Below are 120,186 nucleotides of genomic sequence, written 5' to 3'. Positions count from 1 at the left end.
GAAAATGAAGCTGATATTGAGGATGAATATTCGGACTTTGATGATACGGATGCGGATCCTGATTACCAACCTAAAGACTTGTTGCCTAACGGAGATGAAAATGTCGAGAACAACATTGGAATAGCTGATCATCCTACAGATAATAACGAAACTGAGTCAAGAAATGATAAAGGTATAAATGATGTTTAAATTTTATATTATATTATTATTTATTTATCCAACCTCCTCAATCAACGTATTAATTTGCATATTATTTAAATTGTAATATTTTAGAACCCAAAAGGCCCAAAAAAGTTATTCCCAAACCCCTTCAGTGGAAGGCAAATGTCAGAAAAGAAAAAAGGAATTCTGGGCAGGAGTATACGACAAGAAAAAATAAAGTCGTTCCAAGAAGGAAAATGAAGCCACCATGTGAAGAGAAATGTAGACTACACTGCAATTCTAAATTTACTGAAATAGAGAGACAAAAAATTTTTGAAGAATTTTGGGCCATGGGAGACATCGAAAAACAGCGCCAGTACATTCTCAAAGCGATGAAGACTGTGACACCCAAGTACAAGTACGTTAGGGCTGATGCAACTTGTTATAGATCAAACAATCAAGCATTTTATTTAATGTGTGGGGTTGATTCGGAAAACATAAGAGTGTGTAAATATTTTTTTATGGCGACTCTTGATATCACTATTAGGATGATACGGACAACGCTCGATAAGCAATCTGAAACGGGTGCTATTGATAGTGATCATAGGGGAAGGAAAGTTGGCAAAGGTGTACTCGAAGACAGCCTAACTCAAAGTGTTAAGGACCATATTAACTCCATTCCGCGAATTGAAAGTCATTACCTTCGGGCACAATCAACCTGGGAGTTTATAGAAGGTGGAAAAACACTAACACAGCTATATAGAGACTACAAAGCACTGTCTGAAGCCAATAATAAATCCTTTGTTAAAGAACCCATGTATAGATATATTTTCAACACGCAGTTCAATATTTCCTTCTTTACACCCAAAAAGGACCAGTGTGAGGAATGCGAGTCAAATAAAAACAATGATAATGAGCAGCATGATAATACGTCATTTTTAAAGCATTTAGAAGAAAAACAACTTGCACGTGAAGAAAAAGAAGTTGACAAAAAACGTTCATCAATTGAACTGGTCTGTGCTGTCTACGATCTTCAAGCAGTTCTCACTGTTCCTCGAGGTTACGTTTCCGTCTTTTATTATATTAGTAAAGTAGCAAATTATAATTTCACAGTTTGTGAAATACAAAGTATGGAAGCCATTTGCTATTTATGGCACGAAGGTGAAGCACATAGAGGACCAAACGAAATAGCTTCTTGTCTTTTCAAATTCATACAGAAGAAGTCCGAGGAGAGAACGAACGACTTCGAAATAATATTCTATTCCGACAACTGTGGAGGGCAAAACAAAAATAAATTCATTATCGGCTTATATCAGTACGCTCTAAAAGTTTTTACAAATTTGAAAACAATCACACACAAATTTTTGATTCGGGGACATACGCAAAACGAGGGTGACTCCGTTCATTCGGTCATTGAAAAACAAATAAAGTTGTCCCTAAAGTCATCACCTATTTATACTGCGTATCAATACGCACAAATCATAAGGGATTCTAAAAAGAAAGCTCCATTCTTCAAAGTTGAAGAACTTGATCATTCAAACTTTTTTAATTTCAAGGACTATACTTCTCGGATAGGAAATAATTTCAATATAAACACCAACTCGGAATCAATTCATTTCAACGATATCAAGGTCCTAAAATTGTCTCGTGGTCAAACAGACACATTTGAATACAAAACATCCTACAAAGAAGATACGTTTAAGACAATTAACTTCGCAAGGAAGAGGAAAACTCGAGTCAGCCAAGACTTAATGGTCGTGGATAAGGCATATTTGAATCCTTGTGGCATCGCGCCAAAGAAAAAAGAAGATCTCATGAAACTATGCTCAAAAAACCTCATTCCTCCGTCATTCCAATCATTTTATAGTAATTTGTAAGTCAAAGTAGATTGTGATACCTAAGTTAATTTTTTGAAATTTAGTCAAAGTAGACTGATTAAAAGTAAGTATAATATTATTATGTTTTTATATTTATAATTATATAAAAGATTAAAAATTATAAATAATAATCTTTTTAATTTTTTACTAAGTCAAAGAAGACTGCGACGATCTTTATATTTTGTTTTTTATATTATTTATTATTATAAATAAATTATAAATAATAATATTTTTAATTAATAACTAAGTCAAAGTAGACTGTGATGAATCTTTATATTTTGGTTTTATATTATTTATTATTATAAATAATAATCTTTTTTTAATTATTAACTAAGTCAAAGAAGACTGTGATGAATCTTTATAATATTTCGTTTTTTATATTATTTATTATTATAAATAAATTATAAATAATAATATTTTTAATTAATAACTAAGTCAAAGTAGACTGTGATGAATCTTTATATTTTGGTTTTATATTATTTATTATTAAAAATAAATTCTATATTGAGTTAAAATAGCGCCTTTTTAATTTTTTATACCTACCTCATTGTCCACTCTCAAATATTATTTTAAAATGCTGCTACAAAATTAATATTATAATATTATTACACAATTAAAAAACCTAAAATAATTGTTAGTCGTAAATGAGGAATATTAAACGGCACAACTATGAATATTTAGGGGAAATTAGTGATATAACGGCACAATTCAAGGTTTTCCTGGTACAAAAAGGCACAACTCAAAATGGAATGTAATACAATGTAGAATAAAACCGGCATAACTTAGTTTGCACGTGTTTAGGAAATTCAGGAATTAATAAAACCTCTATAAGAATAATCTACAATAAAAAATGATAACTATTAAAAAAAAAAAATTGAATCTTCACAAAGAATCGTTTTGTCAGAAATAATCGAAAATTCTCAAAATCATTAATTGCATATTCCCAATAATGACATGTTTTGAGTTATGCCGTTATTATTCCAGGGATGCGATATATACGTGATAGCGAAGGCGCGAGGTGAGTCGTGAGGCGAAGTGAGTCGTGACCGTTGATCGTTGACGAATCACAAGTTTAATATCGTATTATTATATCGTCGCACTCTCACATCGTCGCCGTAGTATTAAAATATTGATAAACTTATGGAATTCCCAATGATTACTATATTTCCATTATTAAATTATTTATTTTAGTCTTAGAATTAGAACGACTTTATTTACATCTGATAAAATACGCTGTAATCGTAATGAACTATGAAATGTTGGTACTTCGGGGATATAACTAAATAATAATAAATATATTAAACAAGCCAGCTTTATCAAGTAAAATCAAAATAATGCTGACAATATGGTTTTTCGACATACCTAGTGTTGATCACCAGACTTAACATTTTGAATATAGTTCACTTGATTTAAAAGGTTGGCAACCCCTTCCGATGAGAATAATACATAGAGTAATTTTACTCTATGGAATAATATAATCATAGAACAATCGACCATATAATAAGTGCTAATAGACCATTTAAACACACGCTAATATAGTACATAGGTAGTCGTAAAAAAATAGTTTCGAGTAGTTTTGACATGGTTACATTTATTTAATAAATCCCTACGTGGCTTCCATAATATAAACTCAAATGAGTCAAATTTGTATACGACTAGTCAAAGACATGCGTATAATATTACTCTGCAGAATAAAATAATATTACACATAATATATATACCTATATAATATATATTATCATTGCTGTTACCCACAAATGTTGTTAACATTATAATTTATATACATAAATACTTTTTTTTAAATTTGCAAGTTGTATAGAAATATTTTTTTTTTACTCGTGACTGGTATTCGGTAAGTTTTATATTATAAAGTACAGTAGTTTTAATTACGTTTTAAAATCCTATTATTGTTATTTGTAATTATGATTTATAGGTAGCTTACAATTTTTATTTCTCAAGGTATAATTCATTATGAGTCATTACAATAGTCATTACAGTAAGTCAACAAAAAGGAGACGGATCATTCAAGAAATTGAGTGTAATATGTCATTACATTTTGACACAGACGATGAAGAAGGATTGGAATATGAAGAAGAAACTGTAGAAGTGTCCCACGAAAAGTCAGATTTTCATGAGCAGAATCAAATGGATGGTACCTACCTTTTTATTTATTTTGATGTTAAGTCGAAACTATAATTGAAATCTTTTTAGTTACATACTTACATACGTAATTCTTCGCTACTAGCTATAGTACTATAATATAGTATATACTATATTACTATATAATATACTACTAGTATATACTGTCTATTCAAAACTCATTTATATAAAATGTAAATAATAATTAAATAAATATACCGTCAACGAAAAATTTGAACTAACTAATTACTAATTATATTATATTATATAGTTTATTAAATAATAACAAATTATTTTTTTTCAACTATAATGAATATTCGCTACGAAGGTAGGTATAATTATAATATTTGTTAAGTCACTATAAAAAAAAAAATGTACGTAGGTAATCGTTTACTATAATAATATTATACACAATAAAACCAAACAGGAATTGAGACTCCATCCAGTCTTGCAGTGCCCGCTGCCCAGGTTGCTATATTAAAATATAGATAATAGACACATAATATTATGTAGGGCGTAGGCATATAGCTGCAGAAATGCGTACCTAGTTCTTCGGAGCATTTTGCTATTTTGATAATATAATAATTTTACAATTGTTGTTGACATAATGAAATCATTTTCGATTAATGGTTTTCTATAGAATGTTAGTATAATATGTATACTATATTGCAAGCAATGGTGGTAATAATTTTTACTCTTATCATATTTTTTTGTCTATACCTATAATATAATAATAGATAAAATTTCACTTCACTCCTATAATTTCTTATGAATGGTCAAATTGATGGAATTTATAATATCATTTATTCATAATAATGCATCAAATATATTACGTAATAACAAGATTGAGAAAGTTCATAAAATTAAACACAACATATTCATTTTAGTCTTTAAAATATAAATATAAAATAGTATTAAATTAGTATTTCTGACTACCCTAGTATTTCTTACTTAGAAATTATTGTACTATATAAACTTTTTTAAATACTTTTTTATTTACGTACGCCTATTTATTTTCTATTTGTATTTTGTAATGTATGGATGTATATGAACATTATCCTGTATGATTATAGGTTCATTTGTTACGTGTAATAACATTGATACTTCGAGTTGTTTGACCGCGATGAACACTAATAAATCAGTTCATGATGACGTTTTAGACGTTAACGTTGATAGCATGGCTGAACTAGATAGTTCTGATGAAGATAATATTGATAATGAATTATCTACAAGTTCTCCTAAAACTCAACTAGCACAGTGGGCTATTAAGCATAACATTTCTAATGTTGCAGTATCTGACTTACTAAAAATTGTTAATTCGTGTTATGATACTTCAGTACCGATTGACGCCAGGACTTTACTTAAAACTGATATTTCCGGTACTAATATTCCTTTAAGAGATGTTTTACCTGGTAAATATTACCATTTTGGAATCGCAAACGGAATTAGAAATCATTTAATTATTGAAAACCGAAATGATCAATTGATCAAATTAGTAATAGGTATTGATGGATTACCTCTAACTAAGAGTTCAAGAAGCACGTTTTGGCCAATTTTGTGTTATATTAGACCGCATTCAAATATTGTGTTTCCTATTGGAATTTATTGGGGTTATGACAAACCAAGCGATTCAAACGATTTTTTACACGATTTTTATGAAGAGGTAGTACATTTAATACATAACGGTATAGACATTAAAAATATGTCGGGAGTACTCAAAAATAACCAAATTTGTATTGATACATTCTGTTGCGACGTACCGGCAAAGGCCTATGTTTTAAAGACTAAGGGTCATAGTGGTTTTTCTTCGTGTTTTCGGTGTTGCACAGAAGGAGAGTATTTAAATAGAAGAGTTTGTTTCCCAGATATTAATTGTAATAAACGGACTCACGAAACTTTTATAAACCAACAACAAGAAGACCACCATGTTGGCTCTAGTTTGTCAATTTTAATCAACATTCCAAAAATAAATATTATTAATGTATTCTCACTAGATTATATGCATTTAATATGTTTAGGCGTAACAAAGAAATTGATTAATTTATGGTTGAAGGGTCCCTTGAAAACCCGTTTGAATGGTACTAAAAGTAAATGTCTAAATAATAGTTTAATAGAGCTCAAACATTTTGCCTCCATTGACTTTCAGCGGAAACCTCGTGGTATTGATGAAATATCTAGGTGGAAAGCTGTAGAATTTCGAAGTTTTTTATTATACCTTGGACCTGTGGTACTTAAAAATGTTATTCATAAAAAATGCTATTTAAACTTGTTATGTTTACACGTAAGTATTTTTATACTACTTAAATCAAACATTGACAATAATTTCTTAGATTTTTGTAAACGATTATTAGATTATTTTATACATAATTTTATTTCCATTTATGGTCGTGAATGGGTATCTCATAATGTGCACGCACTACAACACTTAACTGATGATTATAAAAACTTTGGTTCATTAGAAAACGGTAGCGCGTTTCCATTTGAAAATCACATGAAAACCCTTAAAAAATATGTGCGAAAAAGCAATCAACCATTACAGCAGGCAGTTAAACGTTATACCGAGACTATACACTACAATCATATGTCATTAAAAGCTTTACCTCATACAACTGATTTTATTTTTAAAAATAAACATACAAAAGGCCCATTACTTACAGAATTAAACGATGAATACATTGATTTTCAATTTAAAACTCTAATTTTCAGCAACACCGAGATTAGAATTCACCAAGAATCTGATAATTGTCTATTGATGACTGATGGCAGTATTGTTAAGGTTAAAAATATTGTTTGCCTAAATGAAACATCCAATCAAGGTTTTATCTTAGGACACAGTTTTGACATGAAAGAACCATTTTATCTAAAACCTATTGACAGTTCTAAGTTAGATATTTTCACAATTGATAATTTAAATAATAATTTAAAATGTTGGCCACTTGGTAGTATTAAGTGCAAATGTATGATTTTAAAATTGAATCTTACTAATAAAAGCGTAGCTTTTCCACTCATTCATACATATAAAATTTAAAATGACTAAAACAATATATCTATCCATTAAAAATATATTATGTATTATAATACCTAAATTTATAACACGTATAATAATAATATTATATATCATATTATAATAAATTAATGTACCTACTTATCATAACTTTTAAAATCAACAAATGACTGATGTTGAAAATGTATCTATATCATTTCTATAGTATTATATTATAATTAATTATTTAAATAAGTATCTAATCATCACTGGATTAGACTAAATGAGTTTATCTGTGATTTACAAAAGTTAAAAACTATCCAATATGTATAAATTTCTTTTTCAATTTTTATTTGTTAATTAATATAGTATATCATCACTTTTTTGAAATATTTAGTTTTAATTAATTATTCTGTGTTGTAGCTACACTTATTATTATATTTTACAATTTCAATTAAGTATTCTTTAATGTTTATATTCTAATATAATGTTTTAAATTGTTAATAATATCTAATAATAGTTTTTAATTTGATTAACAAATTTTTTGATGTTACCTACAATAAAATATGCATTGTTTTTATTTATATTAAACTATTCTTTTATACTTATACCTTACTAATTATTTCTATAAATTATAATATAGTATTGATAATACTGTATTAGATATTTTATTTTATCCATAATATACATATATGTATGATACACCTACCTACCAGTATAATTAAATCAAGAATTGGATTTACTATGGTACCTACACTTTTAATACCTACATTTATTAATTATTATGGTATATTTTTAATACAAGTGAATAATTTCTTATCTCATGACTCATAGCAATGTTTTATGAATTTATGACCAATGACAGTATAATATAGACTAACCTATAAAATAAGCTATACTTACAATATTACAATAATATCAAAGAATAGACTAAATTGACTATATTATTATGAAATATCTTGTTGTCTGTAGAATGAAGATTATTGTAAATTACCTATGTCACTTGATGGACACATAAATTACCTAGCTATAATATTATGTTATTATATGTGTATAAACTGAGGTACACATTACTTTTATTAAAACTCAATTAATATTTGCTGTTTAACAGGGCAATAATATTACTCCCAGAGTGATAACGACATAACGTGATTACTTTAGTTTTCGTCATAAAACGTATTACAATTTTTAAAAAGCTGAGATTCGAATAGATTGTACCTAATCAGAAAGTTTATTATTTACAAGTCACAAATTACTTAATGAGCATTATTATAATACAATTAAAATTATAAAATATAATAATAAATCATGATAAATATTAAATTATTATTCGTGTTCGGAGTAATTACCTACCACAATGACGTAGGTATATACCTACGGTATATACCGTATACGCGTATCCATACACTTGCATAAATATCAGGGCCTGCTATACGGATTACGGATATAATCAATGGCGTATTCAGAATTTTTTTAGGGTGGGGCACACACGCGACTGTCTGAAATTTAGAAAAATAGCCAAAAATAAAAATAATATATATAAAACACTGCAATAAAAAGCAAATACCTACGGCCAATGAGGAGGGGGGCATGTCCCCTGTGCCCCCCCTGGATACGCCACTGGATATAATATATGAAAGGGATATATTATATTCTTGCGATGAAGCATTTTTAAAAACAATTTTTTAATTGTTATTTTAATTGTTGTATTACACAAGTGCGTATATTGTTTTATAACATAGAGACCTGTGCAGTGTGCATCATTCATAATCATTTATTTTTTGGCAACGCGTCGTCGCCCGTCGGCCACGACGTTCTTATCTTATCTCCGTGGTAGCTGACCTTTATAAGATCATAATATCATAGACATATAAATTAAATTATATGTCTATGGATCATATACTAGTAATTAGTATAATGTAATCTAAACTCTAAATAAGGTCTATCCTAACCTGGAAGTTCGTACAATAAAGAGTTGTAAATTAGCGACGATTATACAGTGTTGTGTTGTTTCAACTTTCAATAAAGTTAATTTTCATAATGTATAATATTCCGACTAGTTAATGCGGAAATTAAATAGCTTATATTGCTTTATGAGAGCATGTTAAAACGTAGTACCGAAAACCATACGGAGCGCGACATGTAATGAGTTCACATCAGGGACAACCAAAAATTTTTTTTGCGCTTTTTTAATTGTTTTTATGATAACTGATACAACAGTTAGTAACTTAGTAATTAGTAATTACCTGTGACCTACTTGAGGTGGTGTTGCATAGCAAGTCGAGGGATATATCCGATTAGCGGAGCGGGGCGACGGCGCCGAGGAGTGCATATCGACGAATGCCGCTTGCACAGCATCACTGACCACTGACGCATATATATCATGCGCATAAATCAGCCGGGTATCTAATATATACACGGATGGTTCCGTGAACGCTTTATCTACACGGGCACCCGGGTATCTTGACACAGCGTATAATATATTATATTATTATAAAAAAGGGCTCTGAAGTCTGAGTGATAATTGATTTATCAATGTATCATGCACGAATAAAAATATACCTACTAGATACGCATTACTCAATGAATAAATTATATTATTTAATTATTTATAGTAAAAAGCGACGCCCCCATGGCCCCATATGATATATATATATATAATTTAACGCTATTTATTTATACCGCAATAATAATGTGGACGAAATTTTATTAAGCATTCAATAAATACTTGAACGGATACATTAACAATGTAATTCTAATTTAATGTGTGAATAGTGTTAACCTTCTAACCTATTATTGATGTTTATAGATATAGGCTTAATAAGCATTATTTATGATACTCTATTTAAATGTTAGTCATAGTAGGTTTATTCAGCATTTGATATAAATTAACTTATAAATATTTAAAATCTAACCTAAATCAAATGTTTATATAGCACTAAGAACTTACTTTAATGTAAAGGTTTAAAAATAAACACTTTTTCTAGTATCATTGAATCTTATTTTTTGAAACTTTAAAATTCAACATTTATAGAAGTTTTAACATTGGAAAATGTTATGTGGGTGGGGTAATTTGCATTTACATTAAAACCCTTGGCTATTTCAATCCATTTTTCTTCATTTAATTCTGGAAACGCTGTGTTAACCTCATGTTATCCCAAATTGCTAAGCATGTCTTATGTATAATATCTCGGACAGTGGTGTATCCAATCAGAAAATTATGATTTAAATCTCTCATAGAGCATCGTGTGGCCAGATATCTAAAACAAATTATTATTTTCAGGTAAATCACTACAACAAAAGTGGAAAAATATTAGAACAAGTTTTAGCAGAGAATTAAAACGCAGATCAGGTGCTAAAAGTGGAGCAACAGCTTCGCGTAAAAGCTCTTACGTTTATTTCCCACAGCTGCAGTTCCCTAATGAAACAGTGCAAAATAATCAAACTCAAGCTAGCATTGATGAAACGGAAGTTGTAAGTAATGATGAAGGCGGTAACGTTCAAATTCGTTCACCACTTGCCAAAAAGAAAAGTGATGATGATAGTTTGATTGAAGTACTAAAGGAAAATCGTGAAAGGAAACAAAAATGTGATTCAGATAGACTTTTTATGCTTTTACTTCTGGATGATTTTAGAAAAATTCCGGAAGATCGTAGGCTTTCTACAAAAATGGAGTTATTGGACGTAATAAAAAGAACACAAACCCTTAGACTGGAAATTAATAATCAAAGTTATTCTCATAGTGTGCCATACATTTATAGATATGGACCAGAACCAGAGGCATTGAGCAATATTGGCCAATATCACCATGAACACTCAGTACTACTAAACTACGGACCAGATGCTTTCAGAAGTAAACAATACCACAGTGGATATTCAACACAACAAAATTATGGACCAGGAGCACCTAGAAGTGGACAAAATCGTAGCGTATTTTCCACGCCTATTTCAGACAACTAGAATACTTCCATAGTATATGATGAGGGATTATCACCTACTGACTCAAATGTAACAACTATGACTGACAATCCCGAAATACTTAACCTATTTAATTAATAATACAATTTATAATAAATTAAGAAAAAATTATTGTTTTGTATACTCACCTCAATGTAATTACTAATTTTTCTTCCGAACATATACACTTTCGCATACGAGTGTCATTACCCGACAGTGAATTTTTACATTTTCTAAAAGTTCATCAAACGATTGCACTGACATTCTAGTATAATTAAAAAAACGTTTCGGATAATTTCGAAGATCTTTAAAATAATTTTGAAACAACCCCTTTGAGTACCGTTCCACAAATAAAGGATAAATCTTTCTTTTTTTTGTTCTGCGCTTCTTACGAGACAAAAGGTAAATAATGATAGCCTCTTCTATGTCTATTTCGATCTAAAATACGATGTGAAATGTAAAAGAATGTACGATTTGTATTGATTGACAGCGGTCGACCGAATGACGGACTTGACATCGGTCGGGCGTTGAGTGGCTGCTCAATAACTGGCTGCCGCAACCCCTCTGCCGCAGCCATGCTGCCTAGTGCGTCACAGCCCTTACTGTTACAAGAATGATTTAAATATTTAATTGAAAATATTCCAAGTCCAAATGTTTAATTTGGAATGGTGTCTGGCGTGAAGGTGGTCGCACTGACTCTGATGGCTCACGTCTGATTTTGGTCTATTCGGGGCTCTCCTATATAGTACTACTCTCCGCGTTTCCTCTCCTATCGATAAGATAAGTAAATTTCCATGGTCGAATCACGCAAATGCGTACGCGAGTATTATTAGAATATCTCAGCATCCCACGCTCGTGCGGCCGTTCGGTTCACATCCTGTTATTCGCGAGTTCGTGACACCCGTAATCTCCACGTGTACCTGTCAATACTACAATTTCGTACTCAACCGATGCCCCTATTAGGTGATATAATTTTTTTTTTGTATGGCACTATTGTTCGGGTGTACTAACCCAACCTACACCGGAGGACTGTTTGGCAGAATTTCTAATGGGCAACCGTAGGTTTCTTCCATGCCCCAGAGTGGCGGCACTAGTTCTCCAGACACCGTGACTTGCCCGGAGAAAAATGCCGCCCGATGATCGAGGATCGAACTCGGTCCGGCTGAGCCACAGCCGACGCGTTAGACGCGCTCGGCGACCTCGTCCCCCCAGGTGATATAATTAATCTTAACGGTGACGATAATTTGGAAAAGTCTCATAGTTTGGCCTTCTACTCAGCTATTTAGGTCCTACACAACGTAATCGGTTGTCGAAATCATATGCCCCAGGGACACTTACGTACATCTACGTGTATATGCGTATTTAGGTGTCTTAACGGGACGTCAGTACATAGCACAAAAGTACAAAGTAGTTGGTACTTAGATAATTTTTAGCTTTAATAATTTAAAATTTAAAAAATTATAGTTCGACGTCAATGTTATCTACCTCATTTAAAAAAGTTTATTTTTATATGTTTTTAATGTACATAGTATATTTTGTAAGTAAGTAACTGATTACAAACAATAATTTAATATAGATAAGATGAATAAAATGTAAATTCAGAAAGTATAGGTATATGTTGGTTTGTGCTTAATTTCAACATTTCGATACTTTACCTATTGGCTATTACTTCTAAATTTTGGCGAAACATTTTATTTTCAATCTCATATGAATGAATCTTTTTAAATTTTTATTAGAAAATATTAATTTGATTGTACCAAAGAATTAGTTAAAAATTGATTCAATGTATTATAATTACTGAGCCACAGCAACGCGTGGTTGGGTCAGCTAGTATTTTATAATTTAATAATTGTGATAAAAAACAACTGAATTATTAAAACTAACATTATTTTATTATTATAGGTACACTTAAGATGATTTATAAAAATGTGCAACAAGAGTGTAAAAAATGTGTGACAAGTTTTAATATGTATTGAATGACGTAAAAAATGTATATGAATATAATTCTTCTTTAAGGTACGTTTTCCTGGGAGCGCGTTTTTTGCGCCGCAGAAACCGATCACGTCGACGTGATAGCTGTATCACGTCGGCGTGAGCGTAAAACGTATTACGTGGCGTAAAAGTGTTTTCCTATAAAATATAGTGGTGGCGCGTTGAACAATTCAGTTGACTACTGAAAGTGTGATCAGTGTGTAGTGTATTTGTAATAATTTATTAAGTAAATACAATATTACCCTTTAAGTATTATTATTATATTATTATAATTATTAGTTAATAATTTTGCAATTGCAATAAATCGTCTTGAAAGAAAGAAAAAACTAATTTCACTGCTTATTCTTCGACATTTAACAATCGATGACGAATATGAAGAACATATGCTCTATGAACATTGGAATTTAAGAAAGAAAGTCAGTGAGATTTATAATAAACGAATAAACGAGGGTATTTTCAAAATGTTGATAAATAACCATCTTGTCGATGAAGAGCAACGATTTAAAAGTTATTTCCGAGTAACTCGTGAGATGTTTGCCTACATTTTGAACCTCGTAGAAGGGGATTTGACAACTACTACCTCATACAACAGAGTAAAAACACCTATAACTGCTGCGGAAAAATTGGCTCTTACTCTTAGGTAAGTGATCTATGAAAAGTGATAATTCATTTTATTTAAATAATCTTTAAAATTATTTATTAAGTCATTTTACACTCTATATAAAAAAATCATTAAGGTATATATTATATGCATATAAATGTAGCTTATCATTAAATTATTATAAATAATGTTAAAAACGAAAATTATAATAAAAATAAAAATATTAATAATTTTATAAAATATCTTCTTCATCTAAAATGCCCTTCAGAGCATCACTAATTATGTGACTGGAAAAATTGGAAGTTTCTGAGTCAGTGCCCTCAGGGGTAAAAGTATATGGAGTAGATGATGCTGCAGATGAGTGGTAGGAATTTTCACCATCACCGTGAATAATGTTAGTGAATCCGATATTTAGTGACTGCTGGTTCAAAAGTACCATTTCTGTAGTGATTTGAAAAATTTTTGCTTTTGTCTTAGTGGCGGGGTCCGGGCGAAATTTTTTCACAGTAGCAGCTATAGTTTTTAAAAACATGTCTGTTGCGTCTTCTTCTGGTTCTGGTGTTATAAGTTCTTCTAAGCACTTTTTAAAATGATCCCTATCTTCCTTTTTTTCTTTTAAGTATTTATTAATATAAGCATTTTCTTTCCTTTTATTTGATTTTTGTATTTGAAAATCATCAGAGCAAGTCTTTAGACCACTTGACATCTGCGTATGTTCAGTAGGAGTGTGTACAGATGTTATATGAAGAGTTGATTGGTCTGACTTTTGCTCGGTTGAAACACATTCTTGCACTACTTTATCTCCATCCTCTTTATCTCCTTCATCGACAATGCCAGTCACTTCATGCTCGGATATGTTTGAAAAATTGTCTCTTTCATCTTCCACTACATCTAAAAATCTCAAACAATCCCAGTAAACAGCTCTCTTTTTTTAAGCAGCTTTTCCTGTTCCTTTCCCTTCCTTTTTTTCTCTCCTATAATGATCCCGCACACTTTTCCATCGCTTCTTGCACTCTGTTCCTATAACAATCAAACACAAAGATACATATAGATACACCTAGTTTTCTGCTTTTTTTAAATATAATTTTGTTTTTCATATTGGCCATTATAAGGACCGCTCTAATGTATAATGTACATATACTCATTATCAGGGCGCATAACTTCTAGCATTTGCATATTTTTTTTTAGAGGTACCTATGTGAGCACATGATACAATTAAGTACAATAATTCCAATGTAATATTATTCAATTTTTTTTTTATAATCGAAGCTAAAATAACAAAATAATATAATAAATAATAATATTTTTGTATACAAACTTTTTTTTTTTGCATATTTTAGTATTTTTAGTATATATTTAAGCGCTTATATGAATACTTTTTAGAGCATATTTAACAGCTTATAACAACTTTTTTTTATAGCTATAAGTTATGAGCTCTGCTTATTATATTTGTTATATACATTATTTTGTGGAAAAAACTAGTAATCCGAAAAAACCGAAAATTAATCCGCAAAATAACGTACATAACAAAATTCAAAAAATAGCAAATGTACATTCAGTAAAATGGTGCAGACTAATAATTCATATACATATAACTATTCGATTCAGATTTCTAGCCACAGGAGAATCCTTTAGATCGCTGGCATTTGGTTACCGCATCTTTCCTTCTGCTATAAGCACATTTGTACCCAAGGTTTTGGCTGCGATACAAAAACAACTTGTACCTATTTTTCTACCTTTACCAGACCAGATAAACTGGAACCAAAAGGCTGAAGAATTTAAAAAACGTTGGGATTTTCCTAATTGTGTTTCAGCCATTGACGGCAAACATGTGAGAATAGTGGCACCTTCTAAATCGGGAAGTTTGTATTTCAACTTCAAAGGATTTTTTTCTATTGTACTTCTTGCAATGATCGATGCTAATTGCAAGTTTGTAGTTATTGATGTTGGTTCGTATGGAAAGGAGGGCGATGCAGGCATTTTTAATAAGTCAAAAATGGGGTTGTTGGTAAAAAATGAGACTATATTTCCGCCCTCGACACTCCTCCCGCATTCTAACATCTTGGTGCCTCACGTAATAGATGGTGATGAAGCGTTCAGGTTAAGTGAGCATATAATGAAGCCATACTCCAAAACACAAATGTTAGAAGATCCGAATAAAATGAAGTTCAATTACCGACTGAGCAAAGCCAGAAGAGTATCTGAAAATGCTTTTGGAATTATGTGTGCAATTTTCAGAATTTTTTTCACTCCCATAAATCTGAAACCTGAAACTGTAGACTCGGTAATTGTAGTGTGCTGTTGCTTGCATAACATGCTCAGAGATGATTATATACATAGAAATCCCTCCCAACTGGTTATATACCAAGACGTAGAAGATTTCCCTACACAAAATATGATTCCTTTAGCAGGTACAGGTGGTTTTACCAAGTCTGACGGATTTGAAGTGAGAAGTCGATTTACTGATTACTTCAGTACCCAGGATTTTACTATTTAACTATTTTTTTTTTTTTAACTACAATCAAATTCATACTTTTAAATATAAATATAAATATAAGTGTAATAGTAGTAATATAAGTGGTATTTATGTGGTTAGGTATATATATACTAGTATAGTACCTTAATTTTTGAATGTTACAAATAGCGTATAAATTAATATTAATAATAATATTAGTTAATTATTTTCATATTATATAAATACTTTAATAATAAATACAAAACAAGACGTAATAATATACTTATTTATTTTATCATATAAATATTGTTGTTATTGCATAATCGCAGACGACATTCGTTTCTATCATTGCACACATGTAAAATATGACGACGGGCAGCAAAATATTATTTAATTATAGAATATAATATTATTGATAAAAGCACGGCGTATGGACCACAGATATTATCTTACCGCCATAATACAAAATATCTTTATTTATATGGATTATCTGGAATAGGTTTCATTGCGACAACAGACTAAATATATGAATTCATAAAATTAAATTGTGTAAATTGAAAAGTAAATACGAAATGAGGAAAAAATGAAGTTGTTTTTATGAAATAATATGCAATAATAACTCTAAAAAATCTACATATAAACATATCTTTTTACCTGTCCTGTTCAGAATTTTTCCAGCTTCCTCCCATAGATCTTTTTTTAATGTGTTTTTGAAATCCGGATTCTTCAGATCATATAATATTGTATGATTGCTAACAAATGCAATCAACTGATCGTCGTCATCACCCGAAAAACGAACGCTCGGCCCAACACAACTACTTTTTTGCATTTTGAAAACACTTTAATATAATTTCTACAAAACGCTGCGCGCAACGCAATAGACTGCCTCTCTTGTCAGTCGGCGAATCGCGCCGAGCTTATTGCGCTGACACGCAACTTGTTGCGCTCTGTAGGAAAACAGTGTAATTAATTTCAAAAGAATAAGTGGATGACGTACTGCGCTAAGCGTAATACGTCATATACGACGCAAAAACGTGCTCCTAGGAAAACGTACCTTTAGCTATAATAATATACAAAATCAAAAAAAAAAAATATATATTATTACTATTTAATCAAAAACACTAACATTATTTTATTATTATATTGATGTACGTCGTTATACACTAATTATATTTAAAAGTACTTATTTTATAATATTTATATGACGAATAACGTTATGTGCCAAACTCGTGTATAAAACGGAACAGAAATTACAACTCCGGATTATACGTTGATTTGGCACCGAGTGCTAGATTCATGAATAGAACGTAAATACGCTACCCGGCAGTAATACTCGGTGTGATATATTCTGATTGACAAATAAAAAAAAAAAAAAAAAATAAAACATTACTTATTCGATTTATTGTAGGTTTATTATGAAATATTCATATAAATACATTTTATTAGAAAAAAATCGTGAATCGGAAATATTTATAAACATAGAATTTACTGGCGTTATCTGGAATGTCAGTTTATATAGTTGAAGATTCTCTAAGAAATTCCAATTCATTCTCCAATTCTGAAATTTCTTTGTGTAATTTTAGAACTTTTGTATTGATTTTGGCCAATTTCATTATATTCGAAATTCTAAAATAAAAAATAAAATACCGATATATTTTCTAATTTACAATAATATTAATCTCTCTTGAATAAGCTTGATCATACTGGCATAACCATAAATAATGAATACATAAAAAAAAAAAATAAGGACCTAAATTGGAAGTTTAATACCTATCTATAACCTATGTATTATTGCCTATGAATGTAGGTACACAAATACTAATTTGAGATATGTGGTGACTCAACGATTGTGCGTGAAAATTATAGTTGGGCGAAACTAAAGTCTGATAATATTGTAGATGTTATATTATGATATATTTAGATAATAACAATATAACGATAAAACAATTTGAAAATTTGGAGCTTAAATAAATACGAGAATGCATTTCTACATGAATTAATATTGAAACCTCTGAAAAGACAATTCTCAAGACATTTTAAAAGATTGATCGTAAAAGTCAATTATCCTCCTGTCTAATACAAATATGGAACTCTTATGGTGTAATAAAAAATCCCATATCAAGGAATAACAATGCAGTCAAAGGAAGACATAACTTAATTAAGCTATGCTGATAATCTATCAATTTAAAAATATGTTGAAATTCTAACTAAAGAAGAAAAGCATAAATAACATGAGAATTTATCAGTTTATCGTAAGTAATGAACCAAATCCAAAAAGTACAAAGATTTTGGATAAAGAATGAAAAATTGAAGGTTAACACTTAACTGCTCAATTCTAGCAAACTTTTAAAAGACATTGTTCAAAATATCTAGTTATGACTTGGCTTTTCTTTTTATATTATTATTATTATTATACCAACAACAACCTACTGATGTTTTTATACGAATTAGTTTTTATTTTTTTAATCACGTAATTTTTGGTGAGCTTATAAGTTATAATTGTAATTGTCCCTACGCTTATATACCTCCTATCACGCACAATTGTCGAGAATCCTAGTTATATAAAGTGTTTAATCTTGTTAAGTTTATAACATTATTTATCAGTATAATAAAATTAAAATAAATTGTATAAAACAATCAGAATATTTACTTTTCACCACTATGATATATAAGTTTATCGTTCAAACTAAAATTAATATGGCACTTTAATTCGTTTAATTCCCACTTCATTTGGTCAATGTCTTCGTCAGCCTTTTTGTTTCTTTTTTTGGTTTTAATCGATATTTTATACAGTTCGTTTAATTTTAGGTTTAGATTTTCTTTTATCTTTGAATAGGTCTTAAAACAATATATTATATTATACCTGTATTCCAAAAATAAAAATAAATTATGTTGAATCATATACTTAATAGCTTACGAATTTAATGGCAGATAGTTCTTTTTCTAAATTTTGTTTAGCTTGTTCAGTAATATTTATTCCTTTTATCTTAAACTTGAAATAGTATAACATATTTTCGGTTATTTTCATTGATGTTATAAAATCAAAACGAAATTTATACAATTGAGTTTTGTGATTTTTTAGCATCTCATATTCCCATTCTAATAATCGATGTTTACATTTGAATCTAAGTAAATTAGATACAGCATCAATTTTAGTATTACCCATTTCCTAAAAATTATACACATTTTTTGTAATAAATATAGTTAGTTTATTATTATGATATAAATCGTATTATATAGACAATAATTAGTGAAATGATAAGCTAAGTTTAATTAAGCACAAAACCTATAAGAGCCGAGTTCCAAGCCCTATAATATTGAAGCTCCTAAGCGAATTTTTATCTCAGACCAAGTTCAAAATTTTTTAAGTTAAAATATTATTTTATTAATGTCTTTTTTTAAATATTGATTATTATTTGTATTACGTTGTCGTGTACCATCCGTGTACCACTAGCATGTAAGTTGATTTTTTTTTTTGTTTGTATGTAATATGTATACAACTTAGATTTCTATATCAACCAATTTACATTGTCTTACTATAAGATGACAACTTACGCTACTTACTCTGTAAACAAACACGATTTTTGTTTTTTTTGTTTTTGTATATTGGGCTTTAGCCCGTTTAAATTTTCATAAATAAATAAATAACAATCGCTATCGTTCGCATCGTCACACACATATCATTAAATATATATATATAATATATATATATATTATATCAATTTTTTCGTGAAAATTACGACATGCATTTTTGACTTATAACTTTCGTGGACCCCTATTTACACATGATGTACCCCCAATTTTAATTTTTTTTGACATAGACCCCTAACAGGTCAGAAGCGACCCTAGGGGGTCAATATAGACCACTTTGGGAACCTGTGATATATTGTAGCTATATTTTCCAGTGATAAACAGTTGAGCAGAGAGATCATTTAAAAAATTGAAAAGAGTGATGAACATATTAATTTCTACCAAAAACAATCCATACTTAGATACATACATCCTTACTAACGCTTTAGAATTAATGCATATTACTGCAATCTAGAGTATAATGATCTCTACTGACAGAAATAAATACAGAATTCTGATGTCATCATTGTTTTAAAAAAGAATAGAAAATAAGATAATAAAGTTAGTTTTAAAATATTAAGTTTTTCATTTTGATATATTTTGAATAATAGTATAGTATATGTAACAAAAATTGACTGTCATAACAGAATCTAAATACCATTACAATCATTTAATTAGTATCAGTGTATTTTAAAGATATACAATTTAGTTATTGATTATAAATATTATTAAAATTAAGGGTCTCTTGAACTACTAAGCTCTAGGCCTGTTAACACTTAATCCAGCCCCGATAATGAGAATGATAAAATCACTGAGTAGAGATAATGCTGGTGTTGATCAACTATTATATAAATACAAATTATATAAAAATAAAATATAAATATCACAATAGCTTATTTTTTATCAGTTATCATCTACATAAACATATAAATGTATGTAATAGTATACTTTAATTTCAGCGTTCACTTCATCGATAGCATTTTTGGAAATGAGTGATGCATTTTCAAAATCACTTAAGTTTCCTGTCAGAACTATTTCAACATTTCTTTGTTTTACAACTAATTGAATCTACAGTTTAAATTAAAGGAAAATGCATGGTAACTTTTAATTTCAATAGTAATATCTATCCGTTACCTACCTCAGGATTTTCTTCATAATATAAATCTTGATGTTCCAGTCTAATTATAGATATCTTTAATTTCTCAATCATAGCTTCTCTATTTTCTTTATTATACTTTAAGCTTTCTATCAAATAATCGATGTCTGTTGCGTCTTTTTGGCAAGTCAGAATATTAAATTCCAATTCGATTTTCATACGTCTAAAATAGCAAAGTTTATGCCAAGTTTCTCTGCTCATATTCAGGTTATAATTTTCGACATATTTATATTCGTCATACATATTGAGTGTATCTAAGTATTTAACGAATTCTGTGGTCAAAATAAGTAGCTTATCATATGTTGGATCCATAATTGTGTTTACAAACTGGTAACCGATTAATGGCGAATAATTTTTATTGCCATGTATTTTTGGTCTCCGACTAAGAATAAAAATTAATTTGATAAGGTGTAAAAATATATTTATAAAGGTTATCTGTTACTTGTAAGCAATTAATGCTTGTTTATATTTGAGTTTGGATGGAAACTCAGACTTAAAACGTTTATTAAGATTGTAATTTTTCTGATTCAATGTTTCTATAGTATTAAACAAAGAATCTGGCTCAGTTTTTGCTATTTTTTTATTCGTTTCAGCAATAATTTTATCAATCTTCGTGATAGTTTCTCTTAACTTCAACTTGATTTCACTTCAAGTATAATTTTAAAAATGTAATAAAATACCATTGAAATTAAAAAGGTTCATACTTGTATCGTTCAATTTGCAGTTTTCGATGATTACTATCACTTAGCATTTTTGAAAGTCTAAGCATTTTTAAATGCTCCTGGTCTATAGCTGAATTATACTTCAACTTCATTTGAAATAGCGTAAATACATTGTTATCAAATTCAATAATAATCTGTTCAATATGATGGTAGATTTTAATCTTTTCTTCATCAAGAATATTTTTATATTTTATTCTTTCGTCTTTCAGAGTCAAAGTTAGTTTTTCATACTCACTAATAGCTTTAAAATCTTCAAGTGTAAATTCCTCAGGATTTTTATTCAACTATTAATGAAAATGATTATTGCACTATGAAATTGATTAAAAATAAAATAAATGCTAACTACTATGCATTGAGGTTTAGGCACATCTTTTTTCAACTCATCTTCCCATTTTTTTTCCAGCACACCATCCATCATAATTATTAATGCCCTTTGTTTAAAGTTGTCTAACATTAAATGTTTACTGTTTTTTTCTTTGTTAGTGGACATTTTGTTACTGTTAAACAGTTTAACGGGAACTTCATCGTCATTAACATATAAAAGTGTTTCGGTTTGTTCATATTTATTCCATTTATAATTCACAGGCAAGAGTTCACTAGATTCAACTAAAAAATAAAAATTAATACTTTATAACTTTCTTCTGGATTTTTTCAGTAACATCAGTTCAAATACCTTTGCATGCCATCCTCAATTCAGTTTCAATTACACTTAATCTATTATGATATTCCTTCAAATTATCCAATTGCCGTTGTTTTTCAATAAACAAATCATCAAATAGTTGATTAAACTTATGTTTTAATTTGTTAACCATAAGCTAATCAAGTAAAAATATTTGGTATCGTTATTAACTATAATTATTTATAAACACGTTTATATATTACTATTAATTAGTAACATACTTGAAGTAAAATCATTTCATCTTCAGCCATTTCTAATTTATAATAATAGTATTGAGAATTTAAAGTATCAATAGTTTCAACAAACTTATAACTCATTGAACCCATCATTGATATATCATTATTTTGTTTATAATTTAATTCCGAATTCGATTCAACATCTGATATCTCAAAATCATCTCTATAAAGAATATTTTTTTTTTTTACATTTGAAATTTTACAAAATATATATAAAATATTTACTTAAAAAATAAAACGTCCATGGATATTTGTTCTGACATATCTCTGATTAATATTCTTTCTTTTATGATTTTATTAGCCTTTTTGGTAACTTCTTGGTCTAATATGCTTATTGGATAGTTGTCTACTTTATGTATATTTCTTAAACACTACATTTAAATTTAAATTTAAGATCACAAATACCACTTTTTTATGATTGTTTTAAATATATAGATATTTTACATGTATAGATTTGGGCTTGATAAATAAAGTATCCCATTGTTCTTTTATAATATTTTCAAATTCTTTTTTAAATTTGACTATGTCGCTATTATTTTTTTCTTCATATTCTTTTCGTTCAAGCTTACATTTTGTGCTGAAATTTTGTGTATAATCTAAATTTAAATCGAATTCTTGTATATTTATTTTAATGTAATCCGGTCCATTGATATTAGTTTCAAATAAATGTAGAAGCTAAAATTCAGATATTTTACGAATTTATTGATTGTAAAATATCATTATGGAAACATTTTAATAGGTACAATTTTTTTTTTGTCATTTCATTATATTTAAGGTAATACATTTTTTTTGTACATCTTTAATTTAAATTTGGCATACAATTTTGATAAATGAGAACCTAGAGAACCTACCTGATGTAATACACATGAATCACAATACAATTTTATATGGCTAATTTTCATTTATTTCCATAAAAATAACCTAAAACCAGTAAGTAGGTAGTTTATTACTTTTAATATTACATTAGATGTGACCATACTATGGTCGACTACAACGGACAACGCACAGGCTCAAGACATACCAAATATCTTTTGCGTTGGAATTAAAATTCCACCATTCTAACCGAAATACCCTGCAGTCTTGTTTGCACAACTTGAAGCTCAATTCATCGAAGAATTAAAATTGTGAAACCCAAGCTCGAACACTAGGAAGATAACCCAAATATATAAATTCAATGACAGAATCCTATACAAGAAAACAACAAAGTAGAAATCCCCAATGGTAATATCCAGGTCAGCAGCGAATCATGTATTATAGAAATACCTCAACCACCCATTAACACATCATCCAGGATTGAAGTAAACTTACTTGACAATACAAAATAGATATTATTGGTAAATCAGCAGAATTGAAATCTCCAAATACGTAAGAAACTGCCAAATCTGTGCTTGTACCAAATCGGTAACCTCAAAACCAGAGAACATAATGTCATATGGAATACCGTGATAACCATGGGAAGTACTGAGCATCGACCCAGTGGGCCCTTACCCAAAAACAGCGTGAAAAAAAAACCAAGATCACGGATTGTTTTTGTAGATCCAATTGGGACAGCAACCACATGAATAATAGTCGATTCAATTGAAAAAGAATTCTGTTCACATTTCGAATACGCACACATCATACTATCGGATAATGGACGACAGTCAGAGTTGGGCAAGATACTCAAAAAAAAAGTATCATGATACATGCCTTTAATGTATTAAGATACAAGATACAAGATACGTGATACATGATACTTTTATATTTCTAATCGAATTTTATTTACTATTAAACTTAAGACGTATATACATAATTCACTATAATGTCAATACATAAATACTTATAAAGTCATAATTGTATTAAATAATATAATAAGTCAATAGGTACACATTATAAATTTATAAGTTTATAACTAATACAGTAATACATCAGTATATAATATAAATACAACAAAATTAATAGATTTCATAAAAATTACTTCTTAATTTGTATACATTTCAGTTACTTTAGTGCTCTGTATAACTGTAGATACGTATACCGTATAATGGGCTACAGACATACGGACACCTTAATTTAATTTTATGTTTTTCAAATTATATTACAGCTTTACAAGTTATAAAATTGTGTGGTACATTTTTTCGTTATCGTTAATTTCAAATCGATTGCATCTGGACCATTTTTCATAAAAATACAATCCGTGACGAAATTATGTAATAACGAAAATCGAAATGTCTTGGCACTATTCAGTACACATTTTTACAACAAAAGTATCTTGTATCTTTTGGCAAAAAAGATACAAGATACTGGTATAAAATGTATCATGATACATGATACTTGATACTTTAAAATTATGTATCATGATACAAGATACAATTGTATCATTGAAACTTGTATCTTTGATATTGCCCAACCCTGACAGAGTGGAGAACCGAAGCGTGGACGACGCTGATCTACCATCCATTAGAACGATGAAACCGAGAAATAAAGAAAGGACTACGAACACAGCTACTGGAAAAACCCCTCATAGCATTGGATGGGGTTTTACCAGCGATAACGTTCGCCATCTGTGAGAATTCGTCTCAAATAGTCTACGATGCAAAATAATTTTTTTTAATATTATAAATAAATAAATAAATATGTAGTATAGTAGGAGAGGGTTAAAGCCATTCTAATCCTGCCCTAAGTCAAAATGTATTAAATTACATTAAAATCGTAACTAAATAAATAGGTGTCATTAACTAAGTAGTTGATTGGGTCTAAAGAGAAATTTGTGTATCAGTAAAAATGTAATCATACTTAACTATTTAATTATGATTAAAATTATATTTTTTTTAAATTTACAACTTGAAAATGAAGGATAAACTGCAATTAAATACTATTTTAGTATATTTACATTCCATTTTTTATTTACTTTAGTTTTTATTTTTTCAAAATCTTGAATTATTTTATTTTTTTGATAACTGCATGCACTTTTAATCGCATTAAATTCATCTTGTTTATTAATCATTGACCAAGTCATACGTTTTTGAGCTGAAAAATTGTAATTGTGAAATTCCATGAATAATTTATTCGTATATTTTGTATATCCTTCACAAAATAAATAATAAAATCTAACATTCTAGTCCGTCATCAAAACCAATTCCTTCCATTTTAAAATTTTTAACAATATCTGGAATATTTATCTTATAAATCCGTTTTATACGATTGAAAATTCCTCTGAAATCCGATGTTGGAATCAAGATTATATAATCCAAAAATAAAGATATCATACTTAAATTTTATTATTTCCATAAAAAAAATTACTTTAAAGTTGTACACATGAAGTTTCCATGATCACATAGCGTTAATATGTTACGGATATTTAAGTCAATTTCAGCAGTTATCAATCCAAAGAGCCAATGACTACCGTTTACCATTATCATTTCTTTCCATTGTCCATCATTATCTAATTCATAAAGGCTATACGTACCATTCGGACTAAATATAATACAATGGTTTCCCAGTATATGTGTTTTAATATTTCTTAATTGGCGATGTAATGGAATAGTTTGTATTTCTAACACTTTTTCCTTAACGAAAAACATATTTTGAGATTAATAATAGATTCATTAATAATAAATTATTTATCATACATTTACGATGTTTATTGTCATCAAATGAATAACATTTGACAACAAGACAGAAAAAGCTATGTTTATTGCACTAGGCACGTTAGTCGGACACCATTTAAATACCGATATGTAATAATATTGTGTATCTATTAACTTAAAAATCACTTTGAAATTTGAATCAAATATTATAATATTATTTCCAGCATTTTCTGAATTTTTCTGATTTGCATATAATACTGTTAAGAACGACGTTGTATTGAAGTCGAATATGTCAATGTCAATAACGTGCTTTCCCAAATGATGTTCTTTAATCACAGAACACGTCTCCCCTAAATTAATCTAAAAGATATTTTTAAGTTAATTATATTTTAATTTTAATATAACTATTAACTATTTTCAGGCCCAGCACAAGGCTAACTGACGCTCCAGGCCAAAATGCCAACTGGCGCCTTTTTCATACAACCCATAATATCATAATATTCGGAAAAAATGTTATTCATGGACAGAAATACGGAAAAATGATATATAATGCTTAACTTGTACATTATTTGTTAACATCTTAATTTAAAAATAATAACATATGACGAAATATAATATAATAGGTATAATATTCACATATAAATACAAAATACTTACATACTACTACTAAAAAAAAAAAAAATAAGACAGAAATTAATAATAAATGGAAATAGAGTGTACAATAAAACATAACATAAATAAAATATTATACTTTTCTTGATTTTTCTCGGCAAAACTCCTTATAATTGTAGAAAAATCAATTTCCACAGCTATTTCGTTTTCTATAGATAAAACCAATAGTGAGACTAAACGTTCATTAGCTATAATAGATTGCAAATATGTTTCTATGAGTTTTAATTTTGAAAAACTCCACTCACCACAAGCTACTGTCACTGGTAACGTCAATAATAATCTTAAATCAATCTAAAGATTTGGAAATATGTTTAGGAGTTCATAGTAAAAAATGTATTGAAGAATATTAAGACGTGAACTTACGTCCAAACAAGAAATTAACACTTGCTTGATATTCACGATCTCTATGCATAATTCGACACCATCGATATCAGAGTCCTATCTATCTTTAAGGTGATTGCGTAGATCCATACAATGTTTCAATAATTAATTTTAATTTTCAGGAGCATTTAGTAAATCGTACAAAAAATTCCATAAATTAACATGGATCTTTAAAAGTTCAAAACGATCTGTTTGAATTTTTCGACTGCAGTTCTATGATCAGTGTCATCTGAACCCTCAAGTTTTTTTTTATACGCTTCCGAACTACTTTTATTTCAGAATCCACCCCTAATTCATCTGCTATTCTTTTGCTTTGACCAAAATCTGATCAATATAGTTCTTGATAAACCCTAAAGCCCTTCTTAACATATAAGAACCATTTATGAAGTCCATTGATTTTTCTGGCATACTTTTACTGACTATATTTACTTGAAAAAAAATATCGTACCAAACAACTAATGATATTAGAAACTTAAAACCTGTAATTTGATCAGCAAGCGAAACAGCTTCATGGTGCGTTCCAGCATCTATGTTTTCAACTTTGGATAGTTTAGCACATTGTAAATTTATTCAGTTTGAAAGCGAACAGCTTTTACGCGCTGTTGATTCTACTTTCCAATCTTGTGTCACTCAGAAGTTTCGTGGTCAGCACTATTATATTGTTGGTTAAAATTTTCCATCGATTTACCGAAGATGAAAACAAAACATTAATTCTTTGGAGTACGCTGAAAACTGTAATTGAATTTATAGAACAAGATGCAGCATCTGAAACAACTAAATTTAAAGAATGGCAATTGCATGGAACAAAGGTGGCACAAGGATTCATTGATAAGACTCTCACTTGAAGTCGTTTTTTTGCCCTTTCATGTTAGCATCATTATCATAATATACCTGCCCACGACAATCTTGAAAAGAAATATTCTTTTCAGCTCAACTAACCTTAAAAAATTTCCATTACTTTGAGAATGAAATTTATCTGAACTTTCTCGAAACGCTATATTATTCTTAGATAAAAATAAAGTTACTGATAACAAACGGTCCAAAACTTTTATCCAATAATCAGTTTCCATGTTCGTAATTCGTTGGTGCTCTGCATTTATTGTTTTATTTAATTTTAACAGTTTTACTATTTCTATCCATGTACCATAAGCCTTAAAATTATTAGTCGCTTTTTCGTGTACAGTAAGAGCAGCAGATACGTTATGCCAATCAGAAAACCCAAAAATAGTCAAATTTGACTTCGGAGTTTTATCAAATAATTTACAACAGAAACAAAATATTTTCCCCGTTGATTTTGAGTAAATTAACCAACGCCTAACTAATTTTTCTCCATTAGAAAGATGTCGATAAAAATTAATCTCAAAAAAATTTCTTTTTTTTTGATCTAGTTAAATACTCGAAAATTCTGTAAATATTTCGGGACCTGTTACTACTGTATAGCCAATTTGTTTTGATATTAAAAATGAGCGCCAAGTAGCAGGATCAGAGAACTTGGTTCAGACGATTCAGTGTTACTAACTAATTCAGTACTTTGAAATTCAATAGAAATATCCATATTTTCTAAAAGCTTAATTGTATGTTGTCCAGATCTTGTAGTAGCTAATAAAGATGACGTAATTTTTTTTCTAAACTCGTAGAAAGTAACAATTCTTTTGAAGAATAGCTATTATCGTTACCTAATTGATTCTTTATTTTTTTGTAAGGACTTAGATAAAGCATTAGCGCTTTTTTCAAATTCTAATTCTCTCTTAACCTTTTTTTTTTAGGTTTTCTGCTCCCGATAATTTTTTTTTCAGTGCCATTTTAATTAACGCGTTTTCTAAAGTAATTTTAATAATTTGTATAAAATTATTAATTAGGTAATTGTTATCAAATATCTTATAGGTATATTAAACATAAAATAAATATAGTATTCTGACAGATGCAGCAGCAAACGTGTTAATAAATAATAAATAAAAATATATATTATTATTTACTTTCTATTGTCTGTTAAAGTTCCTTACAAGCTACAACTTACCTAATAAATAGTGAAATTTAATCGTCAACTAGACTGTTGTGGCAATGACGTACTCGTTTTATAGAGCAAAAACAAAATGACAATAAAAGTATGGTCACGGACCCGTATAGTACGATCGTTAATCAGTAATATAATAATATTATATAATACTATTATAAAAGTAGCGTGTATTTTTAAATACACAGAATAAGCTGATAAGTGACGGACGAAGAAGACGAGATGCAGTCACGAGTCACAACGGCTCGACGCGATCCCGATTAAACGATAACAATTATTCAGGTATTTTTTTAAATTTATAGAATAATATATAAGATGAACATTTTACGTTAGTACGCTAAACAGAATAACCATAATAATAATTATCTATATTTCAGTAAAAAGTTTTAGGTATTTTATATTTAATAAAAAAAAATTACTGACAAATGTGTGCAAAATTGTAAAAATTAATTTCGGCACCCCCCCCCCCCCCCCCTGAAAATGGCGCCCTAGGCGACCACCTGAGTCGACTTACCCTCGCACCACTCCTGAATATCTTTATCATTTAACTATTTTGTGTGGGGGTAACTTGAATAGAGCAGCCGTGCAACTCGACGACGTAGTTATTGTTAGTAATGCCGACGATCGGTGGTGTATGGTTATTGCCCCGGCGCCAATAGCCATGCGATGATAATGGATTGAATACGTCATTTTATAATGGAACAAAAGGTGTAAGAATTTAAAGAAAATGTTAACTTCAATAGAAACCATGTTAAAAGTACGCTAATAATTCAATGAAAAAAAAAATACAAAAAAATGCTTTTCATATTTTTTAATGGTAATAATGATATCGCCTATCACAGTGTTGTATTTAGGATTTTGTCATGGGGGGGGGGGGGGTTATGATTTTATCCAGTACTTATCAACCCGAGGGGGGCTCCGCCCCCATCACTCCCTAATTTTAAACAATTAAATATAAAACTACAATTTTTTTTTTTTTTATTTTACAAAACAAAATCTAGTTTTCTAGATGTTTTGGACAATTCGTCTATGACTTCATCCGCGGATAAATCAATATTTCTATGAACTGATAGTAATGACAATCCATTCAGCCGTGTCTGGAAATTTTTAATTACTTATAAGTCCAAACAAAATTCTAAAAACTAAACCATTAGATGTTTTAAGCCTTTTTAGACTAGAAAAACTCCTCTCAGGTGTTGCAGTTGACACAGGCAATGTCACAAATATTTTTAAGAGAAGTTTAATATTTGGGTAAATGTCTTTATCGCAGTTAAGGAACGCTTCTATCCCAGTTTTAGTTATTTCGTTACTACTGGAGGCTAGTTTTAATTTCCACATCTTCAATTCTGCAAAAACATTGTGCCTATCAATTGCAGGAGAATATAGTTCAATTAGGTGCTGAAATTCATTTCTGTCTTCATCAGAAAATTCTGAATGAAATAGGCACTCGAATCCTAAAACAATTAAATAATAAATTTATCACATACATTTAACTACTTAAATGTCAGAGAACGATTCAAATTTGAAAACAAAGAAATATAATTAATTTCATAAGTTTCAGAGACATCTTTTTTTACATTATCACAACCATTAACAACATCAATAACGTTTTCTGTTTGTTAAATAAGAAATAAATTATGAAATAATTAAAACTCATCATTTAATATAAATTAACCATAATGTCCATAATAAAACGACAATAATGTAATATGTATTATATCATATATGTATGGTGTCAAATAATGCATGTATACAGTATACATTTTGTAGGCTATTTAGTTACTGGGGCACTGAGCATTTAGCATTGACAAAATAAGTCATTGTGAGTTGTGACTAAAAAGTAGGTATAAGAACAAAACAAAAAGAACTTACCTGAACATCATGTTTCATATTATTATGATCATTTTCTTTTGGTTGATGAACTGAATCAGACACTGATGATTGTAAAAAAATACTTTGTTATTTTGTTTCGATCCATTATAAAGATCAAGTAACAACAATCAATAACTAACGAAATACAAGAAGCTAGAATACTTAAATATACATTTACGGCAGTTCGATACACAATAAATTAATAGTTCAAAATTAGAGAATATCGCGACAATAAGATCGGAACCGGAAGTCAAAACGCTTGTAATTGCAAGAAGTATACACTATACAGTATACGTTATTAAATAAATATATAAATAAATTCACGTCCCGTCCTTGGTATTGTGGTAAACCGACACCACAATATTCCCTTTCAAGGACGCGCGAGGTTGGAGGCACTAATCGTGCCAGCTACCAGCATCTCGCACGCTCTCCAGCACAGTCCTCACTTTTTTGACGGCGCTTTATATTAGCTAATCAGTTCGTTGAAAATCTAATCGTTTTTTTTTCGTGAGATAAGTGTGATATTCCATGAGATAATTCTGTCTGATATCTCGGGGGAAGAACTGCCCGATGCCCTACTATCGTCTAATTTAGATTTAAATAAAAAAAAAACTCAACTCGAGCCTGGGGGGGGGATCAAACCCAATGATCCCCCCGTAAATACGCCACTGGCCTATCATGTGAACATACAACCGATGATACAGAAAACACACGGTAAATATTATGATTTGATGATATGTGAATATACAACAATCACCTAACCTTTATGTTATAATTCTGGTTGGTATGAAGTTGGGAAGTACGATGACGAACGGGTGATGTGGATTGCCGTTGGCTGGTGGATGCTCATTCCTCACCTAAGGGTGGCGCAAAACGAAGAACATATACGCAACCGGTATCCACGAATGATGCACTAGTGCTTATCTGACATAAACACAGAGTACGTATAGTGTGCGAACGATTTAGTTTTTAAACGCAACACGCAATATAGTGGAGAAAGTCGGTGTTAGAGCACATTCGATCGTAGTAAATATCTCGTTGTCACGAAAAAAGTACGACAGTGAGAAAAGTTTGCAACACCATCTGGACTGGAGAGCCATGATGAACAATATAACGGCAAATAGGCCGTATGATATTATGATAACTGGTGAGTCGCAAGGCAAGGCGCGTGGGACGCAATAGGCGTGGAGTGCGACTTTGTCTCGTATCTCAGCAATAATAGATTTCGGTATTATTGGTTTTGTCCAACCACGGCGGCTTAAATACAATCATCATTATCATTTTTTATTTTTTAGTTTTATACAGTGTGATCGAAAAGTCACGCACACCATAATAGAAGTGTTTCTAAATCGTAGTTGTGATAAATTATTTTTATCGGTTATTTAAAAATACACTAGGGGTATTCCCGAAATTTAATCTATACGTCTTTGTTAAATGTATTGATGATACGACGCTATTAGTAGTTCTTTGATTATTGCTCTGTGAACATGTCGTTTTCACAAGAGAAACGTGTGTTTATTGTTTAACAGTATTTTGCTAGCCGTTCTTATGCTTGTATTATTGATGAATTTCGAGTGAAATATCCGAATGTACCAGTACCTAACAATTCAACAACAACGAGATTAATTGCCCGTTGTATCAATGCAAGCGTATTGCACAAAGTGGCCACAAACGTGGTAAAACGGGTTCGTGCATGCATTTATGAACAGGGCAGCCATTTCGAGAATATGTATAAATTAATTTTGAATATTTTTGTATTTGTGTTTATAAATAAAAGTAAAAGTAATTCAATAAAAATACTATTAACAAACACATTAATTTTGATGTGCGTGACTTCTCGATCACACTGTATAATGGACATTTAGTAACTAGGTAATGTTTAATTTATTCATTAAAATAAAAATTTTATATTTATTACTAAATATTTACTTACACTTATATAAAAAAATCGGCCAGTGGGAAAACTAGAGACAGTACAAGTGTTTCCATCAGAGAAAAATTTTACAGAAGATAAGTCTTCATCACATAGCACTATTTTTGCAATGCGCTCAATTTCATTCAATTTGGGATCAATTTTCATTAATTCTATTTTACCGTATTTAAATGTAATGCAAACATAATAGTAAAACGGATTACTACACAAATCCATTGCAATCCCGTTAAGTGCCATCTTGCTTTTCTAAAAAAAATAAGAAACAATAGAAGACTAGTGTACTTTAATATACATTGAAAATGTTTACCATATCTCCGGTTAACACATCCCACACTTGCAAAATGTTCTTATTGTTAATGGTAGCCACTGTTTCGTTGGTAGGTTTTATAAATGTAAAATATTTGATTTTTGATCCATAAACTTTCATAATTTTTAGTTTTTTCTGAGTTAGTTGTAATAATATTCCCTTCATAATTGATTGTTATTGTTAACATTTCATGGGCAGATACACATGATACTAATATATGATGGTATAATGTTACCTACCTCGTTTGACCAGGCGTAAACGTCGTTTTTTACAGCTACAATACACTGCAATGTGTAGTTGACAGCCATAGTCCATATTTTAGTAAAAATACCTCGAGTGTCTTTGAAATACTATGAATTAAACACATCACGGTATAAATTACTTAGGTATATTATAAGATATCAGAAAGAAACCACATTATTATGTTTTTTTGAAATGTCTTATGACCTCTATTATCACTATTAATGAAAGCATGAATCTCGGTGTTCGCGAGTGTGTTACATTTTATGATGAGGCGTGAATCTCAATCCTAACCTAATTGTATAAAAAAACTTGTTAACTTACATCAATTTTGGATAGACTTACAAAAAAAAAGGCAAAGAAAACATAAGACGTTTCAAACAGCGCCAACAAAAATTTATAGACAATTAAGATAATTTTTATGATAATTCACACTCTAATGCCTTACAATTAATTAAAATAGAGAAAAATTCAGTATTTTAAAAGTATTAGAGAGAACCCGGTCAAGTTGGTTATTTGAGTGAAGTGGATAAAAAGCTATCAGACAAAGAAAAAAGGGTGCAACTAAGAACAACTGAAGAAGAAGATTGGAAAATGAAATACCATGATAGTTCAACTTCTATGGTATTTCTATTTATTATGAAAAAATAGATTCACTAGATAATCAGAAAACTAGTATCGAAAACACATTACCTGAGACTTGGAGAAATTTTAAAAGCACCAAAAAATGTTTATTAATTCAAAATTAGTAGCTGCATTAAACAGGTATCAGTAGAGTATGAGAGACTTTGTGTTTATTCTTCATCCTACTATTGAGGCGCTTATAGTATAGATTCAATACGTAAATTTTCCATCCAAAGAATCCGTAGGAAAAATTATAAATAACGATCAGAAGCTACAATTTTTTTCTGCACTAAATGCTTGAAATCGAAAAGGAGAACGTCTTTCTATAGATAGAGTGAAAACTGTCTAAAATGGACCCTGAATAAAACGGAAAACTATATAATACGGAATTTTTCTATGGTCCCGGCACGTTCCTATATTTTTTTATGGACACTCGACCTCAATAAAACGCAACCTTCATAACGCGGAAACGGAACGATTTTGTAAGCCCCATTCAAGCATAAAACCTTGCATAAGCCGGAAAAATTACACGCGCGTGTCAAATCTAAACCAAAAATAAGGTATAAATTATAGATATGCTGATATGCGTATGTGCAATGTACCTACATTGTTAAATAGTGATAGATAAAGAAGATAAAATTGTTCTATAGGTACATATTCGTACAATATAATATGTACATTGTACATACAATGCATTATCGCAATATTATTATGTAGCATCTTAAACTATATGAAATTTCTCCTTTGTAACTGTGAAACAGTCTTACACCAACAGATAATCTCCTTCAAATGGTTTCATAGATCAAACAACACACAGAAGAAAAAATAGCAGCAACCGTGACAAAACAAAAAACTCTTCATCATTTTTGGAAATTCTAAATGTTTATATGTACATCATATTTAATTGCCTTAGTAATTTAGTATGTTATATGTAATAAAAAAACATATATTTTAGTTTAAATTTAATGAATTATAAAACATATATTTTAGTTTAGTTGAATTATATTATTTAAAACAAAAATTTGAAAAATATTCTTTGGTTTTTCTTTGAATTGAATAATCCGGAATTTTTCCGTTTTATTGAATAAAGCGGAAAACTGCTTAAAGCGGAAGTTTTTGTTGGTCCCATGCGATTCCGCTTTTGACAGTTTTCACTGTATTTCATTTGGAAATAAAGAACAACTTATTGCTGTCCCAAAATTGGACTGCTATACTCGAAGAAAATAGGCACAGGCTGTTTGGAATGTAATCACAGACTAGAATCTCGAAGAAAAAGTACAGCTTCTCTGTTGTGATACGACAACTTAAAATACAGGTCGTCTCAATTGCGCTCGTATTCTCCTAGAACAAAAACTAAATAGAGAATTGCTCATTTTTTCTTGTTGCCATCACGTCAATGAACTAGTCCTAAGATCCGTATTTGAAGTTTAAACTAGTCAAATGACCACAAATCTTGATATTTCCGTCCTCAGGAAATTTATAAAAATTGGAAAAATGTCGATCCAAATAGGTTACAAGGATATAGTGAAAAAGTGGAAATATATTTTACAACTCCTGAGATATGCTTAAGTTTTACTAAACTGAATTGACAAAAAAATTGTCAAAGATTACTACCGAGTTTTGATAGAACTTTCAGTTATTTTTATGGAGATCTAAACTGGAAATTAAAAATTAGGGCTCTGGGTACCATGCACCAAAAGATGGATGAAAGGCGACAGCAATCTTTTCCCAAAAAATATTTTTACTAAGTTTTCGGTCCAAATTAATCAGTAACGACAAGCCATCTCTTCTAAATGCTTTCATATTTATTGTAACTTGGTATATCAAACAATAGGTTCAACATATGATATATAGTGATCACAATAAAATCACCTAATCATGATGTGTGTTTTCTAAAATCTTTAAAAACATAATAACATGTTGTATAAAATATCTTAAAAGCACCTTTGTATAAATTTAGGCAACATTTATGGTATTTTACTAATCAACCAGCTATCCTGTCACTATTTGACGAATAGGTGGATGAAGCAAGAAAAATAAAGACTATAGAACATTTAACAAAAGAAAAATTATCGACTACTGGGAAACTATATGAATATAACAATATGATCGAAGGACAAACTTAACAGTTCATTGTGCAGTTAGCATGACCTATAAATGTTAAATATATATTTAATTTTTTTTATATAGATCTTTAGTTATTTCACACTTTTCTTTTCAGGAAAAAATATTTATGACTATATCAGCCAAGATTAAGTATTTGTTCACTCGTTTCAAAATTGTTGGCAGTTTGTTCTTCGAGTTTCTTTCACCATGGCGAACTAATGCTTCATTTATCAAAGCCGAAAGTGCTGTGTCGACCCTTACAGTAGTTAACGGTAATGCCTAAACGGGTGTTAAGTTGATGCAAGACTTTCATTATTTAATTACGGTTGAAGAAGAACAAAAACAATTTTTATAACGTATTGTTCAAGAGAATGGAAGACTGTTTCTGGAGTGTACAAAAAAAATTTTAAAGAAAATTATAATTGTTCAATAATTAATATCAAAAAGCGGGAAAGTGTATGTCGCTCTGCTGTACAGTAGGTTACAAGTGGGTAACTGTAATGGATGGAATTAAATTTGAATCAAATGATACGAAAAATGGTTCTGAGCGGGAACGGTTTATCTATCTAGGATATATTATAGATTATTAAAAACTTTCAAATCTTAGATTTCAAAATAAAAATTTTTATGTTGTCAAAATTCAAACTTTGAATTTTTATAAAAAAAAAATTGAGACTATTTATTTCTTTTATTTTTCAACTGCTATTGTAAAAATATGTTAGGAGCCTTTTATTTAAATTTCAAATCTTAGATTTAAAAAGAAAAACTTTTATAAATTTCTAGCAAAAAATAATTTGCCAATTTTCGTGATTTTTACGTATGTTCTCAAAATTAAAATTTGAGTGCTAGTAAAAAAAAATTGTACTGTGACTATGTATTTCTTTTTTTTTCAGCTGCTATTGTAAAAATGTTTTAGGAGCCTTGCATTAAATTTTAAAATCTTAGATATAAAAGGAAATTTTTTTATGAATTTCTAGCATAAAATATTTTACGAATTTTTGTGATTTTTACATAATATGTTGTCAAAATTCAAACTTTGAATGTTTATTAAAAAAAAAATAGTCTATATATTTCTTTTCTTTTTTCAACTGCTATTGTAAAAATATGTTAGGAGCCTTGTATTTAATTTTCAAATCTTATATTTAATAAGAAAAACTTTTATGAATTTCTAACTAAGATAATTTGAACATTGTCGTAATTTTTACGTATTTAGTCAAAATTTGTACTTTAAACGCTTACAAAAAAAAATCGTGTCCATGTATTTTTAATATTTTTCAACTGCTATTGCTACAATGTGCTAGAAGCTTTGTATTAAATTTTCAAGCTTTTTTACCCAACAAATAAATTTTTATTGATATTAATTTAAAAAAAAAACTAATAATGATCGAAAACAGCCTAAATTGTATTTGAAAGTTTGACATTAAATCAGCACGGGTTTTAGTAATTAGAAGTCAGTAATATTTCATACTTGTGTTATTAGAATTAAAAGATAATGGGTAGCGTACCTAATTTCCTTAAAAAAATGTCCCCCTTTTGTCATTTTATTTTTTTGGCTTCGATATCAATTATGTATTTTTATTCCCTAAACAATTAAATTAAGATATTCCTAATCATAAAAAGCGGGTAAGTGGATGTCGCTCTGCTGTACATTAGGTAATGGAGTGGACCTCTGACTAGGGTAGATTAGATTTGAATGCAATGATAGGTATCATTGTATACGAAAAACGATTCTGAACGGAGATGATTTGTCAGTCTAGGATAGGTATATTATATTTAAATATTGTCATATTATATTCTATTTTGAAACAAATATTTTATTTTTCAATTAGGACGCATTTTATAATTAATAATACTTTATATTATCATAGATATACATATACCTAATTTCATAAAAATTTAAAACTCAAATACTTAAAAAATTTTCCTATAATGACGCTTCGAGTTTTTTCTATAGCTACTTGAAGAAAAACTTATGGAAAACTTAGTGTTGTATTTTTAATCCTTAGTTATGAACACAAACATTTTTATGATTTTTCAACTTTAAAATTACTTGCAAATTTTCGCATTTTTGACAGATTTCGTAAAAATTTGAACTATAAATGCTTATAAAAAAAAATTGTGACTAACGATTTTTTATTTTTTTTTTAACAACAATAAGAACAACTCATAAGGAACCTTGTATTAAATTTTTCAAGTTTTTTTGGTCATCTACAATTTTTTTACCGACACTTCAAAAAAAAATTCTTATAAAAATCGAAAATTTCAGTGGTCTATAAATATCTCAAAAAAAGTCAAAACATTTTGAAAATCAAACTGTATATAGATAACACTAACATAAACATTTGGTGAAAATTTCAAATATTTACAGTGATTAGGTTTTGAATTACAACCATATAAAAAAATCGATTTGGTCGAAAACTGGTTTTGCGTAAAAATTCCCGTTTTCGTCATTTTTTTTTTGTTTTACTAAAATTTTTTGAAAATTGTTGGAAAATGTTTACTTATGACCTCTATAATGCACCAAGGATATTCACTTTTACATCGGAAACCACCCCCAAAGTTTGAAATTGAAGCATTATTTCGACTAGTTATGCTGAACACAGACACAAAAAAAAACACACACACACATCATTGTAAAATCAATACATTCATCACTTCGTTCAGAATCTAAAATTATAAAAATATTAATGACTCTAATAATCACCGTCAATTGACAACTTTGGTTTACCACGTACAGCACAAAACCCTGCTTGCTGGGGCAGACTAATGCGGTCAGTACATCATCGTCGTTGTCACTTTTCGACGAGACCGAATTTGCTGCCATAGTTACGACCATTTCTGGTTCTGGTGCACCTGGTTGCACACGGTAAACGTTTCCCAACGAGTCACAGAACACATACCATCCGTATGGTGTCCAGCAGCCCGATCCGGTGGCATCTGGAGGAGCCTTGACCAGAGTCTTCTCAGCGTACACTGTTTTGCTGGCTACGAACAAAGTCCACAACTGTAGCATACAGCTAACGTCGAGTTCAGTCTGGCACAAATACACGTCATTTCTGCCCATCGTGGTTATCACTGAAAGACTGCAATGTAACGCAACATATTTAACTATATTTTGTACAACCCAGTGCTGAATTAAACCATAAGGTATTTGTGAGGAATACAATATCAGGAACTTAATAAACCACATTTTGTCTCATATTGGTTCATATTCTGAATGGAAAAATGAGAAAACAAACCCAGTACTAAAATTTTGTAAAATTAACCAAATACTCGGTCTGTACTTATATGTTTTACTGTACCTACTGTAGAAACAGTTTTTTTTCAAGGCCGCTTATGACTTTATGGATTTTAATTACTGTAACTCAACTATATAATGGTAAATTTGTTTCTGTCTATATGGCTATAATAGCTATAACTCATAACTAGGGCCCGGAAGTTTATGTACTAAAAACTATCGAAATATGTATGCACTTATGCGCTTAAAAATCCTGATATATGCATTTAAATACCTATGCTGTTATTTCATTTAACTTATAAATATGAGGAAAAAAAATTATTAGTTATGAATTTATGAGATACTACTCACGATTTTTAATTCAATTTCTTTGACTGGTAATTAAAAACATTATTTTATTAATTAATATACATTTTTACACATTACAATATTCACAATCAACGATTTTGATAAATTCTCAAATTTGAACGACCGCCTGTTATCTGCCCACATATTTTTGTACACCGAAAAGCTCCTCTCCACATCAACCGAAGAAATTGGTGCGTATTTAAAATGGATACAGGGTAGTTGTTCGAAAAATGATAAGACATTTTTATCATAGACATAATAATATATGGACTGCGCTTTCCTCACCCCCAGTCTATCATGTCAGGTCGTCGAAATTGTTTGAGAGAGATGGCGATAGTTGGGGGCAGTCATGGAAGAAATACGTCTATATTTTATACACCATGAATATGTTTATTATTAATAAATGTGTAATAATAGTAAATATTATAATTATTATATAGGTATTATAATAGTTATAAATTATAATAGTCATTCCATGTTTTTACATCGACTGACGATTATATAATCCATATATATACGCGAACAAGCGACTTATTGTGTTATTATAGTGTTATTTACTGTTATTTAACTTAAAAAATAATAATTATTATTTTTTAAACAATATTTTAAAAATAATAATGAAAACTTGTTCTTGCCGTTCTTACTTTTTAGTTTATACTTGTTGACACTTGACTGTTGTTTTGGACATTGGTGATACTAGAAACTAGATAATGATTATTTCATGGCTTAAATAAAAATATTCAATAGTTTCTTCCATGCTTGCCCCCAACAATCGCTATCTCTCTCAGTTTATATCGGTCCCGGTTTTCTCTCTCTGAGCGCAGTCCATATATTATTATGTCTATGATTTTTATCGCTTACCTCTTACATGTATGCCAACGTAACCGAATGAAATATCTCAATTATTCAAAATACGATTTATCAAGTACCGTACTACCGCCACTAATTTAAAAAGTTAATTTTTTTAAACTTAACTAGTTAGTTTATTTTCTAATCAGCTTATGAACTTAACTAATTTAATATACAGTTGATATAACTAAATAACTTAGCTTTTCACAGTTGATTAAAAAAAAAAACCATCAAGTTAAAAACATTTTGAAATTTTTCGTTTATACGTAAATATTACTATATTAGTATAAAATAAAAATAAAGTATAATATACAGTGTACATTTTAATAAAATTGTTTTTTATAATTTATAAATTAGAAACTAAAAAAACAAATTCACTCTTTATGTGATTTACATACTAATTAAAAAAAAATATTAACTTTTTTTAAACTGAGTTAATTTAATGTTTTTTTCCATAGGTATTAACCTTTAACTTATCGAGTTAATATAAATCTAATGAATCACTCAGTGCAGCACATGTTTAAAATGTTAAATTAATTACTATTTAAAAAAAAATAAAATTATGTTGGTAATAGCAAAATTTAAGAATTATCGTACTCGAGGTTCTTATCATTTTTCGAACAACTACCAGGTTCCGATTTAAAATATAGTAAACTATTACCAAAAAATTTCCAGGTAAATTATCCATTGTCATTTCTTCTCCCAGCATAATTTTTGAAATTTTGAATAGTGTTTTAAAGCCCATATTCTTTTCAATAACTTGTTCAAATTTTTTATATATTGTAATGCCTTTGTTACATTTTACTGAAGTTAATTTATTTTTTACATTCTCCATAGTTTTGATTGCGTCAGTTAAAAGAGTTCCCTGAGTTTCTAACCTCGTAATAGCCGTAGCTAGCCATAATTTATATAAATGAAAACTAAATTTGATTCTAAATCTGTTTCTGACATAATTTTTTTAAACTTTTCCAATAGCAAGCGCATCATCAGCATTTAATAACCGCGGTCCTGCGGTTATTTTATAATAGAATATTATATTGAGTAAGTTAAACACATTAAATTCAGCACAGGTGCGCTCGTCGATCGACGTAATAAGATAAAGCCGATAAAGCTAGCTGTAGTTAAAATTTATAAATATTAATATTAATATATTATAAAACCAATCGGGGAAAAATATTGTTTTTAATGTCAAATGGAAATTTGAAAAATACGATATAAGGATATCTAGTAAGTTCTCTCAATATAAATGTATTTATTTATTTATGAAGTTTTATACTGTATCTTTATAAATTATAAAATATGCTCTAAAAGATTGTAAACTTAAGAAATATGCTCTAAAATTCAAAAATCACTAAATATGCAAAAATATGCACTATGAACTTTTGATATGTTTTTCGTAGTGTCTTGGAATGCATTTCTAACTCACTTAGCAATAAATCTAATGGTTAAAAAAAAACATGCAAATGCATGAATTCCCGGGCCCTACTCATAACTAAATTCTTTTTGGATGGATATATTATGTCTCTTTGTCAATAATCGTAAAGAGATCCATGTATTCATTGTTTTCATCAATTGTGTGCTGTTAATTTTAATATTAAAAGTGAATTGACCTTTTACCAAACAGTGAGGTAAGAACTTTATCTGTGTGGCTATATGTCTGATTTTATTCAATATTTTAATTTTCAAGCTAGATATTCTACACGAATTCGGTGCAGATGCGCACGTCTCATTAGCGTAGGTACAGCCTATTTTTAGTTACAAATTCTCTCACACGCCTACAACGTAATTACCTAGAGTAACATCAATTGTACTTTGCGTACACACTCATTTCCCTTAACACTTAGTCAGGCTTAGATGAGGGCGCACGAATAAATACGTTCAGTGTGTAGCTGAAAATGTAAATGTAAAATATCATTGTAATAAAATATAGTTAAATATATTATAGGCAATTAATATTCAATATACAATAAATAAATACAATCTAATTTAATCTAATTTGACGATTATGGCTGATTTTTGAGGCGATTGTCTAATTCGTTATTTTCTAAGAAGTTTTGAGTTATACGTTTCATTCTCTCATCCAATTTTATATTTTTTTTTTTCGTTTAGTTCTTTCTAAATCTAATTCAGTGCGTAAAAGTCGATGGTCACTTTCTGTTGCTGCTATCTTCAGTTTTTCAAGTAAAACCCAAATACCCGGGTGCGATCTTCCCACCAGTGTTTTAAATTTATGGTTCCATTCTTGACGATGTTGTTTGTTCGATGTCTTTCATTGTGACAATTCCACATTTCCTTAAAAATAGTGGCGAAGTCTAACCAGTTTTCAACAAAAAGTCGTTAAATTCAGTTAGCTCCACGTCATCAGGTGCAGTACTTCTACGATTTGTGGATCGTGAACTGACCATCTAAATTGTTTTCGGGCACGATAAAACCCAGCTTTTACTTCATCAAATGTAGGAACTTCTGTCCAATCTCGCATCTAGCGTCTATTAAAGGTCGTATAGCGTCGTTGTAAATAGAACAAACTGGCGCATCTTCTTCACGCTATCTGTAAAAATGTGGGACACGCATAAAATATAGCTCAAAATATACCAAAGTATTTTAAACATATCATTGTGTATATTTAATATAATTTACATTTAGTTACATATTATTATGTAACTTTTGAATGATAATAATAATATTTTATTAATTATTATTATTGTAAGTATATATATATATATATATATTTTTTTAATCAACCTTTTTATATGATCATCCTATATATTATTATTATTTATTTAATATTAATATGTTTTACCTTTTGCGAGCTGTAGATAAAGATTTTACGATTTCAGTTTTAGCCAAATTGGGAGTGCACTCTCGTGATCGGTTATGGAAAGCACATTCTCGCCTCGTGACTTAAACGTTCTTTGTAGCTTTTTTTCGTTCACACACAACCAGCTTAAAGTTCAATCTTTATTTTTGTGATGTTGTCGGTATTTCAAACCCGCTACTGCCAATTAAAGATGGCTTCTTTTTTGTTGTTTTGATTAATTCAATTATAATAAATTATAATAAAAAAAAAAAATATGAAAAAAATGGATCAACACCGTTGTCCGTATGGTATACTATTCACACACTGATGTAACGTATCGTACATATCGTACGTATCGAAAGTAGTGTACATCTTTAATCATAAGACGATAAATAGCTTATAATATATATTTAGGTGGCAAAAGTATTCATAGGGAATGCCCACATTTTAAGCTGTGTACGCAACTGAGAAGAAAATCGCAGTGTACGCAAGTGAGACGTACACATCTGCACCGACACCATTCTACACTTATGTACGAATAATGTTTATCGCAGCAATTATGTACGGCAATCTAAATTTTGTTTATTATTATTATTATTACTAGCCGACCCGTCACAGCTTCGCCCGTGATTGGTTGTTTATTTTGCCTTCGGACCATGATATGTAGAATTTTTTATTCAAATATTATTGTTTATTGTGATCGGCTAGTAAATATAAAAAACGGTTTCTAGCGTTATAAATGATAAAAATAAATACTGATAAAAAAGAAATAATTTATGGTTGATAAAGATTTATTAAAGAAAATTTATTAAAGATTTATTAAAATTTATTAAAGAAAAAAAAAGAATTAAAATATGAATTTTATAAGACTTCTGAGTATATGATGTTTTTTGTTATATTTCCTGTTGAAATTAAAATCATAAGATGATTCGGGTCTCCAGTTCGAGAAAATGCCACGTATAATTGCCCATGTGAAAAGCACTCTGTACGAAGATCTACGCCAACGTACTTGAATGTTTGACCTTGTGCTTTGTTTATGGTAATAGCAAAAGAAACTTTAACCGGGAATTGAAGCCGTTTGAAAGAAAACGGCAAGTCAGAGGGAATCATGGGAATTCTTGGAATAAATGCAATTTCTCCTTTCGCTGGCCCTGTAAGAATTACGGCTTCTATAATATTATTTCGCAACGATTTTATTTGTAATATTGTACCGTTACATAAGTTCGGTGGTTGAAGATTACGTAATAATGTAATTGGAGCACCAATTTTTAATTTTAGTTTATGAGGAGGAAATCCCGAAGGAGAAAGAGAATTGAGAAATTCTTGTGGATAATGAATAGCATCATCTGTTGATGTAACTGTATCAATAGATAGATATTCACGTGAGTGTCCATCGAATTTTAGAAGGATGATATCATTAATTTCTTCTGCTGTTACATTTCTTGGAGAGATTATAGCTCTTTCACATAACCACTGATCTGATTTATTGGACAGATTAAAAATGTCTGGATAAACTGTAGAAATCAACTCTAACACGTTATTGACCACCCGTCCAATCGTGTGATTGACAGAAATGTAACCATTTTCATTTTCTAAAGTTCCATTTCCAATTTTCAACAACTGTGCTGGAAAAATATCGTCCCCTCCGCATAAATAAACTCTCATGTTTGTTCGCAAATAAAGTTTTTCAACATAGTTCCATATATGGGAAGATTTTAAGCAAGCATTAACGACATCAGCTCGAGTACCTTTAGGGATTACTGGTAAGGTTTGACGGTAAGTGTAGTCTTTCAGAAATCAATTTTGCCATCATATCTACGGCGAATTGGCTGAATAATGTTTTGTAATAATGTAGATGATTTAGACTTGTTTCTCTAACCATAAACCTATAAGAATAAAATTGCATGCAGGATACAGTTTTGGTTCGATTTTGGTTATTTCCCTGTAATATATTAATGTGATAACCGTCTTCGCCTCTAGTATACATCAATGGATATTGCAGTGCATCATAAGATCTATTCAATTCGGAAACTCGACTCAATTGTCCACTCCGACCGTGCAGAACTATATCTCTGGGACCTTTATCTTCATTAACTAATAATACAGCTACTTCATCGATGGTAGGTGCATTATATTGACCTCTGTGTTCATCTTGAGGAACTCTGTCAGCATGAATAATTAACTTAAAGTTTTGCAACTCATCAAAAGACCTCGACTCCAGATTAGATCTAAAGCTCTGTATGAGGTGATTATTTTCACGCAAAACTGTTTGCAATGATTCAATGAGACCTCTTTTCATATTTGGAATCATATTTGTTCGAATAGATATTTGATCCGACTCTGACATAAAATATATTTGTAAAAATTTAGCATTATTTCCAATTTCGGGTAATAAACTACCTATTAAATGATGCACTTGACCCTGAATTTTAAAAGAGGGCATGAAGTTCCCTTCACTTATTTCGTTTGCTCCAAACGATGTCATTTGAAACAGAGTGTTATACCGTCTAGAATTATCAAAGAAATGTTTTGATAGAGGGTGAGAATTATCAATTAAACTTTTAATTAGGTCTGGAAGATCCTCAAATTGGTGTAAAACAACTTTACCGTCAGCGCAGCAAAGTCCATGGGTTTCATCTTTCCATTTTTTTGCATGGCACTTAGGACATAATATAGTCATTCGTCCAATTTGAAGCGCTTTAATATTTAAATAATCAATCTCGGATTGATAATTAAACGCTGATTTCATACTCAAAGCGTTACGTTGCTCCTGAGCACGTGTTTGAGAACGTTCTGGTGTGTTATTTTGTTGCCTTCTGTTATACATTCGAGATGCATTGGCAGTTCTTCTGCTAATGCGTGCTCTTTGCGCTCTCGGCATGATAATGAATTGGCCACTTACTCAAAATTTGGGTAAGAAAAAAAGGTAAAAAAACTAAGTACAAATTATGCCAGTGTGCTGATGCCAGTGACTGATGTTCTCTTAGATTGTTTACTATAATGTAATATTACAAAAACTTTAGCCACAGCAACGCGTGGCCGGGTCGGCTAGTAATATTATAATATACAAACATGCCCGATAAACCAATAGCAACCACTATATAATACACTACTTATTATTATTTTAATCTGCAACAATAAACTAAATTTTTTATAATTTAGTTTGTTTTTTTCTAGACAGATGGCGCCACTGTTGTATTTTTGACATACAGATTTCCTACATTTCGGGTGGATTTTCATAAAATATTCTTTCATAATAACCTTGTCCTATCAGTAACCAATAGTAACTATATGTCATACAATAAGTTTACCATATGTTCCCATTTTATATAAGAACAACTCATCCTCTTTGGATCTGCAACCTATAGAACCGTAACAACTAAAAATATTTAGTATATTTTTTGGCCGAAAGAGGGCGCCACTACTTTGATTCTGTTTTTGATTTTGTATGAACTTTATACTTTTTTTTTTTTTGACAAAAGTGTTACTATAACCTTCAGCGGAGTGTCGGGTTTCAGCCAAAAAAAATTTCAACCAAATCGGTTCAGTAGTTTTCTCGGTTAGCGCGGTCTAAGAAAAACCCTTACAATTTTATATAATAGTATAGATTATTATTAATTATTATGTGTAATTCAGTACGTACATGATTTGGCAAATCAGCTGATTGCTTAATAATAATAATTATTATTATTTAATCATACTATTACAGTTAGTTTTTGGTGTGATTAGGTATTATCGATATCGTGTGAATTGGGTGATATTATTTTTTTTGTCTCCGTCAATTTTTTTGATTTTTATACGTAGTCTTTTTGTAGCGATAATTTTTTGTTGATTTTTTATATATGTACTTGTTCGTCGCACGGGATAACCAGATCGCTTGTATTAATTTATTTCTATTTATAATTTAGAGGGTTCCAAGTGTAAATTTAAATCTTTTTGTAGTTTATTAATTATTATATATACATATTTTTATACAGTCCGCTAATTATTATTTTATTACTACAAAAGGTGTCGGTTGCTAATATTGCATCGACCTGAGTAGTTCAAGGTTCTTACCTAAAAGTTGTATTATAGGTCAATTCAATCTAATATCAAAACTGACAGCACACTTTTGAAACTAATGAACTAAAATTGTTCGTGTCGTATGTGTGTAAAGTGGAGCCAAAAATGTGGGACATAAAATTTATATATATTTGTATAGGTTTTTAACATAATATCATGAACTATATTAGTGTCAGTTGACAGTTCGTATATTCTATGGAGAAAATATAGGTTAAATCCACGGGAAGTTAAAGAACATTACTATAGTCGGTATTAAACGACGAATTAAACACAAATTTTGAATCTTATAGAGTCGGTATTTCTAACGTGCAACGAAGTGCATAAGGATCAGCTACCTAGTATAATATAGTTAAAACAATAATATGTACGCAGGCTAATGATCTTGTTCTTGAAGCCTTATTATCAATAAAATAATAATAATACGTAATAATATAAATATTTTTAAGAAAAAAAATTTTTTGGAGACTCCTCATGTTATTTTTTAGGAAACTCTGTTGGGCTTTATAAAAGTAAAATAGTAAAACATATGCACTTAAACGTACGTGATACTATTTTAAAAATATTATGTACAGAGTACACAATAATATATTCACTTTTGGTGTATAAAGAAATGTGTATCCAATCGTTCTCAAAAATCCCAAGTAAATATGAAGGACTCCATGCAACAATACAAGTCCATTCTTTTTTTCAAAAGTAAATTTTTGATGTACAGATTTTTTTACAATCGTCCGCATTAAAGATACATGTCCAATGATTACTTACGGAGTTATTGAATAAATTGACTTGTACCGGATGATCAAAAAATAAATTTACTTGTAACATTTAATAATATAAGTAATAAGAACAAACAAGATAAATATTTGGCTGGATTAATTAGGGTCAACCCTGTTATTCGTCAAAAGAAAAGAGATGGTAGTCGATCAAGTAAAACGTGTTACGTAAATATGAGATAAAAAAACCTCTTTTATATTATATTATATTATTCCAGTTCGCAAGATGGCGTTTTGTGCTCTTTTCGGAGGTGGAAAATCTAGAATAGAAAAAATTATAAAAAAATTGAAGAATCAAGTTTATAACCCAGAGGATAAACGTGGTAAGCATCACGGTCGATCTAATAAAATATCTAACAATATATCTTTCCAATTAGATACGTTAATTAATTCCTTTTCTAAGAAGCAAACTCATTACAGTAGATCTGATAACAATAATGTAAAGTATACATATATATATGTGTGTGTATGTCTCCTGAACTTTCAATGTCCAAATTATATAGAATGTATTTGGAACAATATGACCCTGGAACGTTTTAAAAAGTGAAAATAGTGAACAAGTTAAAACTTAATTGAAATACAACTATTTTGCTAATTAATGTAATAGAAATTTCAACATATCATTCGCCTATTTCAGATCTGACACTTGTCAAACTTGTGATAACATGAAAAAAAAATTATTGACAATGAATACAATGAAGAAGAAAAACCAATTTATTTGAGAAAAGTAGAAGTATTTTACAATTAATTAAAACGCCATCAGCTGAATCCAAACAAAATGATTCAATAATTGAAGTTAAAAGCATTGATTTTCAACAGAATATGCCACTCTCACACTTTCCACCAGAAGATGTCTTTTATAAAAGTTATATAACTTTTGTATATATTTGGCGAGTACAAGCATGTAAAGACAGTATGAAATGATAAGTTTTTTACATCACTCAAGCTTTTTCTATAAAATCAATTATTCATAGATATTTTGAGCCCAGGTATAGTTTTATGCTCTTTGACGGGTGCTTTGGACATATTGAAAAAGTAAAAAGTTTTGGTCAAAAAAATACATGTCTCCTGAAAAATTTTAAAAAGTGGACTTGTCTCGTTGTTGAAAGGAGCACTTCATATATCGTTTTGTACTGATACGTATTATCTACGAAAACTAATATAGTTAGTACAACTATGTATCAGACAATTATGAAATTTAGTACATCTATCATGATTTTACTTGAGAGCCTGATTCGGCTGAATGAATCCAGTATCAACGACCAAAAGTTTTTCTCCAATTCTCCATGCCCAAATTATCAAATCGAATGACGGGTAATCACGCAATCCAATTAAATATTCCAACCTTAAAAACAGTATAGACTTATAAGCTGCAAAACTGCTGTCATCTGAAATACATTAAAAAGTAAAGAGCGAAGCGATGAATATATTGAATTTACATTGTTGTTTGTATATTTTTTTATTGTGTCTGTGTACACGATAAGTTGACAAACTAATGATTTGATTTTAAACTTCAGTAGCTTTTCTAACTAGTAGTGAATCTGGTTCGTACATTGAAGAGGGCAAATTTTGAATTTCCCAGTAGTTTTCAAAAGCGCCAGGAAAAACAGAAAAAAAATGAAGGAAAAACGAGAATTTTTATGCAAAATCAATTTTTGTGAAAATCATATTTCGATATTGGTATAACTCTAAAACAAATTAAAATAGACACATTAAATTTTTAATGTTTTGTTTTAAATTTTTTTAAATAAAAAATTTATACTGGTATTTTTTATACTTGATAAAATTTTCAAAATATTTAAAATCTTTTGAAGTTATTTATAGACATTTGAAGCCAGATCTTATTAGTTTTTTTTTTCTATAGGTATATTATGACAGTAAAAATATATTGTTTTGGTAAAAAAAGTTTCATAATTTAATAGAACACTCCTAATATATAGTTACAAGGACAGTTAAAAAATTTTAAAAATGCAGTCACATTTTTTTTTCATCAGCATTAGAAGTTCGAATTTGACAAAAAAATGTACAAAACACGAATATTTACAATTTATTTATGTTGAGTAAGGAATATATAAAAATTTAACTTTTTAAATTTATCTGAAAATGCAATACAAGATTCTTCATGAGTATGTCTACTTTTATAATACAAAAAATGTCTACCAGAAAGTCAAATTAATTTAAATATGAGTATTTAAATTACAACAATAGATATTTACTCCGATAACCTTATTTTGTTGTTATTCAAAGCGAATAACATTACCCTACCTATATTATTTTTTTTTCTCTTGAAATAATAGCAATATAATAAATTAATATAGTATATAATTATAAATAGGGCAGAGGACTTGTAGCTCTAAACAAGCTCTAAATATGCAAGCACTTATGCACAAAAAAACCCCATAATATGCAATTAAAATATGCACTTAACATTTTTTTTAGCCTTTTTATTTAAATAATAAATACATAATACATTAAGATTATTATTTATTATTTATTAATTTATTACATTAATACTAATTAATAAATTTTACTTCATTTTCTTAATTTTCATAATTTTCTACATCTTCTGACTCTAAAAAAAAATAATGCCCATGGTTTAGTAAAAATAATTTTAGCCATTACATATTTAATTATTATAATACTTTTACCTTGAAAATTACATTGAACGATCAAGATCAAATGTTTTTTTAAATTTTCAAACTGAAAAGATTGTCTGTTGTTTGCCAAAAGAACTTTGAACATTGAAAATGACCTTTCAACATCGACAGAGTTAACTGAAGCTTATTTGTAGTAGACCAAATCGATTTTCGGGTAGTTCGTCCATTGAAGTTTCTTCGCCATTTAAAATGTTTGAAATTCGAATTAAACTTTGATATCCGATATTTTTTCAGAACATCATTCATTTTTTCTTTAACAATTTTTGCAATTGGACCAGGGACTTGACACAATTTCAAATTAACATTTTGCACTGCATCAATTGCATGACTAAGTAAAATATTTTTTGCTTCAAGACTGGTAATTGTATCAGGTAAAAATCCATAATGTGACTTGATAAATACTAAATTTGCCGCAAGGCTTGCTTCAGAAAAATACTTTTGTGAATTTGCAATAGAAATAGCGTCTTCTTTATCCAAAGAGTCGACAATAGATTTAATAACTTCAAGGTGTTCACAGTAATAATTAGCGGCTCTTATCTACGTCCCTCATCTTGTTAAAATAGGTGCTGGCAGTGGCGTGGCAAAGAGTAATTTCAGAGGCCTCTGGGATTTTTCAAATATTGGGGGGTGGGTATCAAGGATTGTACTTATTTACATGCAAATACATGTAGGGTGGGTCATCTATATGGGGGGTTGCCTCTGGAATATTTTTAGTTCACCACGCCACTGAGTGCTGGCGGTAGTGGAATATTGGGCGCTTTATCTTTAAATATTGCAACACGATATGGCGCCTTCAAAAATACTTTTTTGACATTTGCGATGATTTTATCAACTTTACAATAATTTGCTCGAATTTTTTCAGCAATAAGATGAAGTCCGTGCACAATACAAGTAACGTGAATAACTTTAGGATAAAATATTTGAATTGATTTCCCGGATTTCACCATATAAGGCGCCGCGTCACTTTAAAAACAGTAGGACGTCGTCGTGACGCACTTTTTCTGGCCACAATAAATGAATTGAATTATCAAATAATTGCGCAATAGTCGAATGATTAGCTTTGGTCAGTACTTCGGAATTCAATAAAAATGTTTGGCCTGGACCATCGGTTTCAAGAGTACCGATTACTACGTTTGCAATATGTCGGCCCAATGAGTCGGTGGTCTCATCTATTGATACCCATATCTTTTTACCAGTGACAGCATTTCTAATTTTATTAATAGTTTCAGAATAAATTTCATCGACATAGCCTTTGCGCAAAGTAGTAATGGCCGGAATTTGTTTCCCCGTATATTTTTCCAAAAACTGTTTTAATTGAACGTTACCTAGCTTATTAAGAGGTATGTTGGCTGATAGCATTGCAAAACATAAGTCTTTATTGAAAGATGATTTTTTAGAATTACTCACCAATTGTTGTACTTTTTCCCAATTCAAGTGCATTTTGGTTTTTTTCTTTACGTTTGACGGAATTTTTGTGTTTATCTGTATTAATGTGTTGCGTAGGTAACATTAAACCGTTTTTCACTCCCTACTTTAACGTCACAATAGTTACAGTACAGGACTTTATCGTCGGTCGAAAATATACGGGCACCAAACTCAGACACAAAACAATTTAACCGGCTACTTAAATGCTGTTTAACTTTCGTCATTTTATTACAAATTTGAAATTATTAAATTTAAATATTCAAATAAATTTATAATATTATAAGGCTAATAAGTCGGCACGATAACACGATTCCGCTGAGCTGACTGAGACTAAATACTAAAATATTGATCCTTGTCGTGTCTAGAAACGTTTTATAAATAAAAGCCCGCATGGTGTACACACGTATCTGTGGTGGTGATGTCGTAGGTATAGTTTACGTTCAAATCGTTATCGCTTCTAAGAAAAATGTGTGCCCGAGGACAGTCAAAAACCATATAAACGACAAAAATTAAAAATAAATAAATTTTTATCCAAACATTTTGACTGTATTGTTTGAAATAAAAATGTCACTGTGGAAAAAATTTGATTCAAGTAAAATATGTCTCAAAAAATGTAAAATAGCGTATAAAAGTGTAAAATATGCCCTACAAACCAAAAAAACGTAAAATATGCATTTATATGCAAAATAAAATTTCAAACCTAGCTTTGTGGAAGCATGAAACGTATTTGTTTCGCACTCTGCTATTTTTGTGGCTGTGCAAAAAAATTATGCAAATGCTACAAGTCCTTTGCCCTAATTATAAAATATTCTGGAGTAACAAACCGTTTCCATTCAGTGTTATGAATGTTAAGAAAAATATGCAGGAATTACAGGAAATCGCTAGAAAAGGCACTTGTTAGAAGAAAAACATAAGGCCAAGGAGAGGAACGACAAGACTTTGAGAAGTCAGAGCATAGTAGTTGGGATTAAAGTTTTAATACAAGATAAAACTTCTCCAAAGGTAAATTAGCTCCTAAATGGCTAGGACCATTTGAAGTTTGACACGATGCGTTGATACTCGAGTTACCGTGTACAGAAATAATCATACACTGATTATTAGTTTTGTAGAATCAAGATGTTTTATTGAAATTTAAAAACATTTAATAATAATTTTTTACATCCGAACCGCGTGGCTGGCTTAAAGAAGCGGCCGCGGCGGGCGGTATCAGGCCTTTAGAGGCGCGACAGATAGTTTTACAATATTTAGTTTTTCATTTACAAACAATAAATATAATATCGAAGGGGAATGAGCTTATATTAACTTTCTCACGGTCTCTATGTCTCTGTGTCCAGTACCGACTCGTAAACCACAGGTGTGTCGCCGTGCGTAACTGTGGACACACGTCGGTACGGTTTGCCTCGCTATTCATACAATTTTGGGTTTTTGATTATGGTAATAGTATTTTTTATTTCGTAACGGTCTCCTCTATCCATATCCTTGTTTGTTGGTAATGTAAAATGATCAGAAGGTTTTTTAAATTCGCCACTTAACCCTTACGGTGGTGTCGTTTGTGCGTGCTGTGTTTTGATTGGTGGTCATGAAAAGGACCGTTTTATGTGGTAATAGGAACTCTGTTACAAGTTCTAGGGGTTGACCCAGTACGGAGGAACGTTGTAGTAAACAAGAGATGACGGAGGCAAACATTCCATCAGAATCTTTTGAAAGTGTTTCATGAATAATAATTAAATCCTTTTCGTACTTTTCAGAAACTTACAATGAACATAGCGCTAGCGCATGTGATAATAATGATGACTTTTCTGCAAACGTTGGTTGGAGAACCACAGAAATTTCCCGTGGAAGAGGCAGCTAATATTACAAATTTTATTAACCATGAAGGTCTATATTATCAATACTTGGGGACTATGAAAACATCTAATTCAGGGTGGAAATTGATCAAATACCTTGACCTAGATCAATATTCGACCAAATACTTGACACTATCAAAGCTTTACAACAGTACTTCACAACTGTGTGCAGAAATACGACAGAAACTTGAAAGCAATGATAGTATACATATTTGTCAACTGTTTTCACAAGCTACTCTACCGTATTTATATGAGATCGAGATAAATCATCAGAATATTTTATCTTCAATAGGACAGAGTGTAAATAATAACGATAGATTCCGTCGTGGACTCAGGAATGCTATAAATCGTCTGGACAGTGTACTTTATGGGAATATTGAGAACATCGACAAAGAATTTATATTTAGTAAGATCGCACAATTAACATACACCAATAAGAACAATTTAAACTTGGTACCAGAAAAAATACGGATAATTCAAACAAGGATCACTGAAAACGACAGTACATTGACAAAAGTATTAACTAACCAGCATAAGTTAGAACACAACATTCAGGTTTTAAGTGAACAAGTTAAAAGAAACACGCAGAATATTGACAAAATCATGGTGATAACTACGTTATTAAAGCAAACAGTTTTATTCGAAGTTATGTTAAACCAATACGCGTATGAAACACAGAACCTCATAGAAATCGTGAACGCAGCTTTAAATGGGAAGTTAAATACTACCATCTTATCAACTAGGAAATGGTTAACAGAACTCCGGGAAATAAAAATAAATCTTCCAGTAGGAACCACCTTTCCATTAGAAATAACACAAGAAGCTATTCCAGATTTTATTAAATTATCTGAGGTCGCAATTTTCCACAAGGACAATTATTTGGTATTCATCACAAAAATTCCTTTAGTATGTAGTAACGAATTTACCGTTTATAATATAATACCTTTACCAATGGAATACGATACTAAAAGTCTGGTTTTAATCAAACCTGAAATTTAAATACTAGCAATTAGTCAGGATAAATAGAATTTTTTTGGTTTGACAAACAGACAGTGGGAAACGTGTAAAGAATTAAAAACTTATACATTATGTAAAAATAGCCAACCTATCCATCATAGAATAAGAACTAACTTATGTGAAATAGCATTGCTATTAAACCCACAGAACATTCAAAATAATTGTGAAATTAAGTTTGTTACCTCAAATGTAGTGATTTGGAATCAATTATCATATTCAAATTCGTGGTTATTTTATACTCTACCTGAAATAATAACGATTTACTGTGTAAATCCAAACAAGGTATTTTCTTTTAAAATCTTTGGGATAGGTAGGTTGACTATTTCATTGACATGTAAACTTCATACGGAAACATCTTTATTATTACCCTCAAATCATTCGAAATCGAACACATATTTAGATATAATTCCAGAAAATCCAAAATTTAATATAAAACAGTCCTTTGAGGATTTGTTAAATCTGACAGTACCTCAAAACCTAAGTAATGTGCAAAAAGTAGAAGATTTAATCAAGTTTTCTCAGAACCTCCAAGATTTAGGAAGTATTAGGAAAAACCCCTTCAGATCCTCCATTTATTAAAGCTTTAGATGAACACATATTAGTAATTTATGTATTAATAATATTTGGCATTATGTTAAGTAATTTTGTTTAGTTTAAAATCAAAAGGAAGAATTTAAAATTGTATGAGCTAGACCTCCCTGAGACTGAGCTACAACAAAATGAGTAACAAAAGATAACTATTATGAAATTTTTTTTTTATTTTTATTTTAGAATATTATTGTTTATTTTTGTGTGTGAAACATGGGGACTAAATAACCCCTATTTTCCATTTAGGGGTAGAGGTGTTATGAATACTAAGAACCCCTGGTTACTCATTATATGTAAAATGTATGTATTAGTTGTAATAATATTGTACAGCACCGCCGAGCTAAACGGAATTTGCTGAGGAAACCCTTTCGGCCGGACGGTGCCATGACTCGCTGTTATAACACAGGCGAGTCAGTCTTGGTTGAGAATCAAAGCCTTATAATTGTCAGAACTTCACGTAAGAGTCGGAACATTTAATGTTAATTGTATAAACTTCTAATGCATCGGTCGTATTTCAGAATTGTAATAAAGTTAAACTACTTTCTTTTCAATTTGTGTTGTGACTAAATTTATTTGTGACTGAACACCTAAGTGCGTTCAGAACACAGAATTGTTTTTAGTATTCAATGGTATTACCTATATCATTGAATTCAAATTTTATACAATCCATTATAGCAACTCACTACTATAGTGAACTACTGTACAGCAGAGCGACATTTATTTAACTTATTTCAAATTAAGTTTTTTAAGTTTTTTTTGTCGCTTTTGAAAAAAACTGGTGATTATAAGTTTTAAATGCACCAACTATATTCATTTCCTCACGTGAAAAGCTACTGAAGTTGAAAACCTAAGTATTATTTCAACAACTTATCGTGTAAACAAAAAAATTGACAAATAAAAAAAAAAAAAAAACACACATCATTGTATAATCAATATATTCATCGTTACGTTCAGGATCTAAAATTAGTTAAGTATTAATTAATTTGTTTTGTATACTTACGACATGATACCATGATAAGATTTTCCTAACACACGCGTAATCAATGTTACATTAAATTATTATCAATATTAAAGCTATTTAAATTATAATATATAAATCATAAATAATCTATTTTACCTATATGAATTATAATAGAAGAATATTTCCCTTTCTATCCAGTTAGTACCTATTCAACGTCATAACCCAAACAATAATATTAATGGGATTGGATACCAGCCAATTTTTCAGTTAAAAACACCTATTTAACTTCAATTGTTTTAATCGTTGTATTGAAGAGATAAGACTTCTGAAAATGTATTTGAATTTGGAATGAAGTCTATTTGAGATCGGTCAGACTACATTTTATAATTTTTCCCCCAAAATTCCGCAAATTTGATAGTAGTATTTAAAAAATAAAATAAAAATAAAAAAAATTCATTAACACTGTTACAGAACCAACGAACACCTAAAATCGATATGGTTAGTCGATTTCGGTTTTTGATATTCAAAATAGGTGTCCAATATCGCTTTCAAGCCCTGATTAAAGAATTATGAATGTTGACTACTTTTTGAACAGTTCAAGATCAATTAAACACGTACTTTTCAATTGTAGTATTCAAAATCTTGTTTTTAAATCACAAATAAAAAATTACTTTTATTTAAATTTAATTTTGAATGTAACTTATGCAGAAAAAAATGTGTTATTTTCCGAACCCCCAGACGTAAATCTTTGTCTATTAATGCTGCAATTGTTACTACAACAGTAAATACTGGTCAAGGATGTACAGACTTAAAACAATTTTCGTAATATTAGATATGACATGTATGAGTAATAAAACTTATCTAAATTACCATCAAGCTTTATCCAAACAAACCGAAAATACAGCTTCGGAATCTATTGAGTAGGCTGGCAAGGAAGAAGCAAGACTTGCTTTTGAAAATGGTGACGAAAATAGTGATGGTATTCCTATGATCATTGATGTGCCAGATGGTGCCTGATCGAAAAGATCTTATAAACGTAATTACAACAGAGAATTAGGTATTGTAAGTATTATAATTAGAGGTCGGATTTTTATGATTTTACATATTTGTTTCTAGTCTATGCAGTTAAGTGGGAGAGAGAAATCTTTACGATTCATGAAACACAGAATTCATAGGAAAAAATGCATTCTGCATAAAAAAGCATATTTTATGGGTTAGAGAATATTTAACACGTTATAGAATATTTGAGAATATTTTTGTAATATCGGCATATAATGAATATATTTCACGTATATCAGAACTTTGATAGGTATAATGTTCACTAAATAATTGTGTTTATAAATAATTAATTTCTGGATTTTAATAAAAATTAATCTCCAGGTATTCCTTATCGATTGCGATAGCACGTAGGTTATTTCGTTAGCTAAAATAAATTTGAACTGCATTTTTTTTAATATTAAAAGAATATTTTGCATATTTAAGGACATAAAACATCATATTTAAAGGATTTTAAGAGGATATAAATCCGACCTCTAATTATAATACATTATAAAATGTAAATTAAAAATAATTTTAAAAAGAGTTTCTGTCAATGGTTAATATGTAAGTACATCAACCTTGTAAAATCTACTAAAATGTACAATCAAAATCATAATATCTAAACTTTTCAGACTTAAAAGAAATTTTTTTATAACTTTAATATTGTTAATTTTTTTAGACATGATTGTAGGTTACCGAACAAAAATGTATTGTTTATTGGAGTTTGAAATAAATACTCCAGTATTTGTCTAAATGCCTGTGAAAATAATAAAGACCCACCAGTAAATTTGTGGTACAAAAACTGGAATAATAGTTGAGAGTTTTCGACAGACTATTCCAATGTTAGCAAAACCATATGGTAATAACTTAGATGTTAAAAAGATTGAATGTGCCAACCACATACTACGAAATTATTTAAATAAATTATTAGATATAGCGACTGAACGGAAAAGTTCAAGTGGTAGTGTTATACCAGGATTACTAAGAAATAACTTAAAAGAAAAGCGATTAAAACTTACTGAGGTAATCACTTCATTCACTTTTTAGTTAATTTGTTACTCTAAAAAATGTCTATTATCTACTATTTATTCAATATTTGTTGCTAGATCTGCTGTAATAAACGCTATTAGGGGAGGGGAGCCGGATATACTTTGGCTCCCCTATTTTTTTCTGTGTCTTATGGGCCTGGATTAAAATTTCTATCTGAATTTACTTCTGCAAAATCGTTGCTTCAACAAAAAAAAATTGTTCGACCAGATTTAAATTAAATTATTGATATACTCAAAAAGCTATCAGCAGAATTTTCAGAAACATTGAAGATACTTCAAATTATAAACACTCTTCCAGTGAATACTGCATCAAATGAAAGATTTTTTTCTTCACTCAAAACAGTGAAATCTTACTAAGAACTTCAATGGATGAAGAGTGTTTGAGTGACTTATTGGTCATAGCGGTAGAAAAAGAAGATGCTAACAAAATAAATTTAGATGAAGCAGTAGATGGATTTTCGGTATTAAAATGTAGAAGGCTAGAATAGCATAATTAATTTAAAAAACTAATGAACACTATAAGTCTGTAACTGAATGTATGAAATATTGTATTATTATTAAAATATTTATTATAATAAGTAAATAAATATAATGTATTCATTTTATTTGGAATCAATTACATTAATTAAATGTAGATATATATACCTGTACCAAAAGGAAAACAAATTATTAGTGAATAATTTGAATTCATTAAAATATACCCTTCAAGAGCTTAACCCCATACAATCAACGTACACGCAATAAAAGATATTAAACAATATCTGAATTAAATAATTTTAAAAAAGTGGCCCGACAGAAAAAAATTGGCCTGCTTAAATTTTGGCACCCCTATTATAAAACTCAAATGGTGTACCTGGTTAGAACTTTTAGAACTAAATACAGAGAACCAATCAAAAAGCGATGAATGGCGACGAGAACGAAAAATAAGACTCGCGGCTTTTAATTTTGGTAGTCGCAAAACTCAGAGACACAACTTCTCGTGCAAATACTATAAAATATATTCTTTGTGAGTGTTTCGTGGAAATTCAGCAACAAGGTATGTTGAATGTTAAATTGTTACCTCTTAAAAATTAATTTTTGTAATGAATAATGATGACTTGTTAATTTTATTTCATTTCATTTACGTGTGGAATTCAAAATAAACCGTTAGTCAAAGAATGTTTGGAACTGAAACTAAGAGTAAAGTGTTGCATCATGTGGAAAGTTTGGCAGGGCGCACACCAAAGCAGTGCGGTTGCAGTGCGGCGGTCTAGAAGCGCGCGGACTGGCACTGCATCCGCGCCGCAAAAGCGCGCCAAAACACACCAAAGATGTGCGGTGGATGTGCGGCGTTATCATTAATCGATTTTAATTTAAATATATGAGAATTTTTATATTACTTTCTAATTAGGTACTTTGATTTATAAGTTTGTAACTATGTCAAGTTCCGATGAAGAGATGTTAATGCATTTAATAGTAAACAACATGAAAAAAAATATAAAAAAACGAAAATATTGGGTTCATCCATTCATTAAAAATAATGCTAATACACTTGGTACATTTTCGGTTACAAAAGAACTAGCAATGTATCCTGAAAAATTTAAAAATTTTTACCGTATGTCGCAGAATCTTTCAATGTACTTTCAGACATGGCTCGGACCAAATTACAAAAAAAAGACACAAATCTCCGTTTGTCCATATCTGTTGAAGAGCGACTGTTGATTATACTTAGGTAAGCAGTGGTTCAATTGAGGGGGGACGAAGGAGGACTGAGTACCCCTTCTTATTTACGGTTAGATTATGCGTCCCCTTTAATTTAAGTCTCCAAAGTCTGGGGGGACGCTAAAAAAATAAATTTATTGTGAATTTAATAATATGTTCCATGTTAATTTTAATAATTTATTAAATTATTTATGCAGCCACACACATTGATTAGATTTCGAATTTAAACGTATTTTATTTCGCTCGAATAATCTCCACGTTCTGAAGATGGTTAAGTTTAGTGCGATAAGCGATTTTTAAATAATAAATTATTGTGTAGTAGTGTCACAGAATAGATTAAATAGTGTAGTGTGTTATCCATAATAGTGTGCGATTCCATGTGATATAATAATTATGGTTTAAATAAAATATTAAACTGAAAGAATATGAATAGTGATATTATTTATTATAAATTGTTTTTTTAATGAAATGTTTAAAACTAAAATGTAAATGTATTTTTTTTTTTAATTTCGGGCAATGATTTTCAATTCATTTTTAACTTAGCAGGCATTATATACCTATTTAAAATCATTTTTCATAGGAGAAAATTTGATATTACATACTATATTAACATAACATTTTTATGAACCATGGTGTATAAAAAAATCAAATTATATAGGTTCATACCTAGTAGGTTTCTTAAAAAAGTTTGGTTAGATATAGATTTTGGATGAAGAACTCGGGAACGCTCCTTAGTTTTTGGTAACGTTAGTCCCCCCTCAAAATTTTTCCCACTTTAACCACTGATGTTTTATTAACTTGTACATTTTATTTTAATCTAGTCAATGAAAAAAAAAAATATTTTAATATAAATAGGTACCTTATATGTTTATATTTTAATTTTTATACTTATATAAATAAGAATAACTAATATATTGTTTGTACTTTGTGTATATGATTCTATGTATATATTTAAAAAATACCATTTAAGTAGGTACCCTAAAAATGTATTATATAAAATTAAAAATATTAATGTGAGAAATATAAACAAATTATTTAAGGAACTTAATATAGTTTAATTAATAATCTATTATTGATTATAACGACTTTTTTAGTAAATCAATATACATTATAATTTATAAATATACCTTAAAAAAAAAATTGACTTGACAACACAAATAGAACAACAAATTATATTACTTATAAATGCATACCTATTAAAATATTTGCCTTTGAAATTGAAATAATCCTAAAATACTAATAGATATAATTAACTTAACCAAAGGTACCTAATAAGCAAAAAATTAAATATTTTAACAATTTATATTAACAAAATGTACTATACCGTCTATACCTTATTATAGCTAGGTACCTATGTACTTTTATAGATAGATTATACTTCATAGGAAAATGTTACAGTATTAATGTTATTAATAGTGTTAACAAGTTTAATTACTTTAGTTAAATATTTTAATATACCTACTTGAAATGTTAAACAAGAATCAATCAAAATTAAAAAGAAATACTGTAGCTAAATAAATAGCTGAAATTTAAAACATTATAATGGTCTCCAGTATAGAGTATGTTGTTCTTGCTGGTATGGTTGACTATTGGATTGGTTGGTGTCATAAGGAGAAATATGTGTTTCTTGATGGTGATGTAGCAGATCTTGTGGTTGGTTAATTTCATAGGGGGGTTGATAAACTGTGCCTTGTTGTATTGTTGTGTTTTGTTCTTGTTGACTAATTTCCATTTTTTCGTTAGCATCATTAACTAGTTTTAATATGTCATATTTTAAAATTCTCTTTACTTTTGGATTTAATGCTTTGATATCTGGTAGTAAGCTTTTTAGAAAGTTCATATCTGGATCATCAGGTTCTTCATTTCTTTCCTTTGTTAATTTTTTATTGGTAAAATAGTTAGTGACTACCTTATTTAGCTCATCTAGTGATGATGTATTATTTTTTTTAAATATACTTTTATCATTTGTCTTGGGTTTGTGTACAGAAGTTTCTTGACATGTTATAGAAGTATCAATATCAATGTCATCATCATCTTCAGTTTCTGAACCATCGTTATCATTTTCTTGGGCTTGTAAATTTCCGGTTTGGGGTCTTGATTTGGTGAATGGTTCGATGAATTGTAAGTATTCACTTAGATAGTAATCTTTCTTTTTGCGTTTGGCTCCAGATCCACTTGGTGGTTGTTCTTTAACTTGCCTTAAGTACCTTCCTCTAATATTCCTCCATTTTTCTTTGCAATCACTTACTGAAAATATAAACTAATAGATTTTAATACAATTTAAACTTAAATATTATATACAATATATAGGTATAATAAAGATGGGCAAGTTAATGATAATAATAAACTCAATAAGTTAAAAGTTAAAATGGAAAAAAATATTAACTTAATTCACTTTAAAAAAAGGTAATATACATTTTTTGTAATTAGTATGTTCATCACATAAAGAGTGCATTATTTTTAATTTTCAAAATTATAATAAACAATTTTATTGAGCATTAATTATAATGTATAATGTATGTACCTATTTTACTTAACATGATTATTAAATATTTAAATTATACCAATTCAATATCCGACTAACTCAACATCCAAACCCTCTTATCATAACTCAACTCTCATCTGCAACTATCCCAGGCAACTCTAAACAAAGGCTAAAAAAGCAGTGGTGTGAAAAAAATTTAAAAATGTGCAATATACTCTAACTACTATCTTGACAAAGTACCTCCATTGGAAGGTCTCTTGACTCCGTCATTCCTGCTATATTTTACTATTAAATATATCGATAAAGCTATAAAGAATTAAGTTAAAAAAAAAAAAATTAAATTATACCAACACAACCTTATTGATAATTTAACAAATATAAATTTGTTTTTATCAATTAGCAATTTAATGTCATAAAATATTATGCCTACCTAATCTAATTAAATATATCTATAAAAGCTAAATGAAGGTAAGTAATAAAGTTTATGGAAATAACCATAAATAAGGTTAGGTTAGAATTAAATCAAATTTAATTTAATTAATTAAATTTGTAAGGTTGGACATTTGGAGTACAATTTTTTTTTTTAATCAGATTTCTTGCGATGGGAGGTAACATGAAGACTCATTCAATGTACTTTTTGAGAGAAGAGTCAACTACTAGAATTATTATTTCTAAAACATCCCAAGTTATTTGGGATTGTCTCCACGATATTTATATGCCAGTTCCTTCAAAAGAACATTGGAAAAAAGTTGCAGATCGTTTTTATGATTTATGGAACATTCCAAATTGTATTGGCGCTATCGATGGGAAGCACTTTAAAATCAAATGCCCATCAAATACAGGCTCAGCTTATTTTAATTATAAGCATTACTTCAGTGTTGTTTTGATGGCCTGTGTTGATGCAGATGGACTTTTTTTAACGATTGATGTTGGTGATTATGGGCGAAACAGTGATGGCAGAGTATTTAGAAGGAGTTCGCTTGGAATAACCTTTGAAAACAACGCATTGGATATTCCCGAACCTAAAGTATTACCTGGATGGGAAAATAAGGACAAATTTCCACACTATTTTGTGGCAGATGAAGCGTTTCCCCTAAAAAACAATATAATGCGACCATTTCTAAAAAGGTCATTGAATAAAGAAAGACGCATTTATAATTACAGGTAAAAAAAAATTTGCACTATCTTTGTAATACTATATATATATATATATATATATATATATATGTATATTACTCTCATAAATATTTATATATTACATTGTATTTTTATTTACAGATGTTCTAGAGCAAGGAGGAGTGTGGAGTGCAGTTTTGGAATGCTTGTGTCAAAGTTTAGACTTTTTGAACAACCTATAGGTTACAAAGTAGAAACAGCCGAAGCATTGATTAAAGCAGCATGTGTTTTACATAATTTTATTCGCATAAAAGAAGGTGTATTTTCAACACCTTCACACCCATCAACCATTAATTCAATGGGATATCAAAATATTGAGGATCAAGGGATAAGACCAACAAGAGCAGCAGAAAGCAACAGAGATTTTTTATGTGACTATTTTGTATCAAACGAGGGTAAAGTCCCATGGCAGGATAATTTCTCAAAAAATATTTTGATAAAGTTATTTGATTTTAACATTTTTAGTATAAGATAGATTAGTGTTTGAGTAAATAAATAAAGATAATGCAAATTATTTATAAATAAAATATAAAAATTATATTATTAATTTAAATTGGTATTGTTTAAATTACAAGTCTCAACATTAGGTATATAAATTATTTGTTATAAAATGTTGGTATTGAACCTATAATTAATTGATATTTTAGAAAATGTACCAATACATTGCTACACAAGTTGCTAGTTGGCAGTTGCTTAGGTACTTATAATCTCACTCAAAAGTCAAAAACTATCACCATAATATGTCTTACTCACATTGTTAACCATTATTAATTTGATGATAAGTACTTGTTGGTATTTAAAAAAAGATTTTGAAAATAAGGTAGTTTGGTCGTTAGTGTTAAGCAATAGGTAAAATTTAAAAGTGATACCTGAGATTAGTAGATATTAGTATGGGCCCTGTCAGGTAAATGCATTGAAGGTTGAGCAAAAATAGTTTTGATAATTTTTATTGATTGTACTTGAGAGTACAATTGATTAATTTGTTAAACATAATAATTAACAGTAATAAGTACTTAACTATATACCTACTGTATACAATATAGTGATAATTACCTGATTTATTAACTGTTTTTGAAACCTCATTCCATGCTGCTGTTTTTGCCCGATCGTTGCTATACGATTTTATATTATAATCGTACAAACATGCATATTTTTCAATTTCCTGTACTAGTTGAATACTCACAATAGTGTCTTGCTCAGCCATATTATTAATTTATAATGTATTATAATATATAAGCATAAATTAATCAAAATTATAGAACAAATATGAAAATGAATATTCAATAAAAATATTTTCACCGCACGCGCACTGCAAGAAAAAACTGCCAATGACTGGTTTGTGGTGTGGGCATTCCCATAAGATAACGTGTGTTCTATTTTTAATTCGGCACTGCGCGCAGAGCACCGCAAACTCGCCGCCGCCGCACTGCATTGGTGTGCGCCGGGCCTTTGTCAACAAAAAATTAAAAATTATAGCAGCTAGCCCGGACGGTTTGATTGACGATAATTCTATTGTAAACATTAAATATCCAGCGTTAATAAAAGATTTTACACCTTAAGAAGTTTTTGAAAATAAAAAGATGTACTTTATGAATTTGATTGACGGAGGATTCAAATATTAAAAACTTCTCATGATTATTATTATAAAATATAGAGACAATTACACATAGCTGATAGAAAATATTGATATCTTGTTCTATCGACGCCTCATAGTATCATATAGTTTTGTATTATTATTATTATTTATTTTAGATCATACTATAATATTACCAACTGTCCTGACCCAGCATTGCCCGGGATTTAGTTTGTCAGGGCTGAGTAAAATAATATTTATAATGTTATTATTTTACCCTAGATATGGTTGTTGATAAAATTACAAGAAATAATTTTGGATTAAAATCGAGCCTCATTTAATAAAATTTTACGTGGAGCGCTTGCTTCCTGAACTAATTGACTCCCGGTTTGACAGAGGATATCCTCACAGAGGATAACCTTGTAACAAATATGTTTGATGACACTTTATCAGTGTAAAAATGAATATTGATGTAAATTACTAATACATTTTCATATTATATAATTTTTGAGTATTTTTAAAAGTTATTTTTTTTAAATATAGTTTGTTTGATATCTACTAGTATTTAAGTTAATACATCCTTTTTAGTTAAGAACATATCTATATATTTTAAAATTTTGTGTCTTGAAAAAAATTGAAGTTTTTGATACCGTCATAATTATGCTCCAAACAAAGTGTCGGAAAAAACTCACTTACCAATAACTTGGGTTTAATTTTATTTCAGAAAAAAAAAGTCTTTTATAATCTTAAATAAATAGATCATGCAAGAAAATTTGTTTTATATTGTACCACGGACGTCTCTATATCCGTGTACTTTACCTATTGCACGGCGGTCGATGACCTATATAATATTATATGACATACGATCATGAGCATGAAGTTGGCCCCCCACTTTGTTGAACCGAATTCAAAACACCAAAAAATAATTGTAAATTAATTGCAAATAATTCCAAATTAAGTTTCGTTAATTGTAAATCATCTAGTTTTGAGTAAATTCAAATTAAAAATAGGGGGGCCAACTTCATGCAGCCCCCCCGCTACTTTCTCCAATCACCTTTGAATTACTATCAATTAATTGTAAAATTATAATTTCGAATTGAGTTTCGCTAATTGCAAATCCTTTTTCATATTTTTTACAAATTTTTCAAATTGTTTATCCAGCCCCCCCCCCCCACTTTGTCAGATCGACATTTTGTTATCTATTCTCAATACTGTAAAATCCACGCAAATGATTTTTTTTCAGTAGTATATAAAATAGTAGTAGTATAATTAGGAAAATTATTAAATTGAAAAAAATAATCAAGATATTGTATTTGTGTTAAAACATTTTAAGATTTATTTGTAAGTATGATGGTTAATGTGAAATATATTTATAAATTTTATATTATTCTTTCAGAATATAATATATAAGAAGGTGCTGCGGCTTTACTTTTATTTTATTTGCGTTGACATGTGATTTAATTAATTTGCCTGGAATTATAAGCTATGTTTTATGTTTGAAGTAAATATTACGGCTCGATCGGCGTCCCATGTCAGTAGATCGATTCATAATAAATCATATCAATAGTATTTACAGTGACAGTGACACTAAAATATTTGGTAGTGCGCAAATACAACATAAACAAAAAACAAAACCACTATCAATAAATTTGTTTTCAAATATTTCTGACGATGAAAACTTTTTATGATCATTCAACAAAAACATCACTGAAGCTGTATCGGGTTTCAATGAAAAAAATTGTAGAATAGAAAATAATGGAGTGGACAATAACTTTAAATAGATATAATATTATGAATGATAGTGATGGCGAGGAAGAATTTTCAAAAATATTAGTACATAATGAAGACAATAGTATGATAGAAAGTGATGACGAGGAAGATGCTTAAAAAGTATCTGATAATGATTATTTTGAAAATTGGAAAGGAAAAGGCCTAGAAGTAGATATACGCAAATCTGACTTTGAAATCTTCAACTAAAAAATAAATAATAAATATATAGATAATATACCAGATATCAAAAAAATTCTAAGCATTCGAAACTTAAGATCAAAAAAGACACTTTTATTAAATGATAACACTACATTACTACAACACCAATACCCATCAATAAAAATAGTTATATTGTAAATAACACTTGTTCATTTGATTCGGTTTCAACAGTTATAGCTATGGCATATTTGAATAATCCCTTTTATAAACATTTTATAGATAACAGAAAGAACCAATTTTTAGAATTTCGCAAAAATCTGGTTACTGTAAATACATCAGCTATTATTCATAAGGACTAAAAATTCTTAATACCATTTTTGAAGAAGACACAGGAATTACAGGTGTTTATATCATAGATTGTACCTGTAATGTACTATTCATAGTGACGAGTCTTTTAAAAGACGCTGTATCAGCTTATGAACACGTCATAGAATGTAATAATATAAATTGTAAAAGTGTTATTATTAGAACTGTACCTTATCCAACAATTATTGTAAGACTGAAGGAAAGATTTAAAACTCTAGAAACGAGTGTCCAGAAATATTTCAATATTAAGATAAACGTATGCTTGGAATGTGATAAAAATGCTTCATCAACAAAGGAATTATGTCAATACATCTTCATCAAGATGTATTCACTATTTGATGATAAAAGTCAATTTGTTTTTTAAATTTCCTACAAAACTAAAAGTGAATGCAAAACATAAGTTAAAAATTGTTTAAAAAAATGCATAGACTATTTATAAATTATAACATGGATGCAAAAGGGGTATAATATATAAAATATATAAGCCTAAATCATAATATATCGAAAAAAGTTATTATTAACTAGATAACTAATAAAACTTATCTGAAAAAATATTTAATATTATATACACAGCAATTTAATAAAATGGCAATTATAAGATTTATAATTCATACACTTTAAAATATTTTATGCCAAAGAAAATAAGTTGGGCCATATAGTTGGTATTCTACGTACTTTTGAATAAAATATCTATAAATAAACAGTCATAAAATTAATAAATTGGTGTTTCAGTTATATACTTCATGGTGTGGTATCTTATAGATATGGTCATTATGTGTCTCATATAAGAAGATTCAATGGTGAATGGGAAACATAACGATCTACAAAAAAAAATTAAATCACATGTCAACGCAAATAAATTAAAAGTAAAGCCGCAGCACCTTCTTGTATATATTGTTGAAGAATAATATAAAATTTTTAAATTTATAAATATATTTCACATTAACCATCATACTAACAAATAAATCTAAGAATGTTTTAACACAAATACAATATCTTGATTATTTTTTCCAATTTATTAATTTACCTAATTATACTACTACTTTTTTATATACTACTGAAAAAAAAAATTTTTTGTTAAATTAAATTGAATTAGAGTATTGAGTAAGTCACTAATTTGATGAAAAAAAAATCATTTACGTGGTTATTACAGTAACAGATAACAAAATGTCGAGCTGATAAAGTGGAATGGGGGAAGAGGAGCTGGTTAAAAAATTTGAAAAATTCGTAAAAAATATAGAAAAGGATTTGCAACTAGCGAACTCGATTTACAATTATTTGCAATTAATTTACAGTCAGGGTTCGGGAAAAAACAGTGTTTTTCATTTTAAACAAAAAAACACAGTTTTTTATTAATTTCCATTGTTTTTTTTGTGTTTTTTCAATTGTTTTGAACATGTTTTAAAACAAGAAAAAAATTGTTGTAATTTACTTTGAAAGGACGATGTGAAATTGCACATAGAAGTATAGTACTCGATTGGGTACAACGATAGAACACAAATAATGTATGTTATTATGTTGCAATGTTTATTTTCGAAGGTGGTCATAGTGTTGGGGATATCAAGGGAATTTATGTAATCAACGCTAGACAATATAATATTATGATACTCAGTTATCACTTTATCAGTAATCAGTACTAACTACTAGAGTAAATCAGTAAGAAATTCTTAGCAGAATGTTTCACAGAACTTTGTGACTTTGCACTAAACATTATTAGCTTGCCTCATTCTAATGCAGATTGTGAACGCATTTTTTCAAGTGTCAACTGCATAAAAACCAAATTAAGATCCCGACTGCTTACTGAAACCGTTATTGGTCTACTACATACTAAGCAATGCGTTAAAGGTGGTAGAGAATCTGATTTCAATTGTGTCAACTTTGAACCAACTAAATGTGTACCAAAAAATGGCACACAATACAATTGTACACATCTTCTGATACCAATATTGCTAATGACTTCACAGAAGACATTATTATTTAATACCTTATTTATACTATATTTTATTTTCATATTTTCATATGAAGGACAAAGACAAAAAGTTAACTATGGAGTTATTTTATATTAATATCGAAAATTTTTATCTTATTTGTTATTAAAACAATTTTTAATTATTATCATTTTACCATAAACCTTTATTAATAAGTTAATACATTTTATTAAATTCAACATAAAATTAAGATACTTTTAATGTTTTATGGATTTTCTAATTTCATTATTTACTACTTTTGATATTTTTTCTCTTTGGCATTTTTAAATCACAACTTTATAACTAAAACATGATTATTTGTACCTACTGTTGAAAAATGTGTAATTAATGGATTAAATTACATCCATACCTTCAATTATCCTTAATTCCTTTTCAAGAGTCATTATTATTATTATATTGAAATTCTTCGAAAATGCTGGATTCTTAATTTGATTATATTGATTTAAATTTACTTAAACGCTTATTCAATTTGCTTATTTTTTTTTTTCTTTTTTTATATATATATTATTCATTATTCATTCATTAATTTATAAAATTTTTTTTTTTTTTTTTTTTTGTTATTATAGTTTTCAGTTTCTGTTAATTTTTTTAATCACTGTTTGTTTTTAGTCTTATTAGTATGTATGTATATTGGACTTATTTTTCGTTATCCTGTACCGTTTCTTATTAATGTATCTTTAGTTTTAATTGTCAAGCTGTAATAATTTTATATTGAAAGCTTTAAAATAAAAAAAAATAAAAAATTACATCCATGTATAAACTGTTAAAAATATAGGTATCTTTTAATAATATGACTGTGATATTTAGGAAGTATCTAATGTATATTATTGTATTCATACAATTATACAAAAATATTGACCAAACAATAAATAAATAAACAATACATACAATGCTACACTCTTCTTAAATTTAAATAAATCTAAAGTATTACATAATATTAAATACCTATGTATATGTTACGGTCCAGGTGGATAAATCAGTCATTGTAATACAATGCCCGGACATTGTAAACAATGTCTAAGATATTTGGGCAAAGTAAATAATGCATATTCAATTCCCATATAGACTAGTCATTGTAATACAATGTCTAGTCATTGTATACAATGCTAAAACTGGTGTGGGCAATGTTAATATTAGTTATTTTAAAGTATTGTCGAAGTAATTTATCTTAAGCCGGGATCCCACGATTCGTGTATTTGACGAATATCCACGAATACTCAAATAATCGGCAAGTTATACGAATAGCCAAGTAGACCATTCCCACAACTCGTACATTTAACGAATATCCACGAATACTAGAATAATAAGATATAATTATAATAATATAATAAGATCTATTTTAGTAATTAAATTCTCTTTGACTCGTGTCACATTTACCGACAATCCGCGGGAAGGTGGCGAATGACGAATAACGAATAGCGAATACCGAATATTCGTACAAGTACTCCATTCCCACTACTTGGCGAGTATCCACAAATACCGAATATTCGTCAAATACACGAGTCGTGGGACCGCACTGTTTAATGATGTGTTATACTTGTGTAGTATATTTTATGTGTGTAGTTTTTAAAATGGAAAATACATTTATTAATCGTTTAAATAATATTTTAGATTTTAAAAAACCTAACAGTACGTATTTAAGTAAAATTAAATATGATGAACTTATATTACATTTGAAAGAATTAAAATCAAAAAAAACGAAAATTCCAAATGATTATAAATTGATTAAGAAGTATGATACAATGAAAGTCTGTAATGTGAAAAGACTTGTTGTCCCAATAAATGAAGGTAACCAAATTAAATATTACGTACATAACGAAGAACTTTTTAATATTCTCCATTTTTTTTACTAATCAAATTTCTTAAAAACATATTAAATAAAATTATTAAATAATGTTCATTATAATATATATTCATCAAAATAATTGTTCACTTGGCACCTGTAGTACTGGCCGTTGTATACAATGCCTGGTTTATGTGAATAATTATCTACTTGGCTTGAATAACTTGGACATTGTAAACTTTGTCCAGTCAGTGTTTACAATGACCATTTATCCACCTGGACCGTAACATATATATTGTATAGTATCTTGATAATATTGTATACTAAAATAGTGGATTTTAATATAATATAATACTGTCTAATATTGTGTTTTTATCTATCTACGATTTTATTGACTATAATGTATCTACTGCGGGACGATATTAAACATACGAGTAGGTCGTTGTGCAACCTGTATATTTTAAATCGTGTTAGACACTGATATTATTGATAATGATATCACAATATAGTATTATACATGATATTATCATGTACGAGAATTTATATGACATGTACGAGTATTTAAATTTTTTGATACGAGTATTCGATTTGAAAGTGTGGCAACCCTGGTAAGAATCAGTACCTTACAAAGACACAAGTCTCAAACAGTGACAGTCTATGTTAATGTTCTAAATTAGTAAAGCAAACATATTTTAAAAACTAAACGAACATGATTGGAGGTCGAAGTTTAAATAGTGTGTGGCAACATTTTAGTCGAAAAAGATTAGATGGTTTATCTTTATCTTCAACGTCAAATTTAAAATGCAGCAGAGCTATATGTAAGTACTGTAAAAAAGATATTGTTGCTCTTGTGGCAAGAATGAAGGATCATTTAGTCAAGTGTCAGCCAAGAACAGACGAAGATGATACGATCAATTTAAATGAGTTTGAAAACATGCATATTACGTTAGCGGTCTCAGAATTAGATCAATCAGGTAATTTAAACTTATATGTTCTATCAGTTCTATGTGTTCACTGTTTTCAGTACCTATTTTACTTAATATTAATCTCACTCTCCATTCCTATTATAGTAAATGAAGAAGTACCAGGCCGTTCCACTATTAAACGGTGCAACTCTAATATTGACTTTTTTGTTTGCAAGACAAGTAAACAGGACAAAGAAAAGTTTGATATTCAAGTTGCAAAATTCTTATTCTCTACCAATACTGCATTCAATACCGTAAACCATTCTGAATTCAAAAAACTTGTTGAATTGTTACACCCAGGATACAAATTACCAACTGATAAAGCAATATCCAATGAATTACTTGATACCGTTTATAAAAACACTTTGTGTTCAATGGAAAATGATTTGAAAAATAAAACTGTATGTATGTCAATTGATGGTTGGAGTAATGTGCATCATGAACCAGTTACATACATAGTAGTGACTGATGTGTTAGATAACTCTGTTCATTTAATAAAAACCATAGACACAACTGATAATAGACATGATGCAACATACTTATTAGAGGTAGCTATTGATGGGATAAGAGCCTGCTTAGAACTTGGTTGTAAAGTTACAAGTTTAGTGACGGACAATGCAGCAAATATGAACCGTATGTGACAAGATTTGGCTCATGCTGAAACTGATGTTTCAGTTGAAGATGTTATCACATATGGGTGTTCATCACATATTTTGCATTTGTTCCCAAAAGATATTCGGTTAAGAGATGTTAATGAACACATAAAACAAGTGATTAAATACTTCAGAAATACACACTTTGCCAATGCCAAGTATAAAGAAGCTGGAGGAAAGTCACTCGTTCTACCATTAGATGTAAGATGGAACACATATTGTGATTGTCTAGAATCATATATTGTTAATTGGCCTATCTTAGTTAATGTCTGTCGAGAAAATAGGGCAGCTATTGATACAAGCATATCGAGGAAAGTAAATGACTTACAAATCAAATCGAATGCAGAAGGACTCTTGGAAATATTGAAAAAAATATCTGTTGCTCTTGATAAAACTCAAAGCAATAAATGTACTCTTAGTGAAGTAAGTGAAGTGTGGATTGATTTGAGAAATCAATTTGAAATATTGCTCCAAGACTGTAAAATTGATCAATCTACATTTCAACATTTTACGAAACGTTATGACACCGTGCCATTATTTGGCAAATATACTTGATCCAAAGTATAAAGGTCAACATCTCAATGAGGAAGAAATGGACCAAGGAATGAATTATGTATTAGAGTACCATACTGAAATTATGTCTGAAATTTTAAAATTTAAAGCTCAGACAACCCTGTTTAAAGACTATCTTTTTTCCAATAATGCTTTAAATAATACTTCTAGTATAACATGGTGGTTAGCATTAAGAAATAATATTTCTGAAAAAATGTTATCCTTAAATATGCAACTGCATTCGGCTGTTGCATCTAGTGCAGGAGTTGAACGAGTATTCTCAACATTTGGGTTCATTCATTCAAAAGTTAGAAATCGATTGGGAATTCAAAAAGCAGGAAAACTGGTTACCATATTTAAACATTTAAACAAATAACTAATTATTAATACTTAATAGTTGTTTCATGTTTGCATATTATAAGTTTATAATTCTATATATTATATTAGTTTTTAAAAATGTTTATAGTCTGTTATCAGATTATGTACTATCTGACAAAAGTTATTATTTATTTATTTTTTTAACTTATTACATAAAAAGTTAAAGATTTTTTTTCAAATTGTTATTGTTATGCTTCTACCAGTTTATAATCTTGCCAAGACTAAAAGACTTAATAAAAAAATTAAAGAAGACTGAAATAAATCAAATATTGTATTATAGTATTTTAGAAAGTATTAAGTAATTAATATAAGTTGTATGTTTTTTTTTCAATCAATAGGTAGTAGCTACTATGTTATGGTTTTCATAATAGCAAAACAGTCAATAATGTGATTATTAATTTACTTAAAAATATATCTTATGAAATGTCATTTATAAATTTATTTCACTATTTCACTATTGGTATAGTATATGCCTATACTTCTATATAATAATATACTAATATACTATAGGTAAATGCATTTTTAAAATGAATAAATAAATTGGACTGTTAAATTATCAATAGAATAAAAATAAATTTGAATTATAATTTAACATAATTAATGTAATTTGTTAGCTATTACATACTACAAAAATTATTTAAATAATAACATGTGGTACCTATTTTTTTTAAGTTTTAAAAGAATTATAAAAAAACATTTTTAAACATACAACGTAAAAAAACATGATTTAAACAATCTGTTTTAAACACACAATGTTTAATTTCAATTGTTTAAACAAAATGTTTAAAACGGCATACCCTGTTTACAGTTAATTGGCAGTAATTCGAAGGTGATTGGAGAAAGTGTTGGGGGCTGTATGAAGTTGGCCCCCTTATTTTGAATTTGAATTTACTCAAAACTGGATGATTTGCAATTAACGAAACTTAAATTACAATTATTTGCAATTAATTTACAATTATTCTTTGGTGTTTTGAATTCGGTGTGACAAAGTTGTGGGGGGGGGGGGGGGGGTGTCCAACTTCATACTCATCCTACAATTAGAATCCATGGAAAACGGAAAACCTGTTATTAAATGACCTGCACCCACATGACGGGAGGGTGTAAGATAAAAACACACACTAATGTTCACTTACTACGTAGTACACACACAACGACAAGGCGTAACAGCGAAAAACCAGAAATTGCCTACCTACAACTCCTTGATTATGACCGGTACCCAATCGCCTAATACAATAATTAGACTAAATCATACATCGCATGTTATAATATTAATATAATGTGTGGTGTTCTATTATCATTATAATTATAAATTAAAACATTTAAGTTTAAAATAGGCTTACTTTCACTATTAATAAATTGCACTGTACTCGTAGTCAGTGGAGTTGTATATAAGATACATTTATCTAGATGAAAATTAGGTACCTTTATCTTATCTAAATGAATAAATTTATAAATTACATAATATATAATTGGTATCTAAGATTTAAGTTATGGAATTCTACATAAATATCTCTCGTTTTATAATGCACGTTTTTCATTTAGTCATTGTTCATCAAATATTATAATAATATGATACTACGCAATTATGTTTAATGACGTATTCATTATTATCGAATTAACAACAGCACCCGTACGCCGACCGCAGACGCTGTAGCGGTCGTATATCGGTATATCAATACAAACTGTTATACCCCACCACACGTCATCGGTAAATAATGTGGAAAATACTAAATATAGTTCTCGACCGGCAAGAATACACACGCACATCTATTTTGTATTGACAATATCAATTCCCAATTTAATTTATTTATTAAATAATATTATTTGTACAATAATTTTACCAGATACTAGTCACTAGACTAAAATTTGGTCAGTCATGGTCACACTCATTTAATCAATTAGATAATAGTTTGTGGTTATACATTTATAATCCGTGGGACTGAGTAGTGGATACTATTATTGCGACTCCCTATAGAGCGCAGATTGATGAGAAATATTAGTATTTATATTTTAATTTGCAGTTTGAATGTAATATAAAAATATAAACTAGTTTTTTTAAACCAGAAAATATCTGTTAATTACAATAATTAGTAATTAACCATGATGTTGGTTATTTGATATTTTGTTATACGTTGAAATTGGTACTTATTGTATGCTAAATATTACTTATAGGTATTAAAATATTTTATATGTATATTTATTCATTAAGTAATATATTTTTGACACGAAACGAGCCTTCCTGGTTTGCCTCCTTTAATCAATTACTCAACCAAGAATGGATAATATGACAAGCATTAATACAAATTAACTATTGTAAGTTATAAATCTAGATGAAAAAATTTTATCTAAATATTTATCTAGATAAAAATTGAATATTCTATCTTCATATTAATCTAGATATTGATTTACCGAGGAATCTAATATTTATCTATATGTTATTTTTGCTATCTGAACTCAAAACTGCCCGTATTAGGTAATTTCAAATAATAACATTGATTATAAAATCTATTCATAGATAGGTAAGTATCTACATCAATGTTTTTTGCTTCAAATTACATTCACATAATAGGAGTAGATTTATTTTATGAAACATAATATATTATATTTTCCATACATACCAACAAGAGTTGCCAACACTTTTAATTCTGGGTATAAACATATGACCACCTTAGGTATTGGTGGCTGTTCAGTAATTGCTAACAAATCTATATCACAGCAATCAACACACCCAATGCTTTTTAAAGGTAGATCATGTTCTTCATCACCTTGACCGTCTACAATTAAGATATTTTCTTTTTGCGTACAAACATCATAAAATATTAACGACTTTCCGGCTCGTATCAATAAAACATCTTTGGATACGAACTTCATTTCATCAACGGTTTCTGGTTTCAACCATCTGAAAAAAGTTTGTTTTCTTGAATAAAAAATAGCGAGAGCATAATAAAAAACACGATATTTATTTTAAAACCTATTCTTTGTATTGAAAATCGAGACGTATGTTGTGCTTTAAGCTTTTAGGTACAATAACATATTATTAAAATTTACGATTTAAATTGTTTAATATATTTATGTTAGGGTGAGAAACAAAGTGTTGGATTACTGGGTAGTGGTTATAGGTGACATGAAACAAAAAAGACCGAGAACCGCCGCCTTAAGACCTAAACAAAATACATCGAGTCCTTTATCAAATTACAATGGGAAGTTCCAACAGTCCCGGATAGTGTTCTCGCGACATCCTATATTATTAATTCTTCCAATATCATTAGACTATTTATAAGTTATTACAGTTTATGTCGTCTACGATTAGGGTCCAATTGGCAATTAATGATTACTGAATACTGATTACGACTGTCGCAGTAATACAGTATTAATGTATAGTTATTAATTTGTAATAGTTTACAGTAACATACTAACATGAGAAACATTGATATTATAATATAATAAATTCAATATTGTAGTATTTACTAAGTTTAAATGTTGAAATATGTTACACGTAATACATACCTGTAATGGCTGTTCTAAATTCCCAAAAAAATATCAAAGACTTTTCCAAAACAATAACACCAGGGAAAATTTAAAAACTTAAATCTAACGAAGTAAGTTTAAGACACACTTTCAAATAAATTTTATTAAGACGGGCAAACGCCAAATAAAATATATTGTTGCATCTACAGTATCTACAGCTTTATTAAAAATAAAAGTACTTTGTGATACCTTTATTAGATGGTATTAAGTATTAGATGTTATCATAATAATTATGGATATTTTATTTCTTTATTAGAAGAAATATGTATAGATGTTTCAGTTAAGATATTTGATACAACAGAAAAATAACTAGCTTGGTCTAGATATTCAGAAAGAAATATTAGAAATAATGTCATTCAATATAATATATAGCATGAACTCGAAAAATCAATAAAAAAAACTCAGATTACCTACTTCTCTATAATTGCTGATTCAATTACTGATATTTTTTCTGCAGAACGATTTGTATGTGAATATTCCTTATGTTGATTCATATTTTGAAGTTTATGAAGTATTTACTGGGTTATATAATACACCTTATAGTATGATAGTAAAGAATTAATAACTTTTGACACAAAAAAATATTTACTAACACGATTAACTTTACCTACACCAAATATACAGTATGTACATTAATATATTATACTTAATGTTTAATGTATATATCAGTACAAACTGTTGACGTTTTGCAATCTAAAGATTTACCTGACCGTACAAAGTGTCTGTGTTATGTAGTTTAAACAATAGACCGTACAATGTGACCGTTTACCATTTATTTACATTGACAAGTTAGGATTAACGGTGTTACCCGACCTCTTACCTTGCTCGTCACCCGTAATGCTAGAGGAACCGCCGGTTCCGTAGGAACCAGACAGTGCCAGAACATTAACCGTAGACATATTATATTTGTTTATATACATCATTATATGAGTATCAATATAATTAACTCGTTATAAATGAATTGTATATTATTATTATAATTATGCATATTAAATTCAGGCGTAGGGAAAGTGGCGCGCCCATCGCCCAGTGCACAACATTGTGCACTGCAGTAGCCCCACACTGACTTTAACTAGTTGGTGTGGCCCGGTCCTCCTGGTAGGGGGTTTAGCGTAGGGCTAACAACCCTACCTAGTAAAGAACAACTTGTTCAGGAACAAACAAATTTGCCTCGGGACAGAGTTTTTGGAAAATCGACTGGAAAACGGAAAAATGACTTTTTTGGAACTTGGAACGTGCGTACACTATATAAATCTGGAACAGTTCACAACATAGTGAATGATGTTGAAAAATATAAAGTTAAATTAACAGCATTGCAAGAAATTAGATGGACCAATACAGGGACGATAAATATTAACGAAATAACTATCTTCTACGGTGGCTGTACTGAGCAACGTCAATTAGGAACGGGTTTTGCGGCACACAAAGATTTAGTCCCTGCAGTTAAAGAATTCAAAGACATTAACCCTAGAAAGAGGGCACCCAGGGCACCCACACACCTACCCACCAAAAAAATCAGGGGTAGCAGCTGCTACCCTTGAACCCTCCAGTGTGCGCCACTGCAGGTATATGTATATCTATGATAATATAAGGTATTATGATTATGATAACTACATGCAATGTTTTTGGAAAAATTGATTAATCATGCCTTATGCAAAATGCGTCTTAATTGAAAAATAAAATATTCGTTTCAAAATAGAATATAAGACAATATTTAAATATAATATATCCTAGACTGACAAATCATCTCCGTTCAGAATCGTTTTTCGTATACAATGATACCTATCATTGCATTCAAATTTAACCCCATCCATTACAGTAAGCTACTGTACAGCAGAGCGACATCCACGACTTACCCGCTTTTTTAGAATAAATTTTAAATTTTTTATTTTTTAATACTGAAAATAAAAAACTTAAAAATTGATAAAAAAATTTTTCGAAATATTCAATATAGCCAATTCGTAAATCTGATTTTTAGGAAAATGTAAACGGTAAAAACACTTATTTAAGTCAAATTGCTGATTTTTTACAAGTTTTTTAAATATCAATATTTTCGTTAAGTAAATTACGATCTAGTTTATGTTAGAAACCTTGTAATTTCAAATAATAATTAAGTTTTTTTTAAATATTTTATAAGAACATTTTTAAATAAGTGCATGTTAAAATCTAATTATTATTTTTATTGTATTTATTTTAATAATATGTGATGTATAAACTATAAATTACTATAATTTACCTAAAGAAAATATTGATATTCAAAAAAATTGTAAAAAATCAGCCTTTTGACTTAAATAAGTGTTTTTACCACATAAGTTTTTCTGAAAATCAAATTTACAAATTGGCTATATTGAATATTTCGAAAAAATTTTTTATCAATTTTTAAGTTTTTTATTTTCAGTATTAAAAAATAAAAAATGTATTCTAAAAATGTAGCGCAAGTGTCTATGGATTATATTTAAAAGAAATTTTTAAAAAATATTGATTAAAACAAAAGTTATTTCATTTGTCAGAATGTCAGATCTCTGTGGGACATCCTGTATAGTAGTAAATAAATTCTTGGGCGCCCGAAAATGAACAAAATAACAACAAAATATAATAATAAATTTGTCAAATAGCTAATTAGTATATAAATTCTCCGTCCATAAATGGAGGTTGCAATAACTATTATATAGAACAGAGCTTTACGTTACCACTGACCACGACAACTGCGAAATGAAATTATGGTGAAAGACGGCCAAAGTGACTCATCCACGCTGGAAATGCGACGCGACTTGAAATAATACGCCTGTCAGTCACGTCCAGGGCGTAAATGGCACACACAGACGAAGACGGTAGTGGCTTCGGTTGTGACTGGTATTATCCGCAGGACGATAACCAACGTCGGACAGTGAACAATCGGGACCACGTGGTTTGGTTGACTTGATGTCAGTGAGAAAACGTCTTGTTCGAACAACCAAAGTAGCTGCACGGCTATCACGCCGTAATATCGCGAATAACGCGAGCACCAATAAAGGTGAACAAAGACAACTTTTGTAGAGGCACGACACGGCGACAACCGTCGCATAAAATTGGAACACAAAATTAAGTAACCATGCGATGGAGAAGGACGCGTGGAAAAAACTCCACGAAGTCCAAACACTCCAAACGGCGACGTTGGTCACAACAGGCCAGAGGTGTCAGCGGCGACGCGCGATGACACGGTGGCGCTGACAACTTCGCAACTTTCGTCGTGCAGTAGCACCACCTTAGGAGGACCGGTTGCCAAAGTGGCGAGAAACATATTCGCATTCGAACAGGCGTGCTATTTTAAAAGTCAACTAATGTTTGTTTACGCGCGTCTCTGCATTCTACTTTTACGAATTTTTTTAACTCTTATAAAATGTACTACAACACGTGGTGGTGGCATAAACTATATGAAATCAGTATGACCATACAATTTCATCACCCATAAAACGAATAAAATAACACTGATTATCGAATATGTGCCGAAAATATGATCCTTCCTTTTGAATTATATAATACATATAACCAGGCTGCATTCCTTTAGGTAACTGTACCGGGTGGTTAAGGAAAATAGAAGTCTGTAGTAGCCGTAATTTTATTTACTCGATGGTCATAATACGCTAATATATCCACAATCGTTGACCTGTGAGTTTGTGTGTGCGTTTTATCGATTTGCCAGTTTAATAAGTTTTTTACGAGTTTTTGTTCAATTTTGTTTTTCTAAGTGTCGTGTAGTTTGTTATAAATTTATAACAATACTTTTATAATGAAATCTCGACATGATATTCATTCCTAAACGAAAAAAGTAATTTTTACCATTTACAATTACTTAGAAGTATTGTTTACTCACAAAAATCATCCTGCATTTGCTACTTTTTTTCGTAAAACTCGTGAAGTAACTGCCGAAGCATGAAGTGTTAACGTTTCTAGTGTCAAGCGAATTTGTTCGGAAAGAAAAAAATTAGAAGAAGATGACAGACTCTCTACTTCATTCAAGTCACCCAGAAAAATTTACAAACGAGTAATGTATGTTACTAATCTATATAATTTTAACAGCGAAGTTGTTAAAAGAACCGTTCATAATTTTTACGGCACTCATAAATTTTCTACTAGAGCAGCGTTTCTCAACCGGTGGTACGCGTACCCCTGGGGGTACGTAAGAAGGTATGAGGGGGTACGTGAAAAAAAAAAGCGTAATGGCGGAAAAAATTACAATTGGTGTGTTTTAAATGGTTTGTAATTTGTTAAATATTTAATAATGTGGCACAGCTAGACGCTGGATTTTATCTTATCGGGTTACGTAACGTTGTTCAATACAATGTCAGTCATAACTGATATAAACCTATCGCAAGATATTAAAGTCCAAGTTGTTAAACATTTGAATAGACTCAAGGCGGCTTTTAATAAATACTTCCCAAAATGTGAAAAAGGAGTCCACTGGATACCATTCCCTTTCAGTAAAAAATATTTCGAATCTGCAGTTTTATCAGTACGAGAAAAAGAAAAACTTATTGAACTGAAGACGAATTCTTCACTTGAGGTAATATTTGAAAAAAAATCTCTCATCGCTTTTTGGGCTGACGTAAAAGAAGAGTATCCTGAGCTTTCAAAAAAGCATTTAATGTTCTGCTGCCGTTCACGAGTACTGTATTGGTGGAGAGGGCCTTTTCGTCATACACGTACATTAAAAATAAGTATCGTAATAGACTCTCTGTGAGTTCAGATTTACGAGTTTACTTATCATCCGAGGAGCCAGATTTCAAAAATTATGTGCCAGCAAACAAGCCCAAGGGTCTCATTAAAATTAAATTGTAAAGTTTATATTACTTTTATATATATATATACGTACATTGTATCGCTAATTAAATTAATTATTAAATATTATTTTGAAATTGTTCATCATCGAACTTATTTCATAATATCATATTTGTGTTGTGTGTGAATATATAATAAATTGACATTTGGGGGTACGTAAAGCAGTGGTGAGAGGTCAAGGGGTACGTAAATGAAAAAAGGTTGAGAAACGCTGTACTAGAGCAAAAAATTTAGCAGCAATGCGTTAAAAAACCAACTATCCAGGTTCAAAATCATCCATGAAAGTTCGTTTAATAATTTAGATTTTAAATACAAAAAGTTTAATGATGGACTTAAATTTTTAATGGGACGAAATGACATTGTTACTTCTCGAGTAAAGTTTGAAAATTTAACGAGTTTCGACGTAATACCGATTCGAGACCAGTTGCTTACCTGGACATTTAGAAAAATTCAGACAATACTGAAGAACTCAGGTACCCATAGGGTGGTGGAAGACATAAGCACCAAAATTAGATAAGAAAAAATAAAGTCGTATCGTACGTAAACCCCAAAATTATTGGTACCCATGTTCCACGGTTAATATATGTTAAATAACAGATATTTCAGTTAGAACTATATCGTTCAAAATCTCCAAACGTTTAATCTTAATCGACAAATGTCGACAAATAGATTAAATATTTGATTACGATAAATTTTCACATACATAGTGTGTGAGCAGTTTTGTGTTATAAGTTTATAAAATATTGTTAATACCTATTTAGTAAGCATTCGTGTAAGCATTATTCATTAAAATTGATTTTACAAAAACTATTACAATAATAAAGGTGTTCCTAGTATTCGATTTAAAGAGTAAAAATATAGATTTTAACGAGAAATGGCCAGTTGTAATTTGTCATTGAGGTGTACAAAAAAAAAATGTTCTACTAGAATACAAATGGATAAACCTATGAATGCAATAATAAGCATTTACACGAAGTAGTGAACGATCATTATGCCCAGTATCATGTTTTGCGCTATAACTTTAAAAGAAAAGCAACCAAAAATATAACCATCGACCATCGAAAATTATGTGTCACGAGTAGTGTGCTGCTAAAAATACTGCAATGATGGTTTCAGATGATCTTGGAAATATTTGAGTTTTAATGTACTACAACGACGAAAATTATTGTCGACAACGCCTCAATAATTGGAAGAAGCTATTAATCAAGTTAGTAAACAGAATATTTTTACAAATAAAAACGAAACGTTTTTCGCGTAGATACAGAAAGCAAAATCATTTTTCTGACCACTTAATCTAATATTCCCGAACATATAACAATATAAGCGAACATATCAAACTATTTATCTGGTTCGCATCGTGCTGCAACAAATAGCTTCGCACTTAAAGTGTATTTGACACTTCTGGCGAAGGCAATATTTTATATTTTCTCGCCGCACCACGTTCGCGTTTAGTTCGCTCACGTAGGCCGCCGCGTAAGTTTATCATATTATAATATCGTAAATTACGTAAGGGTGTTTACCAATAAAATTATAAAAAAATCGATAAGTAAGCAAGTATTTATCAAATATTACGCAAAATGTTTTTATTTCGAACACAGTATTTTTGTATGAAATAACTTCGTTCTAATTTTATTAATTATTTAGTATCGTAATATTGATTTTATATTACCTACCGATTTTCTCGAACACTTTTTAGAACCAATTTATAGATGAGACTTGGGGTTGTCTGAAATCATTTAAAACTCAGCTTTTTCTGAGTTATAACTGCATGGCAAAGTACAATTTAACTCGCTTTCTGCGTTTAAAATCCATGTCACCAGTGAGTGAGAACAAGTTAAAAGAATTCAGTCAGGCGTTGAAAAAACTTCACACAAAATTTCAAACTAGTTTTCTAGATTTTAAGAACATTCAATCATCGCTAAATGTTTTCTCGATGCTGTTTAATGTAGATTCGGAAGTTGTATCTGCAGAATAGCAGTTGGAAATGATTGAAATGCTGTGCAGTACCCATTTAAAGAAATTGTTCTTGAATTCCACAAAACTATATTTTTATAGAGCACTGCTGAAAGCTGAATTCCCAAAGATAATTGTTCACGCACAGAAAATTATGGCGATGTTTGCATCGCTTAATGTGTGCGAACAGACTTTTCGACCATTAAATTGATGGTACTGTCTTGATAAGTATAAGTCTGGATACTTTGTAACCATCTGAGTCACTGTGATGTCTTCAAATTCGGAGAACAATTTAGATTTAAGCAGATCGGCAGTGGCAGTAGGGTTTAACCGAGAGACGAACAGGTCGGAGAATTTCTGAGTTGGAGCAGCAGATAAGGCAGAGGAGGTAATTATACCAGAACCAACAATAAACTTAGGTCAGTCAGACGCCTGTACACGAGTTGAAGCTGGAACTGCCGAAATTGTAGGTACGTGTTTGACTGCTTAACAAAATGTATCACTGGGAGACATTCCATTAGAATTAGGGTCCGTAATACTATTCAATTTAACGTTAATCAACCGATTACTTTCGGAAATGTTTTTTAGCTCAATTACGACTGACTGTAATATAGTGGCAACATTGGCAATAGTGCCCGATGATTCAGGCTCTGAAGTGTTGGTATTGAGGTGTGACAATAGACTATCACTTACCTTTACACCCGAGGGAAGTGTATTATTTAGAATAAAATCAATAAGCATGGGCTTGGTCCATTTTCCGAGCTCTGATACCAATGTTTCATAAGTAGCTGGAAGCATAATGCACGTAGTATTGCTAATAATAAGTGGTAGAACAACGCCGCGCCGCACATAAGGCCAATTAACTATATTACGACGCCAAAAATATAAAACGAATTTTTTTTTGAATTTCTGATTTGAAATGCGTATAAACATATTTTTTCTTAATTATCTTTAAAAAAAATAGTTAATTAGTGTTCGTTGCAGTTGGGTACTTAAAGTTATAAATAAAAATAATTTAATAATTTAATAATTTAATAATTTAACCATTTAATAATTTCTGTATTTTAAATTAATGATATCGATAAGTAATACGTATACAAATTATATTTTACAATCAGACTTTATTCTACATCCATGTCCTCATCATCATTATTGACCTTCTCATTATCACCACCATCGTAATCATCATCTTCACTGTTATCATCATCACCAGCACAAAATGAAGGCAATCTGAGCATACCTTATACAACTTCATTAAATTTTGTTTGGTTCTTTTTAGGTTTTATTCGAGTTTTTGTTACGACAGTGTCCGAGGATACCAGCATCCAGTTAAATATGTCAGTATTTGTATTAATTCTAGATGTTTTTCTCGAGTGATATTGTCTTAATGTTTTGTATTCTTTATGGGCACTTTCAATTACATCTTTTGACAGTTGCCCTACTGGCAACGGTAAAGATTTTATGATGTCAGCTCCGTGAAGTAATAGTTTGTGAACAGTGGCACTCATTTTATACCAACCATAAAGTGAAATAGCCATTTGTGCTGTTTCAAAGCAATAATTTTTAAACATTTCTTCTTTGATATAGTGCCCACAAGAAATAACGCAAAGTATATTTGAAAATCTTTCTATTAATTTTTTATCAATTCCAGTTATTTGAGAAACAAGTGAAGGATTTTTAAAAAATTTTCGGGCCGTGTTACCATCATTACTATTACCTCCACCTTGTTTTGGCTGATCAACAAACGAGACCCATTTTTTTGTAAAAATTAGTCGCTATGTAATTTTGTCTTTCCTGTACTTTTTTTTTTTTGCATATTCCCCTCTTGCTTGCCACTGTTGTAGTTCTAATTTATATGCTATATGAAGTAAATATTCATAACATCTAAGATGTGCATGTAGTATAGAAATACCATATTTAAAGGTCTCTTTATTACAGACTCTGTTCTTTAATTTTTCTAGATCGTTTAAATCTTTAGGCCTCGTGTACATTGGCGAGCGGCGCGTTGGGAAAAAAATTTAAACTCATATAATTTAAATCGGAGTGTGTACATTGGTTACCAGCGGCGAGCGGTAGCGGCGCGGCGTGTCTCAAATCAAACATGTTTGAATTTCACCGCTCGACGCTCATGAAATATTTATTTTAATGATGATATTTTATATATTAATATAATATGATTCAATGTAAAAATAGTCTTAATGATTAAAATTCTGGTCTTAATACTCGATGAACGTCAAAACAACCATAATTTGTTTATTTTGCTATTTAAAGAATTGTACCAAGTTTCCAAAATAATTGATAAATATGTTCAGAAGATTTCTGTTGTTGAGTTGTACGCAGTATGGGCAAACCATTGTAGTTGTAGTTCATACTGCTCATAGTGAACACATATTTTGTAAATTACTCTGTATCATATATAAACACTCTATATCACTCTACTTCATAATGTCAAAATCAAATATTAATAATGCTATGCGAGAAATTTTAATTTCGGAAGTACAAACCAGCCCATGGGATGATACTCATCCTGAGTACAAAAATGTCGAAAAAAACAAAAAATTGTGGTGTGAAATTGGAAAATTAGTTGGAATACTCGGTATGTATACTTTGAAAATATAGGTATTCAGTTTTAGTATGTTAATGTAAAATATTTATAAATCATCACTAGAATAATTAACCTTTTACAACAATAGACTTGTATATAATTATAAAAAAAAATTATATCATATACCAAGGCAATGCATAGCATGGTGTTGGGGGAGGGGATCCCTTTCGTCTAGGCCTACAATAAGATGAATACTTACCTATTCAAAATATTAAATAACGTAGCTACCAATTTTTCGATGACTGTAAAATGTTCACACATTTTTACTCGAAGTATTTTATTGTAATTTGTTTTAGTATAGGTATTATTATATAAATAATATTCTATAATACCTACTGTACTATTTACAATATTATAATAATACAAAATGACAAATAATCATTATCTATGTTATTTATTGACTAAATTATAACAGTATAATTTAAGTTCTTATTTAATTTTAAGATTTAAAAAAAAACTGTTACAAACTTTTGAACTAGGTACCTTATTATGGGTTATTTAAAAAATAATCTACAAATACATTTCTTATCCCTTTCGCTCTTTGAAGTGAATTTGCACCTCGTGCTGGATCATCCATACCTTCATTTTCCCAATTGTTTCGTTGGTCTATCATAACATTGCAGTAATCGACATCACTATTGCCGTCTTTCTCTCTGATAATGTTATGCAATAAACACATGCATTTAATAATTACTACTGCTTTTTTTGGGCTCACTTCTATGTCCTTCCCTAGTAATCTCCATTTTGCGCGCAGAATTCCAAAAGTACATTCAATGCACTTGCGTGCTCTTGATAATCTTTCATTGAAATATTCCCGTGCTGGATTTAGTACTCGAGATGGAAATGGGCGCATTAAGTACTGCTTTAATGGATAAGCTTCGTCTCCGATCAAAACATAGGGTACTTTAATATTTGTACCAGGTAAATGTTTTTCTGGTGATACATTCAAATTATTATTGCTTATTAAATTACAAAGTTTAGAAGATGCAAAAGTTCCACCATCACTTTGTTTACCTCTGGCACCAACATCAATTATTATAAATTTTTTATCCGCATCAGCAACTCCTTGTAAAACTAGTGAAAAATATTTTAAGTAGTTGAAGTGACTTGAACCTGAATTTTTGGGACATTTAATCTGACAATGTTTTCCATCTATAGAGCCAATGCAATTTGGAAAGCCCCATTTGTCATTGTAATCTAAACTAACTTTTTCCCAATGTTCTTTTGTAGGAACTGGCATAAATTCATTTACGAGTTCTTCCCAAATAACTAGACAAGTCTCGTGAACAATTTTAGCAACAGTGCATGCACCCATTCGCATTGAAAAAGCAAGGTTCCGAAAAGAAAGACCAGTTGATAAATATCTATGGAAAAAAACATTTATTAATTACTAAAAAATCATTTTATACAATAGGTTACAACTTTAACAGTGGGTCCCTGTAATGGATGGTGTTAAATTTTAATTCAATGACATAAAATCTCGTTGAATACGAAAAACGATTTTGAACGGAGACGGTTTGTCAGTCTAGAATATTGTATTGTTTATAATATATTAATTAATAATTATATTACTATTATTTCAGGAAAAAAAAATGTACCTGTAAATTAATTTAAATAATTATAAAATTTATAATATTTATTAATTTCAAATTAATCGAATTAGATTCATTATGTACACATTCATTTTTAAATTACAACAATATAATTAAAAATTTTTTCTTAATTATTTAACATGTAATTTCATCCAAATTTGAACTTAAAATAACTATAAAAAAAACTGTGTTTATATAATTTTTAGATTTTTTTTTTGCCGTAGAGTTAACTACTTACGTGGAACCTTGTTTTAAATTTTCAATACTTAGCTATGAAAGTTAAATCTTATTTTTAATTTTGAACGACTAAAGAATTTATAAATTTTCAATTAATTTATTGTCAAAATTCGAAATTTAAACAGTTAAAAAAAAAGATGTGACTATGTATTTTTAATATATTTCAACTAGCATTGTAACAATATATTAGGAGCCTTGTATTAAATTTTCAAAATTTTTGATTCTGCAATGAATAAAATTTCAAATGTCTATAAATAACTTAAAAATGGTTGAAATATTTTGAAAAATTTATCAAGTATAGGAATTGATAAAATAAACATATGGTGAAAATTTAAAGTTTCTACAAATATTCGTTTTTGAATAACAACAAATTAAGAATATCGGTACAAATTGAGTGGATATTCATATCCAAAGTATAATTCAAATGTTCATAAAAATTTAATTTGATTTTCCGATAAACATTTTTTATTTGATATAAGTAGACAAACTCTCGAAGAATTTTATATTGAATTTTCAAATCTTAGATTCAAAAAGATAACATTTTTATGATTTTGTAACTCAAAATAAATTTAAATTTCCATGATTTTTACGTATTTTGTCAAAATTTAAACTTTCAATGCTTATTAAAAAAAATTTGTGACCATGTGTATTTTTAATATTTTTTTCATTACCATTGTGACAATATATTAGAAGCCTACTCTAAATTTCTCGTGTACCGATAGGTATTCTTATTTTAATGTTATTCAAAAACGAAAAACTGTAGAGACTTGAAATTTCCACCATATGCTTATTTTATTAATTCCTATACTTGATACAATTTTTTAAGTTATTTATAGAGATTTGAAAGTTTCCGTTTTTTTAGTTTTTTAATCTATAAATGTCAATAAAATTTGACACGTTTTTTGTTTATAACCATTTGAAGTTCAAATTTTGAAAAAAATTATTTAATTGAAAATTTACAAATTCTTCAGTTGTTAAAAATGTATAAAACGTTAAAATTTTATAGCTATTGCTTGAAAATTTAAAACAAGGTTCCACGTAAATAGTTAATTTTGCTGCTACAAAAAAAAATTTAAAAACTATTCAAACACAGTTTTTTTAATAATTATTTTAAGTTCAGATTTGCTAATATTAATTAATAGTTAATGTCGTTAGTGACTTATATTAATACTTCATAATAAATTATTGTATAATATACCTACTATGAATGACTGAGTGAGTTGGGTTGCTGGGTACATAATTTTATTTTATTTTATTATTTTGGAATTTATTTTATAGGTATCTATTTTTTTTTTTTTTTTTTTTTTTTTTTTAATAATAATAACTATATAATTAATATAGAATAATTAACCATCTCTACTTAGAATCGTTTTTCGTACGCAATGATATTATATCCTTGAATTCAAATTTAATACCATCCATTACAGTAACCCACTTTTAAGTTTTAACCTACTATTATACAGCAGAGCGATATTTTTTCCCGGTGCTTTAGAAAACTACTAGGAATTTCAAAATTTGACATCCCCAATGCATCAACTATAGATTCACTTTCCAACCGGAAAAGCTAGTGAAGTTAAAAATTAAAGTATTATTTCGACAAATTACCGTGTACACAGACTCAAAAAAAAAAAAAAAACATATCAATCTAAGATCAATAATATACTCATTGTTCCACTCAGAACCTTTAATAATAATAAATTTAATTCGACAAACCATTACCTATAAAAAGTGCTTTATAAAAAACTAAGTTCCATCATAAAACAATATTTGACATAGGAAATAAGTGAAAAACATGGTTTTTAAATTATTTTGTATCCAAATTTTAGGAGCGATGCAAAAATAAAATGGAAAAACACAAAGGATACGTTTAGAAAAGAACTACAAAAAGAACCAATTAGACGTTCAGGTGATTGCGGGATTGAAAATAAATCTAAATGGCCATTTTTTCAAATGATGATGTTTGTAAAGGATTCTTTACTTCCTAATTCTATGTCCGGAAATTTAAATGTTGGAGAACCAGATTCATTTTCATTACATGAAGCTACTGCAGATGAAGCCAACGAAAGTGACCTTGACGTAACGGGTACATCATTTACTGATGTGACATCTCCGTCTACATCTACGTCATATTTAACCGATATTAATCCCAAGGTTACTTCAAAAATGAAAAGAAAGAAAAAAAATAGTGAAGCAGATGATACTCATAGACTTTTAGAACTAGAAGAAAAAAAAATTGCCATTCTGCAACAAGCACAAGACACAGAAAATAAAAAAAATGAGGACCCAGACGCTCAATTTCTTCTCAGTATCCCACCATACATAAAAGAATTTGATCCTTTAGAAAAACTCGAAATCAGAAGTCAAATTCAAAATGTAGTTCTAAACGTTTATAGAAAAAAAAAATACATTGGGAAACCGCTCACAGCTTGAGTCTATTCAAGACATTCAGACCAACCTTCTAAACCAGCCAAGCGTAAAAAAAATGTACCGTCCATATCAGGAAAGTAGTTTTAATTCTATTCTAGGACAATCCCAGTGGAGTATGTCTGGTAACGTTGATAATACGCCAAGAATTGCAGGTATGCAACAGGCTAGTGATGTTCTATTGGGAAATAATCAATTCAACCAAGATTTTTTTAATCTTAATCAGCAGACGTTTTAAACACAAGTTTAAAAAAGTCAGTAACAAAATAAAAATATATTTACTTATATAAAGGTGAATATATTATAAGATAACATTATGATTTAAATTAATTAGCTATTTGAAATTTGCAGGATGCCAAATTGTTATAATTAATTTTATGATTTAATTTATGTTTAATTAACAGTAATAATTTTATTTTTATTGATTTTTTTACCATTTTATATGATTAAATTTATTTTAAAAATAGCTGTTCTTTTAATTTTTTCTATTGATTTATAAACTATAATTGACTTACCTTATAGTTACATACAACCTTTCAGCAGGAGATATTGGTTTTTTGAAATTTGAAATCTTCTTTCTAATACGATGATTGATTTTACTCAATATAAAATCGTAAGTATTAACTGACATTCGAAAATATTCAAAAAATTTATGCGGTGATTTTCGTAAATCAGTATATAAATGGTGATATTCACCATATATTAATCTGCGGCGATTAATAGGATGAATACCCACTCTTTTTTTTTTTAAATGAATTCCTTAAAATTGGGTTATCTAACAAAGTTGATAGACGATTTATCGACATGATTATAACTTGGAGTATAAAATCGAAATGACGAAAAATAAGATAAGTATTTATATTTTATACAAAAACGCTCGCCGCTCATCGCCCAATATACACACTTCGCCGCTCACCGCTGGTCATCGCTGACGCGCCGCTCGACGCTCGCCGCTCGCCAATGTACACGAGGCCTTAGAAGTAGCATTACAAACATTACATGCTTGGGAACTTGAAGTCTCGGTCAAAATGTTGACAGTCTTTCCATCCAGCATTCTACAAATAGGAACATGTTTAAATTTTATTTCTTTAGCGCCTAGGATAATTATTGTAGGCTCTAATGGTGATATTTGTGATTGTACTTCGTTATACACTTCTTTCACATTTAGAACATTTTCTTTTTTAATTTTGAATCCAATTGGTCGGCAATACCTTGTCGATGACGGTGCTCTATTTTTCCAAAATATTTTATTGTTGTTTGAATTTGATTCGCATATTTGTAGTGGAACAATTGTACATAAAATTATGTTTGAATCCGCATATTCTGAGTTATTTGCAAAATTTTGTTTATAAATACTATGTCCACCGCTGCCATCTATTCCCCATTTATAATATACTTCAATAGTATCACAGTCATCCGAAATGTTCTGGAGAATTACATTGGCCTGCACTTGTACCAGACGTTGTGTAGTATATATAAAAATATCTTTCAGTGGTACCACAGCTTTGTTTTCAGATATCTTAATATTTATAGGATAACATTTACTCTTTGCTTCTTGTATCACATGATATGAGAGATAAATGTCAGCACCTCTTTCTTTAGCTCCGAGCCGCATCGTAATATAATCTTCTTTTGTTAATCCAAGATCAACAATAAGACTTCTTCAGGGCTGTATAGGTCTTATAGTAATAGAAGATGATATATCATGCACCAATTTCATTTTTTTGAGTCTAGTGGGTGTAGTATCGATGGCTAATTTTAAAACTTGGGCTGCAGTTCTCCTCCCTGATTTCACCAGACTTGATTCAGCAGCTAAACAAACTTGTTCTGAATTATGATCCGATAAAATTGAATTTATTTGCCTTTGTTTACTGCGTTGAGAACTCTCTTCAAAAGATTTTTTTGGTCTGCCTCGGCTATTTTTTTCTGGACGTTTGAGTGCTGATAACGAAAGCTGTGATAGCTGTACATCAGGGAGTTTCAAGTCATCATCAATCCACCGCATATGCTTGGTATTAAAACGATCATACATATAATTACAAACACGCCATTTTTTAAAAATCTTCGAGACAAATACTTTAACAATACATTTTATTTGCTTAGTACAATGTTCAGAAAGTTCAGTATCACCAAACTTGTCTATTGTATAGTGCAATAAATGTTCATTACACTTATACAATGAAAAATTAAAAAACTGTTCATTTTGTAACAGTATAAATAGTTCTCTTCTCTTTATTTTAATTTTCTTATCAGTGGAATTGCCACGACTACCTAAAAATAATGCGCTCAATTTCAAAAAAGGGGAAACAAGTGGGCGTATATTTTACATTTTTATACTTGTAACTATATATTGTTTTGAATATGTCAAAAAAAAACAGTGGAACTTGATAGAACTTTTTTTATAATTCTAGTTTAAGTTGATATTTTAATATATTTGTTCAACAAAAATAATATTTCTTAAAATAATATTATATATATAATGTACATATATTATGTTAACAATAATTATTGCATATTAAAGTACATACCTGACGCTTCAATGTCCATATTGAAAAATATGTGATTTTTAATTTTGAAATGAACAAATCGAGTGTAATTTTATGACAACAACGCACGTAGTAACTAATCGGTACTAGTCGTGCGTCAAAATCCAGACTTGAAGTACACGCACAGACTATTTTGTTGCGATAACAAAATAAGTTATTACGGTACATTATGGACTAGTTTGTAGATAACGTTTTAAAGGTATTTTTAATAACTATGAAGAAAATATATATTTAAATTTTTGTCGTCGTAATATAGTTAATTGGCCTTATGTGCCCTTATGATGGGTGGTCACCCATCCGGGAGCTAGAAACTGCGGTCGGTACGTACGCTCAGTGCGTTTCCGCAGATTGAGCGTACGACCGCGCCTCACCAAGCCACGTACACAGTATATACCACATAACATTATGACAAACAATTGTCTGTTGATTCTAAATTGAAATGTCTCTGAAATGACTCTGATGCTGACAAATAGTATACGCCTCACAAAGAGAAAAGGATTTCAAAATATAGGTAAGTACCTATTCTTTTGTATATATTTTATTTATATTTATATTTATATAATTTATATTTTATTATATACTTATATTTATGGCGTAGGAAAAGTGGCGTCCCCATCGCCCGGTGCATTATAGTAAATACACCGCAATAGCCCCACCCTGACCTTAACTGGTTGGGGTGGTCTGGTCGTCCAGGTTGGGAGTTAAGCGAAGGGCTAACAACCCTTTGTAAAAAACATATTGTGACGAATCTAAAAACCAAGCCTCGGGACAGTATCAAGGGAAAACTAGACGGAAAACGGAAAAAGGACAACAAGAAACTAAGGATCGGAACATAGAATATCAGCACTTTGTTTAAGCCAGGAGCTTTAAAAATACTAATTGACGAAGTGACCAGGTATAATATACCAATAGTAGCACTAAAAGAAGTAAGGTGGCCAGGAAACGGTAGTGTTAAGTCAGGCAATCACACCTTATTTTATAGTGGATCGAGAAGCAATAGACATGAATATGATGTTGGTTTCCTAGTCAGCGATTCAATACTACCAAATATAAAAAGTTTTACTGCAATCAATGAGAGAATGGCCTTTGTACTTGTAAAAGGGAAAATTTGGGACATTGCCCTGCTGAATTGCTATGCTCCAACGGAAGATAAGAATAATGAAGTAAAGAGCGAAATCTATGAAGACTTATAGAACGCATACGACTCGCTACCTAGAAATACAGTAAAGATTATTATAGGAGATCTTAATGCACAGATTGGTCGGGAGTCTAGTTATAGGTCTACCATCGGACAAGAAAACCTACACGTGACGTCTAATGATAATGGAGTACGAGTTGTAAACTTCGCCGTGTCGAAAAACCTTGTAGTAAGCAGTACATTTTTCCCAAGAAAAGATATTTACAAACAAACATGGGTATCCCCCAATGCAATGACAAAGAGCCAAATTGACCACGTAATAATAAACAAGCGACATAAATCCTGTATAAGTAATGTAAGGAGCTATAGAGGAGTGGACGAGGATACAGACCACTACCTCGTAGTAACAGATTTTTCGGAAAAACTCTCAGTAAACTGGAGAAGAAAGCAACAACAAAAGCGAAGTAAGAAACAACTCAACTGGAATAAAGCTAAGGACCCGAAAGAACTACAAAAGTATCAAGCCATAATTGCTAAGGAATTAAACGAATTAAATGAATTAAGGTATTCGTCGACATCTGAAATCGAATTAGTCTGGGATAAGATAAAAAATACAGTAACCGAAGCTGCAAGCACCTTTCAAGAGGAAAGCCGAAAACCAAAAAAACATTGGTTTGATAAAGCCTGTCAAGATGCAATAAGTAATCGCAATGCATGCAGAATACAAATGTTACAAGATGCAAGTGAGGAAAGGATACAAGCCTATAAAGAAGCAAGAATTTTAGCTAACAGGATAATAAGACGCCAAAAGAGACTGGCAGAAAAGAAAGCGATTGAGGACATTGAAAGTTACAAAACTAATCCTAGACTGTTTTACAAGCAATGTAAGTCGATCAAGGAAGGATTCAAAGCACGTAACTGCACTATGTCGGATGAAGATGGGAACTTAGTAACTGGAACACAGGCCATAACTAATCTCTTTAGAGAACACTTTGAACAGCTGCTAAAGAACTCTCAAGAACCGAGCTTAGGCGATAAATACGAACAAATAATATATGACACTATACAACCGGAGCTGCTGGAACCAAATCTTGACGAAATCGAGATGATCATCAACTCTCTGAAGAATAATAAGTCGCCGGGAGAAGACAACATTAACGCAGAACTTCTTAAGCTAGCTGGATCACACCTAGCAATACAAATACAAAAACTAATTAAAAGTATATGTATCAATGAGCAGATTCCCAAAGATTGGAACACAGCGATTGTGTGTCCGGTCTTTAAAAAATGAAACACAGCTAAGGTAGAAAATTACAGAGGAATTTCATTATTGGATACAAGCTATAAAGTACTATCCCTTGCGGTCTTAAAACGATTGGAATAATACGCAGTAGACATAATTGGAGAATACCAATGTGGGGGGTTCACAAGAGGCAAGTCAACTACAGATCATATTTTCACTATCCGACAAATAATGGAGAAGTACTACGAACATGATAAGGATTTGTACATGATCTTTGTAGAATTTAAGCAAGCCTATGATAGTGTCAATAGACAACAACTATGGACAGCGTTGAGGAATTTCGGAATCCCAGAAAAGCTTGTCAAAATGATAGAAATATGTAATTCAAACACATATTGTAAAATCCGGTACCAAGGTGAGTTATTCCCACAATTCTAGGTTCAATCTGGACTAAAACAGGGAGATGCAATGTCTCCTATATTGTTTAATCTGGTGCTTGAAAAAGTAGTCAGGGATATACCAATAAATTATGAAATGGAGTTGAATGACAAGAATATAATGCTTGCGTACGCGGACGACATCTTTATACTAGGAGACACTAAAGATGATATAGTAGAGGCCACAGAGAAATTAATTGAGTCTAGTCACAGAATGAACCACGTTATCAATGAGAATAAAACTAAATACCTAGTTATGTCTAGGCATATGGTAAATACAGCAGCTCTAAAAGTAGGTCCCTATACCTTTGAACAAGTGGATGAGTTTAAATATTTGGGAGTCAATATTAACTCAAAAAATAATATGCATAATGAAATTCAGCTAAGAATAAGAAATACAAACAAAGCGTATTTTGCCATGAGTAGGATGTTCAGCTCCAGATTATTGTCCAAAACTACAAAAGAGAAATTATACACCTCCTACCTCAGACCGATAGTAATGTACGCATGCGAGATATGATCCACAACACAGGGGGACGAAGAGAAGCTACTCACCTTCGAAAGAAAAGTCTTACGGAAAATTTACGGACCTGTGCGAAATCAAATTGGGGAATATGAGAGACGAAAGAACGATGAACCAGGAAGGCTATATAACACACCAAATATCTGTTTGTTCTTAAAAGCGAAACGATTAGAGTGGGTTGGCCATGTCTGGCGGGCTGGTGAAAGTGTCATACAGAATATCCTAATCTGAAACCCAACAAAAAAGCGTCAAAGGGGAAGACCTCGACAGCGGTGGTTAGATAGAGTTAAGAAAGATATTTCAAATACCGACGAGACAAAGCGATTGGAAGATGCAATGGACCGGAATATATGGAGAAGTTTGGTTGAAGCGTGCAAAAAGCCTTAATGGCTTATATAGCATAAAAAAAAAATATATATACTTATATTATATATTATATTCTATTCTATATAGGTATATTATATATAAGTATATAAAGAAAATTGTTGAATGATAGTAATCATTGATATCTACAGTTCAATATAATAGCATATTATAGAACACAAGCTACCTAATTTAATATTACTATGTAAATTACTTACCTGGTTATTTTTATTTTAGAAAAAAATTACTCTAATTCGAGTGATTCGAATGATACTTAAGTCCGCAATTGGCTCAATAATAATTATTGTAATGAAACACCACAATGTAAAAATAAAATATTATGAGAAGAGTGTTATTATAGAAAAAAATTGTATATTCTATACTCAAACACTTTTTAAATTTATTAAATTTGAGTTATAGCAGTTCAATTTAAATGTAATTTGAAATATTTATGCTTTCATATATTAGGCTTTTTATTTCCAACCACACAACAACTAAAAACAAAAGTAAAGATTTTGCTGAGAATGTGATCACTCTGGATGGCTCCTCAAATTATAATACAGTGATAGATCCTTTAACGAACACCTCTCAATAGCGGACATCTCCAAACAAATTTTAGGAAAGGTGAAATGTGTACTCACTGTATTTCTCCTCAAAATAGCGGACGATATTTAAGCGACTGAGAGTTTCCGGTATTTAGAGGTTTCACTGTGATGGTAAACAAAATATATTTCAAACTAGTGTTTCAGACATTTTAAATTTAGTTTATGTAGATGCCAATGTTGAAAATGATCATAGAGAACGTCTTGAAAAACAAAGGTAGGTATATATATATATATTATATATATATGGGATTTAGTAGAGAATAACGGAGTAACAACGAATAATTATAGGAAGGAACACTCTTTGTTCGGTAGCGGTACGGCTGACACGAGTAATAGCCTTGCGCCTGTAGCTATCGTCTATTGGCAGCATTGTCATTTTTCCAGTGTCGGATGTCCGCCGCGACGCGATTCTCGTGCCTCATTGGCGGTGTGACGTAATGTCGTACTGATATCATAATATATCCAGGCATGTTGTTTGTTGTTGCTGTTGTTCTCGTTGCCGTTATGAAAAAATATACTTTTTTCTTTCTCTAGTCGGTTTTTTACTCGTGTTGTGCCGTCGTAGAAAATCCGAATAAAATGCGTATACGCCCTCGTGACGTCACCGTTGTTCGTAATACAGATACAAGGTCGTTGTATTTTGTCATCGTTACTCGACCATATGTTCTCTAAACCGTGTGTACGCCCTCGTCATCACAGATACGCTAAAGTACCGTTTGTGCTGGCTCTATTCGGTCACATATATTTCGAGACGTTTTGCGTGTTGTGTGCCCTTCGTCTCACCACAAAATAATACACCTATAGCAGAGGTATTCAAACTTTTTCAGCACGTGGCTCCTTTGGGTGGTCACAATATTTTTAAGGCTCCCAAATTATTATGAAAAAATTGAAACAGCACACGGATACAATATGGGAAATATGCTATATGGGTAATAATAACAGTGACTAGAAATAAGACTTCAAATGGTCGAATCGTAAAGTGTGTCGTTTTCATTTCCATAATGATTGCAAATAATATTTTTAATAATTATGCAAGACCTATGTATGATGTTGGTTTTCGCCGTTTTCGGTGCTTTGATGTGGCTCCCTTTGCAAACTTCCCCCCCCCCCACACACACACACAACTGTGCACAGTTTGAATACCTCTGACCTATAGTGTACGCGACCTTCGTCACTACTGAGATTGTCAATCGTCATCGTCAATGCGGACAAAAATATTAACCCAAAGATTATTGCAGTATGTTTTGATTTAGAAAACGTAATTAATTTACCCGAGACAAATGTTGGTTACACTTTTTATAAAAAAAAACTAAATGCATATAATATGAGTGTTCATGTAGGCTATAACACGTTTGGGCACTACGTAAAATGTAAAATGTTTGTTTGTTTGTTACCTAACCTTTGTTTAAAAAGTATACCTATAAAATATGTACATACATGCATAATATATTATATATACAATTATACATCTATATAAAAATAATATAGGTGACATATAGGTAAGTATTTAGTATATACTGTATATCTTTATATACCTTTAATCCAACGCGATGGTAGTGGCGCGAATCTAAATAAAAAAAAAGTGAATCGGCCACTACTATTCTACCGTAGCACTTTGCACGAGCACGATAATAATAACCACATTCGGGACTTCTTACGATAAGTATAAATATTATAAGAGAAAGCTATAAAATGCGTAATCACAGACGTTATCGAGGTTTTAATTACGTAAAACTACCATTTACTAGACATGTGTAGTCAACTTGTTGCTCTTAAATTTGAAACATTGTTGGCAACTCATTATATAAAAGTAAATAAATCTTATAAAATTCAAATCTGAAATAGCACATGCACTACTATTGTCTGGGATAAATAAATCTAATACTCGTAAAAGTGGTAGACATTTGTCAACAACACCACCAAAACAAAAAATAAAAAAATTTGCCCCTAGATCTGTGGTTTGCCCCTAGATCTATGGATGATACCTAAGGTATAACGAAATTGCACATTGGCCAATTCCTATTGATAAGAAACAACGATGTACACATTTCATAAACACATATTCCACTATGACATGTAATAAATGTAACTGCATCTCTGGTCAACAAAAAATGGAATATGTTTTATGCTGTTCATCATAAATACTCGTAAATATAAAAAAAATTAATCATATAGTTAAATATACTATTTTGTTTATATTATATTAAGCTGTTGAAATTAATTTTGTTTTATAAAATTATGTATTAAAAAGGAAAACTTATTAGACTAAGGTTGACAATCCCTAGGTTTTTTATTTTTAAAGTTGTTTTTTCGAATTTTAAGCTATTGATTTTTATATACTAAAATGTGTACTTAAAGAAAAGAGAAGTTGATTTTTATTTGGTTTTATAATTTAATAAAATATAATAGATAAATTATGTTTAATTTTAATAAAATAAAATTTGCTTTTGAAATTGTTTAATAAATGTGTTAGTTATCCACCCAGTGATTATTATATTTATTATATTGGTACTTAAGTCATCTCTGGGCCTGAAAGGGTAAAAATATTTTGCTTTGTAATAAAGAAATAAAAATGGATGCTGATAAAATAAATAAAACTTAAATTTGTGTATAATAACAATACTAAAAGTATAAAATATTTTTTTTTTTTTGTACCTAATTTAAATACAATTAATAATTATGTACCAATAATATTTTCAAAAATATTAATGGCTTTTAAACTATTGAGTATTATTCAATAAAAGAATCACATAGTTTATGTATTTTTTAGTCAAATAATAGCTCAATAATTAATATATATCGGAGAATTTACCTTGCAATTATACATTTACTCGATACCCGTGCACTTTCATCTGTGTTTTCTATGTGGTCATACAATGCCTCTCCACTAGTTGATTTTAAAATAATGTCTTCATCTGATTCTTCCATATTATATTTAAAAAAAATGTAATTATTATAAATACACCGGTGTTTTTGTAAGTCCACTAACTAAACTATTCAAGATTATTATTTTTTTGACGGATAAATAAGATAACTAGGGAAACTGTTTATTACCATTATTATTGATTATTTATATGCCAAACAGTTAAAAAATATAACTATAGATCAATCAAACAAGATGAACAAAAGTTTTTAGAAATTATCTTACACGATAGTACCTACAGTTAATGAATAGAACGTAGGTATTTTTGTTTTATATTTAATGAATTACTTGATTAAGAACATATATCATCTTAACTTAGATAAAACCATTTTTTAATGATCCTGTGACAAAAAAATTCATATTTTTCTGGATCCAGCTCATATGTTAAAGCCGTGTCGTAACACTCTAGGAAAAATGGAAAAACTTTATTATCACTATAACAATAAAATAAAATAAAATTATATTCAAAACTTAGTGATCTTCAGGAAAAGTCTAACCTTCATGCGGGCTGCAAAATTAGACAACTCGATATCAATTATTATAAGCAAAAAAATAAAAGTGAAATTTGTCTGTCAACGTTTTAGTAATAGCGTTACAGATGCATTTGAGGTTTGTTCTAATGTGTTGAAAATTGAAGGTTTTGATGATACTGAATCTTCCATTATATTTTGTAAGACATCAAATAACATTTTTGATTTTCTTAATGCAAGAAATTTCCTAAGTAAAGGAACATACAAAATGTAATTTAAGATAAACAATGAGCTTAATATCAAACATTTTACTGGAAAGTAATAATTATTTTAAAGGACTGAAAGTTATAATTAAGGGTAAATGAAAACCACTTGTGCAAATTCATAGGAAGTCGGGTTTGTTGGACTTAAGGCATGTATTACAAGTGTATAGAATTTTTACTATGATGTAATAAAGACAACATTTTTAGATTTTTTCTTAACTTATTAATTTTCTAAAGACAATCTGGAGATGTTATTCTCAAATGTAAGATCAATGTGTGGGTTTAACAATAACCTCCACCTATTCAGTTTGAAGCAGCTTACAAACGTTTGATTGAGCACGTTTAATTAAAGTATCTTTTCAAGTCAACAGTACTGTTCAACAGAGCCGTATCGAGCCATTTTTTATAATGAGGCAGAACTGAAGCAATTCACCCTCTGGGTTTTGGGATTGACACACTTACAGCTTTTATCAATGATGCATTGCAATAGCCATCACTTCAACCAGAAATGGTTGTTGTTATCTGGTCCTCCAGGTTGGGGTTAGGCACAGGGTTAACAACCCTGCCTTGTAAAATAACACTTCTTGTGAGACCATCACGGAATCAGCCTCGGACACAGATAAATGGAATTAAGACTGGACACGGAATTAGGAAAACTGGAATTAAGATCGTGACCGGGAACACACTAAGCCTTTATCGAACTGGAGCCTGCCAAAATCTTACTGATGTGTTAGACACGTATGGAATACAGATAATAGCCCTTCAAGAGATAAAATGGCCAGGAAAAGGTCAGCTAAAAGTAGGGAAGTACATAGTGTATTTCTCTGGCATGGAAGAAGTACACGCCTTTGGACGTGGTTTTGCTGTGCATGAATCATTGGAACCATACGTAAAATAATTCAATCCAATATCGGAAAGGATAACCTTACTACGAGTAGACACGAAATCACTGAATATAAGATTAGTATGCGTACACGCACCAACAGAAACAGGGGAAGAGAACATGAAGGATGTTTTCTATGAAGATCTGTCGCAAATATATGATAAACTGCCAGGAAATGTAATCAAACTCGTAATAGGTGATCTGAATGCCAAGTGTGGAAAAGAAACACATTTTATACCAATGATAGGGAAAGAAAGTTTACACGAAACAAGTAATGGAAATGGACTTAGACTTATATCCTTCGCAGCCGCAAAAGATATGATAATAAGCAGCACAACTTTTCCACACAAAACCATACATAAGGCCACTTGGAAATCACCTGACGGCACAACTTGCAACCAGATAGATCATATACTTGTTCAAAAAAGATTTAGGTCGTGCATTAAAGACATACGTAGTTTCAGAGGAGCTGATTGCGACTCAGATCATTTCTTACTGGTAGCAAAGTTTAGGTTAATGATCCAGAGTGACAAGAGTTTAGTGAATAAGAATAGTACAAAAAGTACAACAGAAATACATAAAATATGTAGGAGAATATGTAAAAAATGTAAAACTTAATGACATGGATGAAGACTGGGTTAGAACTAGCAAAGCAGTTAAAGCAATTGCAATGGAACACATAGAGAAAATAAAATGTTCAAAGAAAAAATGGTATAACGAAGAATGCCGACAAGCAGTAGAGAGACGACGGATAGCCCGAGAAAAATTCATCAGTGTAGACAGTATAGACAATATAATCACAAGAGAGCTTTATACTTTAGAGAGGAAAAACTGTAAACGAATCATTCAGAGAGAGAAGAGGAAGTATCTCAATGAGATATTAAAAGAAGCGGAGAAAAATCACTCACAGGGTAAGGCCAGACACTTTTTCGGGACGATAAAACAGAACAAGTCTTTCAACTCAAGCCTGAAAATCATCAGAAATCTTAACAATGATGTAATCATGGATCCTAAAGAAAAAGCGGCAAGGTGGAAAGAATATTTTATTGAACTATTAAATGCAGATAGCCCAGACAATATTACGATTAGGGAAACACATTATGGAGCTGAACCAATGATAAATGAATTGACCGAAGAAAAAACATACAAAGCAATAGAACCTCAAGAATTAGAAAGCGCCAGGATCTGATGGAATACCAGGTGAGCTCATCAAGTACGGTGGAAAAGAAATGCATTATTTCATGTTTAGAATATGTCAGAAGATATGGAAAGACGAACATTTGCCAACAACTTGGAATGAAGCTGTAATCATACCTTTACATAAAAAAGGCGACAAAACAAAGTGCGAAAATTATAGAGGAATATCCCTTCTGAACTCAGCCTACAAAGTATTTGCGAAGATTCTATTAAACAGGCTAACACCTTACGTGGAAGAAAATCTAGGAAGATATCAGTGTGGATTCCAAAAGGGAAGATCAACGATTGAACAGCTGTCAGTTATAGGTCAGCTAATAGAAAAAAAGTACGAGTACCGCCAAAACATCTGGAAACTTTTTGTATTTCTATGATCTATGGTAAGATCTTACACTTAATAGCATTAATGATAAGTTTAAAAATTAAATAATCATTATTGGAATTAACGAACTAAGCATATAATTTACTGGCATTGCACATAATACATGAATAATAGAATCAAACGTTCAAGTATTAGAATAAATGTAAAATTTACCATCAATCTGGACACTTTTAAGGTTTGAGCGGTTTCCATTTTTAAGGATTCCAATTACGGGAGATTTTGTTTTTCTGGAATCATTATAGAACAATTTATATTGTTGGATCTTTTTGTAAATAATTTGATCTCTTTTTATTTTTTTCTGTCCCACCTCTCCACTTTTCTTCTGCGTTTAGCTCATTTCTTGTATGATAGGATGACTTGCTATTACATTGCTGACAAATCCGTTTCTCACCAAGTCCTTCTTCCTCAAGTATACTTTAAAAACATCCATCTATTATGTGCACAGCTTTCTTACATAAGTCACATATATGTGCACCGGTTGGTTTATGACCGTTAATACAAACCATACAAATGTATTCATTTTCAGTATACAATGTATATATTGGCTAGTTTTCATCATGATGTAAGTATTGTACTTGACATAAATTATCTTCAGTTTGAAATACTTTATTTTCATCAACATTTATCGTACTTACATTTTCATCTACAGCTTCCAATTGTCCATTCTCATAAAATTGCATTTGGGCATTTTCTCCTAACTCCATTTGTAATCTTTCATCAACATTTTCGTCATCATTATTTTCTTGATTATTAATATCTGATGCAAATAAGTTAATTGTACCTGTAAAGGAGTTGATGTGGGTTGTTAAAAATCGATCAATTCTTAAAGGAAGTGTAGTATGTTTAAAAACCCTCTTCTTTAAGTCATTGAGTTGACTTTCAGATGATGCACTTGTTTGTGTAATATTACCAAAACCAAAAAAAGGAATAATCACAGCACTGTCCAACATGGCAAAAGCTTACAAAATTGCAAAAATCTTTTTACAATTTTAATATTGTGTTGATGGATATCTCGATCTCCGTGATCATGTATTTTGGATAAATCAATACAAGTATTATAAAAAAGTATTCTGGATCAGAAGTTAAAATATTTATATCTGAATCTGTTTCACACTCCTTTAGTTCCAAAATTTCATCATTATTATGGTCATTAGAAATATCTTCAATTGATGTCATTTTTATTATTAATTCAATTTTTATACTGTTCACATAAGTTCAATTACAACAAAGCCACAATAAAAATTGATTTCAGCAAATACTTTATTGTTTCAAAATCTGTTGATTGAATAACAAGAGCAATCGATCGGAGATAGAAATTTTCAATTCTATATGAAGATGTCTTGAATTCTGGCCATGCGCTTAATAACTTCATTATATGGTTAAAATCGTTCCTGATCATAGTTGTTGGAAGTAGATACTTATTATCACCGATAATCCAAGATGAACATACATCTAAATACATATTAAGTGAACTATACTTTGTAAATTATTTCACTGACGCTGACATTAATGCCAAAGATTGACTACAATTTTTGGGCAAGGTGTACAATCTTTAATCCATTCTTGTAACCAATGACATATACTATTAGTATCATGACGCTCAGATAACATATGAGCTACTCCATATTGTCTTTTTATAGTATGATCCATAACAACAACTTCGTATAAAAAAAGATATTCGCCGTTTTCCGACCAGAAATAAGTACAGGGTGCTTACACGCTGTACTACTCCTCCGGTTATATCAATACTAATAACTGAGTTGACATAATAATTATTTGCCATTTGGTTAGTATATAAATCCACCGGGAGCGCTCTATGATCTTAGGCATAGATTAAACATACACTAGATAGCCCACTGCCATACAGAATATGGAAACACGTCAATTAGTAAAGCATGGTGCCAATAGATAGCGCCAGTGATGTCAATGTAAAAAAAATTCTATATTTGTGTATAGCCCTGAATGGCGCGTGTCGTTATTTAGATTAAAATAAACAGTAATAAGAAATAATATTATTTATAACTAGCAAGCTACTAATGAAGTAATAAATTAGCTTTAGATTCTGCTGTACTGCTGTTGCATTTAAGCGTGTTAGTAACGTATTAGTTTTGTCTGCATTGTACCTACTTTTTACGTAGCTTTTTCATTCTCATAATACCTACCAATCGATAATGTCTGTTGCACGTGGCAATAAATGTTGCATTTTTAACTGTGGAAAGAGTCCTCGAAATCATCCCAATTTAAAACTATACCGTTTTCCTAAAAATGTCAATAGATCAAGACAATGGATCTGTAAATCAGGTATTAGCATAAACCTATACACTTACAGGCCCTAAAATTGTGTACACTATGGGTCTACGGCCTATGTGTGTCTGTAACAAAATTTGTGTGGTACTAAATGTGAAGTGTGTACTACTGTCTACTATAGGTATTTGAAAGTGTGTAGCAAACTAGCAAATAATATTGGTTTTTTTATGATTCTGAAAATCATTCTTCCCCTGCAATCCGTCATGATATAGGTCGTTGATCATATCACTTAACATAGTTAATGTTCATTATAAAGTTTTTAATTTAAAACAAATAATTATCTTAAATTAATTAAATAGGTACCTACCTAGGTGGCTAGGTAAAAAAATATGTGTTTAAATTGCATTATTAATTGGAATCACAAAAACAATCTTTTAGATAAACAAATATTGTGGTAAGTATTGGCTTAATGGTTTATATATTTTGCTTGATGAAGAAAATTAATTTTCAAAAGGGTTTTCATTATCTGTGTACCTACATCAGTAGCTATAAATATTTAATCAAAATATAGTATGTGGTACAACAAATTGAAAATTTTAGGGCCTGTAAACTAGTTAATAGTTCTATGGGTATTAGTCATCAAAACTTGGATTATAATTAATTATAATAAGGGCTCTGATCTTATGCCTCAGAAAATGTGTGATATATTTATTAATCACCTATTATATTAGATTCTGATCAAAGATGAATGCATTTTTTTTTTTTTATATATAAGGGTTAAAAAAAATGGGTAAGTAGATGTTGGAAACATCATTGTAAAATCAATACATTCAGTGTTTCGCTCAGAATCTAAAAAAAAAATATATATATTTGAAAATTTACTTGTCCATTAAATTGTATGCACAATTTCAATTTATACTGTAGGTAACCTAGACCTTTTGAATTTTGATGAAGACACTTTATATAAACGACATGTTTGCGGAGACCATTTTTTAGCAAGTGACTTTGTAAGTAATGCACGACATCGTTTAAAGCAGTTTGCTATACCCCAGCCATATGATGGAGAAGAGGAAGATGACCTACGTATTATACCACCTATACATACTTATACACATAACAAACCAGACCAAACAGTTACAGAATTATTATCTCCTAAATCTTCTACATCAAAGAGTATTTCAAATTTTCATACTCCTCCTAAATCTAACCAAGTATTTAGAATATCATCACCATCGTCTGAAACCAAACAATTTATAAACAAAGTAATTTTATTTCCCACACCAACTAAACAAAAACAATCTGAAGAAGTCAAAAATGAAATAATAGATACTCCAAAAAAAAAAAGTTAAAGTTTACAATTCAAAATCAAAGAAAAATTATAAAAAACAAAAGATCCAAAATATGCAAGCTTCGTAGTAATTTAAAATCATATTGTCAAGAACTTAATGCCCATAAACATTTTTCGAATGAGATTAAATACTGAAGCAAAGGTTCAAAAGTTTTAACACAAATGCAACTTTATCATGGTCAACGAAAATGTTGGACTCAAGCAGAAAAAAACTCTTCAATTGGGCTTTTTTATAAGTCTCCAGCAACTTATAAATACCTGAGAGACAAACAAAATATAATTCTACCAGGAGTATCAACAATTATAAAATGGATAGGTAATTCAAAATGCATGCCAGGTTTTAATATTGGTTTCCTAAAACAGTTACAATTAAAAATTGAAACTATGACAGATGAAGAAAAATACTGTGTAGTTGTATTTGATGAAATGAGCATAAAAAAATACTTAGAATATTCAAAGTATTTGGATATTATAGAAGGGTTTGAAGATTTGGGGCATAAAGGCAGAACTAATCAAATAGCATCGTTAGCTATGGTTTTTGTTGCTCGAGGCCTATATAGTACATGGAAAATGCCAATTACATACTATTTAAGTGCGTCATCAATGAAACACGATGTTCTGACAGAAATTATAATTGAAGTGGTTGAAAAGTTATTCAGCATTTGTTTATCAGTCACTGCAATTGTATGTGACCAAGGCACAAATAATGTTGCAGCTTTAAAGAAATTAGGAATTTCTAAAGAAAACCCCTATTTTAATGTGGGTACAAATAAAATTTTTTCTATATTTGATGTGCCTCATATAATAAAAAATTTCGGCAACAATTTTATAAAAGATGATTTTATTTACAAAGGCCAGTTAATAACATTCAATGACATAAGAAAAACTTATAATATTGATAAATCTAGTGGAACTAGTAGAGCGTTGTTGAAAATAACAAATAGTCATATTCATCCAGGACCCTTTAAAAAAATGTCATGCAAACTTAATTTACAAGTGTTCAGTCATACCGTAGCAGCAACTATGAAGACATGTATAACTACAGGGCAGTTATGAACAACAACAGCATCAGCTACTGCAGACTTTGTTGAAGAAATTAATAGAACATTTGATTGTTTAAATAGCAAAAAGTTCTATACCTACATCAAATCCATACACATGTGCTATTTCAGAAGAACGTCCTGGACAATTACAACTTTTATTAAGTTCTAAAAATTGGTGTGAAAAACTTACAAAAATTTCTAAGGGAAAAGAAACACGGCCTCCTTGCTTTGATGGATTGGTACAAACTATAAATGCTATTCAAATGATTTATATACAACAAAAAGAATTGTGATATACATTTTTATTAACATCTAGATTAAATCAGGATGTTATAGAAAATCTATTTTCTATAATCAGACAAAGAGGTGGTTTTAATAGAAATCCTACAGCAAAAACATTTCGTATAACTTTCCGTATTAATGTACAAGTTAATCTTATTAAGTCTTCAGATGATTCGAATTGTGAGATGGACGATGACAAGCATTTGTTTGAATCTAGCAATGCAGTTATATCTGATTTAGGGTTATCTGATGATAATCTGTTTGACAATGAATCAATTTCTTCACAATCGTCATCTGTAACTGAAATACCAGAAGAAGAAAAAATTGAGATTTCATTGGAAAATTGTTCCAATTCATATTTTGCTGGTTATTTAGGATATAAATGTCTTAAAGAGTTTAAATGTAATGACTGTACCTCAAAATTCTTAAAACCAGATGAATATTTTTTTAATGAGCAAGAGTTTTTAATTTTTTATAAAAGTTATGAATCAAAAGATCCAGAAAAAAATGTTTTAAATAAACCAACAAAAATGTTCACATATTTTGTTCAATGTGCTCAAAAAATTATTTCAACTTATGTAACACAAAAGCCGGAAACAAAAAATGTATGTAAAATGTTACAAAAAACAATAAAACTTGAATTGTTTTCTTTATTAAAATTTGAACAAAGTTGTGATTCTCATTTTGATTTTATGCTATGTAAATTAATACAGTGTAAGTTATTTTACGATTTTAAAATTACATCAAAAAATATAAAAAGTAATATTCACTCAAAATCTCAAAACAAATTAAACATTTTACAACATTTATAAGCAGAGTTTGTTAAGGTTTACCCACATTTAAGTTATTTTTTTTATTATTAATTGTTTATTTTTAGTAGAAGTACCTAAGTATAGTTATTCAACATGAATGCTTTTAAATATTGTTTTGTTTTTTGCAGTAGTATCTATACATTTAAATACATTATTTATTTACTTATTATTATTATAAAACTGTATTTATATTATAATTAGGGCTCGGATGTTGTTGCATTTGTAACTTTTTTTCTATTGTTCGGATTCGTTGCTAAGTAGGTTATAAATTTGTTTCAAACGAGTACCAATTAATATATAAAAATTTTAAGTGCAACTTTTTGGCCTTTTTTCAATTTTATTGCAATTTTGTTGATTGTCGTCATTTTCAATACAATTTTATGTATTTTTTGCAGCGGTCCGTTTGTAATTAAATACAGAATTTGACCTTGACCGTTGCGATAATCATAAATTCATAATATATATATAACGATATCACGGCCCGCCGCGACAGACCGCGTTCTGTGTGCTCGAGCCTTATTAATTAACCGTCGTCATCGGCGGTAACTGGAAAAACCATTTAATTAGTAGATAGCGCGGTCATTACGCTATAATATGACTACGGGAAGTATTTTTAGGCTTGCAGTCAATAACAAGATAAGAATAACGACTTGATTGTTATACAATTATAAAATGTTGGGAGAAAATTCAGTGTTGCCAGGTATACAATAACTGATGGGCGCTTACGATAATTTATCCACTAGCCCATAGCCCATTACCTCCATACCATAACACTGAATTTTACGATAATATCAATTATTTTCAAATCATTTTTTTTTTTTTTAATTAAACCTGTAAAACCTTATAATGACGTAGGGCAAAACTGTAGTTCTATTATTTATGCAAGTATTAAAAATAAAATTTGAAATAAAATAATATAAAAAATGGTGTACCAACATTGTACAGAATTATATTCCATAATAACGTTCCAATATAATCTAAAAATAGTAACTGATGAATATTGAATATAAATATTGAACATAACCAACAATATGACAATCGTAAAATAGTAAAGTTTGTTGTCATTTGTCTATTGATTGATGATTTTCCTGTTGATGTGTTGTGTGAAGTAATTTGATTCAGTTTTGACGTTTTGTTCAGTTTTTTTTTGTTCGCCAATAATATGTTACGTGATAGTGATTCCGATCCTGACGACCCACAAACCTTTAAAAGGTTAAAAAGAGAAAACACACCAGTAAAAAAACTATCTATCCGTCATGAACTACCAAAAGAAAAACGTTCACATCACGCAAAACAAAATTTTCGTAACGAATGGTTGGAGAAACCTGAGTATAAAAACTGGTTAACTTCAGTTAAAGGTAAGCCACTGAAAGCAAAATGTAAAGTTTGCAACACAGAATTTCTCTCTGAATTAACTGTAATTAAAAATCATGGCAAAGGAACAAGGCATTTGCAAAATTTAAAATCTTCATCAAATGTTAGCATTGATCAAATGTTTGCTAAAAAGAAAAATGATCCAATTGACCAATTAGTCAAATCAGCTGAAATTAAACTATGTGGAATGATTGCAAAACACAATATATCGTTCAACTTTGTTGATCATCTTGTGGGTGTACTTAAATCTGCTTTTCCTGACTCAAAAATTGTGAACGGTATACAAATGGGAAGAACTAAAGCTACATCAATTACAAAAAACGTTATTGGTTCTTGTCATTTTGAAAATCTTGTACATAAAATGAAAACACAATATTTCAGCATACTCGTTGATGAATCCACTGACATTGGTGCTATGAAATCCATGTGTATTTGTGTAAGGTTTTTTGACACAGAATTAAATCAAATTCAAACAATTTTTTTGAGTATGGTGCAAGTATTCACTAATGCAGATGAGGCAGTTTCTGGTGCTACAGGAGAAAGGTATATTACCAAAAATTATTACTACCTAAATTTCATTGAGTTTAAATTCTATATTTTTTTTTTTAGGTTGTATGAAAAAACCATAGTCATTTGTTCAGAACGGTGTACCTATGGAAAATATTGTAGGATTTGCTTCGGATGGATGTAACACAATGTTTGGACAAAATAATTCTGTGACTAGTCGCTTAAGAGAAAATTTACCAGGGATAATTTTACAAAAATGTATATGTCACTCTTTGCATCTTTGTGCAAGTGAAACATGCAAAGTGTTGCCTCGGATTTTGGAAGACCTTACTCGTGACATTTACAGTTATTTTAAAGGCAGTTGTAAGAGAAGAGTCGAATTAAGTGAATTTCAAGAATTTTGTGATTTACAACCTCATAAAATGTTGAGACCATCCCAAACAAGGTTTTTATAAAACAATATTTATTTGTCTTTTCTATTTTTTATAACAGTGTATTTTCTTATAGATGGCTGTCACTATTGAGTGCGGTTGACAGGTTAGTCGTACAATGGGAACCATTAAGACTGTTTTTCACATCTCGTGTTTATGAACTAAGACTAACATCAGTTGAAAAAATCCATCAACTTCTCAACGATAAGGTTACCAAATTGTATTTCTATTTTTTGCAGTTTATTTTACCCAAATTTGTGTGTTTAAATCAACTGTTCCAAGGAGAAAAGGTCTTAATAACAACTCTTCATGAAAAAATGAGTAATACATTTAAGGATTTTTTATCAATTGTCATTAATCCCAGAGTGATATCTTTAAACTCATCTAAATTGCATAAAATTGATTTAGATAATTCAGCTAACTACATTCCTATTGATCAGATGTATTTGGGTATAAGTGTTAACAATGCTATTCAAAATACAGACAAAATTAAAGATAAAAAAAATGTAACAGAATTTGGTAAAAAATGTCAGGATTTTGTAATAACTGCATGTAGACAAATTAAGATGAGGTATGATTTTAAAGACCAAACTATGATTCTTATTTCATGCTTATCAATTAAAGTTGCATTAGGAAATGTTAATGACCGTCCACAATCTTTGTTGGCTCTAATGAATTGTTTTCATAGAATAACTCCAAAAGATACTAAAACACAACAAATAATTGACGACCAATGGAGAAGCCTTCCTTTAATGAATTTACCTGATCAAATTAAAACCGAGACATCAGTAGACACATTTTGGTATAAAATTAAAACATTTGATATAGGAGATGGGGTCCTTGAATATGAACAGCTAGGAAACTTTGCTTTAAATGCATTAGTTATACCACATTCCAATGCTAGTTGTGAAAGAATTTTTTCAAAGGTAAACTTAATAAAAACTAAGTCAAAAAATAAATTATTAGTTTATAGTTTAAATGGTATAATTAGGGCCTCAGAATGTATTACTCATAATAAAAGTAATTGTTGCATTAATTTTGTTCCTGATGAAAAAATGTTGAATTCCATGACAGCTGACAATTTATACAAAAAAAGTTCAGATACTGATGTTGAAGTATTGTTTTCTTAAATATTGATACTTGAATGTTTTTATTTATTTTAATTTTTAATAAAAATTTTTTTTTTTTGTATATGTCATCTAATCAATTTCATTAAAACTATGTACAATATAATGTTAAACATGAATCCATGTTATTTGTGCAATTGTACGTTTATACTATACTATACGTCATATAATAAAATATAAATACAATATAGTTTACAGTTACTATACTTAATAACAAATTACATTGTATAATAATTTATTAAACTGTGATTTCAAAAAAAAATCAAATATGTTTTTGTTGATAAAATTAAATGATAATAACGATGGGCTAATCAATCGATCGCAGGCACAATTTAAGATAATAATAATAATAATAATAATATTATCGTGATCGCAGCGCTGATATTATTTAGTATTTACCACGGTTATCTACACGTTATAACCGTGGTACTCTGAGTATTTACCTTGGATCGCAATCACCAGCAGCTGTGCTGCTGTCTTGTACGATTTTTTTTATGATACGATAATTTCATGGGAAATACGATAGTTTTTGAAGACCTATGCAATAATCATACATAAAGAGTCTGGCAACACTGGGAGAAATGCATGTTTCAATTTATAATAGTTCAGTATCGCACTGTATTTCGCCAACACCGCACAGTACACACTATTTTGTATTTTTTTTCTAATTTGTTCGTCAAAATGCCGAAAAGTAAGCCATCGATGAAGAACGTATTAAACAAATATGTCGATGAGTTTGGGGAAAACATATTTTCGAGTGACGGTTCAGTTTTATTTTGCAAGTTATGTGAAACTCGAGTATCTGCTGAAAGAAGATACATAGTTACACAACACTTAAAAACCGATAAACACACCCGTTCCGTAAATCGTCATCAAAACGCAACAACCTCAAAAATACAGCAACAAGTAACGTTATACTCAAAAAAATGTACATTTTCGAAAGATCTTTGCAAGGCATTGTTATCTGCAAATATTCCTTTAAATAAAGTTAACAACAAGGATTTCCGTTTGTTTATGGAAAAATATACCAACAAAGAAATTCCCGATGAAAGCACTTTGCGTAAAAATTATGTGAATGATATTTATGTAGAAACTATGAACAAAATCAGATCTAATATTGTCGGACACAAAATATGGGTTTCAGTGGATGAAACAACCGACGTTCAAGGTAGATACATAGCCAACGTCATTATAGGTACATTGGAAGTCAACAAACCTGGCCAAGTTTATCTTTTAAACTCAGAAGTGCTCGAGAAGACAAATTATTCGACAATCACAAAAGTCTTTGATCGATCCATGTTTCTTCTCTGGCTAATGTTTCCGAAGTACAGCAAAACAAATATAAAGAAGAAATTTTGAAATTGGAACTAGAATTTAAAAAAAATTTATTACAAAAGTAAATTGTTAATATAAAAATATTGTAAAACAAATAAAAGTTATTTAATGATCATTTTTTATTATTTATTGAGTAAACGCCCAAAGGCTAAAGTACAGTACAATATATCAAGGGTGGCCACAACAAGGCTCGCGAGCTGCATGCGGGTCTTGAGTCGGTGTCATGTGTCTCTTGACACCAAGATTAGAGTCAAATGAAGTATTATAATGAAATTAAGTGATTTTTAGTCATCCCTGGAAAATATAGTGTTAATTAAATTTGTCCTATATACATTTCCAACTTGTCTTGCTGGTAAAACAGGTAATTCATGAAATATTTCTGGATCAATTTCATCATTGTCATCTTGAGGCATGGGGTCATTATGTATTCGTAACATATTGTGTAAAACAGCAGCAGCTACTATTATAGCCATAGTGGTTGTCAATTTTGTCCTTATACCCAAGGCTAATGCAGGAAATCTTCGTTTTAAGATACCAAAAACTCTTTCAATTATATTTCTTGTACCTATTTGAGATTTCTAAAATAAAAATAAAATATTTGTATTAGATAAAATTATTACTAAATATATAATAATAATAATTTATTTAACAAAAATATACAATTTACACTAATATATACGAAAGTAATGTAAGACACATGTTTGCAACTCCCCCATAAGCCATTAATATATATAACAAATAAAATGGTACCTTGAGGAACACCATGTAAAATGTGTGATTGATTACATGTATTATTTATTTTTATTAATTGTGTCCTATTTGATATACAAATTAAAAATATGTGATAAAGGGTAAGATATTGTCGAGACAGTTTAAAAAAAAAAATATAATTAGTCAACTCATACTCAGTGAATGAAGTTTTATCTTTAATTTTACTAATAAATTGCTCGATTTCAGCAACATTAATTGGCTTAAAAAAATTTAATCTGCAATATTACAGTTATTGCTTAAGGTTTTTCATGACTTTTTGATAAACCCTTTAGATGTAATATTATTTTCAATATTACTACCTACTCTGACAAAGAATCTATTAAAAATGTCACAAATTTCTTTTTTATTTTCCATTAAGGTATCATTACTGTATATACCTTTAATGTTATATGTATTACTTTTTTGCCTGTAATTTCCTTTAAGATTCTCCAATTAGATTCATTACCAGCTTTTTTTTTTTTTTGGTAATGTAAGATTTTTGCTTTTTTTATTTAACTATTTAGCAGGTTATGATTTATATCTACCATCTTAATACATACACCATACAATTTTTAATATACTTTGAACTTAAATAATATAATAATAATTTAATAAAATTACTTGGTATTTTTTTTCTAATGCTGTTAGAGGATTTAAAAGAGGGGTCATTAAATATCTCCTGCATGGATAACCTCCATCTCCAAGAATGTAACAATCTCCAAATTCATTGTTTTCAAATTTTGCACGAAGTGAACTATTATCAAAAATAGTACTATCATGCACTGATCCGGGCCATCTAAATCAGGCATAAAAAAATAATATTGTTATATTAAATTTGTAATTATTTTAATAGAACCCAAACATACTGAGTATTAATGTATCTTATTACCTTGCAACAATATCGGTTATTTCTAGATTACTATTACATACAGCCTGTACATTAAAGCTAAAATAACCCTTTCTATTTCGATATTGTTCCCCAATATCTCGGCAAGGAGACTGAATTCGGATATGTGTACAATCTATAACACCTATTACTTGAGGAAATTTGTGCATTTTGTAAAATCCAACTTTTGTTTGTTGTATTTCTTCAATGGTTGATGGCATTTGTATGAAGTTTCTTCGGAGTTTGGCAATTTCATTACACACTCGTTTAATAATACGACATACTGACGATTTGTGAATGTTTACCAAATCGCCTATTACTGCCTGAAAATATTTCTCAGAATAAGTCAGTTGCAGAGAGATAGGGTATTTAGTGAGGTCATATACTCTTCTATAAGACCTACATTTTCTACCTTGTCTTAAATAATAAAAAATAATAAATAACATTTTTGGCAATGAGATGGATTCATTATCTATCACCAAATGATTTAATTATAAATAAACCTTTCAATTACTTACTTTGAATGTTCCAGTAGCAAGAAATCGTAATGTAATTAATATTTGCATTGGAGATGGAATAGCATGATTTCTTCTTGTGTCATGTTGAATATTTTCCCCAATCAAATGCATCAATTCACCAAACATGATTTTGGAAAGACTAAAAAGACTTATTTATTAGGTATCTAAATAATACATACCTATACATAAATATTAAATTAGATTTATATACCGGAATCTACGACTGAATTCTACATCATCAAAATAAGTCAGTGGATCAGATCTATCTCGAAACACCCTTGGTTTTGGTAAACGTATCAATATATTTAACATAAATTCTTCTTCACTCTCATTCGATGATGATGATGATGATTCATAATATAATGCCATAATTGTAAAGTAAAACTATCGATTAGTTATATACTTATATGAAAAATAAAAAATCTAATAATTTATTGCCACATAAAAATAATATGTATAAAAATTTTTATGTTTATGTTTTTAATTTTTATTATCAGTTATCATAAAATGTATAGATAAATTAATTACAGATAACACGTTTTAACGAGCCTTTAAAGTTTAGCGATCCGATATTGGGTGATTAGCTAATGGACCGTTAAACTAAAATTTAACGGGCCGTCAAATATTAAAAGATCGTTTATGCAACGAAATTTTTTTAGCGATTCGTTAAAGCCGCTAACGGTCCGTTATACATTTAACGATCTTTTATGCAACCGGGCATGAATCAGCTATAAAGTATAAAAATAACATTTTACAATTTACCATCATGGTTACAAAATATAGTTCCTACTGGTTACTGATTCCTGGTATACGGTATTATCACGTATTAGTAGATAAACGATAATAAATGCCGGTAAACTGTTTTTGAAAACATGTGGTTGTTGGTTAATCGTTAATGTTAGTTTTTTTTGCTATTTTTTTTATGTACAACTCGTAGTTTTTTTAATTATATGCCACTACAGCTGCCTCGACTCTAGTAGTGTAGTTATTTTTTGTGTGAAATTAATTCTTTTGCCTCCAACATGCTTATTTATCAAGCTATTTAATTGCTCGCATGGGTTATTGTCTACATTTTCTATAAGACTATCTGCATTAACTGATATTCTGTACACTATATTCCGAATATGTCCCATCACTCCTGCTTTCTTCTCAGCATCAGGGACAAGATTCATTTCACTCAATTTCGGACAAGAACCCAAATATTAAGCCGTTCTTGTGTTCACCAAGTCTGTGATAAACACTGTTCGATATATCTCGTCTTAGTTCTGAAAATAAGTTATATCATAAATAATAATAATACCTATTTACCTATAAATTATTATCCTATGATAGCGTTATTTGTTTTAAGGTATCTGTTAGTAATAATAATTTTATTTTTATAATTTTCATGGATTATTTATTTTATAAAGTGATTTCTTTCTATTCATACGAACATTTAATAAAATGTTCAAAATATTTTGAGGTAGGTATATAACATATCTTTTAAATTTTTAATAATAATAGTAACAATCATACACCTATTATAATCAATTATTATACTCTTAAAAATACCAGCAGTTTTTTGTTGAATAGATGAACCATTATTTAAATGATAATCTGTTGCCTTTGTTATGTGTTATGCCAGAACGAAAACATATAATATTTTTAACAATGCATTTTCTGAAAGTTATTGGGTAGTCGCTTCGTTTTGTGAGTGCCATCATTTTGGTGCAGTAATTGCTTAGTAGGTGAATCCGACAATCAATTTTTTTACTTTAAAATCGCTTCCGTAAGGTAACACTTCGTTTAACTTTTTGGTTACACTACTGTCGCCATCGCCTAATTTAATATTATAAATTTATAAACAATTACAATCAAATGTAATTTTTAAATATATTAATAATTAATTAATTTAATTAGTAAATTTATTTACCGATAAGTTTGTTGTATTTTAAACTGAGGCTATGTGTAAACCCATCTAGAATAGAATCGACTTCCATCGCAGTCGATGTTTTTTTCCAATTCAGAAAACATAAATGATTAGGGGGTTTCTCTTTTTTAACATTAGCTCGTTGGCAAATACAACAGTAGCGATTTTGTACGCCAACAAAAAAAACCTTTTTTGTTTTTAAACCAATGATTGCGGCCTTCATTAAAATAAAATTATTATTTCACTTCTGTATGATAACAATTAAAATATATCTTACAGCTCCAGAAAATGCATTGAACTTCGTCTTATAACTTCTTTTAGACCATTGTCCATCCGCAATAACAGTGCGACACAGGGATATAGGGACTCCTTGCTTATCAACATTTCCACTTTCTATGGCTATTCGTCGCTCTTCTTCGCCAGCTTTTCCAACTCCTCGATAAGAGCGTCATTAACAGCATCGCCCACTACAGTAGATAAATTTAAGTATGAGGTTGACGATAACGAGGGAATTTCTACTGAGGCGTAAAATTCGCTAAGTTGAGATTGACCTATTCCTGTATAAACGTAAAGAGAAATAATATAAAATAATTTTTTTTGGCCCCCTTATGTCCTCCATGTCTGAACACCCCCAAAAATAAAAAAAATTAAGCTCGATGTCTTTTTTTATAAGTAAATAATTCTAAAAACGTCTTTTTGAGGTTCCCTAAAATGGTAGACCCCCCCCCCCCCAAAAAAAAAAAAAAATCATCCCAAATACGCCACTGACCTAAACTCACCTTTAATCTATAAAATATACAGTTATAGAGTAAATATTTTATTTATTTTAGAATTCCAAAATACATACCGACAGCTAAAGTAGGAATAACTGCAAGGTCAATGTATAGCTGAGAAGTTTATCTATAAGATCAATGTATTGGATATAGTGTAAAGTTGAGTTAATTTTATCTGCAGACTTTGAAAAAAGAAAAAAAGAAAAAAACGAAAAGTTTTGAGTTAACTTCATCATAAATGTGTTAAAAAAATATATATATTTCGTAAAAGTATATCTATTTATAGAACAATATAA

General features: G+C 29.8%; 4 protein-coding genes and 2 pseudogenes across 4 annotated transcripts; 3 read left to right on the top strand and 3 right to left on the bottom strand.

Annotated features, from left to right (window-relative positions):
• The first annotated feature begins 3,989 nt into the window (after positions 1-3,989).
• On the top strand, positions 3,990-7,185 carry LOC149060999 (uncharacterized). The gene is made up of 2 exons (XM_089230803.1): positions 3,990-4,170; positions 5,231-7,185. The coding sequence occupies exons 1-2, from the start codon at positions 3,990-3,992 to the stop codon at positions 7,183-7,185; spliced, it is 2,136 nt and encodes a 711-aa protein (XP_089086929.1).
• Positions 7,186-17,401: 10,216 nt separating this feature from the next.
• On the bottom strand, positions 17,402-101,361 carry LOC107162706 (uncharacterized). The gene is made up of 23 exons (XM_089230802.1): positions 101,246-101,361; positions 77,040-77,320; positions 49,513-49,678; positions 38,931-39,309; positions 33,496-33,606; positions 33,257-33,415; positions 32,950-33,195; positions 26,120-26,437; positions 25,791-26,056; positions 25,603-25,703; positions 25,399-25,517; positions 22,953-23,183; positions 22,734-22,879; positions 22,494-22,671; positions 22,267-22,408; positions 21,937-22,199; positions 21,576-21,877; positions 21,314-21,517; positions 20,854-21,253; positions 20,664-20,783; positions 19,063-19,314; positions 18,796-18,983; positions 17,402-17,771 (listed from the first exon to the last, which is right to left on the bottom strand). Exons 1-23 carry the CDS (start codon positions 101,359-101,361, stop codon positions 17,657-17,659), a joined length of 4,803 nt encoding a protein of 1,600 aa, XP_089086928.1. The 3' UTR covers positions 17,402-17,656.
• LOC149060998 (uncharacterized) lies at positions 45,209-46,704 on the bottom strand. The gene has a single exon (XM_089230853.1). The coding sequence runs from the start codon at positions 46,337-46,339 to the stop codon at positions 45,209-45,211; it is 1,131 nt and encodes a 376-aa protein (XP_089086979.1). The 5' UTR covers positions 46,340-46,704.
• On the bottom strand, positions 50,831-52,596 carry LOC149060997 (uncharacterized; annotated as a pseudogene).
• LOC107162707 (uncharacterized) lies at positions 63,945-64,709 on the top strand. Its single transcript, XM_089230781.1, has 2 exons — positions 63,945-64,222; positions 64,337-64,709. Exons 1-2 carry the CDS (start codon positions 63,945-63,947, stop codon positions 64,707-64,709), a joined length of 651 nt encoding a protein of 216 aa, XP_089086907.1.
• Positions 101,362-102,918: 1,557 nt separating the features above from the next.
• LOC107162709 (protein CFDP2-like) lies at positions 102,919-103,590 on the top strand (annotated as a pseudogene).
• The last annotated feature ends 16,596 nt before the right edge of the window (positions 103,591-120,186 follow it).

The sequence above is a fragment of the Diuraphis noxia genome, unplaced genomic scaffold, assembly GCF_037042655.1.
Source record: "Diuraphis noxia isolate RWA-SAM2 unplaced genomic scaffold, SU_Dnox_SAM2 contig0001, whole genome shotgun sequence".
In the NCBI taxonomy this organism is placed as follows: domain Eukaryota; kingdom Metazoa; phylum Arthropoda; class Insecta; order Hemiptera; family Aphididae; genus Diuraphis; species Diuraphis noxia.
Note: the sequence above shows the minus strand (reverse complement) of the source record. Positions and strands in the feature narration are given on the sequence as shown.

Excerpts from the sequence above, each read along its gene's own strand:
- LOC149060999 (XM_089230803.1), top strand. The coding sequence starts at position 3,990 with ATGAGTCATTACAATAGTCATTACAGTAAGTCAACAAAAAGGAGACGG. Across the intron at positions 4,171-5,230 it reads TGAGCAGAATCAAATGGATG|GTTCATTTGTTACGTGTAAT; the intron begins GTACCTACCTTT and ends GTATGATTATAG.
- LOC149060998 (XM_089230853.1), bottom strand. The coding sequence starts at position 46,339 with ATGCCGAGAGCGCAAAGAGCACGCATTAGCAGAAGAACTGCCAATGCA.
- LOC107162707 (XM_089230781.1), top strand. The coding sequence starts at position 63,945 with ATGGCCTGTGTTGATGCAGATGGACTTTTTTTAACGATTGATGTTGGT. Across the intron at positions 64,223-64,336 it reads AGACGCATTTATAATTACAG|ATGTTCTAGAGCAAGGAGGA; the intron begins GTAAAAAAAAAT and ends TTTTATTTACAG.
- LOC107162706 (XM_089230802.1), bottom strand. The coding sequence starts at position 101,361 with ATGGAAGAATCAGATGAAGACATTATTTTAAAATCAACTAGTGGAGAG. Across the intron at positions 49,679-77,039 it reads AGTGTTGGCAACTCTTGTTG|ATGACAGCAGTTTTGCAGCT; the intron begins GTATGTATGGAA and ends AATGTATTTCAG. Across the intron at positions 33,607-38,930 it reads ACCAAAGTTGTCAATTGACG|TATTTCAAAGACACTCGAGG; the intron begins GTGATTATTAGA and ends TTTAATTCATAG.